General features: G+C 48.8%; 11 protein-coding genes across 14 annotated transcripts; 6 read left to right on the top strand and 5 right to left on the bottom strand.

The window, feature by feature from the left end:
- Nucleotides 1–3075: 3075 nt before the first annotated feature.
- Nucleotides 3076–23027, bottom strand: ALG9 (ALG9 alpha-1,2-mannosyltransferase). Of its 2 annotated transcripts, none has more exons than XM_082070345.1 (15): nucleotides 22795–23027; nucleotides 22170–22308; nucleotides 21844–21978; nucleotides 21088–21158; nucleotides 20100–20188; nucleotides 19353–19488; nucleotides 18919–19006; nucleotides 18675–18780; nucleotides 14388–14510; nucleotides 12493–12647; nucleotides 11599–11704; nucleotides 10768–10915; nucleotides 10333–10462; nucleotides 8291–8421; nucleotides 3076–3549 (listed from the first exon to the last, which is right to left on the bottom strand). In XM_082070345.1, the coding sequence occupies exons 1-15, from the start codon at nucleotides 22893–22895 to the stop codon at nucleotides 3426–3428; spliced, it is 1782 nt and encodes a 593-aa protein (XP_081926471.1). In that variant the 5' UTR covers nucleotides 22896–23027; the 3' UTR covers nucleotides 3076–3425. The 2 variants fall into 2 exon arrangements, with proteins under 2 accessions (XP_081926471.1, XP_081926470.1); XM_082070344.1 differs by having other exon boundaries at nucleotides 11599–11728.
- A 774-nt stretch (nucleotides 23028–23801) lies between these two features.
- Nucleotides 23802–28937, bottom strand: FDXACB1 (ferredoxin-fold anticodon binding domain containing 1). 2 transcript variants are annotated; one of them, XM_082070341.1, is made up of 5 exons: nucleotides 28308–28937; nucleotides 27661–27817; nucleotides 27318–27521; nucleotides 26816–26974; nucleotides 23802–26118 (listed from the first exon to the last, which is right to left on the bottom strand). In XM_082070341.1, the coding sequence occupies exons 1-5, from the start codon at nucleotides 28474–28476 to the stop codon at nucleotides 24930–24932; spliced, it is 1878 nt and encodes a 625-aa protein (XP_081926467.1). In that variant the 5' UTR covers nucleotides 28477–28937; the 3' UTR covers nucleotides 23802–24929. The 2 variants fall into 2 exon arrangements, with proteins under 2 accessions (XP_081926467.1, XP_081926468.1); XM_082070342.1 differs by lacking the exon at nucleotides 27318–27521.
- Nucleotides 28938–31115: 2178 nt separating this feature from the next.
- Nucleotides 31116–34511, bottom strand: CRYAB (crystallin alpha B). Its single transcript, XM_082070283.1, has 3 exons — nucleotides 34300–34511; nucleotides 32576–32698; nucleotides 31116–31435 (listed from the first exon to the last, which is right to left on the bottom strand). The coding sequence occupies exons 1-3, from the start codon at nucleotides 34495–34497 to the stop codon at nucleotides 31232–31234; spliced, it is 525 nt and encodes a 174-aa protein (XP_081926409.1). The 5' UTR covers nucleotides 34498–34511; the 3' UTR covers nucleotides 31116–31231.
- Nucleotides 34512–36484: 1973 nt separating this feature from the next.
- Nucleotides 36485–38302, top strand: HSPB2 (heat shock protein family B (small) member 2). The gene is made up of 2 exons (XM_082070291.1): nucleotides 36485–36593; nucleotides 37443–38302. The coding sequence occupies exons 1-2, from the start codon at nucleotides 36500–36502 to the stop codon at nucleotides 37892–37894; spliced, it is 546 nt and encodes a 181-aa protein (XP_081926417.1). The 5' UTR covers nucleotides 36485–36499; the 3' UTR covers nucleotides 37895–38302.
- Nucleotides 38303–42084: 3782 nt separating this feature from the next.
- Nucleotides 42085–50273, top strand: LOC309448612 (uncharacterized protein C11orf52 homolog). The gene is made up of 4 exons (XM_082070322.1): nucleotides 42085–42206; nucleotides 46367–46407; nucleotides 47157–47203; nucleotides 47464–50273. Exons 1-4 carry the CDS (start codon nucleotides 42175–42177, stop codon nucleotides 47698–47700), a joined length of 357 nt encoding a protein of 118 aa, XP_081926448.1. The 5' UTR covers nucleotides 42085–42174; the 3' UTR covers nucleotides 47701–50273.
- A 3173-nt stretch (nucleotides 50274–53446) lies between these two features.
- Nucleotides 53447–81051, top strand: DIXDC1 (DIX domain containing 1). The gene is made up of 20 exons (XM_082070386.1): nucleotides 53447–53620; nucleotides 60691–60820; nucleotides 61579–61704; nucleotides 62254–62503; nucleotides 63353–63460; nucleotides 67699–67811; nucleotides 68616–68764; nucleotides 71308–71397; nucleotides 71504–71557; nucleotides 72127–72177; nucleotides 72785–72889; nucleotides 73402–73455; nucleotides 73971–74063; nucleotides 74153–74224; nucleotides 74920–75006; nucleotides 75171–75332; nucleotides 75460–75526; nucleotides 76054–76162; nucleotides 76705–76813; nucleotides 77693–81051. The coding sequence occupies exons 1-20, from the start codon at nucleotides 53561–53563 to the stop codon at nucleotides 77771–77773; spliced, it is 2070 nt and encodes a 689-aa protein (XP_081926512.1). The 5' UTR covers nucleotides 53447–53560; the 3' UTR covers nucleotides 77774–81051.
- Nucleotides 81052–81085: 34 nt separating this feature from the next.
- Nucleotides 81086–84191, bottom strand: FOXRED1 (FAD dependent oxidoreductase domain containing 1; the record flags this gene model as incomplete). Its single annotated transcript, XM_082070465.1, has 10 exons — nucleotides 84001–84191; nucleotides 83253–83494; nucleotides 83043–83153; nucleotides 82835–82953; nucleotides 82652–82746; nucleotides 82330–82431; nucleotides 82173–82225; nucleotides 81951–82087; nucleotides 81598–81727; nucleotides 81086–81442 (listed from the first exon to the last, which is right to left on the bottom strand). Exons 1-10 carry the CDS (start codon nucleotides 84161–84163, stop codon nucleotides 81086–81088), a joined length of 1509 nt encoding a protein of 502 aa, XP_081926591.1. The 5' UTR covers nucleotides 84164–84191.
- A 151-nt stretch (nucleotides 84192–84342) lies between these two features.
- Nucleotides 84343–90182, top strand: SRPRA (SRP receptor subunit alpha). Its single transcript, XM_082070268.1, has 14 exons — nucleotides 84343–84532; nucleotides 85310–85393; nucleotides 85944–86107; nucleotides 86196–86356; nucleotides 86470–86620; nucleotides 87150–87303; nucleotides 87544–87650; nucleotides 87791–87909; nucleotides 87987–88073; nucleotides 88148–88320; nucleotides 88550–88763; nucleotides 88844–89007; nucleotides 89108–89206; nucleotides 89278–90182. Exons 1-14 carry the CDS (start codon nucleotides 84407–84409, stop codon nucleotides 89404–89406), a joined length of 1932 nt encoding a protein of 643 aa, XP_081926394.1. The 5' UTR covers nucleotides 84343–84406; the 3' UTR covers nucleotides 89407–90182.
- Nucleotides 90183–90243: 61 nt separating this feature from the next.
- Nucleotides 90244–95632, bottom strand: FAM118B (family with sequence similarity 118 member B). Its single transcript, XM_082070269.1, has 9 exons — nucleotides 95546–95632; nucleotides 95155–95189; nucleotides 93512–93589; nucleotides 92431–92683; nucleotides 92002–92229; nucleotides 91369–91497; nucleotides 90895–91180; nucleotides 90652–90705; nucleotides 90244–90573 (listed from the first exon to the last, which is right to left on the bottom strand). Exons 3-9 carry the CDS (start codon nucleotides 93580–93582, stop codon nucleotides 90560–90562), a joined length of 1035 nt encoding a protein of 344 aa, XP_081926395.1. The 5' UTR covers nucleotides 93583–93589; nucleotides 95155–95189; nucleotides 95546–95632; the 3' UTR covers nucleotides 90244–90559.
- Nucleotides 95627–99218, top strand: TIRAP (TIR domain containing adaptor protein). The gene is made up of 5 exons (XM_082070272.1): nucleotides 95627–95909; nucleotides 97510–97583; nucleotides 98048–98087; nucleotides 98403–98969; nucleotides 99080–99218. Exons 1-5 carry the CDS (start codon nucleotides 95717–95719, stop codon nucleotides 99121–99123), a joined length of 918 nt encoding a protein of 305 aa, XP_081926398.1. The 5' UTR covers nucleotides 95627–95716; the 3' UTR covers nucleotides 99124–99218.
- A 63-nt stretch (nucleotides 99219–99281) lies between these two features.
- Nucleotides 99282–107101, top strand: DCPS (decapping enzyme, scavenger). Of its 2 annotated transcripts, none has more exons than XM_082070271.1 (6): nucleotides 99282–99411; nucleotides 100899–101067; nucleotides 103532–103677; nucleotides 104746–104859; nucleotides 106086–106196; nucleotides 106664–107101. In XM_082070271.1, the coding sequence occupies exons 1-6, from the start codon at nucleotides 99322–99324 to the stop codon at nucleotides 106928–106930; spliced, it is 897 nt and encodes a 298-aa protein (XP_081926397.1). In that variant the 5' UTR covers nucleotides 99282–99321; the 3' UTR covers nucleotides 106931–107101. The 2 variants fall into 2 exon arrangements, with proteins under 2 accessions (XP_081926397.1, XP_081926396.1); XM_082070270.1 differs by lacking the exon at nucleotides 99282–99411 and adding an exon at nucleotides 99812–100026.
- The last annotated feature ends 818 nt before the right edge of the window (nucleotides 107102–107919 follow it).

Here is a 107919-nt window from a genome sequence, read left to right on the forward strand (position 1 = left end):
CCCAGCTTAGCACGGCTACAGTACATGCAAAGGACTTGCTGGCATAGAAAAGTGCAGCCGGATCTGACCCATCCAGCACATGCACTGAGCTGGCTATTCCAGAACTGTCCTAACCACTCTGTATGGGTAAACTACAGGCTTTCTTGAAGCAGATGGGCTGAAACATACTCCACACTCAGAAGAGAAAATGAAAACATGACCTGGCAATCCATGGAAAGCTCCCACAACCTTGTCTTTTATGAACGCCCACATGGCATCGCTGCGCAAACAAGAGCTGCCAGTGTGGGAGACTTTGGGGCAGTTTTCCAGCAAGACAGGAGAAACAAATACCAAAACAAGAGAGCAACAGCTTTTTAACAGCTTGTCTGGAAGAGTAAATATTGACTGGTTCACTGGAAAAAGCCAGCTCATCCTCCGTTTTGGTGAGGGCAGCTCTGGCACAGAGGAGGAGCCCTAAGTTAGCAAGAACACTGGGTTTGCAAAACACTACGAGGAAGTTTCTTAGCAAATATTTCTGGAAGGTGGCACTGGACGGCTGATCTGCACAATGGCTCTGTTCATGAACACATGAACGGCCTCTAGAGAGTAAGCTAAAAGCATACAAGGAATCCATGTAACACTACGGGTAAGCAGGGCTGGGTTCTCTGTCCCAGCCCCTCGGGTGGCCACAGAATGGGACAGATTAACCAGAAACAGCAAGTGCTGCAGCAGAGCAGGAAACTAAACCCAGCTCCTCTCGGGGAGATGCTGGACACTGGTCCACCCTCTTGCATCAAGGAGTCCTTTCAAGAGCTTGAACAGCTCAGCTTTGGCCTCTCTAGCAGCATTTGCTGTCCAAGCACCACCAGCATTTCAGTTGGCTGATGGAAAACTGGCCAAAGCTACTCAGGACGTGGAGATCAAGCACAAACGGACATCGACAATTTTCATCACCCCGCTCCCCGAATCGCTGTTCGGTACAAAGTCCGTAGATGTGCACCTGTGAACTCACCAGTAAAAAATGCTAAAATTCACAGTCCCTTTCATGCACAGTCTGTTAGTGGGTTAATTGGAGCTCCCTACGTGGTGACTGCCGGACAGCTGGAGTAAAAAGGCTTTTGGGGGCTGTAACACAGCTCTGGGGTCACCCGACTCTCACCGACATCCCAGCCACTCTCACAATGAAAGCTCAGACACACACCCCCCGCTATTCCTGTAAATCATTAATGCAGCAGGCACCTTAGACCATAACTGACATGTAAGAGGCAGCCCCATTAACCCTGTGCTCACCCTGGTGCAGAGCACCCTGTAATCTTCTCTTTCCCTACGTAGAAATCAGACCACCCAGTTCTTCACTGCCTAAGTTACTACTATTTCCTCTCATCCATTTACAGCCAAAAAAGTGAATGAGGATTGCATCTATTCCTCCGCAATGACTCCCATCTCCAGGCTCGCTGTTGCTGGGAAAGACAAGTACAGCATTGGATTCTGCACCAGCTCCCAGATGAGAGCAACTATTTATTTTGGACTGCCAGAAAGATAATGTATTTGTTATTCTGCAAGATAGAAAACAGAATTTGAAAGGAAACACTTAATTGTCTTTCTATGGATTATCTGTCAATAAGTGTCAAGTCTCTGGAGAAAATGAGTTCCAGAAATAAGCCCAATTAGGCAGGAAGGTGCTCTCGTGGAGCACGATGCCCTCTCCTGGGGCCTGAGGAAGAAGCATTTCACATCTGGAGTGAAATCCAGCGCGGTTCCCACCAGGGGCCCGATGTCTTGGGGCTTTAAACAGAGATTCCAGCTTTTAGCTGTGATCCCACTTCCTTAACTAAGCTTCCACCAGCCCCAGACTCCAAAGCTTAAAATAACTGAAGGCGAATAAACTGCATCTCCTAGAGCCGCCACCACTGCCCACCAGCCACATTTTTCCTTCAGATGACATAGCCAACACAATTTCTTCGCACAAGCACATCTCTGCTTCCACATGGTGCCAACCTCCTGTCCTCTCGTGTCTCCCCTATGGTCTCTATGCCTTACACCACCCTCACTGTATATACCCAGCTGATAAATGACAAACACTTCTTCCTAATGCTGCGCATTCTCGCTGTGCTCTTTTGCTGTCATTCCTGCTTCATGAAGGACTGGAGCTTCCTCAGCACCATGCAGGGCATTGTTCGAGCCGAGCAGGGAACCAGACCATTGTGCTTCAGCCACCAGAGCAGCTGGCTTGCACACCTATACACTGCGGTCACTATGGCACGTGCTCTGCCCAGCTGCTTAATACTTGTGTTTTCCCATCCCCTTCCAAAATAACTGGCATTTGCCACCCCCCTGACATTGGAACGATTGTCTCATTAGCCAGCGAGAACTTGGGAGGCTGGAAAAGTGAGGATGAGCTCAGGTGGGAAGAAGCAACAACAGCGGGGCAGGCAGATCCTGGAGAAGCAGAGATACCTTTTTCTTGCCTGTTTCCCCAGTGAAAAGCCAGAGAGAAAATAAGGGATATTTATAAGCAAACCTGTCTCTAAGGCAGCAGTTTCCAAAGTCTAATAATAGGGCTTGGACTTGTTTATTGTGTGATTCAGACAGCGTTGCATAAAGCTGCTGGAAAGCTCCTGCCTGTCCCCAGAGCGTGTTCCTGAGGAGCTGTGAGCTGGAGGAGCGCCTGAGTCCCTTGAAACAGCAAGGAGAGAAGCCAAGGAGCCTGATAACCACACATTTTGCTTTGATCCGTTACATCCCCACACCTGCAGCAGCACTGGGCAGAGTCCAGGAACCCGCAGAGCAACGCACTGTGAAACGTGGGTAAGGATGGTGCCGGCCTCAAAGATTCTGCAGCAGTGGAAACCACATCAGGGATGCGGAAAGCTACCTGTCCCCCAAATCAAGGCAAACCCCAAGTCTGCAGTTTGCTACTGTTATGCCTTGAGAAGCGGGCTGGTCTCAAACCAGACCTGGTAGCATGGGCAACTGCTTATGAATTCACCAGAAAAACCACATCTCATGGCCCTGTTGTTTTTTCTTGCTGACCAATATACAATGTGTTGAAAGTGCAGCTTTCCTGGCCAAGTGAGAGGGCAGGAATCTGGAACAGAACCTCATACCATCATTCCTTTTTATTTTCCTATTTTCTCTTCTCTGGTGTAATAGATAATAACACAGGGAGCAACAGGGATAACGTGTCCATAGGTGGCTGCTGGATTTTCAAATGGTTTCTTACCAATATGCTCTGTGTCAGTAGAGCTGAGATCTGATACTGAGAATGGAAAGCAGATGATGCCCCCTTTTTACAACTGGAAGCTTGCAGAGTAATATCACTTCATGGGAAATCTTTATTAGTGAATCTGTCAAGCACGAGCTTTCAAAAAGGGAACAGAGGGTGGCTTCGGCAGCTGTCTAAGAGTGGCAGCAGATGCCTTTGGTTTTGGTGCCCAGGTGTGTTGCTAGCCTCCCATTCTTTTCCTGGTTTGCTTCGACCTCCGGGATTTCAGAATGGTATAGTTTGCATACCATGTGTACTGCTCGGAGAGGAGAGGGATGTAGAACGCACGCAGCAGCTTTGAGGACCTGAAACCAGAAAGGAAAAAACAAATCATCCTTAAAGCACCATTAGCCAGAATGTTCAAAACTACACAAATGAGGCTTCGGAAGAGATTGGGGCTGGTGAGTCCATGACATGAGGAACGCTAATGGTTCAGGTGTACAAAGCCTAGTCCCATTTTCTCCTTGGTGGTGAGACCAAAGCTGGTTTGTACCAGCATCATCAGTTGGAGAGCAGTAGTTTTTCAGCATGCCCACTGTGCATTCCAGTAGGACTAAGGGGGAGAGAGGGTGGGAAGGTGGTGTAATTATGGAAAGAAACTTAGATCCTGGAAATCAGTGTCCAAAAAGCAGAGATTATAGCCCTGAGGGCCTGTTGTGTCAAATAGGCAGGCGCCCTGTTCCTCAGGGCACCCTATGAAGGTGAGAGATTAGCAAGGCTGCACTTAGCTCCTGGCACCTCTTTCTATTCAATCTCCGCCTGTTCCTCCATGCACACCGGAGGGGCAGACAGAAGCTTTGATGGGCACTGGCATTTTGAAGCTTTGGTCTTGTGCTGGTGTTCTGTTGAGGGTATTGAATTAAAGAGGGATGGAGTGCTCCAGAGCCTACGAGGGAGCTTGGGGCAGCCTGCCAGCATTCACTCCATGCCCTGCTAGTGCTGGAGCTGACATTTCACACCACTTGGCAACAACTGGCCCAATGGAGTACTCAAGCATGGAGGGTTTAATGGCTGCATCAAGTTAATACCCTTTGTTTAGTTGCTAATTGCTGGAGCTGTGCTAGCTGAGGACATTTTAAAGGCATGTATACTCTTACTGAGCACACCAATAGTAAAATTCAGCTTTAAATGTAAAGCAGACAAATAATTAACATCCTTCAACAGCAGCACTGAACCTTGCTACAAGCTTCAGAAATCTGAGCAACTGACTGAAATGAGGGCTTGGGCACAGTCTTGCTCCCTCTTTAAGATCAACTTGTCAGTAGACTTAAGTCTGTCAAGGGTTGATAGTTTAACTCCATCCACATAACGCTTGGAGAAGCAGCAGCAGCAGCACCCAAATGTGATTTGCGGCATAGTAAGTGGTCACAATGGCACATGGATCCAGTGCTGGTCACTGCAGTTCACACAGCTTTGCTGGTGACGTAGCCAAGGCTCTGGTTATCCAGTTCCAGTCACTTTTTCAGAAGAAAGATGAATTGTGTTCTGTTTGCTTATTGTAAGGCTGGGCTGGATCTCTTTCAAAAACGCAGCCTATGAAACAATGGCAGGAACTGCCACTGTGAGCTGCACCTCCCTGGAGGCTCCCAGGGTTCTTAGACAGCCTTGCTGTAATTCATCCAAAAAGAGGCAGCTCCTGATCTCCTACCTGGAGTAAAAGACCATCCAGGAAAAGACGGCAAGATCTACTTGCATTGGCAAAGCACCACGCAGCAGCAGGGGCCATACAAGCACACAAAAAGGCATTTTTCAGTTGGAATGTTCCCTGTTTAGAAAGGCAAAGCCATATTCTACCCACACCGGTGAGGGGAAACTGAGGCAGAGAGTACTGTCTACCCTTAGAAAGACTGAGCAAGTCCGGATTTTAAGATTTACAAGTCCCACTTCCAACTGTGCGACTCTGCCTCCTTTCAGCATCGTGTAAGGCTGCTTTGTGTGCCAAGCACTCAGCTTTCCCTTTGGGATATAAAAATGCTGATTGCTTTACTTCGAAGAACAAAAAACTCAGTGATAACACTTAGGCCCTTTACAAATTGTAAAGCACCCAGCAAAGTTCCTAAATAAAAGAATCACTGGAAATGCGGCTCTTTGTGAATTCCTGAAGTGCTGGAATTGGGAACACGTTCAAAGCAGAATCTCTTGGTAGCAAATAACTAGGCAGAAGATGGTAATTTTGGTGTATTCTGAACAAGGAACAGTTTTTGCAGCTGTCATTTCCTTGCACCCAGAAACTGGAGGTCAACCCTCCCTCCAGTCACTAGAAGCAAAGGCAATCCTTTGGAAACAAGCACTTGATTGTCCTCCTCCGTCTCTCCTGGCTAATGAACATCATGTCACTGCTGAACTTGTTCTGGCATCTTCTCTGAGCCTCACTACCTACCATTGCTACCATGGCTGCTCTCTGCAAACCGTGTGGTTTCACTTCAATTCCCTTCAGCAAAACAAGGAAAACCAACAGCGTTCAAGCTGCTTTGGATGCTGTTTAAAACAATGAAAATAAGGTAGAGTACCAGCTTTCTGCTATATTGTAAGAAAGGGACAGAAAGCAGCACAACCCCCCAGAGCTCAGGGTTATTTGTTGAATGAGCCTTGTGCAGTTTAGCTCAGGGACAGAGAGGAAGGTGGCTTTGCTTGTTCTAGAACAAAGGATATTCCAGGAGCTGTTGGTAGCAAATCTCATCCTAAATAAGCCAGCCCAGTGTAACCATCCTGAGTTCACAGACAGCCTGAAACAACAACTCTGAGCAACAAAAGCTCTCCACGTGCTCTTAACTTTGGTTGCAACTCACGTCTTATTAGCAGGAGGAAGTTGAATCTCTGCTACATGAGCATCAAAGCTCTCTGAAAACCCATTAATGTTTGCACTTCCTATAGGTGTTAAATTTTGTACCAACCAAGCACCTAAGGAGGAATTTAGTTACTTGTAAAACAAAAGGAGGGAAAACATTTCACGTAATGTGGAAGAAAGCACCATTTAATGGAACGAGACAAAGCCTCTTATTAAACCAGGGTAATGACATCCTAGAACAAGGTGACCGAATCATTCATTTCGCACAAATAATCATCTTTTTTGATGGAAAACTCAAGCGTTGGGAGCAAGCAGACAGCTCAGCCTAGAGAGCTGGAAAATGTGCTCCTCAGTGGGGAGCTGTAATATATTTCCCCTTTTCTGTGACAGATTTGGAGTGCTCAGCCAATATAGAATTAAATGGACCTGGACAAAGCAGCTTCCTGAGGAGCATAATTAGCTGGTTGCTTGGAGTACACTCTAATTCAATTAGCAGCACCATTTATCAGAGCCAGCTGAGATTTACATTTGCACTTGCTGACGTCAATGTGAGACTTGCAGCGAGTCCCAGAAGCCTCTGGTTCAACGGGACTGAATTGAACTGCGGGGTCATTTATTTTCAACGAAAAGGAGCTGGAGTTTGGTGTTGGGCATCTGATGTTCGTTTCTTCTCCCTCAAATGCTCCTTGCTCTGCAGCCACGGAGCTACTGACCCCAAATCTACACCAGCAGCTTCCCCCACAGCTCAGCGCAAAGTGACACTTGTGTCCCTCCTTCCCTTTTATAAAAAAGCGTGGAATTTTCACAATGTTTTTAACACTTCATAGGTAGCACGGGACACTACCGAATTATTGTGTGGCAGCGTGTGCTGGATTTGAGAGACGCATCATTCTGCTGAACTAGGAAGGGGGGGAAGGTACATGCTCAGAAATGCACGCAGCCTGGATCATTACAGGAGTTCTTGATGCATCTGCACTGACCGAACTCACAAACCTGTGCGTCTGACCCTCAGAGGAGCTCTCCCCACAGATCCTATGGGGATCCTACGGCTGGCAAAAGTTGCCTTTACCATGCCTGCAGCATCCAGTTTTAAATGTGATACCTTTCAAGTGACACGCTGGCTAAAAACAGGGCAGATCAAACCTCACGTGGTTTGTTCTTTCTGCTCGTCACTGTACCATGAGTTGTCTCGTGCCCACTGCTGTGCATTTGCCCTGCCAGGCCATGGTTCCCGGCTTGCTGCTGCTCTTCAGGGGGAACAGAGCATCTGTCTGACAAGCAGGGTGACAAGATGAGGAGACACTGCTAGTTCACTCATCCCTCAGCACCACTGGCACCCCCAGGTAAGGACATGCCTTTCCAGTCCTTCAGCAGCACCGTGCGCTCCAGCTGCCGACTGGGGAAAGGACAGAGCCCAGCGCTCCAGACCGGGGGAGCTCGGGAGGTACTAACAGCAGGGATGGAAATCAGACCTGCTGCCATGGCAACCTGGCCTTCTCCGCTGGCAGAGGCGCCGCAGCCCCCCTCCGCGCCAGCTGTGAGGCATTGACAAAGCACAGCACGGAGAACTGCGGTGCAGCACGAGAACAGAGGCAGAAAATGGGCAGCACCAGCAGGGCTGAGGATCTGACCGCCCGATGTCCTCCTGGGACACACTCCACAAACCCTCCTCTGTTCTCATCTCCCACTAATGCAACAGCATCTTTTGTTAAGGAGGACACAGCAAGCACAAAGATCCCTTGCCCTCCCCACCACCTTTAGATGACAGGTTCTAAAGTCTTGGTGATTATTTAGCCAGGGAGTATGCTCCCCGCTTTTCCCCACCCCCAGTATTCTGCCCTTATATCTCATTACCAGGGTCAGTATGAAGTCTCAGGATCTCTCTTTGACTCCCAGCTTTTTACAAGCTGCTGCCCCATGGTGGGATGTCACCTTTGCTACAACAAGCCAAGCCATTAATTCCGGTGGCAAAAGCCACTCTCCCTTCACAAGCCAGATCACACACATCAAGGTGACGGGACATGGGTTTAGAAGAAGAGTGGTGGCATGTCTCTCATGAGCTCTAATCAAAAGCTAAGAGGCTACAGGCGAGGAATTAAAAGTGCAATAATCCAAAAAGCCCCATGAGACAGGCCAACTCCTCCTCTACCAAATAGCAGCTGAGTACAAGAAAAATAAGCAAACCTGGAAAGAAGCCATGACATTAATTCCCAGACCTGACAGCCTTTCTCCCTCCCTCTCAAACATGTAAAGCATACCTGGAAGCATCTAGGAATGGCTTGTAGGCAATGGTTACCCACTCTTCTTTGTTGGAGGAATACCGTGGCTCCCTTGGGGTTTCAGCTGCTGTATCCAAGTCCACCAGATAGTGGCATTTGGAAATGTCAATCTGCAGAAAAACAGACAATCTTGTGGTTTATTTCCTGTAGGCTTCTGGGTATGCATGTTCATTTGTACAGGCTGTTACTTAACAAGGAGAAAGGGGTTAAATTTCATAGAATCACAGGATCACTTTGGGTGGAAGAGACGCTCAAGATCATTGAGTCCAACAGGTAGCTTAATGCTGGCACTAAGCCACAACCCTAAGAACTTAACCTACACATGTGTTAAATACTTCCAGTGACTCCACCACCTCCCTTGGCCGCCTGTTGCAATGCTTGACAACCCTCCTGTTGAAGATCTAACTGTGTTTAAGTGACCTAAGTCACATTTTCAAAAGTGAAATAATCCTAAGCTATGGCCATGTTTAAGTTGTACTAGGGTAGCTATAACATTAAAATACACCACAGAAATGAGCCCCTCGTGGATGCAAAGTACAGCAGCAAGGCTGAGCCTTTGGCATGATGATTTTCAGCCAGCAGAACAAAGCAAGTTCTACCAGTTGTTCCCTCTGTACTTGGGTATTTTGCTGGTACTAGGTTTTGTTAGCACCTATGCATTTATTTGGGGATTTACTCAAGACTTCAGTGGCATACAGAACTTTTTGAAAAAGATCTTGTTCTCTTGGTGTTCTTAGGTCAGAAGTTTTAAAACTCCATTTAAAAATCACATTTAGTAGCTAATTTCTAACACCCTGGGTCCTTTTGCCTGCATAAGAAATAACAAAATTCTATGGTGACGTTACGAAAAAGCCCACGAAACAGAAGCGTGTTCTGCTCTGTTAGTCACAGGCTGCGCATCAGCCAGCTGTCTGGGCTAAAAATATGCAACTCGAAGATCTCATAAATTAAACGCATTGCAGCAGACAGCTTCCCCAGGTGGGGGACACGCCGCCCTCCCCCAGGTGGGGGGACACAGCGCTTCTCATTTCCAGTAACTACATAACGAGACTCCAAATAAGAGAGCTTGAAGCCAGAAGATTGATCCCTGTTTTTACCTCTGTTACAGAACCACCTTCCACCCGCTGCTTGTACAATGTCTAACAGGGCAAAGGCACGAGCCACATAAGCATGTACCTACTGTCCTCAGCCAGGACAGACCCTCCTCTGTAAATCAAAAGCCTGGTCCGTTACATGCCAACGTTTCCTATGACACACATACCAAAGCTGTCCTCCAAGGCGCTAAGAGAACTGAAGCAAGCACTATGCATTTCTTGGCAGCCCCTCTCATTCAACCCTTAGGACAAAAAACGATGGCTAAATATCTAGTGCACCACAAAGAATATTTAGCACACTGCTACGATTTAACCTGTTAAATAATTGTAAAGAAGCACGTTGACAATAATTTTAAATTATTCATATGTGTGCACTGTTTGTTTAGTTAACACACTACAACCAGGAACAGTCACAAATAAATCATAGCAGTATACATGATCTTAACAGATTCCCATTGAAATCACTGAGGCAATTGTTTCAGTCAAGTTCCACATTAAGTTCCTCCTCCTCAGTTGCAAATGTGATAAATACATTTATATTTTAAAAGAAAGGAAAGTGCAAAGGAAAATTTCAATCCCTGCTCAGCGACAAACATTTTCTGGGGGGGGATTTCAAACTACTCATTCAGTTCACTTCCCTGTGATCACACTAACACATTATACTAAATCCCAAATTGCAATAACTAGGAATTATTACTTCTGCTGCCCTTTTTTTATTATGTCTTCAAATGACAAATAGGCAGATGCCTTGCAAACAGAAACCACTCACATACATGGGGAAATTTCCAAGTGCTGCATAAAGCCCATTTTTATTCTGTAACTTGTATGGTACCCAGGAAAGAAAATGGGGAGATGTAATCCTAGGCACTATATCAATACAAATTATACAGTAAGGTAAGGAAAAGAAAAGAGGAATATAACCCTTACGTATCGAGATGGCTCTTCCTTGTTTTGGTCATTCATGTCCGTGGGAATGATCCGTGTGGCCATTGGTCCCTTGGCAAATGGTTTTGGTAACTGGCCCCTGAATTCTGACATGATGAACTGGAGCTGCCAACTGCAGAGAACAGGGTCAGAAAGCCCAGCGGGAACATGCAGGAGCTAGTAAACATTTAATATGGATAAAATCAAAAGCATAACCAAGGACAATTCATGCCTGAGCACAGACAGCCCTGCTAGAGAAGCAGTCACGCTACATATGTTCTGTAGCTTGCAGGCAACAATCTGCTGACAACAAACTTTGGAATTCTTTTGTGTTGGATATGCTGGTGTCAGGGATACAAGGTCTTGAAATACGTCTTATGAGAAGTGCCCCTCCTTATGAATCTCAGCAAATTGTACCTTTTACATTAGAAAACTTACTTCTCCGGCAGGAGAAAGCTGCTTGGAAACCTGTGCCACTCCTTCCCCACGCAGACGTTGACCGGCCGCCCCTCCGGCACAGTGTGAATACTTGGGTCAGTGGCGATCCTGTGAAATTCTGGGTACAGGTCCAGGGGCCCATGGTAGCCTGCGGAAGGCAAAAAGTTGTAAGACTAAAGAAATAGGTGATATTCACATGAGTGCTTTTGAAAGACTATAAAAAAAATTGTTCAGACATAACTTTAACTGATAACTTCTTGAATACATTATTTGGTCTATGCTAAAAAGTGGCTGGATCCCAAAGCTCCCCCTTCTTTTAGAAGGGCTCATACCCTACCGTCTGTATTCACATCCCCCTGTCCTGACTGTCAATGGCCACCATCAAGCAAAACATATTGATGAGGTAGAAAGGTTCACTGCATGGCTCTGATTCAACAAAGTACCTAATGGAGATGGATTAGATATTGTCCTTAAGGACATATGCATCTAATTACAAATTTTACATGGGAAAATGCTTTTTCAAGTTGGATCATATGTTTTAAAGTATCTGCTTTAAAACCAGTCTGGGTACAGGTTTTACATCAGTACAGTTGTACTGGCTGAAGGCGAATGGCAGCAGATCTTTAACTGATATAATTCTAGCGATATGTGCATACATGTACCAATGTGCATATATACACAGCATCATGGTGACCACCAGAAATTACTCCTTTCCCTGCAACAAGCTTTGAAGGTTCCTTATTCCTACTGTGCTGCTGTAGTCAAAGCAGCACAACTTCAGACTCAAAGACCGATATCCACCAAAGCACAGAACACGTCTAAAGCACCAACCTCTGAATAAGGCAACAGAACGGGACAGTGACAAAAGGCCAAAGAGAAAGACGGTCCCCAGAGCCAGCCAGTTGGAGGACACTGTGTAGTGTTCCAGGCGGTAGCGCTGGAATATGAAGTGGTAACATTTCTGAGGAAAGATTTAAAAGAAGACAATACAAAATGACTCAAACTATAATACATTTAGCAAAATTCTACTTTTCTTAAGGACCTTACAGCAGTGCCTGTATCTCCCACCAGCTCTTTGCTCTTCATTTTTTCATGCGGACCCATTAATAATGCACAGAAACTCACACGGTTTAGTCACATTTCTTAATTGATCATCTAGGGTATTTAGAGACATTTTCAGCTCTGGTCAAGCTGCAAAGTGGGCTCTACCAGGGCTCCAGCTTGGTTGCTTCCAGGTGAACCAGAAGCAAGTGTTCCTTTCAGACACCCCTGTGGAACACAGACCCCATTTTCAAAGCTGGACTGGCTTCCTCCCTAACACAACTTCCATCCCCCAGATTCACTACATGACCTATGGTTGTCCATCCTGTCTGCACAAACCGCAGCTTTGAAGCGGATAGAAGAACACGCAGCACATTCTGCACACACATTTAACCAGCAGCTGCTGTTTCAGTATTCGACAGCTGTGCCTTTTGCTTCCAGTCTCAACACCTATCCATGAAACACTGGTCAAAAACAACAGCGGTGCCAGCTAACAGATTAAAGATTATGATCAAGAGTTACGCACAGTATAGTCCTGAACTGTGTGATCGCTGTGCTGTCACAGATGCAGGTATCTTACAAATGCTCCCAAATGTAGGGAAGCAATGTTAAAGTAGTAAGCTATCAATTACGTTTCCTTAAGCTACAACCTCATTAAAGAGAACACATACAACTAAAACTGACCTGAAGAGCAGACAGAGCCACAGCACCACAGAGGCAGATGAGGGGATAGATGGGAAAGAGAAACCGCTCTTCTTTGTGAGGCTGACTGAAGAAAATCATGATCCAAATGTACATAGGAGCCAGTGTCAGCCAGTAGGGACGGCCCAGATTCTGAACTGCAAGGAACAAACAGCGAAGTAGTAATGTCAGAAATAGGGATTTATGCGGTTCTCCCTCTTGCTCAATCACATATCACATTCAAAAAGCCCATTCTTCAGGTTGAGCCCATTGCCTTCAGCACAAACACACCATGTTCTGAACAGCCGTGTTGTTAAAATCCGGGTAATACGTCCAAACAGAATTTTGATCAGAGAATTCTTGGGGATTGCTGCAATACTGAGAATTCCAACAGATGTTAGAAGACCAAAAGCAGAAAAGAAGGGCCTGCATTACTGAAGCCAAGCAAGAGACAAAACCCATCAAGAACTGCCATGTCTAAACAGGTGGTCAGAAGTACTGGATTTCCTGCTGTGGATGATGCTGTTCATACAAAGATCAGAAAGGATCTCCTCTCAACCCACCCCCTTACAAATGGTGGTTTAGCAACTAAAGTTTCCACAACCTTCGTTGCTTCATTACAATAAAACAGCATGAGAGGTCTCTCAGGCACCTTCTGCTTAACAGAGGAAATAACCGATTCAAAAATAACAACAATTACCCTGAATTTCAGTCACACTGAGGAGGGTTCTACAGCATCTGACAATTTTCAGTCCCCTTCTGCCCCCTTGCTACTCCCAACAGCAGAGTTAAGCAATTAAGCTAACTGCATTTCCCAGACAATAAGAACAAAGCACTTGGCAGAACTGCTCCTGCTGTTAAGTACAAGAACACCAAGTGAACAGCAGGAAATCCCGCATTTATGGGATCTCCTACCGAGCTTTCACTGGTTTGTGACAGGATGTCAGTCATATCCACAGAACAGATACAAGCAAATATCCATTAACACACATTTTCAGCAAGGATTATGATGTTATTGCTTCTTGTATTCAGTAAAAATCAGAGAGCGAAGCACTAACTGGACTGATGAATCTGGAGGCTGCTGCTGATTAATCAATCTTCCTTAGGAAAACGGCAGAGAAGAATTCACACTTAATACCTTTTTTCCTCCCTAGAGTCACTTCCCAAATGTCATGCGCTTACACTGATGTCATTTAAGAGGAAGCCCAATGTGAGGTAGGGAATATTCTGGTTGCTTCTTTCTCTGCTCTCAGTGCACACTCACCTATGGGGACCCTTCCCAAAGCACAGGGCAGCAAGAGTGTCCTGCTGGGGCTCTGTCCTGTTCTCTCACGCTGCTGCAGAAAACACTCTGGCAGTGGTATAATAAAAAGCAACAACAGAAGAGCCAGCAAATGGTTCTCCAAGTAACTCTAAAGGCGATCACTTCCAGCTGCAGATAAGATGGAAACAAGTACATAGTTTCTTTCCCCCTTAGGATTTCTCACAGGGCTGTTTCTAATGTATTTGCATGTCTGGCTGAAGGCTACGTGCCATCCAACTTGTTAAGCTTACTCTGGATATGGATAGCTCAGCCTTGATAACGCACTGTTCTTCTTCAGGCAGAGAACACAGGAATCGTCCTTAAAGAGAAAAACATGTTTCTGCCCTTTTGCAGACAGGATGTGAGTAGATGCATCTCACTGCCTTTTTTTTCTATGCAGCAACTTCACTGTTGGGTCAATACTGAATTGAGTAATGATTTCTAGGAACTTTCTTATTATTCCAAAGACTTCCCCTGAACCTCGTTTCACTTCCAGGGAAGGAAAGCTGCCCTTTGGCAGGCAAGCTCTCCCTGTGGTAACAAGTCCGAGATCCAGGCCGCCTGTGCTTGGCTCCCACGGCCGTCTTGCACTCACCATGAAATTTCTGGAGCAGACACTCCATGAGACAAGTCAGGGGCAGCACAAGCAGCGCCAAGATAAACGCCACATTGAAATTCAGAAAGCCATTGACGAAATAGAAGGACCAGGGTTCCGTACCTAAAGGATGAGAAAAGGAGACAAGTTTTTAAATGCAGGAATGTACGAGATCTAGATGTAAGAGCAGCGTTGTTCCTTCTCTGCCTGATATAACCAGAGCAGACATCAATTCTCCCCATTACAAGCATATTGGAACTAAAGAATGGAAAGGGTGTGGACAGAAGATATTGCAGAAGATGCAGCCTCGTGGAATGAGCCTGAGCCACCTCAAAGTAGCCTCATGGTTCCGCTCCTACCCATAAAACCACCGTAACAGTGGCACGAGTTACTCAATAGCCATACAAAGGTACCAGAGCATCTCACAATCGTGTCTACGCATGAAACTTCATTGTCTTCACTTTCAGAAATTACTTTTCTCCTTCCTTTTTCACTGGGTCATAGTCAATATCGTATCTGCTGCTCGTGAATCACACGCCACTCTAACAGCCCTGCCCAGCAGAGCTCTGTCACACACAACTCACCCCTGCACCAACAAAGCCTACACAGCAAGAAAGGAGAGTGGAAACCTGGAAAACTAAGAAAGGTGACTCCAAATTCATTCTTTCTAATTGCAGATAAGGAATAACACAAACCACAATGTTAGTAAGAGCTTATTATAGTTATGGAGGGACGATGCACATTCCATGTTGGCAGAAAGTGTACTAAAACGGAACAAGAAAAGAGAGTTCACATTCACACTTCGCACCAATGATTCTCCTAATAAAATGCATCCAGATGCTACTTTTGGTACCCCCTGAGAGTCAACAGTATTGGGAATGTCCCTGCTTCAATTTGTTCTTATGGTGTAGCTGAAAACAGGAGCAAGCCAACTCTGCTTCCTAACATGACATAGTTGGGTATTGGTTGCAAGCTTCAAAGGACGTAAATTGAAAGAAATACCCGTCCAGCTGTCATTATTTGGACTCTTAAATCAGGATGCTTAAGTCCAGAACAATAAGGAATGCCAGCTTCTCTCCATATATTTGCTACTCTCTCAGTGTGATTAGCTCAATCAGTCAGTAAATGACACACAGGGGCTTTAATCACTGCACTGTTGTGACATGTGTCACATGCCACAGCAATTTCCTGCAATCAGAGCCACTTAAATAGGGTCCATGCTGAAATTAATCAGACAACTGAAAAGCAGCAAGGAAAACCCAAAACCTCTGCAGCTCCTACAGCTAAATATGATTAGAAGCTGCACTAGTCATGTCAGAAACATGTCGCTGGAGTTACTAAGGCCGAGTCCAAGCAACTGATGTTCATTTAGGAAACCTTTAGCTATTAGTACATAGCAATTACAGATTTTGGGGAGCAGGGAGCCTTTAAGGGAGTGAAATTCACCTTTTCTCTCCCTCCACCTGCCTCATAATTCTTGTAAGCCTCACATGAGCACAATCCCCGCCTGCTACAGAAAGAAAGTTAACTATGGTCCTCACTAGTGTGGTCTCCGATTTGGTAGCCTGGGACTGCCTGGGCTTGCCTCTCCACAACCCAGACACAGCCTCACAGGCCCCCAGGTCTCCCAAGTGACTCTCAGTGGGTCTGAAGCTTTAACAAAAAGCTACTTTCACAGATTTTTTTTTTGCAGTGTTACACAGGCAAGTCAAATAATTCAGACACCAGGCAAAAAAGCAATAGGCTTGGTCACTGTGATGCTTTGCCCATTCAGAAGCGTTCAGTCTCAATGCCTCCCGTGGCAAAATGCTTTTATTCTTGTTATCCGCAACGACTCAAGGTGATACAAGAACTGCAATATAAAACAAGAATAACCCCTTTGCATACAAGTAGTCCTGGCTCAGAAAAACCTCTTTCAAGCAGGCAGGGATGCTAAAGGACTTTCCATGCACAACACTGATGGGAACACGCTTCCACAGCATTGCCTTCAGACCATGACAGAAAATTTAGCTTGCTGCAAGCATCCCACATGCTAAAGCTGAGCAAAATGTAGGCTGTAGGAGAGAGACTGATGAAAGGGGTAGGAAGAACACTGTGGCCGAGTCAGCTCATGGCACTATGGGGACAACCAGCTGTCAGACGCTGAGCCAGAAGCTGGTTTGAACTCTGTGCTCTGTGACAAGCTCCAGGAGCAACTCCAGAACTCAAACTCACACATCAGTTTATAGAACTTAACAAGCTATCACGCTACAGCTTGGCCACAGCAATAGCGAAGGCGGCTCAGGACAAAGAGGAGTTATAAACTAGGCTTAAGTGCTCCACCCGATGTTTATCACAGGCTAAAAGCCTGCACACAGACAGGAACTGCAGCTCGGCTGTTTAGCAGTAACTAAACCGCAATAATTAGATCATGAGTCACAGCCCTCATTCTAAGCAAGCTTGATTCAGTGCTCGTATAACAAACAGTCCGTTTTCTGCATTTATTTCCACTGTAGTTAAGACCAGGAATCAATAGAGCAAGGTGTCAAAACACCTCTGGCACATCATGACAAGCTGAGCAAAGCTTCCCAAAGTGCCATCGCACCTCAAGTCACAGCCAAAGTGCTGATCACAGCAAGTTCTGTCACCAATTGTGCATTCTTAGAACATATGTACACAAAACCACCCCAAAGGCTCAGAATCAGGCTTACGGATACACAAGTTACTTTCCCTTGACTGTAGAAACCTAATCACCCCAGGAAAATATTCACTGCACAGACTGTATTTATCCAGAAAGAACATATTGCTAAACACACACACACACAAAATAAATATCAAGCCTTGTCTCCAGAACTCCAGTTTGCAGGCAGAAGGAAAAATATGGTGGTGCTTACACTGAAGATAATATGGGTTGAGGGCTGCAACCTCCAGCAGTTCCTGCTCCCATCATGTGAAAGTTGGGAAATCCCAGCTCCAAAGCCAAAAGGGATCAGCCGCCCTTTCATCTCCCTGGTAGTGTTGTTTTTCCCAAGTGTTTTGAAGCTCTCTAAACACGCAGTGTTGTTCTAGCCACATTGCATTAAAGAGCAATTTCAAGCAGGCTCTTCTACTAGCCTGGGGATGTTCTACGAATGTCACTATGAATAAAACACTTCAGAATAGCCTGGTCCCTGGAGGCTTCTGGAAATAACTCCCACACCAGTGTGGAAAAGGTCAGGCAAAAAGCCCATGCCAAAAAGCTATCGGAGACAGAGCCTGGAGCTTCCTTACAAGAAACTCAGAACAACTGACTTCAGAGCCTTCCTGCAGAGATGAAGAACCATGGCAAAGCAGCTCTTGCCCTGCTGTGCCACAGCACAAGTAACATATCACCGCTCAGCACCAACCAAAACAGCCCTGCAAATGAACCCATGAATATGGCCTACAGTGCCAGGGAAAGCCCTGCTAACCACTGCTGAACGCCTCCTAGAATATCGCCATCGGGCTTAAACAGATGACAGAGGTGATGTAGGGAACCTGCACCCTAAGCTCCCAGAGGGGCTAGCAGACCCTTCAGAAGCCCTGCTAGAAATATACTGCTTTTCTACTCTCCAGCTCTAGAAGTACATGATATGAACAACTCAGTGCAGCAGCAGCTCCCAAAGAAACAACACAGCATTGCCATCAAGGTTCGGACCCGAGGTGTGGGTCACAGAGAATCCTAAATGGCCAGGACCAGAGAACCCCTCACAGGTAGATGATTTGCCTGCAGATCAGATGCCTTTATGGTCACCTCAGACTCTGCTTGCCAGCAAAGCCCAGGCCATACACTGCCAATACGGAGATTCCCAAGGCACAGCATGGACTCGGGAAATCTGCAGACCCAATGTGAACTTAAAGAACTATGGATTCCGCACTGTTACCCACCTTCCCAAAGCTGTGCACCCTGACTGTGAGGAACAGCCACCAGGAACTCACCTGAAGCTGACAAACACACGTATCACTCGTGTAGCATCCAAACACATTCACCACTAACAGATCTCTGCAGTGACACCGAGACATCTCCCAACAGTTTACAGAATGTGAAAGTGAACAAAAGCTGCTCAGCTCACAACATGGAGAAATCCCTCAGCGACCTGCCTATTTCCAGCTCGATAGAGACATTCTGCGGCAAAAAGTTGGAACTGCAGCCCTTTGGAGCTTGCAGGCTACTTTTGCTTTTGAGCACATCAGAAAGATAATTGGCAATCATGACCCGATGGGTCACAGCTGCACAACAGTAGCAAGAAAACCCTCGACTCACTCTTTGTCTTGTTATCTTAAACTCACCATAGAGATCAGGTCCATGAGAGGTGAAGACATTGTATAAAACAATGTTGAGTGGTGCAACTACCAGCTTCCCATAGTAATAGCTGTCCACCACTACCAAGGGCACCTGGAAGAAAGTCGCTATTATTTAAAGTGCCAGAAGTTTTTGGCTGCCCAAAAGCTCCAAGTGATTTTGTTAAAGGAACCCACCCCGTTTTACTGCAAGCCAAATCCATTCCCTCTTTGCCTTGTTACAGGCACTCACCAAAAACAGGATCAATGACACCATACACCAGTTTAGGAAACTTTTCCACCTCCGCTTCAGTATCAACAGGTCAAATGCAATAGGAAGCCTGAAAGAGAGACCAGGTATCAACCAGAGACTTTGTATTTCTCCAATGCAGGTTTTTCTGTCTCTTCAAAGCAAGCAGGACAGTAGCTGGAAGATAATTATCACATCACTGGGCTCTGCTTCTACTCCATATTCCAGTCATCCAACCCAGGTCTTATTCTCAGTATATTAGGATCAGGAAATCTTCCCAGACTAAGTTGTTCAAAAGCAAATAAACCAGGCTATGGAAGCCTGTAGCAACTCAGTCCCTGTTAGCTTCCTCCCCCAGCTCTCCAGCCCCTACGTTCTCCCCAACCTGGCAAGAAACATTTGCCAAAGTGCACAACTCCGAGCCCTCCTCTCCTTACCCAAGCGCTGCACTGAAGGGCCAGCCCAGAAGAGCTCCAGCAGCCACCCCCAGCACTGCTACCGACGTCTTGTCCATGTACCAGCCAGTCATGGCAATCACTGTGGTGTACATGCAGAAACTGCTGGGGAGGAAAGCTGCAACGCAAGGAAAGAAAGGGGTTAGCACAGCTTTCCCACTGCAGAACTGCATAAGGCTCATCATTTCTTCTTTATGCCACAGGAGCTGGGATGCTACTGCACTGGACACTTATTTCAGTGAAAGCAAAAAAAATAAGGATTCTTTTTCTTGTTTTGCCAAGACCAGAAATACTTCCAATACTTCCTTTAAGTACGAAGGCCTCTTTCCTCGGTGGCACTCAGCAGTGGTAACCAGCCTACAGCACCGCAGGTCATCACTTGCTGCACCTGCTATATTCTGCTATATATCCTTCCTTGGGTTAAGGTGTGCTCAAGGAAGGTGGGCCAAGCCCCTGTTTAAAATGCACAGCCCACCGCAGAGAGACCCGAGACAGCAATAGAAACAACCATGCCCTGGAAACAGAAAGATACAAGGCAGTGATGTGGGGAACATCATTTCAATTGCCACTTTATTCTGCCATCACACCTGCCATGAGAAATACGTGCAACAGAATACAACAAACAACTGCTAGAGGGATATTAGAGTGCTGTGGATTTTCTTCGCTCTGGACCTGTCCTTGGTTTCTATGGACAAAGCGATTGTTGGTGTCATTGTTAAGCAAACTTACCTGCAGATGAGCAAAACATGCCAGTGCTGAGCACTAAGAAGGCCAACATCAGCCGGCTCACGTGCAGCCCAAACTTCTTGCACACAGCCCTAAGGAAGCAAGAGAGAATTAGAGACCACAAAAACATTCTCAGTACATAGAAGAAGAACAGTACCCAATGCATGCAGAACCACGAACAATCCACAGAGCACCCCGAGAGCTTTAAGGTGGGTGATTTTCATGACTGAAAGCAACCTGAGGAGCAGTACAACTGCCTCCAACCTGGGATTTCAGATCTCCTAAGTCACATTAGTGCCAAACTCTAGAAGAGACTTGGCTTCCACAAGTGTCAGTTGTGCTCCTGCAAATATCAGGAATGTAGGGAGTCTGCACTGCTGCAGCAATATCAATCTACATAAGGTTTTTACTCCTTACAAAACCCCATAATGTAAAAAGCCACAGATCACATTCTTAAAATCAGACTGCTGGCAGCAGGACAGTCATGCAAGTTAATAGTTTGAAAGCCACAAATAAAGCAGCAGGTAAGAGTAAAAATCCAGCTTAGGCAAGATAATTGTGTGTTCAGGCTACTGCTTTTAGTGGATGCAAATACTATTGGCAGATACATTACAGACAGCAGCAATGTATTCCACTAAAATTCACTATGACAAGCAAACGCAGCACCAGTCTCCCCTCCAGAAGAGCTCAGCGTACAACGCTCCCACCCTGCTTGCTGGTTTCACTGAGAAACTGAGTGTAGCCAACAAAATGCTGGAGTGGAGAAGCGGGTGGCAGATCCAGGGACACAATTTTGTCCTAACAGTGGAATTCTGACCAACATTTCATTAAGTTATCATGGGAACGCACAATTTCAAGGTTCACCGTAAAACAACCAAATTTACCAGGCACATCTGCCCATGAGATTCAGAATGTGTTTCCTGTGGCAATAACTGAATATGTCACTCTTTTTGCTCAAAAACATTCACTGTAGACAGCTTCTAATACTCACTTGTAGAAGTAGAGTTCACAAACGCAGCTCAGGAAGGCCAGGAAGCATCGGAGGAAATAGAAGATAAGAACCTAGGAGACATAGCTACATGGTTTATGCACCTATTACTAACAAGCTGGTCCCAAGAACAGAAGTTCTGAAGAGGATGGAGCAAGTTTGGCAGTGGTGAATGAGCCTACTCCTGTAAGCCCAGATCCCACACCAAGAGATGCTGAAGATGCTGGCAGCTCAAGGCCTGGCCCGCCCACCGAACTTACCAGAACCATCCCTTTTTGTTTGCTGTTATGCAAAGTATGGAAATGGGTACCCAAGCAGGATGCACATTTAGTGGTTTTTTTTACATTTCTGTGGGTTCAGTTGCAATTTCCCTTGCAAAAATATTAATTTATTTTTTATAGTTTATTGAAATAAATCAAAAATAGCTGGCACAGAAAATAAGACAGGCTTCTTTAGAAGGGTGAAACTCTGAGCGAGAGCCCATGGCTGCCAGGTCACTGTCCCCAGGAGTCCCAGTTGTCCTGGGACAACTTCTTAATCAAATCAGAGCCAGACGGCATTTCCCTGCAACTTCCCAATCACTTTTCCTTGCATCCCATTGAGCCAGCTCACCAAATCCTTGCAGGAGGTTAGTGTTGGTAAACACAGCAGCGCTTTGGAAACACTCTCTTACCTCTGACAACAAACAAAGCAGCTGTTTAACACAAACTAAAGGCATGTTTAGTCATCACAAAAGCAGCTTTCACACTTCTGATTTACCTTGTTAGTTTGTAGAACTCTAGCGTGGAACAAGGCTGGTAAGGCATGAAGCCACAGGTAAGCATAGGAGCGGATGGCATAGGCTGGAGAGTATTCCCATGTCTGAAACCCATTTCCATAAACGAGATAATGTGTCTACAACGGAGATTAAATAAATAAATACACGTGCACCACACAAAGTAGACAGTCTTGCATTTCCCATCTCTGAATCAGTAAGAAAATTTCACTTTGAGGCACAGAGATTAGCACAAAATTCTAGATAAATCTGCATTTGCACATGTGAACTACAAATTCCCAAGTATCTCCAAGAAGAGGAAGCCACTTACTGGTTCCCAATAGTTAAAGGTCTCATCACAATCAGAGATGTTGCTTAAGAGAGCTGCACAGAACCTGGCTGAGATGAGACACTTGAAAGCTGTGGATCCTTCAGGGGCCCAAACTTGCCCTGTTTTGCTCCCAGATGATCTAGAAAAAATACAAATACACACCAAGCAGGCTCAGTAACAAGATCGAGACTAACAATGTGACACTAGGCAAAGAACTGACAAGCGTATATACATCCCTGTTGTTTCAGCGCTGTGTAGGCTTTCATTCACAGTTTTTGGGGGACGCTATTCTCACAAGGAAGCACCATCATCCTCCTCACCATACCGGAGCAATGGCCCCGAGTGCTTCACCCACCGCTGCACCGCAACTCCCCTTCCTCTCCCCAACAATAGACGGCATCAAGGGAGACCGGGGAGACCCATTTCCACAACACAAGCCCACCCGATGCGGGGGCTCGCTCGGGGCTGCGGGTACGAGGAAATACCCGGGCGGCTGCTAGGCACTAACACCGCCCCGCCAGCCTCGGGGCTTCCGAACCCCGCAGGACCGTTGCGGTCCCGCCCGAGCGACGGCTGCAGAACCCGGCCCCGGCTTCCCGGCCCCGCCGCCCGCTCCGACACCTACTCCGGCCGGGCCTCCTCCGCGCCCGCGGCTTCCGAGCGAGGCCGGGCCGCCTCCCCGCCGCCTCCAGCCCGCGGCCGCTGCCGGGCCCCCTTGGCGGCCATGCCGAGTACGGGAAAGCGAGCGCCCGCTCCCTGCCGCCGACGGACGAAACGAGAGCAGCGCCGAAGCCGCCGGCCGCCATGCCGGGTGCGGGCACGGGAGCGCGCCTCCACGCCACGCGCGCAGGCGGGCGGGCGGCGCTACCCGCGCTCTTATAGCGGGCAGCGCGCGTCCCGCACCGCCCACGGCCGCGCCTCCTCCCGTGCGCGGGAAAGCAGCCAAACAGGGAGCACACAGCTGGGAGAAATAAACCAAACCAACCCCAAAACGTTTTATTTGATACTGATACAGGGAACTGACAATTAACTAATTAACACTTAAATAATTAATACTTAAAGACACTTAGAGAGCTAAGCCTTTAACCTACATCACTATTGCCTAGGCTTGCTTAGTTTTGTTTAACTTATTGTATGAGAAACAGGACTTCGCTGGCGCCTTGCAAAGATAATAATCCTTGGGTGCATCCTGGGTGAATCCTTGGGTGAACTATATAACAGAAACTTGGGCACAGGACAGGAGGAACGCCAGTTTAACCAGCTCATCACACTGGACCAAAGGTGACCGTGTACGGATAAGAGGACCCGGGTTCACGGTCACTGCGCAGCTGCAACCAGGAGGAGCCGGAGGTGGAGACTGTGGAAATGCTCTCATTGTAATAAGAACCGCCTTCTCGGGGACAGGTTATGAATATGTATAGGCCTTCCTAAAACTTTCATGAATATGTAACACTTTACTGTATTTAATCAAGCTCACAACTGCTGTAAAAACACACACATCTTGGGCGGAGCTACCCCCTGTGTGTCCGGCGTCGTAAATACATACCTTCTTTACAATCTCAAGGGTTGTTAAGTCATTTCTTGAACCGCTGGGAGAAGGGCAGCGAGAGGAGCTCCTTTGGGACAGAGAGGAGGAACACGGTCATCCGGAGGCTGAGGTCCAGCGGCCGCCGCTCCTCCTCTCCCTCGCTCTTGGAACCGCGAGGTTCCTTCCGCACACCATGGATGCTGCTTTTCTCCTCCACCAGCAGCTGCTGCGAACGCAGGAGGATGCGGTCGGGACCGAGAAGGCACCGGGACGGCCCCTGGAGGGAGCTCCCGTCAGCACCGCCCCGCCCGTCCTCCCTCCCCCCCCGGAGAAACCTCGCCAATCGGCTTTTCTCACCGAGTCGGTGCTCCCGGGTGCCTCTGCTGCCGCCTGCGGAGTTCCTGCGGCACCCTGAGCTGCACCCCACTTCTGGGGCGCTTACCCCACACAAGCTGCCAGCTTAAACACTGTCAAGAGCTTGGGGCACTTTCTGCCCTGGAGGCAGGTGAATCGGCCGCGGTGGATGGTGACTTCGGCAAGGGCACGGCTGCAGGGGGTTCCCACGGCTGCAGGGGGTTCCCACGGCTGCAGGGGTTCCCACGCTCCGACAGCACATGGCATAGAGCCTGTTTGCAACTGACCAGGTGGGTCAGTTTCTGACAGACCCTCCTTCGGCTCCACCAGACTCTTGAGCTTACTACTAGGAGGTTTTGATTTCATTTCCAAAACAGTCTGCTGGTGCATGCAGCTGGGACCCCACCAGCTGCCCCCCTGGCACCAGCAGCCCAGCGCACACTATCCTACCGTAGGGCCTGAGCACCTGCACAGGGTGTTTTCGGTGCTTAAACTGTACACAACCCCCTGGAAATAGCAAAGTCCTCCCTCTTTCAGCATACTCATTGTAGTCACTACCAGTACAAGGCACTGGGCAAACACAAGCAAGAGTAGGAAGAGTGAATTGGCATCAGTAAGGAGATCAAGTCCAGTCTCATGGGGCCCTAACAAAGAAACACTCCACTTCTTAAAGTGAGGTTTCATTACACACACACTTGGTCTTCATTAACAGGAATTTCCACATTTAGAATGTGCACAGGTACTTGAAGTCCACACCACCTTTGTAAGAGGCACTGCACTAACACACAGTGTGAGGCCCAACAAGATGTAGGCAACGTTTTCTAGATTGGCAACAAGGGCAGATGCTGCTCAAGCACCTGAAACCAACATACGATGCTCTACCGAAGAGTCACACGCAAGCGTTGCTGTATTTCCTTCCGAAAGAGCAGCTGCATCTCTGCCGCCTCCTGATGGCTCAGCGCCTTGTCACAGGACTGAAAGGTCAGCCTGTAGCAGAGGCTCTTCCGTCCAGTCTCTGCGTGCTGGAAACTGTCAATTAACTGGATGGATATGACCGTTTCACCTGACACCTGCCTAGCAACGGTGTGAAAAGCGATTTCATCAAATTGCTCCCCATCAGGAACCCAAAAGCTGACATCATGCACATAGGAAGGTGGATAGAGAGAAAAAGTCTTGAAAAGTCTTAACTCTCCTCTAGGAAATTGACGGAGGAACCGTGTGTCTGATGTCCAGAGCATTCGCCAGTCAGGTATTGCACAGATCAACATGGCGAGGAGGTCAAGATTCAGCGAAGCGAAGACAACAACCAGCTCACCACTCACTAGTTCATAAGGAGCCGTCCTTATAGTTCCCACCCAGGAACCCTTCTCACAGGAGCCTGGGATACCCCTCTCCATAGAGATGAAGCATTGAATTTTACTAAGCTGCGATTCAAAAGCAGCGAAGTCATCCAGCTCAGTTGTCTCAAAACTCATTGCTTCCTGCAGATTGATGTTCGGTTTAAAGCTGGAAACAGTCTTGTGAAGAGAATGTATGCTGGTTTCAATGTTATTCACCAACATCTGGATACAGCTGTTCTCTGTACCCCTGTTAACTGCACATACAAAAACCATCTCGTGAAAAACAGGCATGGAGTGAGGAGCGATGAGACACTTCCTGAAAACTGGACCACAAAGAACATGAAGTGTTCCTGGAAGAAAAGCTCTTGTATGTATTATTGTCTGAGCATGAGGTAGAAGGGAAGGTCTAAGATAATACTGTTTTGAAGTGTGGCAGCGCTCTTGTACGTTCACCCAGCCATTCTTATCGGTATCCCCGCAAAAATCAACATGGGAAAATAAAACCGCATTTGCCAGTTCATTAGACATTTCTTCAGTCCTTGGAGTCTTCTCTGGGCTCAGAGTGACCCAAAAGATATTTGAGTGACAAACCCCATCGAGGTGACCCTGGTGGAGCAGAGGAAGGCAGTGGTCGGTGTTTTGTAATGGAAAGGCTTGGCTGAGCTCCGCAGTGAGCCTCTCCTTTACTGTCCGCACTGGGTGACAGGAGTTTAGTTCCAGGAAACCCCTGTGAAAAATAAAAGTACAAATTACAGACACTACTAAACAGGCTTCCTTGAAACGCCTTCCTGTGATCATAACTTGAGTGCAGCAATTTACCTAAAACTATCTCAGATATTAAGCCGGTTTCTAGTAACTATCTGAACCAGGCAAATCTTTCATCAAGGGTGTTCCAATGGCTACCACATTTTCAGTGGTGTTTGTTGCAATCAAGAATTAACTGCACATTCGCTGGTAGAAATGGGATTTAACAGTCAGCATCACCATTTCCACTCAGCACAGACATCACCAGACTAAAGAAATGAACCAAATTATGCTGGCTCTGGCTTGTCTCCAAAGTATGCAGCAGTTCACCTAATAGATTAACGTTTTTTAGCCCAGTTAGCCTTAGTATTGTGGTATTAGCAAACATGTTGGCTCCTGAATTTCTTCCACAGTATCATAAAACAGATTGAAGTTTTCATCTTTATTTGTGCATTTAAGTAAACAGCAGCTTGGTCTCAAACATAAGGATTCATTTTGTTCTGGTTTTAAGTAGGGTATAACCACAAGCCAACGTGAAGCAGAAATGGAACAGGAAATTCTGTAAAGGGGAAAGGAGGGAAAGTGAAACAATTCCTTTCTGTTTGATACATACGCTGGTCATTCCCACTGTGAGCAGGAGCGTGTGTTACCGCCAAACAGAAACTCATTATAAAACTTACCTATCAATTTTATCCACGAGTATTTGCGGTACTTGGAAATAAACTTTCCGGCTCTCCAGTTGTGTCTCGCAGGTCACGGGTTTGGGAGGCAGGAGCGGCGTGCTCCGCGTGAAAATGTGGTTTAGAGCACCCTCCACACGGAAAGATTTATCTTGGCTCCTGACAGTACACAAAAGCAGAGCAAAGTCATTGGTTGTTTCCTATATTTAATGTGTCATGAGTAAGTATTACACAGACAACTCTGCAACACTGACACATCTCTTGTTGAATCTCAGGTTTCATTACAAGGAGACAAAAATGCAACACTACCATATTTTTACTTTGGCAAGATGCTCACATTTTAATCTGGGCTATTCTGCTTAGAAGCAAAAAAGGACCACAGGTATTTTAAGGGAAATTAAAGGGAGTTCCTCTCTCCAACAAACAACTAAACAAACATACTAGTGCTAAGCATTATAAGAGCATGAATATCGACTTCTCGGTTTTGCCGCATGATGGTTACCTGTAGCCTGTACATTTATATCCTGGGATAGTCTCTGCTTTAAAAGGATGAATGTCACTCAGGATAAACCCAGCTCCTGCTGCCACGGCCACTATTTGCCAGCTGTTGTGCCATTCCCTCCGTGGTTGATCAGCAGGTGTCCCCCCCTGTCCATTGCAAAGGGCCACGTGGATCTCTCCCTCCTCTGTCAGCATCTCTGTGGAGCTGAAAGGAAAGCCAGGCAAGCAGAGGAAACCCGCTAGCACACACAGAAATGTCATAGTGCCAGAAAAGCCGCCGTGGCATGGCTGAAAACCGGTATCACAGCAGCCAACTGGCACAGAACTGCTTCTGGTTCACTCACCTATGGAAAAAACGGGCAAGAAGGTCTCTGTTCTTCACGACTCCAGACTTCCTCCCACAGTGAGGGAAGTTGAAATAAATACGATCAAATCCTCTTTTCTCTGGTGAAAAGTAGTCTGTCATCTTGGTGCAGTCCACAGAAAACACAACTTCAGCTCCTTCAAAAGTAAATGCAAAGCAAGACTCTGATGCTCACCATTACAGAACATTTTAAAGAAAGGTCGCAATTCAAGTCCTTTAGTCCACTCAGACCAGCAGCTGCCCGGCATCTTCCCACTCACATGCATCAGGAAAACCTGAAAACCTAGACTCCCTTTGCCCTCTTGCGGAGACTTCTGCTAACCGGCTACTTGTTTCAGTCCTATTTCAGTCTGGTTAGACTTTAGGTATTTGATTTATCTTCCTGGACGCTTCTAATTCCTTCTGATACGCCTGGAGCGGCGAAAGCGACTGGACAGCTCCCGCAGCACCGGGTCCCCGATGTAAGGCAGGCATGCGGCTCTAGAGCGTCGCTCGGACCGCGAAGCGAACGGCCGAGCATTAGCGACGCCGTTTTTCCCTCCGTCCCGGCCTCCTACGTGGTTTTGCCCGGGGGTCCCCACTACCACCCTCCCGCCCCGCCGGCCGCGCCCCGCCGCGCCGCCGCACCTCGCTCCCGCAGCCGCCGGATGCTCTGCGCGGCGCGGCCCCGCCGGGTCACCTCCTCTTCGCTCTCGTAGCAAGTAGCCACGACGTGTGTCCCCGCGGCTTCGCACAGGGAGGCCGCGAAGGAGAAGTTGCCCTCCCCGAGCAGCAGGACGCGGCGCGGCGGCTCCATGTCGCCAGGCAGCCCGGAGCCGGCGCTGCCTCATGACGTCCCTGCCGGCCGGCGGGGCCGCCGCTTCGCTCATCGCCTCTTGGTGGCGTCGAGACGCGTCCCCCGCGCCGTGGGAGCCGCTTCTCCCCTGCGGGCCTCCCCAGGGCTTCGTCGGCAGCCGCTGCCCCTCACGGAGCCTCTGCCCGGGGCCCAAAGAGCCGCCGGCGGCCCCGGCGAGGCCGGGAGCTGTAATTCCAAGTTACGGCTTTAGAGATGCTGGCGGTTCTGTTTGTGTGCCCTCAGCTGCTGCACGGGGCAAGGAGGGTGTTTCAGGAGTCCCATGGGTAACGACAGCGGAATGCTTCAAACTGGCAAAGGCAAGCTCCAACAGAGACCCGCAGTTTATGTGGGCTGGTCCTGGTTCATGCATTAAGTCCCTGTGAACTTAAGTAAATTACTTTGTCTCTTTCAACGGGTGGGTAAGTTACTCTGACATGTATTCAGTATCTGAAGCTGAGAAATGCAGTATAATGGTTCAGAAAGACAGATACCTACCACCCCCTGAGCCTCAACCCCTCCTACCCCCTTCCTCCTCCTCCCCAAACCCCTCCAAAAAAGGTTTTGGCATCAACAAGGAACACAGTTCTTCTCTGATGCCCCCTGTCACACAGAGCATAGGAATTCCCTCTCAAGTCACCAGGGGGATGGAAGGGACAACATTCCATGTCGTGTCACCCACTGTTGAGATCCAAGCTGATCCTAGGGAGCTGTTGACTTCTGTTGCCAGATCACATCCAAGATGTGTTTGTACAACCCGTGCCATGGCTCCTAATGCATGCTGCTGGCTGTGGGGAACCATGGATGCACTGGGACAGCACTTAGGAGTTTTCCCGGTATGGCTGGAGGTGCACCGCCAATGAAAATGGCTTCTGAACGACATTTGTGCTTAGAGATGACAGAATTGGTTTCTGTCATTTCCTCACTGTTGAGTTGTGCTCCTGCGCCACCACAGAACAGGTATTTCGAGTCATTCAGGCAATGCTATTTGCATTTCAAGTATTCTTGTCTAGCTAACCTCACCATGTTTGTCCTCAAGGAGCTTTCACTCAAAATTCCCATTTCTTGCTCCTGAGTTTGAGCCTAACAAAACATTACTCTATAGAAGAGATTTCCCTCAGTTGCACTTTCTGGATATATTCTTACCATTTTGCACCTCCTCAAGGTTTTTTGCGTGTGTTTGTTCTTTTAGGATTTGACCAAGAACCTCACTGGTTTCCAGGCCACCACGCTGAGCTGCACCCTCCTTTGTTCAACCTGCTCAGTCCAGCTACGCAATAGACTACAGGCCTCCCTATGGCAGCATTTGCTTGTGTCCAACACTCAGAGAGGAACAAGAAGGATACGGGAAAAGCAACAGGGATGGAAAGAATCTTTCCTTCAGCAAAACAGGAGGCCTGTCTGCTAGCAGAGCTACGAGGATGTTCTTCAAGCAAAAAGATCTGTCACATATTAAAGCCAAACATAGTGTCATGTGAAAAACTTTCCTCCTGTTTTGTATGCTGTGTTGTTTGTAACCTGAGTGTGTATCTGTCATTTGCTTTGTGTGTAGAGATGACTGCAAGTCACCAGTCACCCTGTGCCTTGTCAGTCAAGCCCAACTAACACTTTAACTGGAAGAGCCTATTAGAACCAGCTAATAGGAAACACTAGACCCTGGCAATTAGGTGGGATTTGGGTATTCATAAATGTCCCCACATCACTGAGTGCTCATTTTTCCCCCTAAAGCCGAGGAAGCAGGATGCCCTCTCTGTTCATTTTAAATTTAAACTGTTCCCTTCTAATATAACCTCTGTCTCAGCAGGTACAAGGAACACAGAAAATAGGTCAGGTCACAACTGAGCCTGATGTTCAGTGCGACAGGTCTGTGGCATTCTGTTCTTTTTGGAGATGAACTTTAGAAATTCAATTCCAGTAACAGAGACTTTCCTTTATACTCCCAGCCCTTTGAAGAGAGGTGCGAAGCAGACAACGACTTAGTAGTGTTTTGTACCACTCAGCATTAGCATAAATCAGATTAATACCATAGACATCAGACCTTGTTCATTATTTTAAGGGCACTGACACCATAGTTTCAAAGTGATGCGATTTGCACTGTGGGAGCAGGTTGTTCTCCTCCTCTCTGCATATATCTCTGTTTACTGCAGCTATGCAGTTTTCACCTGCAACTGCTCCGAATTTGTTGCAGCACTTGGATGCTTCTCCATAACAAGAGTCATTCTAGATATTTGAGATATGGTTGTCTTCCAATACGTTGTTATCTAATACCAACAGTTCGAGTGGGTTTTGATTGTCTTGAAGTTGTTTTACCAGTCCAGTATCTGCTAAAGAAACGTTTCTGTTGCTTGTGAAACCCTCTGAAATCCTCTGGCAACACTGAAGGAAAAGGCTCGTGCAATTGGATGTTTGTAAAACATTAAAGTACATGAAGTGAAACTAGCAAAGTGTTTCTGAACACCAAGACAAGCTCTCCCGGACACACCTGCCCCTCAAGCCAGGACGATGCCAGGAATGTCTCCCTGCACAGCAACCTGACACAGCTTGCTTGACCCAGCAATCCCCTTGCCCTCAGCACTCAATTAAAAAGATACAAACTGCTTATTCATGGTTTATTTGTTAGTAAACTTACTCAGCATAAATAATAAGAGTAGCCATTCAGTATAGCTGGCATCTGATGAAAAGTGCTCTTGAATGGCTCCTCGGTGACTCGAAACAGCAGCTACTTCCTCTGGGCTCCCGCAAGGGCAGGCTTCTCTTCACGGGTGATGGGGATAGTGCGCTCAGGGACGTCGCTTTGTTTCCTTGGTGCGCTCACAGTCAGGACGCCATCCAGAGAGAGCGATGAGGTTATGGTCAGTGGGTCCACGTCGTCTGGAATCCTGTATTTCCTGTTGAACTCCCTGGCAATGAAGCCATGCTCGTCCTTCAAAAGGAGAAGAGAAGGAACAGCCCTGATTAGAAATGTTCTCTGAGTTCCAGCTAAACCGTGGACCCATTGCATAAATTCTGAGATGAGGAAGCTCCAGCTCTCAAAGGAAAACTTCTCAGAAAGTTAAAAGGGTTTTTATTATGACAATGCCCCCAAGAGCCAAGAGTGGCTGAAGTGAGACACCACCCCACCAGGTGCCTGCAGGGACACTGCTTAGAGGAGGATTTCTGTTCTGGCTCTTGTGCACACAAAGACTGTCACAGGTGCAGTCGTTCCTAAGATGAAGCAGTTAGACCTACATGCAGTGCCCACCATACCTGTTCCTGAGGGTCCCCAGGGTTCTAGTAACACACAGCTTTCTGGTGAGCTCATCTCTGCTGCAGCGCTTGATTGTTTTCTTAGCCCAAAAAAGGTTCAGAAGCTACGTGGGGATCAGGCTCCCACCAGCTACAGGCAGCGCTGTATTTCCTGACTGACAGACCTCAGAAGCTCTTGGAGCTGACAATTCTAGTGCCATAGCTACTTTATTGTGCATATTTGTTTCCTTCTGGCAAGAAGACAGAGGTGTGGGGTGGGAGGGAGGGAGATGGGGACTGGCAAACCCTGTTGCATCCAGCTTTGGGCATGGCTTTTGACCCCTGTCTGCCCCATTGCCACACAGGTCTCCAGAGCCAGCAAGCAGTGGGATGACTAACAGCAGAACACAGATTTTAAGGATTACAAACTGATAGATGGGCCTTTTTCAGGAAGAGGTAGCCTCATGGTAATAGAACAGGGCAACGCACTGATTCATTACGTGGTTTAATTATTACAGCTTGTTGATAGCTTATTGAATGTCTCCATGCATTCCTGGCCTCTTCAAAGAAAGAGGGAGGCCCAGAAATGCCCATTTCAAAGGTGATTTTCCAGTTCAGTTCACAGTTCATGTAACATCAGCAATAAATCTCCACCCTGTCACTGCCCAGTCTGGGATCAGCTGGGGAGGTTGCACAGAGTATCTTCCATTAGGATCGGTTGATTAAAAACATGAGAAGTATTTGAGATGAGCATAGGAGAGGGTTGTTTTGCAGTCTCCTTGTTTAACCATAGGTGAAGAAGTTCACACTATCAGTCGCACAGTTAGAGCAGAAATACCTGGCGCTCCTCGTGTTTCCCGTGAATTTCTATCATGTCCCCAAGCACCTTCACATTTAGCTCCTCGGGGGAGAAATGCTTCACATCAAGATTTACAGAAAATTTGTCCTTATCCAGTCGCATCTGCAAAATAAGGAGGTGACTTCAGAAAAAAAGCAGGTGAGGATTTCAGCTCTAAAAGGCTCTCAGAATACAGCAAGACTGAAGCTGGTACCTACATAAGCACTGTCTGACCTTCATTCAAGCCTGTGATTCTCATCTGGGTGGCTTTGTCCTTTGCTAGCCCATTGCATTAATGCTCATCAGTATAGTATCTAAAACGTTAACGTTTTCCCTTGGTCACAGGGGATAAATGTTTTCCCTGGGAGTGATGAAGAGATTCTCTTAATCTGAATGTGTCAAAACTGCCTCTTTAGTTGGCGTATAGATTTCACATCCAATTCTTTTTACAGATTTCCAGTTTCTGTGACTGGACTTTGCAGCTTTTCAAGCCAAAGAAATCCGAACTGTCCAGCTGAGTGCAGCTCATCTGCAGGTTTGCAGCCTTTCCCCTGCATTGTCGTTCCTAAATAAAGCAGTGTGTCAGTGGTGAGCAATACTGCCTCTCCGCTCACCTCTGTTATCTGAGAACAAGACTTCTGCCGAAACTCTGACTCACCTGCTGCTAATCTCACCTCCTTCCCTTCCATTTCGCACTTTATCACCTCTAACAGATGCTGCTTTTTACCGCTTCCTGAGGTTGAATTTGCACTTTCTGCTTCTCTTGGACACGTTCACGACACTTTGTTGTATGAGCTGGGTGTCCTCCTCCCTGCAGCATTCATGGTCAGGGATCATGCGAGCCTCCTGCAGCTTTGCTTTGGGATGTGGAGGCGGCCTTTGTGCCAGCTCTGGTTTCCACGGTTTGACCTGCAAGTCCAAGTGCTTCTCCTTCTAGACTATTCTCCTTCTAGACTATTCGTGGAGATTTCTCCACTGAGATAGACATTATCTGTGGTTCTCATCATGGCTGCTTCAGTGGACAGCCAGACACAGGTCAGTAAATCAAGGGAAACACTATGCAAATATTAAAAAAACACTTTCCTCTCACCCTTTGGCTTAGAATAACTCTATAAGTTACTTGTAAATAAGACTGTTGAATCACAGAACAGGCAAGGTTGTTTGAACTGCGTAGCTCTTGGCTCAGCCCCTGAAGCAAGCAGACGGCTGCTTCATGATCCTTTGGGTCCTGTATCTTACTAAAAATGCCACTCTTCCCAGCAGTGATTCTTTAAAACAGGCCCCTTTTCCTCAGCAACCATGGGCTCCCATGCTGCCTGACATGGGGAGCCCACTAGCCCTGCTCATTACCCCTGGGCTGTTTGTTTCTCAGGAGACAGTGGAATGGAAAGTTTTGCTCAGCAGATGGGGAAATTAGGTCTCCTCCTTTCTTCCATCAGCTCTTACGGTCATTTGCCGCATACAGTCAGCTCAGTTTGCCTCTATTCCAAACACTATGTCAATACTTGCTCTCAGTCACAAGTGATTAGCACAGTATGCATGCAGAGGGTCTTGCCTAATGCAGAGGAGCGGAGGCGCAAGCACGGCATCCTTTTCCCCAGCCTTTTCCTAATAGCCACCTATAAGCAGCTTCCAAGCTCTCAGCTCTCATGGGTGTCCAGCTCCAGCCCCATCACAGGATGTGCACACAGCAATAACAAAGAGCATTAAGAAGGGAAAATTACCTCGGAGAGTCCTGCCTCTAGCCAACTGGGCATCCGGAGAATGGGGGATCTCATCAGGAAGGGGCTGAAGCTTGGGGAAGCGGGGAGCAGCTCTGACTCCTGCAGGTGTTCTCCAAAAATCTGGTCAAAGATACGACTCGGTGCCAACCAAGACAACAGGGGTCTGCGGATCAGGGGGTTGTGAATGGTGATATCCATTGGAGTGCGCTGGAGGAGCTTGGCAAACAACTGTGCTGCAGTGCTGTGCCGGGAGCAGGGGACAGATTTATACCCATGCAGCTGGCTTGGCCTTCCCCCCCAACCCCCCCAGGCCTCTTGAACAGTGGTGTCAGGGATTTTATTGTCCCACTCCTGGGCTGGTCCCTTCAGCGGTGCCCAGTAGCTGTCTGGGGGATTTGAACGCGGTGCTGAGGAGGAGGGGGAAGGGGAGAAGAAGAAAAGGAGCCTAATGGGGCAGCAAGAAGCCAAACTGCCCAGCTGCCCGCCCTGCTCCCCACGTGCTGTTTATCTGCAGAGTCCCCGGCAAGCTTGGCGGATGTTCCCAGCTGCTCTGGATGCCAGCGGGATCAATGCAGCTCTATCTTGGGCTCGCAGGGAAAATGACAAGGGGCCATTGTTCCCGTTGCCAGCACTGAGACTTCAGCTCCCCACGCTACCCACCAATATAGGAAGAGCTCTGCCCTTGCTTAAGGCAAAGGAAGCCACAGGCCTGCTTTAGTCAGGGGGCAGGAGGTCTTTGATGAGATACCCATGGCGGTGTGGCTCTTTGCAGCCCAGAAAGCCCCCGCTGCCTTAGCGCACGTCCATGGGGGTGTGTGTGAATGGAGGATGGCTTTCTTCACAGTGCTCCAGCCCAACACCTCCCATCTTTTGCCCACTATAGAAGCCATTTTGCTGGAGAGAGCAGAAGAGCTCAACACGGTGACCTCAGAGTGCTCCAGAGGGCTGTGAGCACAGATAAACCAGGCACGGCCGCTGCCTCCACGGTGCCGCGCTCCGACGCCTTCTCAGAGATGCAAGCTACCTCTGTCTGCCTGCAGTAAACTCATTTCCTATAATTATGCTCCTAATATGTCTTAATTCACATATTTATTTTCATTCCTGCCTCGCCTGTGAATCTAAATCATGGGAATGGGTTCAGCCTAGCAACTGTCCTTAAGTGGCCAGGCCTAGTGTCCGCCTCTGAGAGCTCCCGATTTAAATAAAATTACTAGCTCAGAAGCACACCATTCCTACTGCTAACCACACCAGTCCTTTGCAAAAGGGTCCGATCCTCTTCCTCTCAGCTTGCCTGCAAGAACAGAGAGCAGAATTTGCCCTGTGCAACGGCTCAGGCTGTAAATGCCTTCTCCAGTTCCCCATTACATCAACAGCACTGCACCTGCTCTCTCATACTGCATGGGCATGGAAGCAAGGAATTCTCTGGTTTCAGAGTACAAGGAGCTTAATGGGGAACTATTCTTCGCTGCCATACCCCCTCCCCAGTTCAATAAAACTGCATCTATGCCAGCTTCAGATCCCTGGTGGGCTCATGATCTCAGGCACAAGCATTTCTCCGGGTCTTATTACATTGTGCCAAAGCCCTGGCCAGGGAAGAGACTGGCCAGCCAGGTTGCAGCAGCATGGTTTGGGGTGTGGAGGGCTCAGTAGTGGGATCTGGATCCTGTCTTGCCCGCCTTAACTACCTGCAGTATTTCACCACTCACAGGAACAAAAGGCTTGAGCTGTCTGCTCAGCTTCTGGGAAAATCACGCTCCGTCATGTAGGGCACAGGAGGGGCTGATTTGTGTCCTAAGCTCACAGTGGGTGACGCATGTGACAGTGACTGCAGAGCCTGGGGTCTGTCCTGCTTTCTCAGACATCAACCCCCCTCAGCTCAACTCTGTGCCTCCCTGCTGGACTTGGGTGCCCATTTGCCCCCTGCGCCCCTTGCTCGAGGAGGGGATCTCTGGAGGCAGTGTGGGATTTTCCCGAGGCTCTCCTGACTGCAGGCAGCGCCTGCGCTCCCCGCTGGAACGCAGCGAGCAGCTTTCCTCGTCACCCTGGCGAGGCATCCTGGGGCCTGTGTGCATGGCTATTTTGGTCCATCTTTTTATCACACACTCCTCCCTGTGGAATTCACCCAATTAAAACCTTGCAATCTGCAGCCTTCACTCTCAGAGGCAGCGAGTGCTTGGAAGGTCCCCTTCCCAGACACACCATGGCTGCACGGACTGTCCCCCACGCCTACCCCATGAGTTCGGAATATGAGTTTGCCAATCCTAGCAAGATTTACGACCAGAACTTTGGAGAAGGTAAGAAAGGAGATGGGATCCCCCCCGGCACCTGTCTCTCCTTTGGTGAAGGTGGGCTGGTAGAGTCCCCCTGGGGAGTTTGAGCTCCAGAGCAGGTTATGGAAGCTGGAGAAAAAGAGTTTTGAGCATAAGAACCCAGGTCAAATCAGGAGGGAATATCCAGGGTGTCTCTTTTCAGGTCCACTTCCTCCATCCATGCCTTCTGCTGTCTCTCCCTCATGCCCCCAGTGGTCTGGCATTCGTGGATATGCTGTGCAAGCATGGAGCAAAATGCTCCAAAGTTGGGGAGGAGGGGGGTGGTGAGGGGGAAGTTTTTGCAGCCGGGGCTGTGGAGAAAAGCTGAGCTGGGGTGTTCAGCACAAAGCCGGGCAGTGGCTGGCAGAGGGGAAGGAATGTGGGCAGCAGCAGAACCATTCAGCACCGGCACAACAGCGTGAAAAGGCAAAAAGCTCCAAGGAAAGCCCCCTGGACAATGGCACACAAAAGGCCTTTAGTTCTTCAGGGCAGTTTCTTCGCCATCAGCATTTTCCGTGCCCATCCCTGGCTGTGGGCTTTGCACTGCAGAGCACCCAGTGCACTTGCCGGTTCCTCCCTGTCCACCCACCATGTGAAAGTGGGTGCCAGCCCTTGGCTTGCTGGCAGCTGCTGCTGGGTGGCACCTGATTCTGGGTGTGTTTTACAGACACAAAGGTAGGAACTGCAAGAGACCCCATTCATACTGTGCTGATGTGGTGGCAAAACCAAAGTGTTTGCCAGGCCCCATCCTCCTCCTGTCACCAACCCCCCCTACCACCCTTCTCCAGCTCCTTCCCTGGAAACTTCACACTCCTCACTGAGTCTCATTTTCAGGTGTGTCCCCATGTGAAATTTTAGCCCCTGCCCTGTACCATGGCTACTACATCAGGCCTCGGATCAATAAGCAGCTGGATCGAGGCATCTCTGAGATCAACCTCAACGAGCACAAATTCCAGGTGTTCCTGGACGTGTGTCACTTCCTGCCAGATGAGCTCACTGTCCGCACCGTAGACAACTTGCTGGAGGTGATGGGACAGCACCCACAGAAGGCTGACCGCCACGGCTTCGTCTCCCGAGAGTTCACCAGGACCTACATCCTCCCGCTGGATGTCGACCCCTTGCTGGTGAGAGCCACATTGTCCCACGATGGCATCTTAAGCATTGTGGCTCCCCGGACGGGGAAGGAGGTGAAGGCCAGAGTCAATGAGGTGAAGATAACCCAACAGGAGCAGCCAGCGGGGAAAGAAGAGCAGCTTGAAGAAGGAAAAGGGAAGGAAGAGTCCTAAAGGTCCCAGATCTGGGCTTGCACAGGGAACGGAGGGGGAACAGGGATGGGGAATCTGTGGTACCACACCCCTATTTCTCACCATCAGTGTTTAGTGGGGCTGTGAGGCATCCATATATATGCCAGACTTCTGCTTGTTAAGACTGATGACTGGAAAAAGGGACTTGGAATTGAAAAAAGAGGGTGCTCTTCTCTCACCTCAAATGGCAAGGGTCACTCTTACCCGAAACTGTGAGGCTGTGTTGCAGTGGACTGTAAAACAGCTGCTGTTCTTTAGCCCAGAAGGGTACTGGGAAGAGGGAAGACATCCCAGTGCCTCGCTTCTGAGTTGGCATCTGACTTGTGTGGAGATAGAAGGTACTTGTTGATCTGTAAAAGTACCTGCAGCTCTCAGGAGGAAAAAGGAATAAATCTGCCTCTGATCTTCTCTTGTTTGCCTTGGATTCATGTTGCTTCTGGCCAAACCACTCTGTAGCAGGAAGGATGGACAGTGCCTTAGCTGCTCCAGATGTGGGAAACAGAGCAGCAGAGTTCACACTGAGCTCATCTGTGGAAATGGCATCAGTGGGGGCCTGGAGGGACTCTGTCCATGGGGCAGGCAGGACTGTCACCTCTGTGACTGGCTGTCCTGGCTCAGGTGCAGCTGGAGCTGCTTGTGCTGTGGGAAGCCCACAGAGGTCAGGGGTCTCGGGAAGAAAAGATGTAAAGTGATGGGCTCTTGGAGGCTCCCTGTGCATCTCCAGACCTGCAGCTGGAGTCAGCCCAAGTGAAAAAATGCCAGGCAATGGTCTCTGCTTGATTCCACCCTCCAGTTTATGGGACATAGGCTTGTTCACACACAGACCTTTTCATCCCTTGTGAGGGGAGTGAGCTCTAAAATGCTGAAGGAAAAGGCTCTGATCGGTTCCTAAGGGTCTTGCTGGCATCCTGGTGCTCTCTGTAGAGTCACAGAGGGGATGAATTTGACCCCCCTTGCAGACATCATGATGCTACCAGCTACATGAGAAATGTCTCTGTAGTCTTGTGATGCTGGGTGAGGGATCGTGTGTGCTGCTGTCGGCGGCAGCTGCTGCTGCCTTGGATGGCCCTGAGGGCTCAGCAGGTGCCAGCTGCAATCCTTGTCTAGTCAGAGCCAATTAAAGCAGCCAAAATGCTGTGTCACTGGCCAAATATGGGGGCCCTGGGCCCTGGCATGCCTCAGTGCAGCCCTCCCACAGAGGGGAGAGGAGGTTTCAAGGTCCACATGGATGGAGCTTCTCCCTCTCTGTGCTGGGAGGTGACCTGCAGGTTTCTGCATCCCGCCTCCACGAGCACATAGGGTGGGAAATGCCCTGCTCGGGAGCCTGTCCCACGCAGCACAGCTCCTCGGTTGCTGAAACACTGGTATGAGACTGCTCTTTCAACCTTGCCAGGCAAAGTGGGATCCAGACCAGAGTGGACGACTGTGCAGCTATTTCTGCTTCTCAGGGCCTCTGCCAGCAGTGAGGATCAGAGTCAAATTAAGAGCAGCCCTGCCTGCCAGGCTCATGAGAGCAAGTGGGAGGACAGCTAAGCCTCCATCACCCTCCCCATGCAGATCAGATACCCACACTCACAGTCTGGACTGCTGAGAGATGCCACGACTCATGAAGTAGGACCAGACAAGCTGCTGTTAGTAAGTATTTCAGACACTGTCAAAATAAAAACCACCTTTACAATAGGCTTTGTCTAAGTCATTAAGAATCATTCCAGAGACAATCCTAGGCTAGTGAAACTCAACCACCTGAAGCAGCTGCCATAAAAGGATACCCCAAACTCACAGCCACTTCAGAACAACAACCGTAAAAGTCTTTTCTTTGTCTCTGATGTGGCATATTCTGTGCTGGTAAGAAGGACTGATGGTTCCCTCACTCACTGCAGGCCTCTTGTCACTGGAATAAACATTTTCGCTGGGCTGGGGATAGGGAGGATGTCCAACATATGACCTGCAAGCTGGGCAAAGAGTGCCGGGCTGGAGGAGTACACATGCACACCCAGTGCAGACATGGCATGCTGGAGCCTGAAATGCCATCTGGCCCTGTTTGGACTCTGCAACACAGGCCCTTTGGATTGCCGAAACGCTGGGGACTGGAAACAGCATGTGGCCAGGGCTGGGAATGCACGGGGAGTTGATTCTAAGGTAAAAGTTCCCAAAACAGTTCAGAGCTCTCTCTCCTTTGTTTTTATAGACAATGCCAGCTTGTTGTGTGCCTGTACCACACCTGTCACAGTGTGGTCCCATTCACTTGGCGTCTGAGGCACCTTGACTCTATCGCAATAGAAATTCACAGCATTAGTAGTCATTACACAGTTCTGTTCCCCCCCTTTGCCTTTTATTAGCCCTGTCTTTGCTCTCCAATGAGTTCATTCTCTGTTTCTGGGCACTTGCAGGCTCATCCTATGCCAGTTGAACAGCTTGTTCCCCAGACGATATCCCTGAGTGCATGAAGACAACTGCCCCGAGCAGTGATGCAGGGAGCGGGGCTGGCACTGCCTGGTGGCAGCGACCGGGCTGTTCTCCTGCACCCTGGCAGGCTGCTCACAAAATAGCCCGATGGGTTTGCTGAGCAGGAGTGCTGGAAGCCACGCTCTCTTTCATCCCTGCAGACACAGACTAAGGAGGGAATGCGGAGTGGCAGCCAAATGCTCTCAAGCTCTGCCAATGTTTTTGATGCCTTTCTGTTTCTCTGGTGGAGCTCAAACCAGCAGCTCCAGTATTTGTGGAAGGGACCGATGGGAACAGGCTCCTAGACTTTTGGGGTTTTTTTTCCTCCACAAAGCAACAAAGCCCAAGTTATCCCAGAAATCAAAACAGACACTGTCCCACTAAATCAACAGTGTCTGTGGCAAACCCAGAGACACATGCTCTGCTGCTTCCCAAGCAGCAAAGACCCCTGAGACCACCTGGTCTTTGCAGGGCTCTGAGAAAACGGTCCTGTTGACACCAGGACTGAATCCCATCTACCTGCATAAATCCAAACCTAAATTGTCCCCAGGGTGCTGTGCTGTGCAATTTCACATGCTGAGGAACAGTTTTGGAGCAGGACTCAGGCTCTGCAGGTCACCGTTTATCTCATCCAGGATCCAGCTGTGCCCCTTGGTCCTTCCAAAGCAGAACCCTTCTCCTCTTGCCACGTCTGGACAAGTGTAAGCCTTGATCTGCACTTGAACAGACGATAAATGATGCTGTGAGCCTGGCTGAGGGCATGCGTACAGCTGGACTGGGGACTAGGGCTGGTTCCCGAGATAGCTGGCCAGAAGGGTGAATTAAAACTTACGCACTTGTCAGCACATCCCATGGGGCATTCAGGCCTGCACAAAACCGGGGCTGGTTGCCAAATCAAAGCTGTGGAGTACAGTTTCTGCTTGAGGACTACATTAACATGGTATATTTTTGTATTGAGTATCAGCTATCTCATAGCTGCCAGAGATCAGCTACCTGTCTTTCAGCCCAGGAATGACCAGCCACAGTCTAAAGGCTCTCAACAGGGGTAGAGAAGTAAAACGCGCTTTAACGTTCCTGTTTGAAACACAGCCTAAGAGCTGTTTTGCAGGTCCTTATTGATGCAAGGTCCCTTGGGGGATTCTGTCATTCTCAAAAATACAAATCTGTACACTTTCATCTAGGTAGCTTTAAAAAAAACGGTTTCCCAGTAATGTCCCCAAAGTTGTCTGTGCCTTTCTGCCTGCAGGAGAAGCAGCAATGCTGGAGCTCAGCTGAGAGTGGACCTGCAAGCCTGCTCTCAGCTTTGCTGGGGCATCACCTCCCTTGCCATGCATTTTTCTGACATCCTGCTTGAGATGCAATGGTCCACAGCAGGAACGGCACTGAAAGCTCCCACCATGGTGTTCCTCCTTTTGTTCAGGAACACTTAAAGTCCCTCCTCCATCTTTTTGTGCATCACTACTGGCATCGGCAGGATGGCACTGGTGGGAGAGCAGGATAGCGGGATAGCGGAGGGACATCCACTGTACAACTCAGAAAGCAGAATTTCAGCCCCAGGGCTGAGGCCTGGAGCTGCTGCTTTGCCCTCTCCTCCCCAGGTAGCAAGAGATGAGCATAAGCCTTGGGGGCACAGAGAGCCCAGGGCAAGCCTTCCGGTAGATGGCACGCACGGGCCTAGCAAAGCGTCACTGCAGCGATGGAGAGAAATCTGACACTGCCAGACACTCCCTTGGAATAGCCAGGGGCTGAGCAGGAACCAGGAAATACAAGCTCTCCCTGTCCAGAAAACACTTCTGCTTCATGGAGGAAGAAGCGACATGGGCAATCGCTGCAGCTGCGGGCGACCATGGTGAGTACGGCATCCCCCAGGTGCGGGAATGGTAGATAAAGCTCTGGGCAGCCTCAGCGCAAGTTTGGGCGGACTTTGCGAGCTTTGCTTCCTTGGGCTGGGTTTGCCAGGGCTCCCACCTGTCCCTCAGCCCTGCCCCTTGCCAGCTCACACGGAAACTGAGCGCTGGTGAGTCGGGACGTTGGGTCACTGCTGTGCAAGTGCCAGGGTGGTGGTGGGAGGCTGGGGCAGCCCCTCTCTGCTGAAGACATGGTAGGGGGCGGCACTAGGGCTTTGCTGCTTCTATCTCTCAGCCCAGACGGGCTGTGGCACCTCCTGGGACTGGCAGCTTGGATGCCACAGCCATGCCAGCAGCTGAGAATAGCTCAGTTCTCAGAAAGATCTACCCCAAATCCCTGTCCTTGCCCCGGTGGTCTCCAGCCAGGCAGACCCCGTAAGGTGTCCCCTTGGCACGCTGCGGGCAGGGGTCCCGGGGCAGTGCTGGCATTAAGGGCTCATTCTCCTCTCAGCTCCTCCAGCCCCTCTCCCTGCCCATGGCTGTCTGGGCTTTATTTGCTCTTGGGCAATGCTGGCCACGGTTTTCAGATGATGTTGCTCTTTCTCCCTGAGAGGGAGGATGGCAGTTTAATCCCCTCTGGCTCACGATGTGCCCTGGGCCTCCTGCTTTTAGAAAAAGGGCAGAGTGGAGCACCATTCGGTGCCAAGTGGAAATATTTTCAGCTCTGAGAGCGCGACAAGCAGGAGAGCCATGAATATCGGATATAGCTCCGAGGACGTTCTCTCCAACACTGCATTTGTTAAAAGTATTATAAATTCACCAATGCTTTTTCAATAATTACAAGAGGCGCAGCATCACCTAGTGGCTGGAGCACAGGAGGTTCTGGAGACCGAGGTCCTTCCAGTCCTGAGCTGGAGGGCAGAGGAATTTGGGATTTAGGAACAGGAGCTGCAGGTGAGAGGTGGAGGGCTGATTATTGGCATGTCCCCCACCAAAAGCCCCATTTTCTACTTCTACAGACTTGTTCCCCTGAGCAGGGCTGCAGCTGGCAGACACTGATGCTGTGTTGTAGGAAGAGCAATGCCACAGCACAGACTGGCACAGACTGGCACTCTGGAGTGCAAAAAGCACCATTACAGTGTATGCCGTGGTGGCACTTTCAGGTCCAGACAGTTTCAGGCCAGGCACAAACTCTTCTGCCTCCAAAAGGAAGCATAAACCAGAATTTGGTGGTCACCCATCTATGCAGGTGCAGGCAGGGGAGCAGCATGGTGGCTCCTTGGGGGCGATGTCCAATTCTGCTCCCACGAGGATACTGGACCAGGACTCCTGTGTCCCACATTATCTTTTTCTCATAGGCTGCATGGAAAGTAAGAAGCTGGGATGGTATTTCTGCTGGTGCTGTCACTACAACCTTCTGGTAGATTCCTGCAGCAGAGGGTGAAGTTCTGGCCAAACACTCAGCCCCTATAGAACTCCAGTGCAAACATCTGCCTTATAGACTGTGCAGTGAGGAGAAAGCAGAGCCCTCTCCCCAAGAGCATCATTCCCTGTCCTGCACGTGAAAACACAGACACAAAGAAGGGCCTCAGGCTCCAGGCTGTCCCTGTGCTACAGGGGCTATTCAAACGGGCTCTGAGCAAGGAGACGGGAAGGTAAATGGGAATGTGCTGTTGGTAACGTGGGCTTGAGAGACACCTACAAAGGAGCCCAATCAAGAGCAGACTGGTGCACTGAAGCCCCACTGCAGAAATGTGCATGATTCGTAGCTTTACCTTGGTGAAAGAGGGAAAATAAATGGTACTTAATTTGAGCTTGGGTGTTTCCAGGCACCTCTACTGGTTTTATTTCTGGATATTTGCTCAGCACCACAGCAGTGTTAGCAAAGAGCTGGGCTTCCTAATAAAGCTGAGACATACAAAAGGGCTCAGGGGAGGTGGCCACCCACCTTCTTCTGGATGGAAGTTCCTTATCATGATCACTGTTGAAGCATGGGCCCTAAGGGAGACAGAGCAAAGAGCAAGAGACTGGGGAGGTTCCTGAAGTTTTTAAAGAGCTGTTACAGCAAATTTATTCACAGAAGAAAGTTACTGATGAAGGCAAGAGTGCCCTCAGGTCTGGGAACCTGTGCAAGTGTGGCCCTGTGGAGAGCATGCCCAGGTATTCCCACCACACAGGAGCTCCGGTGTGCGTGGGCTGCAAAGATGCCAAATTTCAGGACCCACTGTGAGGCAAACTTGTGTGGGGCAGAAATCAGATGCGCTTTGCCATGGGGAAAGGGGAAGAAGCAACAGAGAAGCAGGGATATGTGTGCTGTCATGCAGAATATGATGTGTTTGTAGCAGGCTGTTAGTTACGACATGTTTGACCTGGTTTTGAGAAGAGGGGAGAGGTTTGCTCTGCTCTTGTTTCCCTTGCCACATCCGTTCTAATTACCGCAGATCTGAGGCTGGGAGATGCCGTCTCCTGCCTGGCTGTGATTAGCCTGCAGACAGCTACAAATAGCTTCAGCCTACACACTGGCTGCTAATGCACTCTCTGCAAAGGAAGGCAACCAAAACAAGCAAGAGCAGCTTGGAAAGCTGATACAGCAACCTACCTTCCGGAAAAGAGGATGCTGATTTTCCTTCAAATGGTGCTATTTTAATTACGTTGTACAATGTGCATGAGTACTGTAAAGAGGCAAAGTGTTCTAGCACGCAAGTCTTGGCGAGGAGGGCCCTGGAGACCCTGCATGCTCATAGAGACAGCGGAGCTGCAAGAGCCAAGTGAGAGACACTGCAAGACAAAGCAAGGCTGCCTTGAGCCAGGCCCCTAAATCCAGGGGGCAGCCCCCCAGATTTTGCCTACCAAGGACTGGGGGGTCATTGGTGCTTCTCTGGGGCAGCACACAGCAGAGACACGAGAAGTGTTTGGTTGCTTTGCCACTCTGCCTTCCCCAAAGCTGCCTTTGGCTTCCCAGGTCTAGTTAATCATTACTGATCATTTCGAAGGTCTCCAAGTTCTTTGCCCGCATTTGTTCTTTTGTTGTTTTGCCATTAGAGTGCCAAAGGCATTAGTGCACACACTGCCCAGCTCACCCATGCCTGAAACTGCAAAGGCAGAGGTCTGCATCAGCGCCGCATCGTTCCCACCTGTGGCACGACTGTCTGCTAAAAGCACATGCTGTGGGACACATAATGCTTCTTGGGAACCACCTGGTCAATCTGTAGCCCCATTAAAAGTGCTAGCTGCCCACTTTTGGCTGCAGACCTGTGTGTGCCCCTCAGCTGCACGCTGCGTTGGTTGGTGGCCAGTACCGGACGGACATACAGACACTGGAGGAGCCGCCCAAGGGCTGGCACCTGCTCTCCTCCGAGTGTGACACAACGAAAACATTTCCTTCGTGCATCTGGCCGAGAATGTGACACGTCTCTGGTCTGCCAGACAGCCTGCACTCCCCTGCCAGCACCAGCCTACAAGAGCTTAGCTCCTGGCTCTGTTGTTACAGCTGGAATGAATTGGCATCTGTTCGCACCATGACTGGAACATTGCTGTGTTTGGCTTGTCTCTGGTCACACAGGTACAGCTGAGATGAGGATTTGGCTTGGCTGATATTAAGTGCATAGGTTGTTTGGTTTGGTTGTGTTTTAAGTGGAAAACTGAGGTCAGGAAAACTGTCTGAAACGCTCAATTAGCACAAGCCTGTGCAAAGCTGCCTCTTGTGCAAGGGGGTGAAGGCACAGGGTATGGGGCCATCAGAACACCTAGCCCTAAGAGAAGGGTTTCATGCCAATTGAGATCATGCTCTGTACGCTGCATCTTTGATCATACAGCTGCAGAAATGTAGTTGGAAAACTACAGTGAAATCTACTCTCAGTCACTGATGCATATGCCTGTTGGACAGCCTGGCAGGGCTGAAGGGCAAGGAGACTTGGGGTTCCTGTGGGGTATGGTAGGTATGTCACAGAAGAAGGAATTGCATCCCTACATCTCCCCTTTGGACCTTTTCCCTGCAAGAGTCACTCAGGTTCTGGCTTGACTCCATAGTTCTTCTCTAGACACTTCTTGGGCCTCTCTCATCGCCCACAGATGTGGTACCCTGGGGTGGTTCATTTGGGTTTGGACATCATGAGAGCAGAGGCTGGGGCTTCTCATGGCTGACACGTCTCTCTGATTTCAGGAAGTGTCCTTCGCCTTTTAAAAGAAAGAAAGAAAAACAAGGTAAGGATTTGAGAAAATGCTTTAGAGGACAAGAAGAGATGGAGTGACTGAGCCTCTGGTTAAATGACATTAGTCAGTGCTGACTGAACTGCATCTCTTCGTACCTAACCTTCCTCGAGAAGTTTGGTAGAAGCAAGAGGCATGTTTTCTTTAAAACTTAAAGTAAGGGGTGTGATGTGCCATGGGACTTGGCAAGAGGGAGGGAAGGGACTTCCGCAGTATTTTTTAAGTACCACAGTCTCATATCAAAACACATGTGAGCACTCTCAGGGGGCGCGTTGCAGAAGCTGCACCAAACTCCTGTAAGAGCTGCAAACATCCATCTGACATCAGTCCCCCAGAATAAAGCGCATTCACTGAGCAGCCCGGTTGTGTCCTGCGGCCTTTGGGCCGTGCTGGGCAAAATGTTTGCCAGGCAGCAAAGGAAATAACAAAGTTAAAACTGGATCTGACTTCTCCAAGGGCCTGACAAGGAAGCTCTCTGTGCTGCGTTTGTCCTCCTAGGTTCTGCCAAGAACATTGCGGTCCACAGCATGTTGTCATCCTGGGAAACCTTATTTTTTTCCAAAGAAACAAACCCAGGCTTTCTTCTTGGACGCAGCCCTCAGAGGCAGCGTTAGGGTCCAGGGTGTCATGAGGAGGAAAGTTGACTTGTGTCCAGTAGGGAGAGCCCATGGGCCAGATGCTGCGTTCAAAGGTGGAACAATGAACAGTTGTGTTAACCTGATCTGCTGGTGTTGCTTTTCCAGGAACTAATGTGAGACATGAGACTCAACAGCATCAGCCTGGCAGGAAGGTAAATAGAGTTGTTTTCCTAACTGTATATCGAGAAGACAGAGCTGACCACCACTTCCTAGGCTAGATGGGTTGGGAGGACATGGGGCAGCTTATTCAGAGCCATGAATCGTCTTGTCCCGTACAGGCTGTAATGGCTGTGGGAACAATGTCAGAGGGCTGGATGGTGCTGGGGGCAGCGTGTGGGGTGTCTCTGCCTGCTCTGGGGAAGGCAGGGGTGGCAGCAGGGAGATGCCCTACCAGAGATCTTTCTCCCCAAAGGTTCCAACGTACGAAGATGTCCCGGAGTTTCCTGTCTACGCCACCGTGAGTAAACCCAAGAGTGTGAAGCAGGATGACAGCATTCATTACGCAGACATCCAGGTGTTCACCAAGGTCCGGGAGCGCTCTGCAGCAGAGGTGAAGAACTTACAAATGCAAAATGCCACAGAATATGCCACCCTCAACTTCCCCCGGCCCAGGCTGAAATATGACAGTAAGAATGGGACCCTGGTATAAAAGGCTTGATGGTCCCCTCCTCCTTTAGCAGCAAAAGGACTTCACCGACTTAGAGATGCTGTAGATGCAAGCTAACCTCATGGACACATTAAGCCTCCCTGAGGAAGTGCGGAGAGGCTGTGTTTTCCACCTGCACTTCTCTTTGGAGGACACAGGTGTATTTATTCTCACATGATGAGTAGTTTCCTGTCTGATTCTGCTGACAAAAAGCACCTCTTCCCCTTGGAAGAGTTGCCTCCGAAGCTGGCAACCCATCTCAGCACCGTGAGAAGACAGAGCTGCTCCTTGGCTGATGAAGATTGAAACCACAGCCCCACTGAGAAAGTTCCTGCTGTGGCACAGGACCAGCTGAGTGCTGCTGTACGGATGGACTTGGGAACATGGCATCCAGGATTCAATACTGGGACGAGGGAGATGTGCCATGTGCAGAATGACGTGTGTGATACTGTGAAGAAATGGCATGAAACCTTCAACAGTATCCACTGCAAGGTCTTCCTCCAGCACCTGCCGCTGTAACTGCAGTCATGCACTATGTGCATCCCCTTTTCTCAAAGGGCACTGTTCCATAACACTGAAACCAAAGCCAGAAATGCAGAATTAACTAAAGGCTACGGAACAATTTCTTTCACTGACGGGCGGTACAGATACGCATTCTCACCCCAACATGCACAGAAGTGAGCAGTGACCTCTTGGCTCTGCCTGGAGATCAAACAAGGAAAATTTACAATTTAACTGCGAAACAGCCATTTAAAAGCCACTGCCTATATTTAGGGCAATTATCCAGTCTTTAGAGTACAGCAGCTGTCTGCATACTTGAGATACTGGGAATTAATCCTGGTCGACTTTAGAGAGGCCTTTGACTGCATTTTTTCTTATTTTGTACTGTCAGCCTTAGTTATAAAACCCAGCAATAGAAAGCACACACTGTGTGGTGTTTTCTGCTAACCCTCCCAGAGACACCTTTGAGAATTTGTTCATGGATTTAAAATAGTGTTAGTAATGCAGTGTCGCAATTGTCCAAAGGCTTCTGCCGCTGGGCTGAGTTTGGCAGTTGCAGCATTGGCAGCTGGGCAGGGCTCCCAAGCAGCGTCTTCAGGCACTAAATCAATGCTTGGCACATTCTCTCCCTACATAATGATCTGCACAGCTGAATGCAGATTGTGGGACAACCTGCTTATTGCCAGTGTTTAAAAATGGACAGCCTGGTACATTTTCTAAAGATACACGTTTGCATATTATGGCTCAGCTAAATGTAAAAAGCATGAGGGAGTTCCTGCTCATTACAAAAATAAAGCTGGTATGGGCAGTGTTTGCTGAAATTGAAGTGTTTTGAGGACCAATCCTACTATTTGTATACCTTTTTGCCTGTGCTATCCCGTAGACCTCAGCACAGCTATTGTGAGGCCAGAGTAACATTCACAGAAGGCCATTTTTTTAATAATGGATACAGTATATTTTTCAACCTGAAAAGGTTTTTTTTGCCCATGCTATCCAGCTGCCCTCGGTGGGATTATTGTGAGGTCTGCAGTAGAAGGCCCGTCATTTGTAGTGGGTATAACATTATGTTATTTGAAGGGCTGGACCTTCTGAGTGCCAAGGATTCCTCTTTCTGCTCCTCCAAGTTCCTTTCTGTACTCCATGCCCAGCATGAAAACCTGTCCTTGGGACTGAGGGGGATTGAATGGGCAGAGGATTTATTGACCGGAGTGAGCCAGGGAGGCATGGGGGACTCCAGCATTCAGTCCAGCTGTCAGAGGGGCAGCCAGAGCCATGGTCCATGCTGGAGAGCAGTTATGTCCCTCCTTGCACTGAATCACCGCTACAAGAACTAGACAGGGACACTTCAGTTCTGGTCAAGCCCTCCGTGTTACAGGAAGACACTGGATCTTTTAGAAACGTTATTAAATACGGATGATAGTTCAGGAGGTTTTCTAGAAGGAGTGCAGACTCCAACAGGTTTAAGTGGAAAAGCCTGTTATTGCAGAGGCATGCAAAGTGCTACTGAAGTTTTTCCTCGGAAGTTTATCCATCAGGAGAGCTGGGGCCATGGGCAGAAAGCTGCACAAACACGAGGGTCAAGCTCCTGGGCGCAGAGCTGTGTAAATTTGCACATCCATCGAGTTAAACCAGTTTTGCTGTGGACATAAGTAGAACTGTGTTCAGCTCAGAGGAACTTGCTTTCACGTGGTCACATCACTTGGTTCTGTTCATCTGTGGATGAGCCCTTTTGTATTCTGAATGCATGGGAGCTACAACAGAAAACATCTCCTAATGAGTGCCTCGGAGTGGTAGTTTATCTCCTATTCCCTTAGGAGCTCCAGCTTCCATACGTAGCTAGTACTTGGTCTTGTTTCTGGAAGTACAGTGTCTCTTAGAGATAATCAAATATTCTGCATAGCAACAGGAATAAAACAGTAATTTTGCCTGTTCACCAGGCCTTTAATACATAAAATGTGAAAGCCACATATTCTGCAACAGGATTTTTCTGAAGAACTTGGTTTTGCACTGAATATTAAAAGCTTCTAACAGTGTATCTCGTGTGTTTCCCGAGGTTGTTACGTTTAGGTGTCAAATGGGTGTTAATGTATCAAATGTTTCTTGAACATTAAAGATGTAATTTTTTAGGTTTAACTAACAAATTCACACTTTTTGGGGAGGCCGTTGCCTGCTTGCTGGACAGAGGCTCTGGGGGCACACAGGACACCCCCCGAAGGGCGGGTTCCGTGCCGCTGCTCCGGACAAACGCGCTGGCGCTCAGCGCGGGTGCGGACCCCCGGGTACGGACCCCCAGCTGCGGACCCCCGGGTGCGGACCCCCGGGTGCGGACCCCCGGGTGCGACCCCCAGCGCCCCCCGCCCGCTCCCGGGCTCCGAACCCCCGATGCGCTCCAGCTGGGCGGGGCCTGAGCGGGGCCGCCCCGCCTCCGTCTCCATGGCGACCGGCGACGCGCCGCGGCGGGGCCGGGCCGGGCGCAGGTAGGGCCGGAGGGCGCGGGAACCTTGGCGGGGCGGGCTCGGCACCTCACCCCACGGGTACCCCGGTTTTCCCTGTGCCACCCCCTCCGCAGGGGCTCCGCAGCCCCCGGGACCGCCCCGCGATCCCCCGCCCTGCTCCTGGGGGCCGCGGAGCTCTGCTGGTACCCCAGTCCCCCACCCCGGGGCTACGGTTCCCCAAACCCTGGTCTCCCCGAGCCCAGCCCTGCTCCTGGGGAGCCCCATACTCTAATCCCCCTCCGACCAACCACGCTTCCAGAGACACCCCACAGCCCCTCCGAGGCCCCGGATCCTTCCCCACACCTCGTGGCCTCCCTGCTCACTCGCTCTCAGCCTTGTTTTGCAGAATGGGTCCCCAAATACCTCCACCCTGTGCAGATCGAGCAACTTGCCTTGGCTGTGCCTCTGTTATTCTGTTACTCTGTTATTCTGTCACTCTGTTACTCCGTTACTCTGTTACTCTGTCCTATCCTGAACTTTAGACCCTAGCGATGCACCAGGATGCCACAACCAACAGTGACCATCTGCCTAAAGGTTACGCTCCTGCCACCTTTAAATGATTCTTAGTGACTCAGTCTTTCCCAAGGAATCGCACCATTATCTTCTCTGTTAACTCTTCCAAACTCCCTTTTCCCCTTTCAGACTTCTAAAGGAAGACTAAGCAAAGAAAATATAGATTACCAGAAAATTCCTAAATATAAACGTCAGCACGTGGAATTGTTTCCTAAAATTATTCATGAATCTTTGCTGTCTGAGCTAAATGCACTGAATCAAGTAATACCCTGAATATTTGACACTGGTGACCAGTGCATCTTTGGCTGGCATATATGACTCCTATTGAATTTGTATTCCCCCTCCACAAATGGGAAGAGATAATTTGATCCTATGTGCCGCGTAAACCAAGGTCACGAGGAACCTTTTCTACAAATGTTTCAGAGGCATTCTGCCCATGGTACACACTTCACGTGTGGAAGAAAATACAAAAATGTGTACATTTCCCTGAGACTGTAGCACTTAAATATATTTTCTGCAGGCAATTGTAGAAGGTGGCAACTTTCCTCCTTTAAAACTCTTTCCTTTCTATTTAGTGCATTTGCTTCTCCCCTCAGGCTTCGAGGGGGAAGAAGTGCTGGTGCATTCCCCTTGGCACCGAGCTGAGCTGTGGCATCCAGCATGGGAAGCGTGGCAGACATGGTGCCCCAACACACATCACACCCTGCTACATCCTCCGTGAGTTTCCAGGAGCCCTTTTTGTGTCTGACCTCAGTTTTGGATGCGTGACGGGGAGGTTGGGAGGGGATGCTCAGTGACACGATGGCATTAGTTGCATTAGGCAGCTCTTTTTGCTGTTACTGCAGTCGTGGCATCACAAGCCTCACAATCTTTGTTTCTGCTTCAGCTGAACTGTGGCCATTGATCTTTATCTCTTTCTAAAGAGCTGATATGAGAAACAATCTGAGAATATTGATAAAGTGCCTTAAAATCCTGGGATGGAAGTCTTGAAGGAAGGTTTATGTGTTGATGCTGGTGGTGCTGCTGTGGCACAGCCACATCAGAACAGGAAATGGAGCAGGAACTGGGCTTTGTCCCCCACCTTGCCTGGAATTCAACAGGGCCAAGTGCAAGGGGCAGGGCTGTGCTGAAACTGGCCAGGAGGGGGCAATGCCACCAACCAAACCGCCATCCTACACGTTTGTTTTGAAGGTCACACACACCAGGAAGAGTTGATGTTGACATCATTTTGATATCAACATCACACCAACCTTTTTGTTATCATTGCCCAGTGCCCTTCATTTTGGAATAATCTTCAGGGAGAATTATGAAGCATTAGCTTGTAAGAGGCTGTTTTGTTTGCTTCTTGCAAAAATAACCTTCAAAGGCATCTGTTACCGTGTTATAAAACTGAAAGGAAAACACAATTCCTGCTACAAGAACCTTGAATTTTAAGAGTGAAACACAAAGATGGGAAAACTAGCATTTAATTTTTAGAAGCTATTTTCAGCACACACATACACCCCAGATGCATTTGTTTTACCACAATAAACAGAAGAATGGCTCAGCATTAACTTTATTTTAATATTTTTCCTGTGCATTTCCTGTAAGGAGAGATGAAGTTTGAAAGATTGTGTGGAGATGCTTGATACTTGTTTGTGGAATGAATGCAGTTATTACTGACTTAGACAATTTGCTGGGGATTGTATTTAATTCTAGTTTGAAAGTTTTCCGTCTTTTTTCTCCTTTTGACGCCACTGCTGGGGCAGATAGAGCAGGGTGAGCGTGGTGCAAATGTCACTAGCTGTGTCACCTGGTTTGCTGCTTCCCGTCCCTATGAGGTTGCTGACAACGTTGCTGTTTCATTAGGGCTGCAGGACAGTTTTTGAGAGTTAAAGCCGGCAGCTCCTACAGTCTTTCCTTTTGCTTTTCTAGCTTAGCAAGGCATCCGCTATTTGCTGGTTTTCAACTTTCCCCCTGCCCCCACACGCACAGGGCTTGCTGTGTTTGGCGGGTTTGAAAACCTCCTTTGGGCAGCAGGTTTTGTGTGAGCGCGACTGCTGGAAATGGGTTTCAGATGTTTCCGCAGCTCAGTGCTGGGCCTGCATCTTGTAAGCTGAAGCGTTTCTATAGGAACCGTATGACATCTCTCCAGCGACTCCCCCAGCAGCTCCCGCTCGAGCATGCCCAGTGCAGCCTCGACTTGCGCTCAACTCATATGTGCACTAACGGGCTGCACATATGGGACTATGAATGCGGTTCCTGATGAGCTCCAAGTCTTTGTCTTTGGGAGGAGGAGGAAGAGGTCGTTCCCAGAGCTGGAGGATCTGCCCTGTGTCCCCTGAGACCCTCGCCCGTCGGTGGGCTCCTGGAGAATGCTCGCTTGTTTGGCCAGGGGGAATTTACTGGATATTCTTCAGGAGGGCTTCACGGAGGTAAATGCAAAACCTAAGCCTAACACAGAGCTTTCCAGAGCAAGGCAGCATGCTTTTGTGCAGCATTTCTTAGGAACTGTTATGTCTCCCAGTGCTCTGAGGAACAGAGAAGGACTAGAATAAGTATGATTTCAGGGTGGGAGAACCACATACTAACAGCTCAGCCAGGGGTCTGCAAACCAGCAATAGCTTGTGAAGAGTTTGTGGCTGTTTTACAATGGGTGTTTTTAGCTCAGAGTTTTTATTCTCTTTGCGATACTTTACTGTTGTACTAGTAAATAATATAAACTTCAGCCAGGTTATGGAGCACAGTTAATTTTACATAAATGTTTTCCCCTATCTTGCTGTGTAGGTTGAATCTCTTGGGGACTGAAACTAATCTTTGTCAGGAAAATATAATTTTTAAAGTGTTCTTTATTTGCCTGTTCTGCTGTTGGAGAGACTAATCAATCATAAAATAAGGAGTGAGAAGCACCAAGAAATCCCAGAGACGGGGATCCTGTAACTTCGTGGGGAGTGCAGATTGCTGTCGGCTTCCCTCGTAGGGTGCACAACAAATCAGTTCCGTTGGATACTCTCTACATAATACTCAGTACATAATGCCAGGGCAGCCACTGCCTGGCTGTGCATTGTGCAGACCATGCTTGAGTGTGATTTCCTCTCTATAAGCTGAAAGGAAGGAAAATTGTGGGGGCTTGTGCTGCTACCAAGCAGTGGCTGCTATCTGCTTTCTCACCTGGTGGCAAGGGTAGTATCTTGGTGTGTCATATTCTTAGACCGCATAGCTGATTTATGTTTGTGTTTAGTGATTCCTCATCCTTGCAAAGCTTAGCCCCCACATGACGGCTCTGCCCCCATACTCCATTCTTTGCAGAAAACGAACATCCCTCCTGGGCTTAACAGCACCAGCCATCGTGGGGAAAACAAACTGGGTATGAAACTCGAGCCTCACAGCTTCGCACCAGCCACAAGTCTCCCTTAATTGTTCTGCGTAACTGTGTAAATGCTCCTTCCCCTCCTCCACGGAGTATCTCCGTCTCATTTTTAGCTAACAAAGGTATTAGTTCTGCTCAAGCTTACACTTCCTGTGCTCAAGGACAGCAGATCCTTCTCTGGCATAAGCTAATAGTAAATTGCATATTAATAATATAATGAATAATGGGAGCAAAGTACAGTTTTACATCCAGTGCTAGCCCCACCCACCCTGGCTGGTTTTACCCACAGGCTGTGGAAAAAATAAGTCCCTCTCCCACTAGGAAAACGGAATAACTCTCATGTCTTCCACTTGGGATCACTCTGCCACATCACACACTTCACATTATAACAGAAGTAATATTAACGTATATTTTGCAAGTGCAGAACCTACGGGACAGCGAGGTTCAGTGACTTGCCCAGGACAGGCATCACATCACAGACACAGTTGGAAATGAGCGAGAAACCCTGTGATTCCCTGCCTGGTGCTTTGATCCACCAACTGGACTTCCCCCTGTGTCTCTTTGTACCTTCGGTGCTTATTTATAGAAGTTCTTGAATGTGAATGAGTGTACCAAGGTGTCTGATGTTAGAAGGCTGGAAGTGAGTGGCTACTAAACCTAAAGTTTGGTATAAAAACAGATTCAAGATAAAAAGTCAGACTTAATTCAACATAAGCAGTGAGCCGGGTTATTGCAGGAATTGCCTTGCTGGTTCTGTGTCTCTTCTTTCGCTAGAGCTTCTTTTGTGGCTAGGTGGCTCTTTTGGTGACTAGATACCTTGAAAACAAGGATGTACTTTCCAAATCTGTGCATTAATGTAAGTTGCTAGCAAGCTCCTATGTGTATGTGCAGAGCTCAATTGCAACCCTACACATGCTTGGGACCCGAGGCCAGGTACGGTTCCAGCTTCTCTAGGGATGTTGATTGTGTGTCTCTGTCTTGCACCTTTGGTCAATAATCCATGCCTGGAAACTTACCCAACACAGCCAAGACCCTGTGAGAGATCTGTGTTTAGGCAGCTGCGTACAGAGGGGAGGATTTAATTCTTTATGTTTGCTCTGAACACGCAGGATAACAGGAAGGTCTCTAAAGTATTTCTAAAGATCTGGCCAAACTCTTTTAGAGTTTCTAAAACCTCTGCGCAAACCTGAGCAGTTGATGAATGGTAGTCACTCCCAGTGCTTTCAATGGGTGCATCAGGAGCCATCTCAATACATTAAACAGCCTGAATCACATTTAAGCAGCAATTTTAGGGAAAAAATATTACGTTGTCTTTGAGAGCAGAGAGAAACATTTTCTTTGCTTGTGAGTTTGTGTTTTCTGCTCCTACAAAGGCCTTCTCAGACAAAACAAAACATCAAACCGGAGGAACAGCAGATGGAAAATTACAGTTCACATCTAATTAAGGTAACGTCAGAAAGCTTAAAAATGATACAAGGCCTTAAACATTACATCCTGATGCAATTAGGCTAGCCTTTGAGCTTTGCTCTTGCAGATATTTGGTTCATGCTCTGAACAGATAGGACAGTACCTGCCTTCATACTGGGACCCACCTCGTAGCACAAGGGTTATTACTATTGACCTTGCTTGGGCAATGTCCACATGGTATAAAGGAAAACCAGTGTCAGTATTATGTGAAACATTATTCTTCCATGCTGATTCACTAAATCCAATGAGAAGAATAGGTTCAAATTCATCAAAGGAACACAGAAAAGTCATCTCCTACGAGCAGAGAGTGTCATGGGAGTCTGCTGTGACACGATAGCAAGGAGGTCAGGCTCTCTGAAGGCATCTGCCTGCTATAGAATGAGTTTCTCCGAGAATAAAGGTTTGCCCAACTTCAAAATGTGCAATATCACAATCTCAGAGGAGCTGAAATTAACCTTATATAGTGTAATGTAGATAGCACTGATGATAAAGGAGAGAGAAGCATATGAAGGCATTGTGATCTGCCTGTATTTACGGTCAGGCAGACTGGACTGATTGATGGTTGGGAGAGGAGAAACCTGAGCCCTAAGCAGCAGGTGGTGAATTGCAAGGACACCCACAACTGGTAGGTTTGCAATAGAGCTGCTGCTTTTCTTCCACCTGTGGAAAATACTAGATAATCACACTTCATTGTAATTATCAGCAAGGGATTACAGCTGCCAAGAAAAGCGTGCTGACCCTGGAAGGGGTTTTCCTCCTGCATATTATTGGCTGTCGATTGAAGGCACAAATATATATACTCCTGACCTTGGCAGCTTTTTGCCTATAGCTGGTAGGTCTGTGGCATTTCTTCAGGGTATGTGCTGGTTAAGTAATTCAAAGTACAATCCTGCTCTGAGATGTGTTGTGCTTACTCAAGTGCTGACCTTTAATTTGCCAGCAGAAGTGCCTCCAAGTTGGAAAATTCCTTAGAGCTGCAGGTGGCTCCTAGTACCTTCCTCTAAAATCCTTCTCCTGCCCTGTAAAGTCTTTTAAGGCTTCCAGAGTGACCTGGACACAAACACTCTACAATGATCTGCCTAGGAGCTGGAGCAACCCAAACTCCAACTTCCTTCAGATAAGGGAGCTACTCTTCCCATTACAAGGTACAGGTAAACCTAGCCTTTTTTTGGAATGCAAATCTGTGTTAACATAAATAGGATTAAGCTTAACTCCACCATAATCCTAATAACATGTGCTCTATGTAGTGGATCTTAGTCTAGGTTGATGTGTTGTGGTGGTTTTTTTGGGTTTGGTTTGAGTTTTTCTTCCCCCGAAAAATCTTGGTTTTGAAAAAAATGTTGGTGAGGTGTAGAGCAGTGTGAGCCCCAGCAATCAGAGATTTGGCTGGACAGAAGCTAAAACAAAAATGCAGGGAGAAGAAGAAAACTCCAGAGTGGTCAGTGGTTGAAGGAAGAATTATTCAGTTAATTATTCAGCTACGATGAAGGAAGAGGATGAGGTGTACTTTTGAGATGCATTGTCCAGCTTCTTGTTTGCTCCCAACATCCTTTCTCCTTGGAGTCCTGTTGACTGAGAGGAGCTGAGACCTGTGTGAGATTGGATGGGGCGTGTGTATCATTTGAGCTGGTGTGTCTGCAGCCATACGTGGTGAAGGAGCAGGTGTTTTTGGTGTATTTCTGTGGCCAAACAGAGGTTAGGGAGTATATTTTGTGGGGTGAAATAGGCTGTGTAGAACTGCTGTTCTTATGGCAGGACACATCCTAGCAAACCTTTGTTTTCTCTGTGCTGGAAGATGATACCTGGAGTACTTCCCGGAATAGATGCCATCAGTGATGTCTGTGTAGCAGATCATATCGCTACGGTAGCACTTAGGGCTGTTCTGTTGTGATTTGATAGTTGTCTTGGGTTTTGAAACAAAGGGAATTCAGAGGGAGTGAGACAACCGTTTCACTTTTTTTATGGGTCTGATTCATTAAGCTGAATTTGTGGCTGTGGATCCAGGCCTTGTGGTGTGGTGGAGGCACAGGGCTTCAAGGTATGGCCCATAATGTCCTTGTTATTGCCCAGTTCATGCCAGCTGATGCATCAAACACAGAGAGGTGAAGCAAAGCATTTTTGACTTGCTAGCTTAAAAATTGCTCTTGGGATTTCTGGTCAGCAGCTATGGGGCTTTGTCCCTTCACACATTTAACACTACTTTGCCATTTTTAGGTCACTAAACTTTCATGTGTGTTATTTTCTTGGTAGGTTGGGTCACTTGCTCACATCAGCTGCCAGAAGTGACAGCCTGCTCCCTGAGTTTTTAGCTCTGCAATAGTCCAAGTCTCCTGCTAAAGTCATTAGATCTTCTCGTTTTTGGACTCAAAAATCAGGAAATGCTGATCAGGCCAAGTGTCTGAACTTCTGCAGGAAAATCTTATGCTTTAGTGGGTAAAAAGGAAGGGCAAACCCCACCAACTAAATAACCAAGTATGTCTGCTAATGAAATGTAAGTGTCTGGTGTTACAGCAGCTGCTGGTATGAAATTACTTAGTAATGGTGACATCCATATTCCATTGCCTAAAATCCTCCTTTTAATAACCGCTGTTTAAAATGTAAATGCATTGGGGTTTAGGAGTGGTTTTGTTTCTAATAATAACAATGTCAACTTTCTCATACTTTTAAGAGAGACTAAAAGTTTGCCAAAAGTGCTTTCTTCTGCATGCATGGTGCTCAGAGAAAATAAATAGAAACCAAAGAGTTAAATGGTTTGTTTTTCCTCTGAGTGAAAACAGAAGTGTCTGAATGGAAGAACCATACGGACTCCTATGAAAACTGCGAGTTTTCTGTAGGCTGGAAGGGGCTGTGCACTTGTGGAATTAGTACAATATAACAGCTTAGAACTTTGTAAAATGACTTGAAAAATTACAGCATGGTAGTAAACACAACTCTGGTAAGATTATTTCCCTAAATTAAATAGACTTCAGGTGAGGTTTTCATGCTACAACCCAATTTGGTTCATCTTTTCTTATGAATCTAGATATTTCTATAATGATGCAGTATTACTATAAGCAAGCCTACCTCTTTTCTCTGGTACTTGTTTTAATAAATTAAAGCTTTGTTGAGTCTATGCAATAGAAGGCTTGTGGCTTCTCTGACATCAGACTGAACCTCAGTTCCCACACCATCAGTTAAAATACAATTGCAAGGGGTGGGGTGGGTTTTGTAGCTGGTGAGAGCTGCTACAAAGAGAGGCTTTCTGAAAATTTGTGCAAGAGAGAAAGTCAAGGCTTGTTGATTATCTGCAGCGCCCAGTCGCATTCAGTAGAAGATAAAGGCCTCTGAAGTTGGGCAGGCAAAAGTGCCATGCACCATTGCCATTCCAGCCAAAGGAGAGCATGCAGGCGCAATGCACGTGACAGGCCAAGTCTGCTCCAGCAAGCATGCAGCAGATCTGCCACTTCTGCTCCCTTTATTCCAAAAGCAGTCAGGCAGCCCCCAGGCTCGTCTCCGCTATTCTGCTCTCCCGCTCGCTGCTGAGTGAGCAGAACTGATTGAATGCAGGTCCAGCCCAATTTCTGAACCAGCAGACCGAACCACGGTGTGCTTAAAGCTGGATTTCCTATGTCAGGATAATTGAGAGCAGAGCTGTGATCAGATGGTGACTTTGATGGGCTGTAAAAACATAAACTCTGACTGACGTTGCTGAGATAATTTGGAATGGAGACTTAAAACCTGCTGCGTTGGCAGAATAATGGGAAGCTTAGTGAAAAGGGAGGTAATCCCATAAATGGATCAGTTTGTTTACCCTCCATGTACCATCCCAGCCCTGCCCAAAGGGATTTAAGTGTTGTACCAGTGCTCCTGCTAGCCATGGAAGTGCTACTGAGAGGGGGATGGAAGGAGAAATGTCATGCGAATCTGCTCTTTGCCTTTCAGTCATTTATGCCAGACTGGTCCTCGCATTGACCAGAAGCCTGAGTTCCAGTTCCCTGCTATTTCCCTTGTGGCAACATGCCCAGCTATATGGAGCAGCATCCAGTATGACCTGCTAGAAAGCCAGTGGTCCTTGCTCTTGGGTCTTGCAGGTGTGAGGCGCTGCAGCAAGTCGGCTTTCACATGCACAGAAATGGAAACTGGGCCATTAGAAATGCTGATGCAGCTCCAAGGAAATGGAGGAAAGGAGTTGTACAACAAGGTGTCTCTTCCCTGTTGTATGAGCTGTTAGAAATAGGCTATGCTGAGAGTGTTAAGGCTGCTGTCTCTTCTAGGAAACCTGTCCTGGTTGTTGCTTTTGGTGGGTGGTGTAGTTTAATGGGAAAGAACACAGGGTTTCTTCTGCATTGTGGGTTTTCTTTCTTGGTATGTGCAAGAAAATAGTGTGGATGGGACACTAAATGCTGTGAGTGAACCAATTCTGGCACCAAAAATAAGGGCATGACGCCATTGGTTTAGCACCAACCTAGAGTAAGTGTAACGTAAAGCTCTGTTCTCAGCTGTGTTTGGATCACGAGTCCTGTCACGCTGCCTGTGATGCCCGTTAGTGCTCAGCAGGCTTTGGGATGAGACCGTTGGTGCTGTTTTCAAGACCGAAGACAATGAGACCTGCAAAGATGAAAAGTGAGAGCTACGCAGCTTTGCCCAGAAATGGCAATGACATGAGAATGTTTTGTTTTCTATTTTCAGCAACAATTACAGGCATATGTGGCCTGGGTGAATTCCCAGCTGAAGAAGCAGCCAACAATAAAACCGGTCCAAGACTTGAGACAAGATCTCCGAGATGGAGTCGTTCTTGCTTTGCTCATTGAGATTGTAGGTCAGTAATGCCATATGGCACTATTTTTCATCTTGCAGATTTAGATCTTGTGTGGAAAAAGCTGTCCTTGGCTCTGACATCTGTTAGGCATATACTGGCAGATGTTAATGACTGTGTCAGAGCTCGCGGGGGGGAAGGAATGACTTTAAAAGTAAACAATCATAAAGCAAATAATAAATGTGGGTTTATTGAAGTCCTTATGTTTTAGCAGACAGTTACAACAGATGTGCTAAAACCTGTCAGGGTGCAGGGTGGATATCTACACCATGGACCTCTGTGGGCTGCAAGGGGGGTGACTGACTTACCACCGCTCTGCTCCGGTGCCTGAGCACCTCCTACCCCTCCTCACTGACCCTGGTGTCTGCAGAGCTGTTCCTCTCACACAGTCTGTCCTCTCTGTTGTGCAGCAGCTTTTACTCTTTCTTAAATATATTACAGAGGTGCTACCAACATCACTGGTTGGCTCAGCCTTGGCCCAGCTACAACTGGCTCTGTCAAACATAAGGGAACCTCATTGCACCTTCTTGCAGAAGCCACCCCTGTAGCCCACCTTCCACAAAAACCTTTCCACATAAACCAAATCTGTCTCCAGCTTAGTTATTCCTGGTACTGGATACCTTATGAGCAGGACAAGAAGCCATGCATGCCTCTCGCAGTACCCAGACAAGAGACATGATCAGGCTGTACACCTACAGCAGCACCCGTGGCAGATCCAAGTGGTCCAGTTCTTCTCTAATGAAGTGTTTTCACTCCTTTAGCTGGTGAAAAGCTGAATGGCATTCGGGTGAACCCCACCAGCCAGCAGGAGATGAGGGAAAATGTGGAGAAAGTTTTACAGTTTGTGGCATCACAGAAGATACGCATGCATCAGACATCAGCAAAAGGTACGTGTCCCCGGTGCTTACCACAGGTGATTCTACCTGTTGAAGGCCCGTTTCTGTCTGGTATGATATTATTAAAACTGACTAGTTAACATTTGCAAGGTGCTACAAACAGTTTATGGTACAGGGTACTATATTGTTAAATAAATACATTGCTGTGCTCTGACCTCTAGTATTAAAAAAATGAAAGTTCCATGTGCTAATTGAAGTGACTGCTGCTACAGTGGTAGTCTTCAATTATCTGTAGTACTTTTCTAGAGAGCATTCAGTAATTATGTGCTGTCATCTTACCTATGGAATTGTTAGCTGGAAATGGCCATAGAGGGAAGGCTCAGGTCTGTCCAAAGCATTTAAACTTGTGATCTGTAGGTGGCAGTCAGTTTGCTGCTCTGTACAAAACAACCAGAGCTATAATGCAGTCCTTTTTGCACAGTCCTCATTCATTGCCATGATGCCATTGGGTTTAATCACATTCCTGCTTGTTGGTCAGGTACAGCTCTGGTGGGACTTCATGATAATGCTGTTGTCCTTGGTTTTATTTACATTTTGCAGATATTGTTGATGGGAACTTGAAATCCATCATGAGGTTGATCCTGGCCTTAGCTGCTCATTTCAAACCGGGCTCCGGGAGGGCAGTGAACCACAGTCCTGCTGGCACGGTGGCCAAGGGCTCGTCAGCATCGTCCGCCAGCCACCGGCCCCGCTCAGCCGCTGCGGTGGCCCAAGGGGCAGTGGCTGCTCTGGCGGGCGCTCGCCAAGATGTCTTGCGGTCTGGCCGGGACGTTTTCCGGCACAGACAGAGGTAATGAGTTTTCCCCAATTACACGAGGTGAGGTCACGTTAGCAGATTGACAGCTTCTTTTAAAAGAAATGCCTCTTTATCCTGAGAATACCTGGTGTAAGGTAGCTCTCCTGGTGTGCAAACTGTTGCGTGTCTCACTGAAACCTAAACAGACAGTGACAAAGGGGAATAGACTGGCTGCAGGTATCCCAGTTTCTTTTCAGGTTTTACAACAAAATAACTCTGTTATCTCACTGGAAAAGAACATGGGCAAGCAAGAGAGAACTCTGCTACTCCATTTTCCCAATGCCATGTTGAGCTCGGTGCCCTTTCTTGGTGCTGTCTACTTAAAGACATTTTCATTTCAAGTGAAACAAAAGTAAGGTGTTATCTACAGGTACTGGTTACAGATCTGGGAGCAGTTACTTCCAGAATTGCAGCATTGAGCCTGTTGTGCAGTTCCGTTCTGTCTCTTACATTGCTGTTCAGCCCAGTGTGAGGCTTGGTGCTGTACAGGCAGATGCAGAGCGTTGTGTGCTGTTCATCAGCTGATACAGCCTTCCAGTGATAATCAAGGGAGATGATCCATGAACAGAAGGAATGTGTAATTCTGAAAAGCACATTTGACACTTGCAAAAGGTATATGTGAATTATAATAGTAATGACATTTAAATGGAAGCCAGATGGTGGTCTGTGGAGGGTTTACTTTACACAGCTGAAGGTTATTTGCCCATATATTGGCCAAAGGGAGTACCCATGAAGCAATTTGGAAATGATGTTGAAATGGTATTTTTTTCTCGTCTCCAAGAAGGAGGGTAGGAAAGCTCCTATCAGGTGAGGCTTCCCTCATTCTGTGATTACTATCTCCAGAAACAGCAGCATGGATGAGGAGATCGAAAACCCTTACTGGAGTGTCCGGGCACTGGTGCAGCAGTATGAAGGGCAGCAGAATGTGCCATTGGAGTCTCACTCTGCCAGGTAAGGAACTTTAATTGACAAGATGTGTTCCTTCATGATGATTTGTCTGATGTTGATCACTGTGATGCGGTTAGCTCGGACAGAAAAGAGGATTCCCAGCATATAGTTTCCTGCCTGATCTGGAGAATGAAGCCTCAGGAACCAATTTGAAGCAGAGGTTTACTGCCATTTATCCCATAGATAAAATAGATCTTATTTGTGATGTGATTGCATAGGTAAGAGCTAGGAACTTCTGAGCTACGATTATCCAAAGCTATGTACCCAAGAATTAAGGTCACTTGGACCAACAGAGGAGAAAACAATACGATAGTTTGTAATTTACCCCTAAAATCTGCTGTGTATCATTGTGAGATGGTTTATAACTAAAGACATACACATCTGGAAGTGTGAGAATTGTATGGGAGCCAGTACTGGGCCACTGCCTCCACAGGATGTCAGTAGAGAGTGCACTTTTGAAGTTGTCATTTCAAGGGGACATGTAAAAATTCTGGTCTTGGCAACAGGATTTCATGGCTGATGTCAATAGATTTTGGTGTTGACTCTTAAACTGTGATCCTGGTAGGATGGTGAGTGAAACATGCTCCCTCCACTCCTCCTTCAGTTTAACGTAGCTGTATTATGTGTGCACTTCTACCCTATAATGGGCTGTTGGACACTTGCTGTTTGCTCATATGTGGCTGTATTTTTGGTGGTGAGCGAATATTGCTCTGCACATGCTAAATCACCGTGTGTCGTGATTCCCCTGTAACGTCATGAGTTATTTTACCATATGATAATGGTGGTATTATTGGTGATAGGATGTAATACAGTGAGAATCTTTACATAAGTGGTCAGTGATCTACCCAAAGAAATGGGGAGCAATCTGACCTCCTGGGGATGTCTTCTGCTGACACCAGGTTTCATGATGAAAACAAGATGCTTGTTTCCCTTTCCTTCCAGAGACAAATGCACGGGCTTGGTTATGAGAACTGGCTTGGGGAAACAAGTCACTTCTTTTATTAGTGTGGCACGTGGTTATTAACTGCAGCCACCCCCTCCATCTAATTGTGTCTGTCCCAGGGCAGCATCCCCTGCCTAGCATCAGCTCATTTCAGCATTAGCTCCTCGGTAAGAGAGCACGCAGCCTGAATAACACAATTCCCAGAGACAAAAGCTCTAATAAGCAACGGCAACCGAAATGATTTATGGAAAATTAGCTGAAATCAGATGGATTCCCAGACCGCTGAGCCCCTCACCCATCAATCTCCCTTTCCCCTCCCCTTCCACCAGCCTTCCCTCCCCCACTCTGAGCCAGGCACTCAGAGAAAAGGCTCAGCCTTGCACAGCCTGTGTGACAGCAGGAGGGAGAGGGAGCTGGAGACGGCGAGGAAGAGGAAGCCGCATAGGGCTGGGAAGTGCTGCATGCTCTTCCGAGACCGCATCCGAGCCTGGAAGAGCAGGGAGCCTATCGCTTGCAGCAGCACCTTCTCTTGGCTGTTCGTTGGCATCTGCAGCAGGTGCTGGGAGTCTAAAGAGGGCAGAATGGGATGAGGAACATGACCGGCAATCCAGATCGCAGTCCTTGTGATGCAGACTGGGTGTGCAGCTGACCAAGATGCAGCAGCAAGAGACAAATAACCCGAGAGGAAAACCAGCGAAAGCAAAATCCAGGCTGCAAAATTCCCTGACTCTGGAATCAAAAACGTGCGTGGGGGCTGCTGATCTGGCATCCGACGGTTTCTTGCGAAGACCCTGAAGATTTTTTGTTGGTTCTACTGTCAATCTTTCAGTGAAGCAGTCTGGCTTGCAAATATTTCTCCAGTAGTTTGACAGGAACGGGCATTTTCTGCACTGAATTTTGTGTGTGTGAAGGGGCCAAGCATGTCTGTAGCCGGAATCCTGAGGCTCCCAGGGAAACGGATTCTGTGAGGCGAAAGGTTAAAGTGAGATCATGGGAGGGAAGCAGGTCAAATGGTGAGCGATTGTTGCCATTGTCGTTTGAAACAACAGGGATGGGGTGTTTATTAAAATTATGAGAATTCAGACTTATCACTGGGGCTGTTGCACTAAAGCCTTGACTGTGCAGGCACTGGCAACTCTGGGACTCAGTGGAGAAAAGGGATACGGGTTAAGAAACCAACTGGTAAAAGGAATAAACTGGAACAGTTTGCATCATAGATCTGTTGTGAATAACTTTAATTTCTAAGCACTTATTTTGGCATGCTTTAATCATTAATTGTCATGTACTTTAAAGAACAGATTACATCAGTAGTATTTCATGCTCTAATGTGCTTGGTGACTGATACAAAACTGTATAAATGTTTCCAGTATTAACTTGATGGCATAGTGTATAAGGCAATGTGACCTGTGCTACTGCTTCATCTGAGTGCATCGCAGTGGCTCTTTCACTGTTTGACATGGTTGTCACTGGCCTTTTAAAACAGGGAAACTGCCTGCAAATGAGACTGAGGACATAGCAATTGCCTAAGCAATTACCTGTAAAACTGTCTATGTTGTGGAGACCTGTAGCAACTACTTAACCCACCCCTCCCACCCCAGCTGGGATCCTTTTTTGTGTTTGCTGTGGATGCAGTGCTGAGAGGAGCAGACTTTGGAAGAGAAGAATGTTATTTCCAGGCTCTGTATCCCCTTGGTTTTTGACCTGCTCATTCTTCTTTCCAGTTCTCTGCTCTTGTCCATCCCTCAGTTTCACCACTTTCTTGCCCAACAGTTGCTAATATTGTTTTCTAGGACAGTTCTCATTCTTCCATCTTTTCCAGGGATAAGCAGCAGCAATGCAGGTCTCTTATCAGGATGATGGCACATCCAGAGTATCAGCTGATAATATGCAGGGGGAATATCAAGATCTGTTCCTAGAAGGAAGTAGGATCCCTGAGTTCCTGGACACATTAGATCAGCTGGGCTTCCTGTTCGTACCTGTGCTGCTTCAAAGTTCCATCCTTTCCTCTGACCCTTATTATATAATGCAGACCAAACAGCACTCTCTGGGCTCCCAAACAATCATTTTGATTTTATGCTGTGCATGCATTCAGGGACAAGCAGAAGCAAGGGGCTGATTGCAAATGTTATGTACAAAATGTGCCTAATCGGGGACTGCTGTAATGGAGTTAGCCTTCCTGAAGGTAAATCCTGGCCCGGACCCCTTTAACAATGATGCACAACTTGTTTGAGCAGGAAAGAACAGGCACTGTAGCTGTTAGAGATCCCCATTAGAAGATGGCCATTCCCTCACTTAATAAGTTGCACTTACCTTTTCCTTTAACATGGTGAAAGTCCATTGAGTCTGGACCATCAAACTAGACTGCTTGAAGGTCTGTAATATAAATATGAAGTACAGCACTGGCTGGGGCAGTGGACCAGATAAGAGCTGCTAGTGAGTAATTTCCATCTCTATTGCAACACTCTTCTGATTCTGCAAGAGAGCTGTGGAATATGCAGCGGCAGTGCTGGGAAGATGTGAAAGGCGACCTGTCGAAGCACCTTCTTTTTCTAAACCTATTATATTATTTCCATACTTGTTTTCTTCTTTTTTTCATTCTGTCCTTTGTTTCTGCATTGGGGAGAATGAAAAATTAACTCCTGCTCACACTTGGAAGGATTAGTCCCTGTGACTTCAAGAGTACGTTGAATGGGTCAGTGAGCTTCAGCCACCTTTGAGATTGTCTGGGTTGTGCATTTAGGAAGAATTGCTGAAAAAAGGAATTGCTTGAACCTCACAGTCAGCTGAGATGGCTCCAGTGAAAATGTGTGGGTACGTTCAAGGAATTTTAACCGAGGAACATGAGTGGTATCTGATTTCCTAAATATTTTGCCTTTGGAAATTCCAAGTTAGTGAAGTGGTGCTTTTGAAAGCTGGAGCAAGAGATGAAGCAGCCTAGGGTGGCTTTTTGTTCAGCTTGCAGTGTGAACATAAGGCTTGCAGTAAATTGTTTCTGAACAGACGTTCAGCAGAGTGTGGTCTTGATCTTTGTGATTGTATGTGATTCTATGGTGGCAGTCTCAAACTTGCATTTTGTTAAGGAAAATGAAGAGACACGTTGCACTACTTACCAGTTAGCCTGGCTATGACACTGATCTAGAGTGATGGAAAAGTTACATGCCCCGTTTGGTTTGTTAATGGCTTCTCTAGTGTGCAGGTAATTCTTTGTTTCAATAAGCCTGCCTGAACATTCACTGTTATCTTGGATGAGAATGATGCCGATCAGCCCTATAAGTAACGGTTTCTCCTTCCTCTGCAGCCTCACATCACCCAGTCCCGTCCATAGTGCAAAGAGTGAATCTACTGTAGCCCCATCAGAGGAGAAGGAAAGACTTGTGATCATCCACACGGAAGAAACAGAAACTAAAACAGGTACCTTACAGATAATGCTCTACAGTTCACGCTTTGAGATTTCTTTGTATCATAAACTTGCTGAGAAGTTCCCCAGTGACTGAAATGAATGGAGAGAATGTGATGCTGAGTATCTGTTCACATAAGACTAAATCCCAAAACTTTTAACACTACAGTAATGCCATAATATGGCAATGTCTGTGAGGCTTGCAAAGCAGCGCTTGGGGAAATAAAAAAGCTCTGGAGAAGTAATAGGGAACCTATATAATTTTCACTGAACTGAAATGCTTTCATCACAGCCTTATTAGGCCACATTGCAAAATACATTAAAAATTCACTTAAAGAGAGAGTCCACATGAGCTTGTCAAGTGCAAAATGCATAACTTTGTGTAAGGTCCTGTGCCTACAGCACATCTGCACACAGGTTGAGTGGCTCTTTGCAAGTAATTGAACAGTTGTGGTGTTTGCATTGAGAACTCATGCTCTATTGCCACAAATGCTCTGTGATATAGTCAGTTTACACTTAAAATTTTCATGCAGATTGGAGGAAGGGTTTGCAAAGAAGTTCCTGAAGAGGATTTCTTTGCCTTCTCAGGAAAGCAGCCTAATAATAATTCTTTCTAGTTAGCATCCATCCCAAGAGAAAATGACAGGGAAGGTCTCCAAGGAGATGATTTGTTGTCTCAGCCAGTGTAGTCCTGCATCGTTGCCCTTCACAAGTGTTTGACAGGCTATCTCAGAGGCTGAGGTCGCTGGCAGGCTGGCCCAGGTCTTTTCTAGGCTCCCCTGGCTGTCATGACCACATTCAGCTGCTCTTTTTTCCAGAAGAGACAGAATCTCATTTCCAGCCTGAGTGGCAAGCAGGGAACCCTGGGTCATATTTGGAGAACTCATGGGAGGAACAGCTTTTGGAACAACAGGACCATTTGGAGAAGGAAATGGAGGAAGCGAAGAAGATGATTTCAGGTTTGCAGGTAATAATTTTTGTCTCAGCCGTCATTCCCTTCCACAGGCATTTCTTTTCCCACCATCTGGAAGTCTTGCTTGGGGCAGGGTATGCCTGCTCTCCATCATTCTGTAGCATACTCACCCAGGGAGCCCAGGGAAGGAGGAGAGATGGCTGCAGCTCCCCCAGCCCCAGAATATTTACCAGGATTTCAGAGAAAAGGTTTTAACATCAGTCTGTGCAACTCAAGCACAACCTTTTCTTAGCTCAGGCTTCTCTAAAACTTACCGTTGGTGTGATTTGAGACTCTTATTCAGTAGGGAGGGAGAGAGAAGGATGTGGAGAGAGGGAAAGATTATATTGCTATGAAGACTGAAGATCAGTGATATTCACTAATAGTAATCTAGTTAGACTGTAAGAGGGCAACGGGTACACTGAATTGATGGTAACAGTGGAATCACTGTAGGGAATGTAAAACAAAGTCTGTGTTTAGAAGGTGATTTTGTCTGTCTTTTGGTTGGAGTGCATATCCTAGCTGGGGTCACTGGCTGGGTGCCCTGTCCTGTGCTGCTGTACTAACTCTGTGTGCCATTGCTGTGCAAAACACGTATGTTACTGTGCAAACCGGTAAAGATGCAGCAGTGTTTTCCCATGTGCTGGGACTACCCTTCTTCACCAGAGCACTCAGCAGCCTGGGAGAACAGAGCAGTCTTTCGGCAATTTGCGATTGGAAGTAATGCAGAAAGACAAGTGTCAGGAAATCAATCAATATTCACAGAGCCGATCAGGGATCACACAGACTTTAGGAGCTAGGACAGACTATAATATTTGGCACATTCTCTATAAAACTATTTATTTTGGGGGCCTTCTTCTTGTTACCCTGTTCCAGTTCCTCCCTGACCAGGTGACCCTCAGCCTGGCGTGTTTGACTCTGCATGGGGAGTAGAGCCCCCATCCACATGGCAAAGACCCTGAACTCTCCCAAGAATACTCCTTTCTGTTTGTGCTGGGAACCACACTGGCTTTGAATTGTAAATATTTATGTGCCAGTAAACAAAGCAGAGATTGTGTGAGAAGCACAGGCAGCCGGGCTGGAGGGTGGGGTGTGGGCGGGCAGGCACTTTCCCGGTGGACAATGGGCAGGAAACAAAAGACTGGAGAGGAAGAAGAAAAGATCGGTTCACTAGTAAAATCCGGGTTCATTATGTGCTCACTGGGAGCAAGGAGAGGCGGCACTGGAGGGACTGGCATGTTGTGTTCCTCCAGCCCTGCCCTATGTCTCAGGAGCGAGCGCAAGCAGCTGGCATTGCTGCCCTCTCATCCTATGGGAGTAGGAACAGGCAGCTGATGTTGCTAGCCAAGAAATTGCATTTGATTGATTGATTTTTTTTTTTTTTTTTTCCCCCTCATGCTCAATACTTAAGAACCTCTAGGCCATGAGAGTTTGATTGAAATAATAGGGATCTGATGTATGTATACCCCATACAGTGCTAAAACCATGGCAGCTTTTTATGTTCCTGTGTGGTTCCTGCTTGAGGGTCCTGCAGGGAAGACTTTGGGATGCACTCAGAAAACCCAAAGAGCTTTTGCATTAACTGAATACAGATTGCTATTTGCTATTCAGCAGCAGTTGCAGATCTCTGGAAGATTCTGTTTGCAGGCAGAACCTGCCCTGTCAGCCTTGAAGTCGTTTGGGGCTGTGCTGGAAAGCAAACTGAAAGAAAGAGGCATGACTCTTTCCAGGGTGCCCAGTTGTATGCTATGTCCTGTATGCTATGTACCTACCAAGTGCCCTGAGTCCTGGAAGTTGGAGACAAAGGTCAATGTAAAAATTATCAGCTAGAGAAAACCAGGATATGGTATACCCTGCTGGAGATCTGGCCTGGTCCTGCTTGTTGCACTTCCTATAGTGCACACTTTGCTGGATTCAGTCTACTGAGGGAATTCTGGCATATTCCTGCAGGCTTCTGGGCTACCTTGGAGCTACTGAAGGAATTAATACTGTGCACAAGGCATAGCTTAACATTTTCACTGTCTTCTTTTCCTTGGGCGGAAGTTCTGAATGTGTCTTGGTCTTGCCTAGTGTAGAACAGAGTTAGGCTTCCCCGAACATCCTGTTTCTAAAGTCTTTTGTAGATGTGTGGTTAAAAGAATGGCTTCTTTCAGAAGGGGACACTTTGGTCTCGTTCCAGAAGAGAAGCCTTATAACGCAAACCTGGTTCAATCTCTACTTTAGACTGTAAATCTGTGATTGTAGTAATGGCTGCCCTTGGACTGTAGCCTGAGATTGACTTCGCTCTCCGAAAATCTGGTTAGTTGTCCTTGTTTGGTCTTTTTCTGTAGGGAAGAGTATTGGCTGACAGATATCTCTGGGAGAGTTTTTTCAGGGGATAAATCTTCTTGTTTATTACTGAAAAAAATCTATTAATTGTTGAGGGAAATAAACCAGCAGAAATGGAAAATGAAACTGTTTAGACACCGATATGAATTGCTGCTAGCAAGACCTGCAGCTAGCCTATTTTCCCTTGAAAGCCCTGAAGAGGAGATTTCTTTTCCCATTCATCTTCGCAGGCTTTGTTGCTCAATGGGTCTTTACCTGAGGATGAGCAGGAAGGGTCCTTTGAACTCTGTGAACGTGGAGCCTGCCCCGAAGAGCAGCTGGTGAGCACATTGCTCTAACTCCATTCCTATGGTCACGCTGCCCTTTGCACTGTTCTGCCACAGGCAGTTGTCTTGCACAGTAATAGCCATGATATTTTACATTCAGATCATAATCCGAAGTCGCCTGGACCAGAGCGTAGAAGAAAATCAAGACCTAAAGGTTAGAAGGGGACAGACGAAGAGGGGGAAAGAGAGGGTTTGGGTCAAGAGATCTTTGCAGACTCTGTCCTGCGTGAGTTTTTTTTGGGGGGAAGGGAGGGTGGGTAGGGTGGGATGGGGAGTGGACAACCCAACAGATAACATTGTGTTAGGGCTCCCATATTCTGATGTGTGGGATCTCCTTCCCTCCAGGACTGTAAATGTCTACTTTCCTGAGACTGTAATTGAGCCTGCCCTGTCAAGCCTGCCTTAGTTCATCTTTCAGCTGATGCTGGCTCTGGGATCAGTTCTGGTGCTGGGAGAGAAGTATTTGATGTTGCCCTGAAGACACACGTGGGGGCCTAGGCAATCTTTTCCTCTCATGGCTTTAATAGCAGGGCCTTAGGGAGCGGTTTTGTCATGTTTATAATTCACTAGAATGGCTCAGGGCCTGACATCCTCTTTGATCTGTGGGAGAAGGTGGGACGTGCTTTCTTCTGAAGCAGGTGTCTGGGGACGGAGAACACCGACTCTGGTTGATTCTGACGGGGTGACAAGATGTCATTTAATCAAATTATGTTACATTTACAGAAAGAGCTATTGAAATACAAACAAGAAGCTCGAAACCTACAGGGAATAAAGGTGAGGAAAGGGGAACGTCATCAAATGTAGACAGTAAAGCTTTAGAGTCTGCTACCAGCAGTAGCTGACCAAGGTAGAATGCTCAGCGTTGGGTAACACTGAGTGAAAGGAGTAGAATTAGTCCTGACTCTTGCCTCATCAGAGAGGATTTCACTGCACAACTAGGTCACACCGAGAGCTTAAGTTTCCTTGTGTGCTTGGCTGACATCGGCCTCCTTCTGCCCTCTGGGTGCTGCAGATGCATGGCTGGAGACAATAGCCATAGGCCACCGAAGAGACCCTCCAAAGACACTGCTGTTTTCTTCCATGAAAGCAAATAGTCAGGCTGCTTTTAGAGCAGGAGGTTCAGGTAGAAGCACAGAAACCCCTCTGTCCCAAACGGCTAGGCTATTGGCAGGGAAATCACTTTTGGGTAAGAGAAAGGCAGAAGGGTTGAGAGCCCACTGGGCAGATGTCTATAGATGTCCTGCTCTCTTGGGCCCCTGGCAACACTTCAGCCCTGTGAGTGGCCCCACTGTGTTATGGCCACTGGTCTAGGTCACTCACCTGCCAGGGAAGGGTCTCTGCCTCCGTCTTGCACCTTCCTACAGATAACATCTTTTCCCAGGACGCTTTACAGCAAAGGCTGATTCAACAGGATGCTTCAGTTCTTCAGCTGAAGCAGGAACTGCTGAGAGCAAACATGGACAAGGAGGAATTGCACAACCAGAACGTGAGTCACTGTGCTGCTAAGGGTTAGGGGATTTTAGAAGGAGGTTGGTGGCCCTGAGGGCTCCAGCAGCCACAGGGTAGGGTTGGTGGCTGCAGCATAGTGCTTGGGGTTGTGGGATAGTGAATGACTAGTCAAAGGTCTCTGCATAGTAAAAACTGCACACAGTCTACTAGATAGCGATGAGACTCACTGGAGTTTCCTGCTGCTTATTCCTGCTTCCTGTCCTCCAAGACCTTCAGCTGAAACAGGGAAGGGCTTCCCATAGTTTTTTCAATACAGTTGCATTCTTCCTTCCTCACTGTGCTCCCTGGCTTAGCGAGTGCACAGCGTCTCCCTGGAGAGAGAAGGGCAAGGGGGGAACTCTCCCGTCCAAAAGGCTGCCATGCCTAGTCACCAGCTCACTGCAACTCTGCCCATATTTGGTCTCAGGTCACCATTTAGCACAAGGGGCAAAGAGGTTGTCAAGAACTCTGTAGGAACACCGACCTCACACCTATGGGTTATTTCTGCAGGTTGACCTTCAGAGGAAAGTTGAAGAGAGAAACCGGCTACTGGCAGAATACAAGGTAATTGAACCTCTCTTCACTGGAGGCTTTGAGGGCAGCATCTGGTGGTTCTGCAGGTTTGTGAATGGGACTCAGGCACCTTTGGGAATGGCCCTGTGGGTAGTGAATAAATTGCAGTAGCGACGGGTGTTTGCAATGAGATGGAGAGATCAGATGTTCTTTGTGTTCTGCCCACAGCTTCATACAGAAGACCTTTTATTGTTATATATTTTCTGTTGTCTTGCAAGTGTATAACACTTGTGCAGAAGCCTAGCAGGTTATGTTGGGTCACCCGATCGTTCACTGATTCCTCAGGAATCCATTTGCTCTGGGACAGTTGTCTGGCCTCAGTAGTGGATCTTTGCTGGGGCGAGGGGACTCCAGGCAACAGCAACATATAACAAGACGTACACACATTGTGTGAGTCAGCCTGTAGAGGAACATGATCCTGGCAGATGACAACCTCTCCTGCCATGGGAAGATGATTGTGAGCCTTACTCACTGTCCTGTTGATTCTCTGGACTACTGTGTTGCAGAAAGAACTGTGCCAGAAGGATCGCCATTTACAGCAGCATCAGAGCAAACTGGATGACATGCTTAGGCAGCTTTCTGAGGCCAGCTACCAACAGGTATGGAGCAGGTGGGCTGCACTGAGGCCATGAGAGCTGGCACTTACTTCGTGGTTCAGTTTGTGCTGATCCTTCTGCCCCCCTCACAGGTAGATGTGGAGCAGATGCTTGAACACAAACATGCCCTGCTAGCTCACTGCATGAAGAGAGAAGCTGAAGAGGTATGGGAAGCCTTGGTCTACACATCAGACTGTTGGAGTGATGTTTCTGTCCAGCACTCTGGTTACCTATCTCCAGAAATCATCCACTTCATCCCAGAGAGGCCTGGCTTTGCAGTCTCATTGTCAGGGCCCTAAACAAGGCAACCAGACTCCACAAAGCATCCAACTTACCAAAGCTCCCAGCAGTGAGCACTGTGGCTTACCCTCTTGTGTCAATATCCTAAGGGATGAAACAATGAGGAGAGCACAGGAGCAAGTGGAAGCCAGAGACTCTTTGTCTTCGAGCTTCAGCTCTGACACTAGCTAATGGTTAGACCAGGGCTTAGCTTCTTATCTTCTCCTTTTGACCCTGGTATTGAGCACTTGGAATTGTCTTGGTGGAAAGCGTTCCAGCCCCAGTATCTGTCTCTGCAGAGTGCCACTTGAACACTGTGCTCACTAGAGCTTGCAGAGCCCTCTGTGACGTTGCAGCAAGCCCCTTCCTGTCTCTGCCACTCTTTCTCCACCTGTATGTGAGGAATCATGTCTGTGCTCTGGTCTATAGGACTGCCTGCACACTCATTAGTGTTTTTAGCTGGTAGAAAATGGGCGTTATGTCACTGATGTGCCCTCTCATCATTTTGAAGTTCACAAATTGGGATATTTGTGGAGGTCCTAATGCTTTCGTAATGGCACATGCATCTTTCCCCAAACAGGTGATGGCTTATAGCAGTCACACTGCTCAAAGCAATGGCTTCCTCCAGACAGCAGGAAAAGGAGCTGCTCCCACAGCCCCCCGAGGGGTAAGTGCACCTACAGGATGTTTTCCCAGCCAGAGGCAGAAGTGGGCTCTAGATATCCTGGAAGCTATTATCTTGTTAAGAGATATTTCCCCTTTCTAAGACCTGTGGTTTTAGATGGGAAGAAATCAGCCTGGAGTTTGACTGACCTGTGGTCTCTTGGGCAGACAAACGACTTGCAGCTGGTCCGTGATGCCCTTCGCAGCCTCAGGAACAGCTTCAGCGGCCATGATCCACAGCACCACACCATTGACAGCCTGGAGCAGGGCATCTCCAGCCTGATGGAGCGGCTCTACCACATGGAAACACAGGAGAGGCAAGAGAGAACGGTAAAGGCTTCCTAGGGCACTTGGCTCTTAACTTCTGCCTCTCACACACAACCCAGATCTAAGCTGCAATGAGAGCTCCAGCTGGGAAGTGACACTTTGTTCTCACTCTTTTGGTTTTGCATCCTAGATCCGGGGGAAATCACCAGCAAACAGAGCAACAAATGAGTGTAGAGACTCCTGGCCTCCCAAATCCAGTAAGTGCCTCTGAGCTCCTGCCATCCCAAATTCATTGCTTAGGTTTCCTGGGCAGAGTTTAGGGCATAGCGTCCCCTTGGGATTCTGCCACCACTGGCTTCTTACTCCCGTTACCAGAGCTCACTTTCTTCCCTTTAGTGATTTGCTGTACAGATGAGAGTTCACTGCAAAGGAAAGGGGGCAGAGACAACCTATAGCTGCTTGTTTGTAAAGCACCATCGTGGTGGGAGTCTGCCTGGGCCGCTTTGGCGGTACTGCAGTATAAATAACTACGACAAACAATTACCCTTGGGATGAGTGGGAAATGTGACGTTTTTTCAGCGTTCCTGCTGGTTTGCACCATCTAGTGGACACGATAACTGTACAGTTGCTGCTTCCCCTGTTCCCCCCCTTGTAGCTCCTTTCACATATGTGTAACAGCACAGCCATTTCTGACACCGCATTTCCTGGCTCCAGCTGCAGCAGCTCCACGTTTGCTTTTCAGGAGATGGGTTGTTCCCCAACGATTGTGCTCTTTGCTTTGCAGAACTGCCTCATTCTCACAGCACTCCCGTGATGAGCACCAGTGCCTGCACCAAAGTGTTGTACTTCACTGACCGCTCCCTCACACCTTTCATGGTCAACATACCAAAGAGGTGAGGTCCAGCTTTGCCTTGCTGACACAGATCTGGGACCTGCTTGTTTCCCTTCTGGATATGGTCACGACTAGCACAGGGTTGCTGTTCGTTAACTTGGGCATTTGATTTCATACCATTTTCTGGGGAAAATTGTCTAAAGCAGTCCCCGAGCTGATGTGCTTGTGTTGGAGCCCTCAGAGATTCATCTCTTATTTTTCTTTTAAATCCCAAAAGGAAGAGAAAGCAGCCAAGCAGTTCTATAGTGGCATGTAGTGACAGGAGGCTTCTGTCAAAAGAAACCGTGGTTGTCAATGCAAAAGAGACAGTGAAAATGGCTGGTTTGAGGTGGTTCTTAGTAAACCAGGAGGCAATTCTTCCTCTGAAGAGGACCTCGGGGTCGACAGGTGTGCTCCTGGAGGGGCACGCTCTTCACATCCCTGTGGCCAGGGTGCCACATCTCCAGCGAGCCCTGTGCTGTGGCTCTGCATGCCGTGTAGTAGCCCTTGAGCTAAGCCTGGTAATGGTGAACCATGGGATAGTGCCAAACTCTTCCCTTGCAGGTTAGGGGAGGTGACTCTGAAGGATTTTAAGGTAGCTATCGATCGTGAAGGAACCCACAGGTACCACTTCAAAGCCCTGGATCCAGAGTTTGGCACAGTCAAGGAGGAGGTAAGTGTGGGGTTTAGCTAGCAGCTGCTTTGGGTTCAGTGGTACCACAGAACCCTGGAGGCTGTGGTCACCTCACCTCTAAATTAATGAAACCATTGAACTTGCCCCTGAAGAGACTATTTTCACAACTGTAGATCGAGCTCCTCTTGTAGGGGCTAAAATGGGGTGGTTTAATCCTCAACCAGAGCAATTACATGAATGACTGCAGTTGCCTGGGGGTGGCAGAGTCCCTTGGACAAAGGTCTTGCTATTGGCAATGACAGTCGGTGACACAGCATTGGTCAGGGTACACAGGGCTAAAACCCAGACTACACTTGTAGCCCTTCAAGTGGCTTCATAAAAGCTATTGCACTGAGAGACACTTTAGGCAAACATGATGTATTTAAAAAAAAAAAAATCCTACTTTTAGAGGTTTTTTCAGAGATAGCGGAATGTGTGATCTTTACGTACTGCATTACAGCCCTGCTTATGCTCAGGCTTGTGTTGGTGTGGATTAAGTTCATTTAAGGTTATTGTGATAGCTGCTGTTTCACAAATTGATAAGACAAGTGCAAAGGGTCACTCTGATAACAGCTCAACAGTTCTGAAGAAACAGCTGGAGATTGTATTCTGGATCAGAAAAGGCATGTTTCCTGTCTTTATTTTACCTTTCCTGTCAAAAACATGCCAATAATAATCTTGATGCTTGCAGGTTAAAGAAGGAGCTTAATCTGTTTTCTACCTAAAGCCTGAAAAGATTAAACAGACATCTGAATGATGGATGAGGTACATGTTCTATGGGCTGTGTAGTAAAATCTGAGCTAGGACCTCTGGTTTGCTGCTGCTCACACATGGCACCGTGGTGTCCAGACCCCAGACATGACTCCCTTGTTTTAATAGGTATTCCATGATGATGACATCATTCCTGGTTGGGAGGGGAAAATTGTGGCCTGGGTGGAAGAAGACCATGGGGAGAATTAATCAAGCTTTCAAGTCTTGTCACTATGGAAACCTGTAACTGGCTGCTGAGCTCAAAGAATGACCAAAAAGCATGTGTGCTGGAAGGAGGCCAATCCAAGCTGCCAAAAAGAGAGGGCTTCCCTGCAAACAAAGGGTGATGTGTGAGTGCATGGACGCCTGGCATCTGACTTTCCATGGCCAAACGCAGACAGTGTTCTGAGACTGAAATGACAGGACTGTGGGAGAGAAACACCTTGCTTTATCCTTTGTTAAACCCCGAAGGCCTTAACGATGCATCGCTCCCTTTCCCCGCTTCTCCATTCCTGCAGTTTGTGCTGCAGGCTGTGATCTGGGCACTTGAAGCGTGGTTTCTTGTACGTGGTGTTACATCAAGCTGCACTGATGGCAAAAAGGTGAAGCTTTGCCTTCGTGAGTCAGAAGAAGCCGCTAGGTTAGGTGAGCTGAAGGTTTGACCACTTTGGTCCTGGACTTGCACGTGCTGCAGGAGCAGAGTGAACTTTATGGGCATTCCAAACTGACGGTATGGAAATCTGACCTGGGGATGGAAGACAGTGTTCTGGAGGCTTTATGCGTGGTCTAAAGCAAAGATCACCAGCACAGCAAAGCTCCCTTTCTCCCAAACTCAGGCTTCGGTTTCCTACCCCTGCTTTTCCCACTTGCTGTGCTCATTTCTGCGGCCCTCTGGGTTTGCTTTGTTGCCATGGGGACTCTGGGATCCTGGTGCTTGCTTATTTGCTGAAGGATTTCATTTGTGGGAGAGCTGGAATCTGCTTCCCAGAGGTACTTATTACCCCCCTCCTTGCTGAGCCTCTTTCCCCGCACTCCTGCCCCCTCTTTCACCAAAGCAGTTTGTCACTCCTGTGCACGGGCATCACCGTGTGCTGCTGTCCACCCATCGCCAGGGCCACCCATCACCTATTCACACCAGCAGGATAAATCCTGTGAGCTGCAGCACCCGTTCCCTGGTACGCCTGCTTCCGGGGTGCCTGGAGGGTCTGGAAAGAACAAGCCCTAACATCTCGGAGGGTTTTTCTTTCCAGTTTTGGGGGGGTTTTGTTTCTGCATTGCCCGTCAGCTGTACTTGCAGTGCTGGCTGCTGTGTGCAGCAGACACTGACTTAAAGGGTCAAATGGCAACTCAAGGCTCTGCTCATTCTCAGTACACGTGGACTACACGTGTGTCTGTGCTTGTGCGTGAGCCTGGGAGAGGGTAAACCTGGTTTTACTGTTTTATATTAACATGTCCTTTTGTAAACATGTTCCTGTTCTTGGAATTATTTTTTAACAGTTTACATTTGTCTGAGGACTGTGGATATTTTTATACTAGTGCAAGTGCTTTCTGTATATTTATGTATGCGTTATACTGTGTTTTCCTCATTTTCTAGTGGATGCTGAGATGTTTTGTATTGTCTCCTGTTAAGACAATTCTGGGCTCATAACTTTATTTTACTATGGAAAACCAACTTGTTCCTACTGCGTTTTATACTTTTGCCAGCTTTAATATTCAGCAACAATACTATTTATTTTCTAACTGCTTCACTGTCCAGAAAGGAGCTCAAGGCTCTTATGGGGCTCTGTGCCACATTGGCACGGCACAACATGATATGTTCTGGACAATTTGTAATAGTGACTTTCTCCTTACAGACATGGTAGGGAAGTTCATCCATGGGCTGCAGGGGGTGGGAATACATCTCTCTTGGAAAAGAAGCAAAGATTTTCTTCCTCCCTGGAAATAGTTTCTCTGTTGCATGATCTCTCGTGGGTTGGTGAAGGGAGCATGGTGCTGTTACGCTGAAATCAATTGTATTTGAATTGCGAAATTTTCTTGAGGGTTTCTTTGGGTTTTACTCATCCATTTTATTTCAGTGAGAGCCACACACCTAGGCTAGAATTTCATGGAGAAGATTAAGACAATTTCCAAGGTCTGTAGGTGCCAGTTGCGTATCCCTCTGTGCCACTCAAAGACGAGCAGTTTGCTTTTGGAGCACTGAAGATGCACCAAGCTATGGTCAGAGCTTCTAATGGAGAAGTGGTCAACCCAGCCTTGCCCACAGTTTCCCCATGAAGGAAAGAGTTGTTGGCTGATACAGGAGACAGCCTGTAGGTTCAACTGACCGTGGTCACACTTACTGCCACCAGAGAGCCAAGGACTGAACCTCATATGGAAACACATGCTCTCCAGAGCAACAATGGGCTCTATTTGAGAAGGAGCAAGGCTGGACACAAGGCTTGCTTCTGGGGGCTGGCAGTCCTGTGCTGTTTATCCACGCTAATATCACACGTAAGCCAGGACACAAGAAATCAGAACTGCTAGCAAAGCTCTGTTCTTGGGTTTTTACCGTGATAGTGAAGATAGAATTGCTGGAATTGTTGTGACCGAAGCCGGATGGCTTTATTTCTCTATTGGTGCTGCAGCGTTCCGCAGACTTTTCACCTTTGCAGGACTGACGGGAGGCGGTAAGGAATATTAGGCATGGGGATAAGAGGTACGAGGTGCAAAAACTGCTGGCCAGATGTTTCTCTCTGATAAAAACAAGCGATGTTACTTTCACTGCTGTAACACAGACTTCAGTGCATTTATTCCGGGGATGCGCTCTTATTATCATACGTAGGACTTACGCTTGACTGTTTTGAATCTGTTTATTTCTGTCCAGCTTGCTTCCAAGTTACTTTCCTATTCCTATACTTGTAACTCACTTATACATGCTCTGTGTAAAACTCTATTTTCATAGAAACTCTGTTTGCATTCATCTCTTCAGAAGGGCAGTTATTCCAAGGCCTGTTCTCCAGGAATGTGAAGCTTTATCTGTAAATCTAAACCAGACCTACCTGGCTGGGTAAGCCTTCCGTTAGCTGACCAGGCAGATATCTCAATAAAATGGGGTTTGCAAACCGAGTCTGTTTGGTGCTTGTGAAGGGGTAGATTGCTTTGAAACGAGAAGGCGCAGATAGGGATACAGTGAATAAATAACTTGGGGTGCTTAAGCTTAACCTCCCATAGGTTTTCTCTGGGACCAATTAGTTTCCCACAGTGTTTGAGGGGGGATACAAATAATGCAGACTGGGGGGGGCAGCCCCAGTGTGACCCCCCCCAATTTAAATCCATCACAGTCATCATCCAACCACTTTATTTGTGCGTAGCGTGACAGCAACACCCCACGTTGTGCCTCAGTTTCCCCAAATTACATCCCGAATGGTGCCTCAATTTCCCCCCACTGTGCCTCAGTTTCCCCAAGTATTTTTCCCAATTTCCACCTCATTTTCTCCAAATTCCGCCTCCACTTCCCCCCCAATCCATGCCTCAGTTTCCCCTCTACACCACCGCCTCCTCCAGCCGCTCCCCCGCCTCCAGCCGCCCCCACCCCAACCTTCTCAGGTCCAAACTCTTATAACCCCCCTGCACCAGCAGCTCCCCCAGCGCCCTCCCCGCTGCCGGCGCGTGTTGCAGCCCGTGCCCGCTGAACCCCGCCAGGATGAACAAATTCTCAACTTTGGGGTGGGGGCCCACCACCCCGTTTTGATCAAAAGTATTAAAATCGTAATAACCCCCCCAGGATCCCCCCCGGCGCAGCGACGCGAACGCTGGGACCCTCTGCGCCAACAGCGGCCACACGCGGTCCTGGAAAAACTCATAATCCACGGACAAATCGCTCGGATCCGGCTCGTCTTCCTGCCCCAAAATTCAACAGTTCAGAACTTCAACATTTCAAAACTCTAAATTTTCATTCCCCAAAGTTTCCAAAATTCTAAAGTTTCCAAAATTCTGAAGTTTCCAAAATTCTAGTGTTAAAATTTCGCATTTGATTTCAATTTCCCAGGGCTCACCTCGGGGGGGCTCATGCCCCCCAAGTAGTTGCCGGCGATGCCGTCGCGGCGGAAATAGGCACCGGTCGTATCGATGAGGAAAGGGCAGGAAAATCCGGGGCCGTCGGGGCAGTGCCAAGAGAAAATGTACCTGGACTCCCCCCACCCCCAAAACCAAGTTAAGGGGGGGGAATAAATAAATAGGGTGTGGGGGTTAGTAAAGACCAAGGGGTTCACCCCTTATCCTCAAAAAAAAGGACCAAAGGCTTTACCCCACCCAGAGGATGGAAGGATTGTGGGTACCAGGGTGTCCCCACCCAAAAAACCCCACCATGAGGTGACATCAGGATGTCATTCCCCACCCCCCAAATCACCTTTTTCGGGGCTGGATGGGGAGGGGGGGCCCTGGGAGCCCCCCCATGCGCAGCAGCTCCCCGGCCCACGCGCCGGCCGCATTCACCACAATGGCACAAGCCACGGGCTGGTACTCCCGGCTGTCCCGCATGTGGATCTGTGGGGGGGGACAGAGCAAATTGGGGGGGGCGGGTCACACACCCCCATGGGGACCCGCACCAGCGGGGGGAAAACGCACTCACGTGGACGTATTTGATGCGCGTGGTGTCGCCGTCCCGCGGCGAGGTGACAAAACCTGCCGTATTGTTACTATTATAACGTTTATTGGTTTTAATTTTCTTGAGGGGAGGGGTCATTGCGTGTCGCGTGTCGTGTGTCCCCCCCCCCAAAATTTCTCACCTCGCACCTCCCCGGTGCAGCTGAGCACCCCCAGGGACACAGCTTTGCGGCGGAATGCGCTGAGGAGGGTCCAGGGGTCAAACCAGCCTTCGTCTTCCAAACCTGGGGGGGGAAAACACTTGGGGGGGCGGGGGGCCCAATGCAGCAGGACCCCCCCCCCTCCTCCCCCCAAATGAAGTTCTAAATTTCAGGGGGCTGGACCTCCTTTCCTAAATAAAGTGAGGATGGGGATGAGGGGAAGTTTTGGGGGGAATTTTTGTGCGTTTTTTTTTTGGGGGCGGGGGTCCTTATGTGTGTTTCCGCCCCCTCCCCCCCCCCATACCATAGGAGGCCACGGCCACGTCCTGCGTGTCCATCCAGGGGAATCGCTCCTTCAGCTGGGTGGGGGACAGCAGGGCCACCTGTACCCCCTCATCCCTGGGGACAGCAAAAGGGGGATTAAAATGTGTCCGCCCCCCCCACTCAAAAACCAAAATGTCAGGGGGGGTTGTTGTGTGTCCCCAACCTTTGGAGCTGGACGGTGGCTTCGAGCTTCTCAGCACCATCCGGAGAGGCGAGGAACAGGTACCCCGAGGGCTGGAACTGGATGTCGATGGGGGGTTCGTTGGGGACCCCCAGGTGCTCCTAGAAGTGGGAGTGGGGGCTAAAATAAAGGGGGCTGGACCCCCCCCAAAATTAAACATCAACCCCCCAAGAAAATTAACCCGACGTACATTGATGTTGCGCAGAAATTTAGCAGAAAATCGTGACATTTGGATGTTTTCCGGGAGGGAAAACTGCTGCCGGATTCCCCCCGCTGCCAGGACGGTGGAAGCCTGGGAATACTGGAGACCACCCCCCCCCCCCGAATTAGAGCGTTAATTAAAGGGGGGGGGGGTTTCCCAAGGTTGTGACCCCCAGGGGGGTGGTGGGGTGGGTCTCACCGTGGGGTCCCGCTCCACCAGCAGCACCCTCATGCCGTGCTGCCGCCCCTCCAGCGCCTTCAGCCAAAACGCGGTGGCCCAGCCCAGGACCCCCCCGCCGACCACCACCACGTCGGCTTCTTCGGGGATGGGGGGACGTTGCAGGGGGGTCCCCGAAGGGTTCCAACCCCCCTCTCCGCCTCGTAATGGCGGGAGTTGGGATTTCAGGGTCCGGCCCATGTGGCCCAGGGTCTGGCCAAGGTCTGGGGGGGATGTTGGGGGGGTGACAAGGTTGGGGGGGCATAGATGGACAACCCCCTAAGAACACTCTGGGACCCCCCAGGACTCCCCCAGGGACACCCCCCAGGACACCCCAGAACTCTCTGGGACCCCCCAGGACCACCCCCAGGACCCTCAGCATCCCACCCAGGGATTCCCCGTGACCCCCCAGAATCCCTCCCAGTCCCTCCTGAACCCCGCCTAGTCCCCTGGGACCGCCACCCTAAAGTCCCCCCTGAACCCCCCCTACTCCCCTCTGGCCCTCCCCATACCCCCCCCCCCCCCAATTTCCCTGAGTCCCCTGCATCCCCCCAAGCCCCTTCGGGACTCCCCCATCCCCTCCTTCCTCCCCACCCCCCCAAACGCCATTGACCCCCCATCCCCTCCTTCCTCCGCCCCCTAACCCCATTGACCCCCCATTCCCCTCGGGACCCCCCCAATCCCCACTGACCGCCCCTGGTGCCCATGACCCTCACCCCCCGGCTCTCACCGCGGAAGAAGTCGGAGCGCAGCGGGGCCGCGGTGCGCAGGAGGCGGCCCGGAGCATGTCCCGGGACCGGGACACCCCCCGGACACCTTGCGGACCTTCCTGGGATCCCCCCCGGGGGCTCCCCCCGGCTCGGAGGGCGAAAAGCGCGCCCCCAGCGCAGCATGACGGCTGGCCCCGCCCCCCAGAAAGACACGCCCCTAAACTCACGCCAATAACGCTAAACCACGCCCCAAACCACACCACCTTCACCACGCCCCTTCACACGGCCCGTCCCGCCATTGGCCTGCCGCCCTCCCGCCCTTTCCCGTCCTTCCAGCCAATGGGAAAGGCGGCGGAAGCGGCGGAAGCGGAAGTGCGGCGGGCAGTGCGACGTGTGCGGGGAGCCGGGGCCGGCACCGCCGCCGCCATGCTCGACTTTTTCACCATCTTCAGCAAAGGCGGGCTCGTCCTCTGGTGCTTCCAGGGGGTGCGGGGCCCCGCCGCGGCCGCCACCGCCCCCGTTAATGCGCTCATCCGCTCCGTGCTGCTGCAGGTCCGCGCCGGGCTCGCCGGGCCGCCCGGGAGGGGGAGGCGGTTCCGCCGAACCATCGGCCTGAGGCGGGGGGGAGACGCGGCCGGGACCAACTCCTTGGGGTGGGGGGGGCCCACGGGATCACCCGCCATGGGGGGAAGGGTTGGGAAACACGGGCAGGACCATTTACCTTGGCTGGGGAGGGTAACTGATCCATTTTGAGGGGGTGGGAGGCGATATTGCCAGGACCATTTATGTGGGGAGGGGCAAATGACCCATTTTGGGGAGAGGGGAGACATGGGCAGGACCATTTACCTTGGCTGGGGAGGGTAACTGATCCATTTTGAGGGGGTGGGAGGCGATATTGCCAGGACCATTTATGTGGGGAGGGGCAAATGACCCATTTTGGGGAGAGGGGAGACATGGGCAGGACCATTTACCTTGGCTGGGGAGGGTAACTGATCCATTTTGGGGGGGAGGGGGGAGAGGAGATATGGGCAGGACCATTTATGGGGGGGGGGCACATGACCCATTTTGGGGAGGGGGGGAGACATGGGCAGGACCATTTAGCTGTGGGAGGGAGGGAAACTGACCCATTTTGGGGAAAGGCAGGGACACGGGTGAGACCATTTATGTAGGTGAGCGGGGTGCAAATGACCCATTTTGGGGAGCAAAGATGGGACCCCCAACCCCTGGGGTTGGGTTGGATGATTTTTTAGGGGGTGACAGTGACAATGGGGGGAGTCTCCTCGTTGCCGACCCCCCTTTTTTAATGGCTTTCCCCCCCATCCTCCCCAGGAGCGCGGTGGCAGCAACTCCTTCACCCATGAAGCCCTCATGCTCAAGTATAAACTGGACAACCAGTTCGAACTGGTGTTTGTGGTAAGCGACTCCTCCCAAACCCCCCCAAAAAGGGGTATCTAGGTGTGGTTTGCGTGGAAAAATCCATTTAGTAGCTTCCCCAAGGCGTGAGATTTTTATTAATCATCTGCGATAGGATTAAAACTCATTAAACCTCAAGCAGAAGCTGTGCAGGCTGAGACATCCTAATAAAACTTATTTCACTTTGACCCAAACCTATTGAAAAAAAGCCCAGAAATGTGTCATTTTCATGGCTTTATACAATATTTTAACACTTTCCCTCTTCAGCGTCCCCGATCTCTCAATCCGCACAAATTTTGTTCTGTACCTAAAAATCAGCCGAAGGTTTTGTGGCTTTTTGCTTTGTGGTTTTGTTGTTGTGAAACCATCAAATAATTTTCTTGGTGGTGCCGTTTAATCTGTGTCATATTTTTTTCCTTCTATTACTAAAAAATTGGGGCGTCAGAGTAAAGAACGTAGCGTGAAACCTGCTGAAATTAAAGAATTTTGGCTCAATGGTGATATTTTCACTTCCTTTGATTAAATTACCTGATTTATTTTAATTTTACAGGTGGGCTTTCAGAAGATCCTGACGCTCACCTACGTCGACAAGTTGATAGACGACGTCCACAAGGAATTCCGAGACAAATATCGCAATGAATTCCAGCAAAAAGGCACCTTGGCCCTTCTAAATGGCACTTTTGATTTTAAAGACGACTTCACGCGCCTCCTCCGGTAGCGGAAATTGCTTTTTTAATTTCATTTCTAATTGGGGATGGGTGGGGAGAGGTGAAATTGGGGCTAACGAGCCGCCTCGCCGCAGGGAGGCCGAGGAGAGCAGCAAAACCCGCGCTCCTGTGGCCATGAAGACGTTTGAACAGTCACTCAAATCCCAGAAGACCATCAAGTGTATGATTGAAACACGAGGGGAGAAGCCAAAGGAAAAAGTCAAACCTAAAAAGAACAAAGGTTCTAAAAAAGAAGGTCAGCTGGCGGGGGTGAGATTGGGATGAGGGGGGATAAATGTTTGGATTTTGGGGTGGTTTTGTGAGGCACAAACGCTGCTCTGAGTTTCTCTTGGGATTTTATTCCATCAGCAACAGAAGTTGCGGTGCCGGGGAAAGCACCAGCGGGTGAGAAGCAGCTCCCGGGTGCCGGGGACAGGGAGGAGCTGAGCAAGGATGAAATCCTGCAGAAAAACCGGGAAGAGTTCTTCAAGAGACACATGAAAGCCGGAGAGAGAGCCAGGTGAGCCCAGGGAGTTAGGCCTGGCTTTGCTGGGCCTGGTTTCCCCAAGAGTGGGGCCTGGTTTGAGGTAAAACCAGTCAGATACAGGGTCAAAATTCAGATCAATTAATTCTGGAGAAAGAATCACTCAGGTTTAGCCTTAAGTTTGGCTTTTTTGGTTAATCCGGGCTTTTAATTTTTGCACTTGCTAAGGAAACAATTGCTGCTGCTTCCCTGACTGAATCAGGCTTAATTTCGTTGGTTTTGGATAAGCCAGGTATTTAATTTTCACACATTTTAAGGAAATTATAACTGCCGCTTCCCTGACTATATCAGCCAGGTTTAGCCTTAATTTCGGCCTTTTGGTTAATCCAGCCTTGTAATTTTCACACCTTTTAAGGAAACGGTTGCTGCTGCTTCCCTGATTGAACCAGGCTTAATTTTTGTGGTTTTGGGTAACCAGGCATTTAGTTTTCACCCTTTCTAAGGAAACGATTGCTGTTGCTTCCCTGACTGAACAAAATGGGGTTTTTTTTGCTCTTGTTTCCAGCAAATCTCCAAAGCCGGAGGCGCAGAAGGAGAAGGGGAAGAAGCCCCGAGTGTGGGACTTGGGGAACTCCAACGCCAAAGTCCTCGATTACAGCAACTCCGCGACTAACGGCAGCGCTGAGCCTGGTCCCGTGGAGGAATTTGACCCCGATACGGTAAGAAAACACAATTTGGGGCGTTGTGTTTGTGCTAAAAGATCATTTTGGGGATCAGCCGAGTGTCTGCGGTTGGCTGAGAAAGTTCTAAAAAATGCCAATTTGCAGCACTCAGCTGCTCCTTAAAGCATAAGTTTTTGCAAAAATAGGATATTTTCTAGATGGGGTCAACCCCCTGTGGCAAAGATTTCTGCGATAACTCCTGATGAGGGTGAGTGGTGCATTTTTCTCCTTTCACAGGCCCTGGGGGATCGAAACCGGGAGCCCGGCCGCCTGTACGACCTGGAGTACGAGAGCGATGATGAAACTGAAGAGGAGAAAATTGTTCCGAACCCTTCGAAAACCAGGTGAGAGGCTCCCGTAATGTGTCTTCCAGTCTGACCGCTAACGTGACTGGGGACAAATTGGCGTGTTTGTCACCTGCACGGTGGCTTTTTCTCACGGGTTTTATGTGATTTGGTCCTCAAACTTCATGTTTTTTCTGCAGCGCGAAGAAAGGCGGCTTGGGGGGAATGTTTGGGATGCTGAAAGGGCTGGTGGGTTCCAAGAGCTTGACCAGGGAGGACATGGACCCCGTGCTGGAGAAGATGAAGGATCATTTGATCGGTACGTGTGCGGGTGGGACAACGGTCTCGTTTTGCGGGGATCCCAACATCGCTGACTTTCCTTTCTCTACCTCAAAGCGAAAAACGTGGCGGCCGAGATCGCGGTGCAGCTCTGTGAGTCGGTCGCGAAGAAACTGGAAGGGAAAGTGATGGGAACGTTCACCAGTAAGTCCCCGCGCTCCTGGTTTTGAGGTTCGGGAGTGTCCCCGAGGTGTGACACGTTATTTTTTCGTCCCCAGCGGTGACGTCGACGGTGAAGCAGGCGCTGCAGGAGGCCCTGGTGCAGATCCTGCAGCCCCAGCGCCGTGTGGATGTCCTGCGCGACGTCCTGGACGCCCAGCGGCAGCGCCGGCCTTACGTGGTGACGTTCTGTGGCGTCAACGGTGTCGGCAAGTCCACCAACCTGGCCAAGGTGGGACACGGGCCTCTCGGGGAGCGGGGGGACAATTCTTCTCCCTCTTGTGACACCTTAGCAAGTAGCATCTTATTTTAATCATCTGCAATAGGATTAAAAGGTGTTAAACCTCAAATAGAAACTGTACAGGTTCCTACGTCCTGATAAAACCTTTTTACTTTGACTATTTAAAAAAAGCCAGAAATGTGCCATCTCCATTATTTAACAATCTATTAACTGCCCCCAGATCTCGTTCTGGCTGATCGAGAACGGTTTCAGCGTCCTGATCGCCGCCTGCGACACGTTCCGGGCGGGCGCGGTGGAGCAGCTGCGCACCCACACGCGCCGGCTCAACGCGCTGCACCCCCCGGAGAGCCACGGCGGGAGGACCATGGTGCAGCTCTACGAGAAAGGCTACGGCAAAGACGCCGCCGGCATCGCCATGGAGGCCATTTCCTACGGTATTTTGGGGAGAAACGGCAGTGGGAAACGGTGTTTTGGGGAGAAAATAGTGTTTGATGGTGTCTTTTTGCCCGGCCAGCGCGGAATCAGGGTTTCGACGTGGTGCTGGTGGACACGGCGGGCCGCATGCAGGACAACGCGCCCTTGATGACGGCGTTGGCCAAACTCATCGCCGTCAACGCACCCGACTTGGTGCTGTTTGTTGGGGAAGCGCTGGTGGGCAATGAGGCCGTGGATCAGCTGGTGGGTGCCCAAGTTTGAGCAAAAACCTCAAATTTTATCCGTTTTCGTGGAGATTTGGCCACCAAAAATACATTTTTTCGTCTCTTCTCGCTTCTTCTAGGTCAAGTTCAACAAAGCCTTGGCTGATCACTCCATGGCGCAGACACCGCGGCTCATTGATGGGATTGTCCTCACCAAGTTCGACACCATTGACGACAAGGTAAGGACGTCGCCCAGACACCTCTGAGCTCGTTATTTCGCGGCCTAATGATGCTCGTTATCCCTTGGCAGGTGGGCGCTGCCATCTCCATGACCTACATCACGAGCAAACCCATCGTTTTCGTCGGCACCGGGCAGACGTACTGCGACCTGCGCAGCCTTAACGCCAAGGCCGTGGTCGCCGCGCTCATGAAGGCCTAAAAAAAGAAACACAATTTAAAAAACCACCAAATTTCTCTTCGCAGATGTCCGAGAAGAAAATGCTTTAGTCTTTCCCCTGTAGTGCTGAACAAATGAAGGGATATGGGCGCAAGGGGTGGGGTTTTTTTTTGGATAAAAACCCCTTTTATCCAGCAAAAAAACCCTTTCCCCGGGTTCCTTTGTTGTGTTTTAAGTGACACAGGCTCCCTCGCGGGGAAGCTGAGGCCGGAGCTTTGTATTGTTCGTGCTTTTGGGGAGTTTAAAGGCTTTTTTTTTGACCTGCTTTGGGTTTTTAGACCAATTTAGGGAGGAGATGAGCGACTTTTTGCTGTTACTGTGGCAGCTCCACCGAAGCTGATAAACCAAAAAGAACAACAGGGCTGGGCTGGAGATGGGAAAACGCTCAAGTTGCCTTAAACGTCTCCCCGGTTTGTCGTCACCGGGACGCTGGAGTGCGGTACCTGGACACCGGGAGCGGAAGATCTTGGTCCGATAGTGCTAATTGTGTCTCCTTGGTGGTGTTTGCTAGGGAAAAAAGGCAAAAAATGCATTAATTTTGGAAGATAGCGGTGGCTGCTTGCTGCTTTCCCGCCCCCTCGAGTGCCTCTTGCTCCCGGTCTACGCGGAATAATACAAACCTCTTCCGACGATGTCTTGTAGCTCTTGTATCGCAGGTGTGCTCTAGTGCAATAAATCGAATGCTGTCTGCTAAAGAGACATAATTTATATATATATATATATATATAAAAAAAGAAATAAACTTCAAGATTTTGTTCTCCGTGTAGAAAATTTGCCTCCGGGCGGGTGTGAGGTGCAAATTACGCGCCAGCCAAAAACTTGAAGTGAATGGGGTTTTAATAGAAGCTTCAATGTACAAAATACAGTAGAAAGACTAGAAAACTAGAGCTTTCAGTTAAAAAAGAAAAAAAAATTCAAGTTTTATGCTTTTAATGGGAAGTACAGAATATAAAAGCACTAAGTATGAAATTAGAGGAGCCTGTACTCCCCCAGCACACGCAAACATGATTAAAAAGACAATCGCAATGTTAAATGTCCGTTTTGTGCCTCTTCCCCTAGACCAGGCTTAAACCGCGCAGGCCTCTGGCTTAGGCCTGTCCTAGGGAGTCGCTGGCTGCATCTCAGGTCCCGGTGTTCAAGCGCTGCGTCCTGCAGGAAGGAAAAGGCTCCGCAAAGCCCGAGCGGCTGCAAAATGGCTGGATAAAAAGGGGTTGGGATGAATTTTACCTTTGATTTGGGCAGCAGCAGAGCCGTTGAGCTGTTGTCCCTCCTTAGGCTGGCCTAGGAGAGAGCAGAGAGTGCGGCTGGGTGGAAAATCAACCCTGCGCCAACAGCCACGTTCTCCCAGGTGGGTTTTACCCTTGGAACGCACGCTGGCTGGCAAACCTGCTTCTTTTACCTCATTTTTATGATTTTAGTGCGATTTTACATTAAAGCTTTTGGTTTTCCAAATAAACGAGGCGGACATACCTGGTGGTCCGCGCGTGGCTATCTCGCCCGCCAGCCTCTCAAAATACTCAGGCAAATCGGCGTATTCGTCTCCGTAGGAAATAACTTTAATCCCTTTGTCCAGCATGTTCTCGCGCAGCTTTTTAAACTCGTCCACGTCCCCCCTGCGCACCAGCATGAAATGCTCCAGGTCGGATTTGTGCTTCACCGCCTCTAGAAACAGCGCCTGGAACGTGGTGTCGTCCACAGTCCAACCGCAGCCCAAGAACAGGAAGGATTTATTCTCGTACAGCTTCTGAATCGCCCGCTTTAAAAAAGGGAAAGAGCTCCTTAATCACGGCAAAGCTTATATTTTGCCTAGAGAATCGAATCGCCCCTCCTTGGCCACTTCATGAAATTAGAGTCACGCTTAAACTCGGCTTAGTCTACACCCGCTTAAGGAGGCAGCAGGAGATGTAAAGACGCGCTGTATAGAAGAGAAGAGGGAGGTCTCACCATCACCTCGGTGTTGCGCAGCACGTTCTGGTAGCCGGCTGGGTGCAGGACGATGCCGCCGGGGTTGGTGTAAACGCCGTGGATGTGCAGGACGCTCAGTTTCCTCTTCTCTTGTGCCCACTCCAGCACCTGCGCCAAATGAACAACCAAAACCACCTCAAATTAAAACATTCCACGGCGGCGTTTGGGTCAACGACAAATCAGCACACCAGACTCGGTGGAAAAAGGAGGAAAACTCTCTAAATTTAATCTTGACACATTTCTCAAGCTTAAAAAGGTTTATTTCTTGGCCCCTCGAGGCTCTGAGAAGCTCCAAGGGAGCTCAACCTTTTCTTCTAAAAGCCACAGTTTGCTCTCTGTTTCCTCCTGCGGCCCTCAGCTCGTTTAAGCTTGCAATAATTAAAATGCTTATTTGTAAGGCTCTAAATACTTAGATTGAGGTCGCGCAGGAAACACGAAGCGCAGAAGTGAGTCGGAATGCCCAGAGACCACAAATCGCGTGTGTTTAATGAGTGAAGATAAGGATGGGATGCTCTCCGCTGGTAAAACGCGCGACGGGAAGATGGCAAGTCTGTCTTGCGGCAATTAAATCACAACAAACAGCTCTGATTTTAAAAAATCATCATATTTCACCTTCTTTTCATCAGTCAGGTCAAGAGACTCCAGGTGCTTGCCCTGGTGCGCTGCGTACAGCTCCAGCAGGTTGTCGAAGTTGGTTGTTAACACCAGAGCCCCGTTTTCCATCAGATCCAGCACGGACTGAAGCAGCTGCTTCCCGGAATCTTCCATTTTCGATTCCAGGTCGTCAAACACCTCATACAAACAGTCTTTGAAAAAGGTGGAGCGAACGTTGCTCGTGCGCTGAGGAGGGGAGAGATTCAGATCAGAGTCGGCGGCTTTTTCATCAAGTTTTGTGGCAAACTTGATGAAAAACTACGCAAATATTTCTCAAAGACAGAGCAAGTTTTGGAGATTGGGGCACACTGGAGAACCAAATTTGGCTCTTTTTGAAAACTTGGAGGCACGGACTGAATATTTCCAGGCGAACAACCATGAACTCACCGGCGACAGCTTCTGGATAAGGTCATGGGCGACGTGCACCAAGTTCTTGTCTTCATGGAGACACTTTTGGAAGCATTTGCTCTCTTCGTCCTCCAGCAGATCGAAGTCGACGGCGGCGTCCAGGAGCGCCTGGATCAAACCCTTCCACGATTTCAATGCTGGGACGTGGGGAGCAACCGCGGCGCTGATCCCTGTCCCGATCACCAAGACGAGTTCTTGGGGCTTCTTAGTTTTGAGGCTTGGCAAGAGCTTCCTGCAAGGCCAAGTTTTGGAAGCCCAGATACAAAGAATTTTGTGAAAAAGAGGGGTTTTTTATATTTGAAAGCAACACCGCGCAGATGGAGTTTTGCTGTCCCTGTGTGCAAAAAAAGACAAGTTAACCCTTTTTTTAAGGTCCTCGCTGTGATAAATGGGTTTAAATTTGGGACTGCAGGCTTCGCACGCAAAGAATCCATTCATATTTGTGCTAATGAGCTTGTATAAAAACACAACCAGGGACTGAAATCCAAAATGAGAACTTATAAATAAATCAGATTAGTGGGAGATGACTTGCTAGGTGAATTAGTGGCTTGTTTGTAATGACGGTGCCTTAATTTCTGAGCCCAGCCTGGAGGGGATGAAGCGTCAATACGGCCCAAATTAGCAATTCTCCAAGTTGCTGCTTGAAGAATTATAAAAAGACCAATTAATTATTATTATCATTACAACCACTTTATTATTAATATTATTATGACCAATTTATTAGTATGGGGAGCCTCCAAAATTGAGATATTTAGCCCTTCCATGCAGAAAATTATTTGCCACAAAACTGCTGTCCAACCATCGCAACCAACGTGACCTTAAGCCTGGGCAGGACCTGAGCTGGGCTTAACACCCACCTAAACCAGGGAGACAGAGCAGTAAAACCCATTGTGCATAACGGTTGCACAAATAAAAGCGTGTTTTGGGTGTTAGAGCCTTTATTCCACGCGGGAAAATACCAATGACAGGGCTTCTCCGTAACGTCTCTCTAAAGAACGACACGGGGTTTACAGAAGCAGCGCTTATTAGGAGAAATTAATTGGAGGATAATTAAATTAACCTGGGCTTTTTTGCAGGCGGCATTCCATCTTCCAGCAGTGATTCTTTCCCCAGGCTGCGCGTAGACGCCATCCAGTTTCTGTAGGAGATAAATCACCACAAGCTAAGTCTGTGTATGTGTATATATATATATATAGTTTATATTATATATATGCAACACAACGTGGAACAGCCCACAGGTTTTTGTCGAGCCAGCTTTTTCACCAGCTTTTATTATCTCGGTGAGGTCACCTTTGGGTTGAAAATGGCGCTTTTCTTTCATTCTGAACTTTGCCCCCGGGACTCTCATCCCCTTCCTTAACTGCTCCACGTAATAAAGGCTTTTTCTTGGCTACAAAAAGCCACCCAGAGAATTTAATTCCCTGGGGATGAGATGATCATCCAGCCCAATGTGACCTTAAAGTGCGCAGAAACCAAAGTTTATGTCCAAAAAACTCTTTCAAGGTTTAAAATATAGGAGATTTGGGGGTAAACATGGTTCTCTCAGAAATAAAAATTAAAAAAGGAAGCAAGTTATATTAGTTTTAGGTTGCGAATTATCAGCTAAGTGTCAAATATCCAACCTGTTTATACATAAAACACCACACGGGCTTGTTCACCTGCTGAGAACTGCTCCCGTTTTGCTTTAAATGGCAGAAAAGGAGCCATCGATTCAATTCTCTAAATGCTCTAAAGCATTAAGGACATTTCAAAAGTAATTTTGAACTGAGGACAAAAATAAATGAGCTTTTGAAATGACAGTTACCAAGAAACAGTTGTCTAGTGTCATGAACTGCAACCTTCATTTCTATTTAATACAGATTGCCAAAATAGAAACAACCTCAGAAATAATATCTAGTTGGTTTATGTCTTTAAAAATGTGCTTATTTCTCTTAATGACAATTATTTTGTATGTAACATAAGGAAGACACGTCGGGCTGCAAAAACACTCAAAATACGAAGTATCGCAGCTAAAACCAAAGGCCAAAATAAAGGATATGCCAAATTCTTGCTGAGGTTCACGCTTGGGTGGATACTTATAATATATATATATATAATATGCAGATAAATCATTCTTAAAAACCCCACAGAACAAGTTATGCTGCTCAGTCAACGTCAGACCTCACCCTGCAGGAACATCCCAGGAAATAAATAAAGAAGAAAGCACAAATTAATTGCTCATCAATTACTTTTAGCTTGGAGCGCTGAGAACAGCCACCAGCGAGGCCGTAATTCACATCTCCCTTTTAAATTAAGTGGTTTTAAGATGCTGGGATAAGACAAATATTATAGTTTAAAATCCACTATGTTTCAGTGAGAAGAATCCAAAAGGACGTTAATGAGCCACCCTGGCCGATTCCCAAGCTTTATCCTTCCATGTGGGAACCGTAATTGGAGCAGGCGACATCAAAATTGTCCTAAAAAGGCCAAAACCTCAGCGATTCAACGGGTGAGGAAACCCAAATGTGGCTCCTGTGCGTGCTGACAGTATGAACACAAGATCCACGAGTTAAAACACATCAGAGGCGTTTTATTTGACGCTGAGGTTCTTCCTGATCTTTGGACTCCCAGCAGCTTCATGAGAAACAAGAAGAAATGATAAAATGAAGCCTGGATATGGGGTCTGTACCCCCACAGACTTGCAGCGGAGCCTCCAGGACTTACCCTTCCCCTCCGCCGTGTCCCCTCTCACGCTAAACCTGAGGGAAAATAAAGAACAGGCTCCTTTTTATGTGGGAAAACGCCCAAGATTTTTTTTTAAGAGGGTGACGGTGCCGAGGGGGCTCACAGAGCCGAGGTGGGACTAGGCCCCCACCGCCCCTCGCCGCCATAACGCGGCCGCCCGCCCGGGCCCCTCGCCCTCCTCGGGCTCACCCCCCACCCCCTCGTCCCTCGGGCAGCCCCACAGAGGGGACGGAGCCCCCGCCGACCACCGCGGCCTTCGCGCCTCCCGGTCATGGCGGCCGCGTCTCGCCGTCGCCATAGCAACCGCCTCCCCCCCTCCCCAGTCCTCCATCGCCATGGCGACGGCGCCCCCGCCCCGCGCCGCACGCACCTGGCGCCCAGCGCGCCCGGCCCCACGAGGAGACGCCCGGCCGCCGCGCCTCGCCCCGCCCCTAGCGCCGGGCGGCGGGATGGGATTGGCTCGCTCCCCTTTCCGCCCCGCCCTCTCATTGGCTGGTTGCGACGAAGAGCGCGCGCGCGGGAGTCCGGCACTATTCTCGCGATGCTTCGCGCTGCTATAAAAGGCAGCGTGCGCATGCGCAGTGCAGTTGCGGCGTCGGCGCGGGGCGGGAGGTTCGTGTGGTGCCGCCTGTCAGGCTGTGCTGTGAGGGGCCCAAAGCCCGGACCGTCCTTTTCGAGGGGCCTCAGGGGCCTTATTTTCTCGAGTTCGTCCCTCGAGCTGCCTCTCTGCTCAGGTTTGTATCTGTGCAGTGGTGTCTCCCAGCCTGTGAGGTGCTAAGAACGGTGCTTGGACTCTGCAACTCCGTGTGGAGGAGGAGAAGCTGTTCTCTGGCTCTCCGGGTATCCGTGTGTCACTTTGTATTGATGGTGGGTGTATTTAGAGACAAATTAGCCCTATTTTGTCCCCTTGCCTTGTACTCAGCCCATTGCCTAATATTCAGAGGCAATCGAATACACCGCAGGCTTGCCCACGATGAGTTTAACTGAAACACTCTCGTGCCGCCGGGGGATTTCAACATGGTGGGTTGCGAATCCAGCTGTGCTTTCTTAATTATCCTCTTCCTTTTAATAACGATTCTTTTGTAGCCAAGGCGGAGGTGGATGCAGCGGGGATGTCGCTCAAGGGGTTTGTGCCTCAGGGTTACGGCAGTTTGGGGGTTTCCAGGTGTATTGAGCTGATTTCCAGGTATATGGAGCTGAGTTTTGGGACAGCGGCAGCGGCAAAATCGTCCATCCCTGGATGAGATTGGGGAGGGGATTAACTGAAGGAGAGTCAGAACACAACAAGCGGTGCTGGACCCCAGGGGGCTCAGCGCTGCTCGATCTTTCGCGCTTTGCGATTTAGGGCTGGATGGTGGCTCCTGCTGGGTGCCTGGAGGAGAAGAAGGTGACTGGGCAGAGCCTCTGGCTTTTCAAACCCGCACACCCAGGCCTGGATTGGAAGCACACACTGGGGTTGTGGTTTGGGATGGGGGGGACTCAAAGTCCCCTGAGACGCCCCAAATCCTCTTGAGACCCTTCCAAATCCCCTTTAGAGTCCCCAAACCTCCTCATGACCCCCCCTAAATCCCCCTGAGGCCCCCTTGAGACCCTCCCAATCTGCTTCAGCCCCCCCAAATCCCCTTGAGACCCCATCAAGAGCCCCCAAACCCGCTCGAGCCCCCTCAAATCTGCTTTAACCCCACAAACTCCTGCAAGAGCCCCCCCCCAAATCCTCCTGAGACCCCCTTGAGAGCCCTCAAGAGCTCTCAAATCTCCTTGAGAGCCCCCAAACCCCCTCAAGACCCCCCCCCCCCAAATCGCCTGAGAGGCCTCCCAACCTCCCTCGTGACTCACCTGGAGCTCACGTCCTGCAGCCTCTGGTCCAAATCCCACGGGGACTCGAGGAGGCAGTGCTGAGCATTGGTGCTGGCAGGGAGGCCGGAGGGTTTGAGGATGAGGAGGGGACAGAAATGATGGCAATTGGTGGCTGCCACCAGCAGTGCCTGGTTGTTGAGCAGCCGGAGGCTTTTCCGAAACCAGTGGATGGAGCTGTGCAGCATGGCTGTGAAAAAATAGGGGAAAAAAAATCACTTTATTTGATAAGTTTAACGCCTAAAATTAGCAGAGATGGACCCGTCGGCGTGTGGTTATAAAACAAGGGAGGGACTCGGGCCCGGGCATGCCGGCAAGGGCCGGGCGTGGTGACGCTGAGCTGGTGACGGCGGATGTAGGAGGGGGGGCCGGCTCGGGAACCGCTCCCGGATGGGGAAGCTGGAAGAATGGCTCAGCTGTGCCGTTCGCCGTGATCACATTAGGCTTCAGAGTGAACGTGCTGCATCTTATCTCTCCTAGGCGCTCCCGGAAGATTTTCCTCCTCGCCGAACCCCAGAGCTGATGTGTCCCGCTGCCCAAATCTTGCACCCTGGGTAGGCATCCCCCAAATTTCCCCTCCCAATTTATCCTGCTCAAGCTTTTTGTTATGACTAAGCGGCGGTGAGCGCGGTTTCTGCGAGTGTGCTGGGGTCTTGCTGGCATTTTGCCACAGGGAAAAGCTTTAGTGTGACTTGGGGGTGGTTTTATTTCAGAAGGTGCCCCTAGAGAAAGGTCCGGGTGCCCCAGAACTGCCAGTCGATCCCCATTTGTCGCCTCCGCAGGATCCTTTCCCCGCCGCCGGGAATGAGGCTCTTTCCCAGCCGTTGGCTTTCGGCTGCAGGTGCGTGTCCTTCCCGGTGAATTTAGGGAAAATTTGCTGAAAATTCCGCTCTTGGGGCAAATGCCCTGGCACTGCATGTCCCTGCGGTGTCACCCGCTAGGGTCCTGGGGTTGAGACCCCCTTGGGGTGGTTCCCACTCTCCTAATGTAATTAATTATCCTTTTTGTTGTGCTGCAGGAGCGGTTTCGTGCCAGCGATTGGCTGCCCATTATGGCTGGTGAGTGGGGGCTCTGACGTTGTGTGTCGGGGGGGACAAACCCTCTGGCTCTCTCCCTTCCCTTGCATCTCCTTTTCTGCCCCCATGTCTCCTTTTTCGCCACCTGCATCCCCATTTCTCCCGTGTCCCCTCCCAAATGTGAGGCTGCCCAGGGGTGTCAGGTGGGTTTTAGGGGCTGGTGTGTCTTTTTGGGGTGACGGTGACATCTGAAGATGTCACACAAACCCCTTGGGGGGACCCCAGGGGGCGTGATGAGCCCACCCAAATCTTACCATGGCCTCTCCAAATCTCACTGCAACCTCTCCAACCCCGCAGGCTGGTTTAGGCGGCTCCTACACAAACCTAAGCCCAGCTCAGCGGAGAGCACCCGCTCTTCTTCATCTCCCCCTTCCTCCTCCTCCTCCCGGAGCCCTGCTTCCTCACCCCGGTCCATCCGTCCATCCCCTGTCCCGGACATCAGTGCAGCGGGCAGCGCGCGCTGGGCCAAGAGCTACGATGTTTGCATCTGTCACAGCGCCGGGGACCTGGAGCTGGTGTTGGAACTCGTGTCCTACCTGGAGGGACAACCCGAAAGCTTCCGCTGCTTCCTCCAGCCGCGTGATGCTGCGCCGGGGAGCGCGGTGGTGACGGAACTGTGCGACGCTGTGCAAAATAGTCACACGTGGGTGATGCTGATCACGCCGGGGTTCCTGGGGGACCCGTGGTGCCGCTACCAGATGCACCAGGCGCTGGCCGAGGCGCCGGCAGCCAACGGCCGCGCCATCCCGGTGCTGAAGGATGTGGATCGGCGGGATTATCCCAAGGAGCTGCGCAACCTCTACTACATCTACATGGCGCTGAAGGAAAGCGGCTTCCAGCGGATCAGGGACACTGTGCTGCGCTGTGAGTGTCCCCAAAAATGTCACACCAGGGCTTGAATTCTATACGTTTATTTAAGTAGTCGGCTTTTGAATTAATTGGTTGCTAATATGGCTTGTTTCTTTCTTCTGCAGACCTCCAGGAGCTGTGCCGGAGCTCCATCAGCAGGATGGAATAGGGTCAGAAGCGGGACGGGGTGTCCCCATGGGTGTGTCAGAGATGTCACCGTCACATCTGGATGTCACCGTGTCATCTGGATGTCACCACGTCCTGACAGACCTCTGGTTCCACTTTGTCCTCGACCTGGGAAGCGAAGACAGAGAGATCACCACACAACGTTTTGCAGACAACAAGGCGGAGGTGCCGTGTCCCGGTGATGGTGTCACCGTCCCGGTGGCCACAACTCCCTGGGTGGGGACAGGGATGTCCCTGCTGCTCCTCACACAACACTAAGCTCCAACATCGGGTGGGTCTGGGGGCTTCAAAGCTTCTTATGGAGGCAAGGAGTAGTCTTGGGGGGGGTCAGACTCCCGCTAAGCTGACATGGCAGTGTCTTTGCACGTGTTTGTTTGGACTAAAAATGCAGAAATTTTACATTTTTGGGTTTATTTTAATCTGTTTTCTGTGGGTCTGGAAGGAACCTGGGGGGTCAGTGACCCCAGATGGTGTGTGGGGTGATCCCTGAGGCGCGTGTCGGATCCGCTTTTGTGTGCGGAGGCAGTTTTTTGGCTTTTTGGGGGGGTTGTCCCCCAAAATTCTGCATTCAAAAGTGACTCGCGGTGGTGGGGACACAGGGCACACGCGGCACCGCCACGCCACAAGGGGGCGCCTCCTTCTCGCGGCGCCGCTCCCTCCTGTGTCGCTCGGCGGCGCCGCGCAGGCGCAGTGCACGTAGGGAGGGGGCGCCATGGCGGAGGGCCCGCGGCCGAAGAAGAGGCGGGAGGAGGAGGAGGATGAAAAATCCGGGGCCGCCCCTCACGACGGGGCCGCCGCCGCCGCTCCATTCCCGCTGGCGGAGCTGCGGCTGCGGCGGGTGCTGCGGGAGTCGGCGCGGGATAAAGCCGTGTTCCTGCACGGGGAGGTACCGGCGGGCACGGGAGAACCGGGTGGGCCCGACGCCATTTTCCACCCCCCCACACACGCTGAGGGAGAGGCCACGCCCCCTGCCAACAGGCCACGCCCCCGGGAGCCACATGGCGCAGCCGGGGGCTCTCCCGGTCCCTCCCCTGTCACCCGTTTGTCACCCACCCAGTTTCCTCCCGGAGAACCCGGCCTAGCGCCTCTTTATCCACCAAAGCGTGACCCCGGAGTCACTTTTCCCGCCCAGCTCTGCCCAAATCTGGCCGGGGGAGCAGGCAGGAGGCGGATGCTCAGAGCCAGAAACTGTATTTTAAGCCTAATTTTATTACTTCTTATTAGTATAACTGATGCTTTTGACCCTGTGAGCGCGTTTTTCGTGCTCGGTGGGTAAATTGGCATTGAATTGCAAGCAAGATGCTAACTCTTTGGCTGAAAATAGGGATGGGCATGTCAATCATGTGCTGTAAAAGGAAATTTGTAATAAATTTTTAAAGTTGTGGCTCCTCCTTCCTGCCCTGAAATGGCTTAAATTTGTACCCTGACCCTCCGACCACCCGGTCAGTGGCTTCTATGTGTCCTCGCATTACCTCCTGAGTACCTGAGGTGACGCTGGTGATGTGGGAGCATCTGGGGAGGTGTAAATGGGCTTGAGATGTCGTCCTCATCCCGTGGTTCCCCCCAAAAACCACCTGTTGGAGCAGATTCCTGCTGCGCCTCCTTTATTTTTGGTGGCTGTGTGGGAGGGGCTTTTGTCCCAAGGAATTAAGGGGCTGTGAGGTGTCTGCTGTGGTTCCTGGGTGAGGTGTCAGCCTTGAATTCTCCATCCAGCGCTGGATTTATGTTTATTGACGGCTTTTTCTGTTCTTATTCCAGGCGACCGGCCCCTCTGGCGAGGGCACAGATGCCGTGATCATCCTGGAAAAGACCCCATTCCAGGAGGAGAAGCTCTCAGACCTGCTGAAGAAACATGTAAAGCTGGAGCTGCAAATGTGCAACGACATTTACAGCACCTACCACCTCTACCCTCCCCCGGAGCTGAGCGGTGAGCGCTTTTTGGTGTCCGAGAAGGGTTGGGGTGCTGGTTGTCACCTTCCTGGGGCTCCAGAGGGGCCAGCGCGGTGACGATGCCTCATTTCACCCCTTTTTGGCCGCTGTTTAACAGCCGTCACTTATTTGCGGTCATCTGTGCTGTGATTTAAAGGGCTTGGGCATCTGAAATATTTCCTTCTGTTTTCTTTTTTCACCAATATCAGTTAATCTCATTAAGATATTATTTGTTCCCGTAAGGTTTACTTTAAAAACTATCTCTGCAGAGCGCACACGTCAGCTTTTTCTCATCCAGGGTGTCATGTTTTGTGGTTGTATTTTTGTTGCCCGATATTACCTGTCAATGATGTACAAGTACCGTGTTTGCCGAAGGGATTTAAACTGTGGTAACCCTAGTGCCTCTCCCTGCTGATGTCATGCATCTGTACGTTCTAAACACAATTAAAAACCACGTGTGACGAGGTTGGAGAACTTCATCCCACGAGACAGGTTCTTGTCACGGTAGAAAAGGTGTCCTGCAATTTGCTCTGTGTTTAAATTCCCTGAGTGCAGCGATTAATTACGCATCGATGTTCTCTAAATGCAATTACGGCCGAACAGGTTGAACGGTCAAAATTAATCAGAGCGACAGCCTGAAGTAAGAAGTCATGTGAATTAAATTTTGAAATTTAGAATTCAAACTCGAACTAAATTTTCGGGATGTTCGATGTGCCTTTGTGTGGCGGGTTTAGTCCGGCCGCGTTTTTTGTTTCACCAAACCTGCTGTGCTTTTGGATCAGTGTTTGTGCTGTTCCCCTTGTAAGTTGAATGCAGAAAAAGCCTCCGACTTCCTTCTGCTGAAGCTTCTTTTGAGATGAATTTTAAAATGGCTGGTAGGCAGCGGGACTGGCTCCTGTGCATCAGGACGGGAAGGAAATTGCCTTTTTTCGAGCTGAATCACAGCTCGAGGAAGGAGCCGACGCGAGGAATGCGCCTCATAAACCTCAAACGAAGGAGGAGAACTTTCGTGTAAGGCTGCAAACGATGTCAGGACTTCTGAGAAATCCCTGGACGTTGAGCGAGTGTGGGCAAAGATTTTCCTGCTTGATTTCAAGGCCCAGATGGTTCAACCTACATTTTCTCCCCATAACCTCCGGCTCCGCGCCCATCTAGCGAGGGGATTTAGCCATTTCCAGCAAAAAGCAGTGGCGGGATGTCATGTTTTGCCACACCGGTGTAATTCTAGGGCTTTTATCAGGAAGCATCTCCCTGCGCCACAGCCTGAAGCTTATTGAAAACATCTCAAAATGAGCAAACTGGGAGATGCTCCAGCTCTGTCTCTTCAAATTGTGGGAGAAATGGGAAAGCGTGGAAGGAAAATATTCAGTCCTGGGGGACATGAGACATAGCTCTGCCTTTTCCAGCCCAAAGATCCGGCTGGTTTTAGGCAGTGTGGAGCTGGGCTGAGGAGGTTGGTTCATCTCCCGGAGAAGAAAACTCTGATTTACACAGAGATAAAAACCACCGCTCTGTTATAACGTGTTTTTTCCTCTCCTCTTGGCAACAGTTTCCTTCAGCCCTTCTTTTCCATACATTCCCCAAACTGAGCTGGTGTTTTGATTTTTGTTTCTTGTGTCATGTTGTTTTTTTGCGCTCATTTAGAGCAGGAGAAGGGAGAAGTTTTGTTGCTGCTCAACCCGAGCTTGTCTTTTGGTTTTCTCTCTTTTGCTGCTTTTTTGAGAAGCTACAGACTTGTCTTTATTTTTTTTAATACTGTTTTTTCTTTGCTGTTACATCACCCTGCTACAAGTGCCAGTTGAGTCCTGGAAAACAACCCTGTTTGAACATGCACACGGTGGGAATCAGCCTTTGCGGTTTTCGTATTTCGCATGACCAATATTTTCCTGTGGATTTCATTAAGCCGGGTTTGGCGGGGATGGAAAGGCAGAGTCTCCCAGCTTGTGCAGCGCCGGCCTTAAAAAAAAACACAACCAGAAAACTTAAATGAAAGCCACGTGGGGTTTTTCTCCTTCCTGCGTTAAGTTTTAGTGCAGCTGGGAAGGCAGCGGCGCTGCCGCTGTGCTGGGAGTTGCGTCAGGCTCTGTATCACACGTTAATTTTGACCAAAAGGGGGATATTTTCGCCCTTTTTCACTGTCGCGGGGCAGACTCGATGCTGCCAAGTCCACGACGTGTGTGTTTGCGTCTTGTCTAACGCCACAGAAATTCCACAGCGAAGAAGCTTTTTAATCTCAAGGATAAACAGGGATTGCTTTTTTTTTTTTTGCTAAATTAAACAGCTGATTGCTCTTTATTTGCTTTCTAGTGCAGGGGGAATCACCCAAACCTCTTCCCTTGGCTCGTTTTGTGCTGTTTTAACCCATTTCTGTGCCGAATCCATCCCTGTGCCCTTGACCTTGAGACTGAAGGACACGGCTTTTGTCCATGGTGATAACTAAGTCAATAATGTTTATTTTCTAGAGATCAAAACCACGGTGGTGTTCCCAGCTACGGAGAAACATATCCAGAAATATCTCCGGCAAGACGTGCACCTCGTCCGTGAAACCTGGGAGGATTATACCCAAATCACGCTGCCTTTTATCCAGTCCCAGAGCTTCAGCGTTCAGGTGCGGTTTTCTTCCAAGATTGGCTTTTTTAGAGCCCAAAGGAACACAAATCTGTAGGAAATGATTCACGGCAGCCCGTGCAGAAGGAGGAATAAAACAAATCCTGGGGTTGCTGAGGCTATCCGTTCAAAATAAACCCCCTAAAATCAGATTTTTGTCCATGGAAACATTCCTGGCGAGCGTCTGCAGCCGGCACAGCCAGTCCTTGACCTCCGTGATTTGTTAATGCTGGTTTTTGTCTTTAACTGCTTTTAAACAAGTGGAAGGGGAAATGTGAAGCGTAACAGAAATATCGGGGGACTACAGAGGCGTCTCTGTTTTCTGCCGGAGGATGCGAAGCGCGGATTCTTTCGGGATAATGGTTTTATTGTGGTGCTTCGCTCTGGACATGCGTTTTCCTCGCTGGAAACGGCGAGAGCCATCAGCTGATGAGCCGCCCGTCGCATGAGGGTTTAAACTTTGGCTTGTCTGAAAAGAGCAGGAATTATAAAATAAAAGCCCAAAAGACAAACTCTGATTTCCTGTGGAGTTTCCTGCCCCGCTTTGCTGCTGGGGTCGCGGAGCACAGCGATCGTGTGCCATGCTTTCCAAAAATCACCGCGAGGGTCTAATCTGCTCTAAGATGCCGTTTCTAGGAGGAAAAAACAGAAATTTAAGCAAAAAATGCAAGATCAATGGAGGAGAGGTTGGTTGGTCCCTAAGGGTTTATTCGGATCAGTGCACAATGATTCTGAGTTTTGATGAGATTAATTAAACACTTGCCAGAGTTCCCCAGTTTGAGTGTCAAGTGAAGTTTCAAAATGGTTTCTGCCTGTTTTCTGCTGCCTTATCTTCTAGAGACCTGACTGGGGGCTCCTTTGCTAGTCCAGCACTTAAGCTCAACTTAAACTTAGAGCATCAAGTGTGTTTTGTTGTGTTTCTATGCTGGGCTAAACTATCTCTTTATTTTTTGTTTTTATATTTTACTAGCAGTGAACACGCACTAATCCATGAGCTTGGGCTTGCTATGCCTGAGGTTTTGTTTTTCTTTTCCTCTGATGGTTTATGAATCATGTCTTTCTCTTTCAGTGGGTGTATAATATCCTGGAGAAGAAAGCCGAGGCCGATCGGATCGTCCATGAAAACCCAGATCCTTGCGACGGCTTCGTTCTAGTTCCAGATTTTAAGTGGAATCAAAACCAGGTTTGTTTGCTCCTCTTGATATTTGAAGAGATGCTGCTTGTGGGATGCTAATCCAGAGGAAACGTCCACTTTGGTGCTGCTAAGAGCACAATAATTACATTTGAGTCCTTCCTGTTCACGCTGTCGTTAAGCAGTGATGTTGCCAGGGCCTAATTGCAGACACCACAAAACAGGTGTGATTTATTAATTAGCTTCACTTTCTCTTCTCTGTATCAGCCCAAATCTTGTCATGATGGGGTTGAACCTGAACCCAGCTGTATATTTGCTCCTGCTGAGCTTAGAAGCAGCTGCTTAATCCCTCATGGGAGTGGCTGCTTGTTGAAATGCCAATTTTGTTAAGCTCGGACTGTTAATCCTAAATTATTTCCTTGGGCTCCCTTTTCTTGAGAGGTTCCTGGACAGGAAGGATCAGCAAAGCCTTGCTGTAAATCCTCGCTCGCTAGAACTGAGCTTTGCGACTTGTGGCAGAATTGCAGGTGAATGGGCTAAAAATTTGGGGTTTTTCCTTGATGTATTTCCCTGTTGTATTCCCATTATGGTCAGGGAGTGTTTAAATTGTAAGATTTCTCTTCTTTTGGGACAAAAACCTGTTTTCAAATATCCAGTTGTGTTTCTCAAAGATCTAAAGAGCATTTATATTTTTAGAAAGCCACTAACTTAGCTGAAGCAGATAGTGATTTTTAGTTTTATTTTAATTTGTTTTGAAGTGTAATTATCCCCAACCCTACAACTTGTTAAACATTGAATTTGGTCAGCGCTTCGGGAGATGCCAAATCTGGCTGCGAGCTGCCGAATCACCTTATTTTACTGCACCGGGGTTGGCCGGCAACCCATTAAACCTCGAAAATCATTATTTATAGAACCGGTGTGACCGGCTCTTTGTGCAGAGGAAACAGAGGAAGCTTTTTGACTCGGGGAAAATCGACTGTAGAAAAGAGCTGACGGATGGATTTGCCTTTAAAGTGGGGGAAATATTTGTCATCTTGCTGTTTATCAGTCGGGGTGAAGCTCATCTCTGTGGCTTATTCTTGCCCAAACCCCAGTTTATCTAAAAATTACACTTCCAGGTGTGGTGCGTTTGTCTTTATTTTGTCCTGGGAGGTTCATACTGGGTTTAACATTTAACAGGCAGCCCAGAAAGCCGCGGTTGGCATCAGATCTAAAGCGTTGATTCCTCCGTCTGCTCTTTTTCTCGTCACTTTTGTCACCGTCCCGTCTCTCTGCAGCTGGACGATCTCTACCTGATCGCCCTCGTTCGCCGCCGAGACCTCAAATCACTTCGGGATCTCACGGGCGAGCACCTCCCGCTGCTCAGGAACATTTCACGAGAAGGCGAGGTAAGCGTGAGGCCGGTCCCGCCTGCTGCGCTTCTCCGAGAGGTGACGATACAGCCTGATCTCTCGTGCCAAATTCAAGGCGTTTCGGGGCTCCTCGTGTCGATAATGTTCTTCCCCTTGATGGTTTTTACCGACCGATGGGTTTTTTCCACCCTCTTTCGGAAATTCGGAAAGTAATCGCGCCGGGGAAAGCAGAGATTAATTAACGAGATAGTCAGGGGATCATATCGCATCGAGTCGCCGCCCGACCCAGCGCGCTGGACTTCACCACCGCCGTTTTTAGCTTTAATTACACTACCCGGTAACAGGATCGCTCTAAGTTGCCGAAGCGATAAGCGCGGAAGGGAAAAAAAACTCGCCGAGGATGCAGAAATTTTCCGTCCGCCGCAAGGTCTGTCCGTCCCTGCGCTTCCCCATGCCCGCCCCGCTTGGTTTTCTCTCTCATGTTTGGTTTCTTCTCTCTTTAGGAGGCCATAACGAAGCGTTTTGGCATCGCCGCCTCCCGTCTGCGCGTGTACCTGCATTACCAACCCTCCTACTATCACCTGCACGTGCATTTCACGGCGCTGGGCTACGAGGCGCCGGGCAGCGGCGTCGAGCGGGCCCATCTCCTGGCCGATGTCATCGACAACCTCGCCGCCGACCCGGCGTTTTACCAAAAACGTGCCTTGACCTTCGCCCTCCGCGCCGACGAGCCGCTCTTCCACAAATTCCGAGAGGCGGGAAGAGCGTGAGCCACCGCGGGTGCTTTTGTATCGATTTTTACTCTTAATAAAACCCCTTCTATTTTCCTTTTTTTTCAAACTTTCGTCGCTTTATTTGTATATTTTTAACTCCGATTTTGTACGCGTGCGGGGGAACCTGTTCCTTGTGCTCAAATCAATTAAAAAATTGATTAACCCCTGTCGTGTTGCGCTTTTTATTACGCGTGGTGAGCGCCTCAATCTTCTTGACCTGAAACTCAGCCTAAATCCAGGACTAGGCTTAAAAAACCCCCACTGTCCTCAGAAAATTCACTTATTTCCTACAAATTTACTCCTAGGCGTAGGATTGTGGCTTTCCCAGGGTTTCTTGCTGCAGATAAGTAGAATTACTAACCCAAATCCTCACAAAGGCCAACGTGACTGCGCCTGCAGCTTGGTTTTTGGCTCATTAGTCAAAGGGGCCTGATTTTTGGCTAATTAGTCATAATTTGGCTTAAACGAGCTCGTTGGAAAGAGCAGCCCCGCCCTACTATGGACTTCTCGAGGTTTTGCAACACGTCCCAGCGCTCTCGTTTCAAAAAAATAAACCCCACATAAATAAAATGTCTCGTTTTTCTGCCCAAGTGGTGGCACGATGGGAAGGTAACGCATCATCTGATTAATAAATATTAATTAATATTCAGGTCAGGCAGTTCTCTGATACCTTCTCGCAGCTGAACACGGCCACCTCTCTGCAAAAAAGGGCTGGTTTTGCAGTAACAAAGCCAAGATGAATCTTTTTAGGGCAATTTTCCCCCTTGTTTCGCAGCAAGATTTGGGAGCTGGAGGTGGTTGGGCACCTCGGAACCTTCCGTGGTCTTCAGATATTTTGGAAAAGAAGAAAAATTGATTAAAAAAACCCCAAATTCTTTCGAAAGGAGACTTTGCGAGGGCTGCGCCAGACGCCGCAGCGGCACAGCTTCCACACGCCAGCTGTCCAAAAAGCCCTTTTCACGTCTTCTAAACCATTATATCGCTTT

Source organism: Streptopelia decaocto (assembly GCF_964273445.1).
Source record: "Streptopelia decaocto genome assembly, chromosome: 21".
Lineage (NCBI taxonomy): Eukaryota > Metazoa > Chordata > Aves > Columbiformes > Columbidae > Streptopelia > Streptopelia decaocto.

Coding starts and splice junctions, on each gene's coding strand:
- ALG9 (XM_082070344.1), bottom strand. CDS start 22,895: ATGGCCGCCAAGGGGGCCCGGCAGCGGCCGCGGGCTGGAGGCGGCGGG. Junction 21,979..22,169: donor CCTTTAACTATTGGGAACCA/GTAAGTGGCTTC, acceptor TCTCCGTTGTAG/ACACATTATCTCGTTTATGG. Junction 21,159..21,843: donor GAGTTCTACAAACTAACAAG/GTAAATCAGAAG, acceptor TATGTCTCCTAG/GTTCTTATCTTCTATTTCCT.
- FAM118B (XM_082070269.1), bottom strand. CDS start 93,582: ATGGCGTCTACGCGCAGCCTGGGGAAAGAATCACTGCTGGAAGATGGA. Junction 92,684..93,511: donor CCGCCTGCAAAAAAGCCCAG/GTTAATTTAATT, acceptor TTGGCCTTGCAG/GAAGCTCTTGCCAAGCCTCA. Junction 92,230..92,430: donor TTATCCAGAAGCTGTCGCCG/GTGAGTTCATGG, acceptor TCCCCTCCTCAG/CGCACGAGCAACGTTCGCTC.
- LOC309448612 (XM_082070322.1), top strand. CDS start 42,175: ATGGGCAATCGCTGCAGCTGCGGGCGACCATG. Junction 46,408..47,156: donor AAGAAAGAAAGAAAAACAAG/GTAAGGATTTGA, acceptor TTGCTTTTCCAG/GAACTAATGTGAGACATGAG. Junction 47,204..47,463: donor AGCATCAGCCTGGCAGGAAG/GTAAATAGAGTT, acceptor TTCTCCCCAAAG/GTTCCAACGTACGAAGATGT.
- HSPB2 (XM_082070291.1), top strand. CDS start 36,500: ATGGCTGCACGGACTGTCCCCCACGCCTACCCCATGAGTTCGGAATAT. Junction 36,594..37,442: donor CGACCAGAACTTTGGAGAAG/GTAAGAAAGGAG, acceptor TCTCATTTTCAG/GTGTGTCCCCATGTGAAATT.
- TIRAP (XM_082070272.1), top strand. CDS start 95,717: ATGCTTCGCGCTGCTATAAAAGGCAGCGTGCGCATGCGCAGTGCAGTT. Junction 97,584..98,047: donor GCCCAAATCTTGCACCCTGG/GTAGGCATCCCC, acceptor GTTGTGCTGCAG/GAGCGGTTTCGTGCCAGCGA. Junction 98,088..98,402: donor TTGGCTGCCCATTATGGCTG/GTGAGTGGGGGC, acceptor CCAACCCCGCAG/GCTGGTTTAGGCGGCTCCTA.
- FDXACB1 (XM_082070341.1), bottom strand. CDS start 28,476: ATGGAGCCGCCGCGCCGCGTCCTGCTGCTCGGGGAGGGCAACTTCTCC. Junction 26,975..27,317: donor TATAAATGTACAGGCTACAG/GTAACCATCATG, acceptor GTGTACTGTCAG/GAGCCAAGATAAATCTTTCC. Junction 26,119..26,815: donor CTCGTGGATAAAATTGATAG/GTAAGTTTTATA, acceptor TATTTTTCACAG/GGGTTTCCTGGAACTAAACT.
- CRYAB (XM_082070283.1), bottom strand. CDS start 34,497: ATGGATATCACCATTCACAACCCCCTGATCCGCAGACCCCTGTTGTCT. Junction 32,699..34,299: donor TAGAGGCAGGACTCTCCGAG/GTAATTTTCCCT, acceptor CTTATTTTGCAG/ATGCGACTGGATAAGGACAA. Junction 31,436..32,575: donor GGAAACACGAGGAGCGCCAG/GTATTTCTGCTC, acceptor CTCCTTTTGAAG/GACGAGCATGGCTTCATTGC.
- DIXDC1 (XM_082070386.1), top strand. CDS start 53,561: ATGCTCGCTTGTTTGGCCAGGGGGAATTTACTGGATATTCTTCAGGAG. Junction 73,456..73,970: donor GGCTACTGGCAGAATACAAG/GTAATTGAACCT, acceptor ACTGTGTTGCAG/AAAGAACTGTGCCAGAAGGA. Junction 75,333..75,459: donor AGGAGAGGCAAGAGAGAACG/GTAAAGGCTTCC, acceptor TTTGCATCCTAG/ATCCGGGGGAAATCACCAGC.
- SRPRA (XM_082070268.1), top strand. CDS start 84,407: ATGCTCGACTTTTTCACCATCTTCAGCAAAGGCGGGCTCGTCCTCTGG. Junction 85,394..85,943: donor AGTTCGAACTGGTGTTTGTG/GTAAGCGACTCC, acceptor TTAATTTTACAG/GTGGGCTTTCAGAAGATCCT. Junction 89,008..89,107: donor ATGAGGCCGTGGATCAGCTG/GTGGGTGCCCAA, acceptor CGCTTCTTCTAG/GTCAAGTTCAACAAAGCCTT.
- DCPS (XM_082070270.1), top strand. CDS start 99,853: ATGGCGGAGGGCCCGCGGCCGAAGAAGAGGCGGGAGGAGGAGGAGGAT. Junction 100,027..100,898: donor CCGTGTTCCTGCACGGGGAG/GTACCGGCGGGC, acceptor TTCTTATTCCAG/GCGACCGGCCCCTCTGGCGA. Junction 106,197..106,663: donor ACATTTCACGAGAAGGCGAG/GTAAGCGTGAGG, acceptor TTCTCTCTTTAG/GAGGCCATAACGAAGCGTTT.